The sequence below is a fragment of the Magallana gigas genome, chromosome 1 (genome assembly GCF_963853765.1).
Source record: "Magallana gigas chromosome 1, xbMagGiga1.1, whole genome shotgun sequence".
Taxonomy (NCBI): domain Eukaryota; kingdom Metazoa; phylum Mollusca; class Bivalvia; order Ostreida; family Ostreidae; genus Magallana; species Magallana gigas.
Window position 1 is genome coordinate 34,393,447 of NC_088853.1, and position 144,179 is coordinate 34,537,625.

The window sequence follows — 144,179 nt, forward strand, 5'->3', positions numbered from 1 at the left end:
ACGAAATGGGGGTAGGGGTATATAGGATAGAGAAAAATCTTCTTACAGGTACAACAACAAAAGGGGCTTGGTATTTACCAAAAAAAGAGGTGGAAAAAAATTTGCAGATTTCCAATTTTTTTAGCAAGATCTACTGTACTTAGTTGTCAAGATATTTTGATACAGTAATGCTAATTTGATCAGAATTTTAAAAGACAATTGTTGCTCAGGTGAGCGATGTGGCCCCTGGGCCTCTTGTTTTCTTAGCGGGGGTATCAATTGTGAGCTTGCTTACAGTACCTCTAGTTTTATCTTTGATAATAGACCGTTTCATTGCAAAAATTGTTTTGATTCTAATTTCTTAATTGATAAATACTTATAAAATGGCAATTTAATATAAAATTAAGCTGTTTAATAGCTCACCTGAACCGTAGGTTCAAGTGAGCTTATCTGATTACCCGTTGTCCGTGGCCTTCCATCCGTCTGCAAACTTTTCAGATTTTTTAATTCTTCTCTAAAACCACTGAGCCAAGTTTAACCAAATTTGGTACAAAGCATTCGTACGGGTAGGGAATTCTAAATTGTTGAAATAAAGGGCTAAATCATTTTTAAAAGGAATAGAATTGCGAAACAGTTAAAAGGGTGTGTGTCTTTAAAATCCTCTCAAGAACCACTGCACCTTTACATTTATAGACAAAATTGTAAATAGTGAAACTTGTGATCCCAGGACCAAATCTGAGGCTCCAAAGTTTAACATAGAATTACATATTTAACAAGAAAGGTTTAAAAATCTTTTTTTTCAAGTGCTACAATGTACACTGTAACAATTTGCTGGATAACTATGCAAGGATCCTCATTTTGTGTTGTAAATTGTGAAAGCCTTGATCTTAAGTCTAGTACTGGACCCCCGAGAGTGGTTCGAAGTTAAACATAAAAGTATATAAGGAAATTGTTTAAAAAAAAATTTTTGAGAGCTCAATGCTATAGTTTAATGAGATTACTATACATGCATCCTTGTATAATGTAGATTCTATTCTTTGAAAATATTGCGCTTCGGACAAATACTGGGGCCGTAAGAGGGGTTCAAAGTTTACCGTAGAAATATATAGGGAAAATGTTTTAAAACCTTCCTCTCGAGAACTTAAATGCTACAATTTGTGACATTACTATGCAGTATGAATGTAATCTTGGATAACATAGACTCAATATTTTTAAAACCGTCACCCAGACTAATACTGGACCCCCAAGAGGGATCAGAGGTGTAACTTAGAAGTATATAGGCAAAATGTTTTAAAAAAATTCCTTAAGAACTAGAATAGTTCATCTTGTCAGATTACATCTTCAAATATTGTTTATTCTCAATCATAAAAGCAGTGGCTTTCAATCTAATACTGCGGCCCAAGAAGGGGAAATATTAAAAAAAACTCAATAACTACATTGCTTTTATTTGTAAGATTGATATGCAAGCATCCTAAAATAATTTAGATTGTAAATGAATCAAACTGTCACAACCAGACTTATATTGGGATCCGAAGACGGGTTTAAAGTTTAACTAATGATTATATATTGAAAATGTTTCAAACTCTTATTCTTGAAAAGTACAATGCTACAGTTTGTGAGATTACATAGCAAGGATCCTTAGAAAGTGTACATTCTAATTTTGTTTATGCCAACATAAACCCGGGACCAATACTTGGGCCTTAAAAAGGGTTCAAAGTTTAAAATAGAAATAGTATATGCTACGAAATAGAATGTTACAAGGAACTGTTGTTCAGGTGAGCAATGTGTCTCACGAGCCTCTTAATGTATGTTCAACCTCTTTTAGCTGTGTCATCGTGTCAATTTACGTAACCAGAAATGATGTATAAAATAAATATGTGCCTGTTATCACTCGCTTATGTAATCATAGCATTGCACGTTCTAAAATTAAAATATTAGGCCTTATATAGATATGATTGGTTTAAGTTAAAATCGCATAAGATTCATTTCACCATTATTTAACACCTCTGCAGCCTTAATGAAACCATAGCTGTGAACGTTAAATCGTAACATATCATATAGTCATATTGTCATATTGCATATGATACAATATCATAATTTATTAACCTATATCATACATTTTTATATCATACAATACAATTTTGTGGTGTATCATGTGAAATGATGTTGTATTACATGATACTATTTTGTGTCATTTATTATTTTATGATATTGTATTATGTGATCAAAAACAATAACGTAAAACAGAATACATTACAGTATCATTTTATGTAATACAATATCATATCTTGATATGATGTCATATCTTATTGTAATATGATTATGAAATTTTTTTAAAGATATGATATTGTGCCAAACCATACTAAGTATCCATGAATATCCAATATTATTTACTATGATTTATATATAACATGACTAAGGTGGTCTCATAACATCGTCGCTTGACAAGGGTTTACGATCCACTCTGCAGAGCATCAGAGTGGATTGTAAACCTTTGGCTAGGTAAGGTGATGCCTCATAAAGGTGAAATCACGCCTCAGTGAGTTTTGTAATGTGATTAAATATGTTAAAACTTTACTGCACATATTATCATTATGTTTTTATTTACTTGCCACAAAATTCAAATTTCTTATAAACAACAATCAAATAGAAAATGCACTTGAAGTATGACAGCGCTTATCATATAATTCTTTTATATTTTGAATTTCACATATACTAGCATGATTTTAATTATTTCCTAATTAAACCAAACATAAATAACACATTCAGAATTGAAATAATGTTTTATAGATGATTTTGTTTACCCAGAAACCATGAAAATTGCTCTTGTTTATAACCCTGTCGTTTTAATGAATATAATTAAATAGATTGGTAGGGTACTTAAGCATAGATGATATATTACCTTTATATTTATACACGTCATGTCAACAATCATAAATTAAATCTATATAAATGCAACTTACAAATAATGCACCGATTAATGACCGTTAGTTCCAGGTATAGTCTCATCGAACTTGCTTACTAAAATACATGTAATGTGACACTTGAATAACCTTTCTGGCATGGGAACATGCTTACTGAAATATATATAATTTGAAACTTGTATAATCTTTAATATGACATGAAACACCTCCACATTATGATATTGATTTATATCCTATGGAAAAAAATCAGGATTAATTTTAATTTAAAAAAAAAATGTTCCTTCTCATTAACATTTTGCCACAATTGTATACCAGTAAACATTTTGCTTCATTTGTTTACCAGTTAAGTTGAAACCTTTAAGGAAACATTTTTCGGTAGTGTACTTTAAACTTTGCTTAAATAATTATCCTTGGAGGTAAAGTGGAGCAACAATGCTAAAATTTTAACAAAGGAATAAATTTCAAAAATCTTTTAACCTCTCATTGTTTATTTTAATCTCAATGTTATAAAATCAGCTAAAGACAAATATGCAATATCTCATTTCATACATTTTTTTATGTATTGAAGCTCTTTGGTTATATCAGTTTGGTATTATAAGTCAGTTGAGCGATATGGCCCCAGGGCCTCGTGTTTTATAAAATGATGCAAAAATATGGTAAGAAAGGAATGATTCTTGATGAGATGTATACTAATTAAGAATTGCATTTTGTGTTTAGATGGCAAAGAGAAAGAAAGCTGTTAACCAAAGACTAAAGCGTGAAACTGACAAACTTAAAAAGAGGCAGAAGAGACAGAAACCTGCACCAACAGATGCACCACCAGACTTGTCTAATTTCTCTGTTCCTTGCGGAACAGAGGAGGAAGCTGTTTCAGCTTCTCCCGGTAACTTTCCGGGGCTTGGTTCTATGGGGTTTCCATCTAGAGAGAAAAAACCCCTGGCCAGGGTGCAGGCCTCGCCTCGAGTGAAAATGCATTCACCTGCCCCGAGGTTGCCATCTCCTCGGGGAAGTCGTCTGTTTGTCCGTGACGAGGGCAAGGCACCGTCTCCTGACTCCCCACCGTGGGTTTGTGCTCCACCGAGGGCACCTGGACTGGACACCGTGCACGTGTCCGGACCAGCAGGTCAGGCGCAGCTGGAAACCTCTATGTATGGAGGGACCAGCAGGAAAACAAAAGATGAGGGCTACTTGAGGATAAACAAAAAGGAAACTGAAACGAAAACAAATAGAAATGAAAATACTAAGAAACAAACAATTTCAGGTACTTGTATTGAAGAAAACACAAATGAAAGAAATCCTGATCACAACTGGCAGATACCATCCAAGAGAGGTACCTATGAAATTTCTTCCTCTGTACAAGGCTCATTTCATCAAGCTCATCCATCATTTAGAGATAATGCTGGGACACAGTGTGTTGCTAACTGTTTAGCAGGATTAGCCTATCACAAATTTAAGAGTGCATTAAATTGGACAACAATGGATATGAACAGAATTTTGGTGACAGGTGACGAGTTGTACACGTTTTTACAAAGAAGTTCATCTATCAATAATAGATATCTTTTAGTAGAGGAGTTACCTCAATATTTTGAATGTTTCAATGGATCATATACCTTTCAACCAAATGAGTCGATCACAACTGTTATTTTAGCAGATGTTGGGTTTAATCTCGCAGACTTCAATGCTCTACCACTCAAAGAAGCACTACACCTTGCATTAACAGACACTGATGGCTGTTTTGTGTGCTTTGGTGGGAATACTATGTTAATTGGAAGAAGTACAAGTGGTTTCTTTACATTTGACTCTCATTCTAGATCTTCTGATGGACTTTGCAATGTTAACGGAAAGAGTTCAAGACTTTTATTTCAAAATATAGATCAAGTGTATGCACATCTTGAACGTCTTGCTCATTCAATGGGATTTTCGAAGGGTGTGGAATGTAATTTGACAAGTGTGTCTTGTAAATTGAACTCGCTAAGAAATGTTTGTGGATTGGTAGTGGAACAAGACATCAGTAACATATCTAGAACAACTGACCTACCAGTAAAAACCTCAATTTAGGAGTGCGATGAAAATGATGATCTTGTTTTCATCAGACATGAAGAATCAAATTTTGATTTCATACCACTGAGTCCAGAATCTAAAGAAAACATCTGCCATGATTTGAATATTCCGTATATAACCACAACAGATGCAAATGAAATGTATTCAAGAATGAATTTGACAAAACCAATGTTTGAAAAGAAAATAGCAGGAGATGGAAACTGCTTTTTCAGGGCTATATCATTTAGTCTTACAAACTCTGAGGAATTTCACGGTATAATTCGTAATGCTGTCTGTGTGCATATGATGGAAAACGAAGAACTTTTTAACCCATTCTTAAATGATGGCGTGCAGACTGTCCAAAGTCACCTTTCTTCTACTGAAATGTCAAAACTAGGTACATGGGCTACCGAAGTTGAAATTTTTGCTACAGCTCATTTACTGAACATTGATATCTACACATATTCTAGTGGATGCTGGTTAAAATTTGCGGCTGATGACGTTCAGTTTTCTACTGAAACTAGATCTGGAGCAGTCTATCTGAATCACCACCACCAAAATCATTATAATGTAATACTTTCTGTTGATGGTCAGGAACTGCAAGGAGAATGTAAGCGAAATTGTAAACATTCAAAAAACGAGTACGAAAGGAGATTTCGAAACAGAACTCGTATGCAGAGAAAGAGGCTGTCATCAAGAAAAACGCAAGACAGTTTGAGTCCTGAACGTAAAAAGAAACAGCAGTTAAGATCCAAGTACCAGAAAAATGAGGGTTATAGAGAAAAAAAGCGAAAAACAACACATGCAAGATACTTAAACAACGAAACATACCAAGCTGAGACAAGACTAAGAAGCAAACAGAGATATCATGATGATATTGAATATCAAACAAGAACTAAAGAAAGAAACAAGAAAGTATATACATCAGACCAAGGTCGAAGGGAAAGTTTGAAGATGAATAATATTGAAAAGTACAGAAATGATGATCAGCATAGGAATAATCTAAAAAAAAAAAGTATTGAGAAATATGCAACTGACGACCATCACAGGAAAATTGTTAGAATGAGAAGTGTTCAAAAATATAAGATGAATGCAGAACACAGAGACAACGTTAAAGCAAAGAGCAAACTAAAATATGATTCAAATGCAGAACACAGAGACAATGTTAAAGCAAAGAGCAAACTAAAATATAATTCAAATGAACAGCATAGAGTTGAAGTCAATGCTTCAAGTACAAAGAGATACAGAGAAAATGCAGAATTCAGAGAATCCAAGCTTCTTGCAGCAGCTGCAAAATATAAAAGTGATGAATCCTTCAAGTCAAAGGTAAAAGACAGTAGTAGAAAACATTATGCTTCAAATGAAACAAACCAATCATTGAAGAAAGATAGAGTTAGAGGTCTGAGAGTAGCTCAACAAGCACAACTGGAAAATTCAGATGAGGTTGTTAAACTATTTAAAGCAAAGGCAAAGCAAGGTATTGATTATTCATGCTGCTGTTGTAGTCGTCTACTATTTCAAAATCAAGTTAAAAAATGTGATCCACATACTTATAGCAAAAACCAGCAAGCTGCAAACATTGCAAACCTTTGCATTCAGGAAAAGTATTGCCATCAGTGTACTGATTTATGTCCAGTGAATTGCATCCAATCAAATCTGTGGATTTGCTATACATGTAACAGGAAAATTCTAACTGGAAAGATCCCAGCAGAAGCAGCATATAACAATCTATCACTTGAAGATATTCCAAAGGAATTGAACGATTTAAACAGCCTTGAAAAACACTTAATAGCAATACACATACCTTTTATGAAAGTAATGGCTCTTCCACATGGTGGGCAACAAAATATCCATGGACCAGTTGTATGTGTACCATCAGATCTCAAAAAAGTCACAAAGTTGCCAATGAAACCAGATGATGATTTGCTACTCAGAGTAAAATTAAAGAGAAAGTTAAGTTATAAAGGTTATGTTGAATACCAGTTCGTCGAACCAAAACACATATTTGAGGCATTGAATTTCCTGAAACTGAACAATCAGTGGTATAAAGATATTTCAATAGACACAAATTGGAAGGGAAATTTTGGAGATTGTGAGGACATTCCAAGCAATGCCGACTTATCATCGGAAGATAATGTTCAGAACATTTCGACAGATACATGCTTGCAGCCTGTTGATATTGCTCAGGAAGTGCTCGATCATTACTTCGATGATATTTATAATATTGCTCCAGGAGAAGGCAATAACCCTGTGAAGATGTTACAAGAACCAGGTAATGAGGCAAAGACATTTCCATACCTTTTCCCGAGTGGACGCTTTACATGGAATGATGCAAGAGGCACAAGAATAACGCTATCAAGGTACTTCAACAATCGCCTTATGAATACTGACGATCGATTTGCAAAAGACAGCAATTATGTTTTCTTCAGTCAGTTTTTGTCTGATTTAAATCAGGTTATCGAAAAAACTCAAATATCAATAAGGAAATCGGTCAAAAGAATTGGAAGTGACGAGAAAGTGACAGCAAATATGGTGAAAACCCCTGAAGTACTTTCCAAATTAATGAAAACTGATGAGGCTTTGCGATTCATGCAACCTATACGTGGAACGCCTTCTTATTGGTCAGCTGCACAAAAGGATCTCTTTGCTATGCTTCGACAATTAGGAATACCTACATGGTTTTGTTCGTTTTCTGCTGCTGAACATAGATGGAATGATGCAGTTGCTTCAATATTAAGGCAACAAAATGATAACCGAGATCCTTCTATGTTAGACTGGTCTGAAAAGAATGAAGTGCTAAGAAGCAATCCTGTGACAGTTGCTAGGATGTTTGAACATAGATTTCATATATTTCAAACTGAGGTAATATGTTCACCATCCGAACCAATTGGGAAAGTATCAGATTATTTCCAAAGAGTTGAATTTCAGCAAAGAGGGTCGCCACACATGCATTGCCTGTATTGGATAGAAAATGCTCCAAAACTTGATGAAGACGGAGAGGAAGCTGTATGCGATTTCATTGACAAATATGTTAGTTGTGCAGTTCCATCTGAAAATGAAGATGTAGAGCTAAGAGATGTAGTACTGGCTGTACAACAACACAGCAAGAAACATTCCAAATCATGCAGGAAAAAAGGCACAGAGTGTAGGTTTAACTTTCCTAGGCCACCTTCTGTACGCACGTTTATCAATTCTCCAAACGAGGAAGATGATAATCAAGATACGAATGATTTATCAGACAATCAATCAAATGCTAAAGAGGTCCTATTAAAAGTATGGAACAAAGTGCAAGATGAACCAAATGAATCGGAAAGTACTGAGGATATATTTGAAAGTCTCAATTTGACACAGTCACAGTATGAGGAAGCACATAAATTATTAGCCAAAAAGAGATCAGTTGTTCTCAAAAGAAATCCACATGAGCTATGGATCAACCAGTTTAACCCCTGCCTATTAAAATGTTGGGATGCAAACATGGATATTCAGTTTGTCCTAGATCCATTTAGTTGCATTGTATACATCATCTCCTACATTTCGAAGTCTGAAAGGGAAATGGGAATGGTGTTGAAACAAACCAAAATAGAGGCAGAAGAGGGAAATGAAAGTGCTCGTACAACTCTGAAAAAAATTGGCTCTGCATATTTAAATCATAGAGAAGTAAGCGCACAAGAAGCTGTCTATCGGGTATGCAACTTAAAAATGAAGGAATGCTCAAGAAAAGTTGTTTTTATACCAGTGGGTGACAATCCAACCAGGCTGACTAAACCATTGTCTCAACTTAAAAAAAGGAACAAAAAAGAAGAACATGATGATTTTGAAGATGACAATGATGAAGATGATATTTGGATGACAAATATAATAGAAAGGTACCTAAATCGGCCAAAGAAAACAATGTTTGAGAATATGTGTCTGGCAGAATTTTCTTCAGAATTCAGAGTGCTTGCTAAATCACAGGTTCCTAAATCTGAAAATGAAAATGTATTTGAACTGCAGAACTCAAAAGGGTTTATTCAAAGGAGAACACGCACAAAGCCAGCTATAATTAAGTACCCACGATATAATGTAAAACAAATGCCAGAGAAGTACTATCAAAGTATACTTCAGCTGTTCTTGCCATACTGGACAGATAATCAATTGAAACCTCCAGGATTTGATCTCTATGAAGACTTTTACGAAAATGGACACGTACGAATCAAAGGAAGCCAGATCGTGCAATCAGTGAAATCAATTGTCGATTCAAACAAATCGCAGTATGCTCAAAATGAAGATTTGATTGCAGAGGCACAAGAAACTTTCGAAAATATTGGAGAACCAGAAGATGCATGGGCACATCTTTGCCCGGAGACAGAATTAGTGAGACGAGAATGCGCTTCTGCAAGAAATGAACCTACGGATTTGAATGTTCCAGAGGAACTTCCAGACATGCAAAATGATAACAATGTCGATGTACTATACAGAGTTGAACAGAACACACAATCCAAAGATGAAATGCTACACATCCTTCGAAATTTAAATTTGACGCAAACGAAGGTATTCTATATTATACGAGAGTGGTGTTTGAAAAAGATCTTTGGGGAAAAACCTGATCCGCTGCATGTTTTTATAACGGGTGGAGCAGGAACAGGCAAAAGTCACCTTATCAAAGCCATACACTATGAGGCTTCCCGAATTCTTGGTAAAAATTTGACAACACCGGACAGTGTTTCAGTGCTTCTTACTGCTTTTACTGGGACAGCTGCATTTAACATCGGAGGGAGTACTATTCATCATTTATTTTCACTACCGAAATGTATGCGATTGCCGTATGAACCACTAGGAGAACAAACTCTGAGTGAAATGCGTGTTCAGCTCGGGGATATGCAAATCCTAGTTATTGATGAAGTTTCAATGGTGTATAAAAAGCTGTTATTCTATATTCATGAAAGGCTTGTTCAAATTAAAAAATGCAAGGACCCATTTGGAGGAGTGTCAGTAATTGCCGTGGGTGATTTTTACCAACTTCCTCCAGTTAAGCAACGCAAAGATGAAAGACTTTACAAAGACAACCCTTTATATCCTGTTGACTACTGGGTTGATCTTTTCAAAGTAGTGGAATTAGACGAAATAATGAGACAGCGTGAAGATATTCCGTTTGCAACAGCACTAAATTCCCTACGGACACGAGTATCAAAAGAACCACTGTCAGAAGAAACAAATTCAATCCTAAATGACTGTGTAAGGGAAGGTCCAGATGATGTCCTTCATGTCTATTCAACAAACAATGAAGTCAATGACTTTAACTTGAAAATGATAAAGAAAACCTGCAAGGACCTCATTGAAATTGATGCTCAAGATTTTACCAAAGATAGATCGACTGGCAAGCTATTCTTAAGAGATAAACCAATGACAAAGCCTGGAACAAGCACTCTGTCAAGCAGTTTGTTATTAGGAGTCGGTGCAAGAGTGATGCTAACAAGAAACTGTGATGTAGGTGACGGGCTTGTAAACGGAGTTATGGGCTATGTATCCCATTTTGTATATGGACGCAATAATGTAGCAAACAATGTTGTTGCAATAGGAGTGATATTTGACAATATAAATGTTGGAAACAAATCTGGAAAAAAAACTAGAAATGGGAACAATGTATTGATTAAAAGGATTCAAGAGGAAATATTGGACCAAAAAACAAAGAATGTTGTTAGACATCAGTTTCCATTGCGATTATCTTGGGCATGTACAGCTCACAAAGTGCAAGGAATGACAGTTGACAAAGTTGTTGTTAATTTAGACCGCACATTTTCTCCTGGACAAGGATATGTTGCATTGAGCAGAGTTACTTCAAAAGCAGGATTGTTCATTGAATCAAACGATCAGGAAATGTTTAAGAAAAAAATATACGCTGACCCAGAAGTAAAAGCAGCTTTGCAAGAGATGCCTAGATTAATACAACCAACCTTCGATATCCCTAAAGAGAGCATCACAATTTTCGTTCACAATATTCAGAGCCTCAATAAACATTTCGAGGATTTAAAAAAGGATAGTCGATGTACGAATGCGGATATCATATGTCTAACAGAGACATGGATGAAATCAGGACAAAATGTAAGAATTTTCGAAATAAATGGCTTTAGTTTTCACCACACAGCTAGAGAAGATGCATATGACGATACCAATGCTCAAGTGATTCAACTGCAATCAGCAAAAGGTGGCGGTGTAGCTGTTTACATGAAAGAAACGGGTCCTGAAAAAAATGTTCTTGCGGTGCCGGAAAAGAATGTGGAATGTTTAAGTATAAAATATGTTTTGGAAGACATAATAGTTCTAACTGTTTATCGCCCAAACACTTTAAATGTTACCCAATTTCTGTTAAAACTTGAAAAGCTCATTGAATATTACAAGACTCAGAGTAGTTATGTTGTCTGTCTTGGTGACTTCAATGAGGATGCACGATCTTCAGGCCCTGTTCAAACATTTATGAGAAGGAAAGGTTTTATCCAAATAGTGGATTTCAGTACGACAGAAGGTGCAACTATTCTGGACCATGTGTATATGTCAACATCAATGCAGGCAAATGTCGAAAAAATACCTACGTACTACAGTTACCACGACGCATTAATTGTGAAAATCGAGAAGAAGAAATAGAAAATGTGTACTGATATGTTTTTGATTCCGGAGAGAAATTTGAATAGAAGTCACGTTTAATCTGTTAAAATGGTAATTAAATTATACGATTTACAGTTATAAACTGTTTTCATTCTACCGACCAAAATACTTAACTGAATCCAACTTATCTTTCGGTCAACCTTTCCAAAAAATCCGTACTATTATGAGCAATGGCATAAATTTGATAAAGATTATTTTGTTAATACAATTCAAACACAACTTTTAAAGAGACAGTACAGCTAAAAACGTATGTGAATGACATCAGATTTACCAATTGTATCGATAGAAAATAAGAAATAACGTTGATATTGTAATAGTTGAAAAACATCAAAATCCCTTTCAAATACTTAATTAACGCAATCACGAGCTTCCAGAAATTAATGGATCGTAAAAAACAGAATATTCTTATATTGTTTATTTGTACCAAGTAGACTTTAATTGACAGTTATTGACACGTGCTGAAAACTTAAAGAACTTCGTCCGAATACGGTCATACGGTTATACGAGGTTAAAGGGACTCCCATAATAGACCATATCCTCACTTACTCGATAATTCATAAATGGTTTACCAATTCCGGTTCATTTCTGAAATGAACAGACATAAATATGTTAAAAAACCACTCAAGGGGCCTCATTTACAAAAATGAATTTAGGTTGTAGCAACTCCAGTCCTAAAATAAGGGGACAAAGATCTAAAGTCTTTTATCTATAACCCTTTATTGAGGGATATTTTGTGAAATGTTATAGAAGCAAATATGTTTATCTCACAATTATGCATCCAAGCAATGTAATTATGTTATCATGTGTTATGTTATTAGGGATTTTAGGGGCCAAAAGTCCAAAATTTTGATCAACCATATCTCAGAAAGGAAAAATATTTTGAAATGTAGTATAGAAGAAAAGCTGTTCAAAATGATGTCCTTAACAAGATGCAACCTTCTAAATTTCGTTAAACGTCCCCTATAATGAGATAAGGGATCGTCCCTTAAACGTTCTTTCCCTTATATCTCAAGAACAGTGACGAATTTCTAAACACTTGTTGAAAAAAATGTTCTTTGATATAAATGGCCTTTCATTTGATTTCAAGAAAAAGTGATTCTCCCCTCAAATTAGGGGACCAAATAGCTTTAAGGTCTTTTATCTATAACCCATTATTGACGGATATTTTGTAAAATGCTATAGAAGCAAATATGTTTATCTCACAGTCATGTATCCAAGCAATGTAATAATGTTGTCATGTGATATGTAATTAGAGGTTTCAGAGATTTTTAGTGGCCAACAGTCCAAAATTTTGATCAACCATATCTCAGAAAGAAAAATATTTTGAAATGTAATATTGAAGAAAAGCTGTCCAAAATGATGTCCTTAACAATATGCAATCTTCAAAATTTCGTTAAACGGCCCCTATAAGGAGATAAGTGATCGGTCCCTTAAACGTTCTTAACGTTCTTTCGCATATATATTAAGAACGGTAACGAATTTCTAAGCACTTTTTAAACATAATGTGATCAAAATAAATGAACTTTCATTTGATTATCAAGACAAAGGGACTGGCCGAATAAATTAGGAGACGAAAGGGCTTTAAAGTCTTTTATTTATAGCCCTTTACTGAGAGCTATTTTGTAAAATGTTATTAGAGATAAATAAGGTATAATACATTTATATATCCTAACAATATAATGATTTTCTCTTGCGTTACCTAATTAGGGTTTTTAGGGGCCAGAGGTAAACAAATTTAATTCTATCTTAATTGGAAAAAATACAAGTATTAAAAGACATTGTAACATAATTTATCAAAGTCGATGATCTCTTTTTTCCTTCTAAAAATCTGACGGAAGACCTCCTCGTTGCTCGCAACGAGATCGTGTCTAGTTATTATTATTATTATTAGGGTCTTCCGTCTTCAGCGGAAGACCCTTCTATTATTGTAATGTTTCTTTTTCACTTTTCTTATTAGGGTTTTCCGTTTTTCAACGGAAAACCCTTCTGTTATTCTACTGTTTCTTATTATTATTTTTTTTTTATCCGCAAATTTTGTGTAGGCCATTTCTCGTACATTTGTTGTCTGATTGTTATGAAACTTTTAGGGTATGTAGACAATGTTAATATCTCGAGACGTTTTTTTCAAATTTTTAAAATTCACTTCCGGTTATGAGTTATTGCCCTTTCATTGAAAATTGGGGGGTCTTTTGTCCAGAGTTGATCTTGGGAACTACAAAAGATAGTTGCATGAAATTTAGCAGAATTGTTGGTAACATTTAATAGTTTTGCTGGCATGAAAGGTTTGGCAAAATGTTTTTTAGTTTTTAAGCTATTTGCCGGTAAAGTATAAGGTTTTGGGGGGTCTGAAATTTTGTTGTTTTTTGTATAATAACCTTTAAGCTAAAAATATTTTGTTAATACATATAGAGCAAAAGTTGTTTAGAATAACGAGAGCTTTCATTTAAAATTAAGAAAAAAGGGCTGGCCCCTATAATTAGGGGTCAGCAGCTCATACACGTAATTTTCTGATAGCAAAAATCATTATCATTTAATGAAAAAAAATGAATTCAGTTATTGTTAATATATTAAATAATGTCATTTGGTATCAAATTAAACAAGTTCTGTGCTATATTTTTTTTCAAATTTCATAAAACAAATATGTGAGAATCGTACATGAACGAGTTAATATGTCAACATAGACACACAAGCGAACAAATGCCACTTTAAGGCCCAGGCATTTACTGCATTACGTTGTGTTGCGTCTTAGATAAATTGTTGTGATTCAATTTCATTTTTTTCATCTATATCATTTATGAATTCAATGAACACACATTATTTAAACGTTCTATGTGCAACTATTTGTCGGGGCGCCCCTGTGTAACCCCCGCGCGCGCGCCGAATGTAAACAGTAACGAACGGCATTGTAGAAAAGAGAGAGCCGTAATGCAGAAGAGAAGTTGTGTATTCTTTCGGTGTATACATGCATTTTCAATTTACTGTGAAACATATGAACATGCACAGGGAACAATACGACATATTTGTTTAAGGAGGATATTTTTCTCGTGTGAATCGTTTACGAGGAAATTCTGACAGCCACACTTCTGTCGACGATCAGCCGTTGATAAGCTACGAGTAATAAAGGAGAAAAGATGGACATTAAAGTGGGTGATTTATGTGGATGTTACTGAAGAAGGTGAGGCTTTTACTCCTTTTAAAGTTTCTTGTTAACTGGTTAAAATTTAGTATATAGTATAGATGTACATGTAAGTACGTGCACACTGTTTGTTTTTGTTATGGTGTGGGTGTTTGTTTACTAACGTGTAATTTTTACATGTTTCATGGATGTTTAGACTCGCTCGAGGTTCATAGGGGACTGGAAAGGGTAACTGAATTTATCTATTTAAAAAAATAACAGATTGTGAATTTTCAACTCAAAATTTAAAGCAGGGTCGAATTAGAAACATATCATATATTCTTGTGCAGAAGACTCCAAATGTAGTCATGAATACCCTGTAGACATAACTTCAAGTAAATAAAATTGTATACTTCAGACTTCAGAGTTAAAACATGACTTTAATATCTTTATGATGCCGATCATTGTATCATTAGAGAGGTTTAGCAGACCAACGGGTACCCGGTACATGTACTTCTACATGTACGTTACAAGTTAGAACTATGCGTACCGTTCTACCAGTTCACATAATTTTTCTTGTTTAGCAGTTATGATGTGTACTTAAATTGTCTTTGTTAATGTTTTAAATGTAATTTTTTTTAATCTGACTACTGGCAGTACTGGCGTGCGAGCAGTTCTCGCCGAGGACCATTTCTCGCTGGAGCACTGTTACATCATATTTTCGTATGTAATTTTATGTGTTGATAAAATGACGTAACAATGCACTGGTGAGAAATGGTACTCGGCAAGAACTGATCGCACGCCAATATTGATTAATTACAGACAAAAACTGAAGGTAACGAGTGTTATTTTTTATTGAACAACATTGTTTAAAATAATTCTTTATATATGTGACGATCAGAACGGTTTGAATACCAGTGCCAGATAGCTCAGTTGGTAGAGCACCTGACTAGAGATTCAGGGGGCCCAGGTTCAAATCCCGGTTTGGTCCTTCATTATTTCTCCCATCCTGTTACAATATTGGTGTTGTGACCAACCCCTGGAACTAACAGGTTAACTCGATCCTGCCAGGGGTGATATTCGAGGGTGAAGATCATTTAAGGGGGGAGGAATGTGACGGTCAGACTGGTTTGAATACCGGTGCCAGATACATGTAGCTCAGTTGGTAGAGCACTTGACTAGAGATTCAGAGGGCCAGGTTCGAATACCAGTTTGTTCCATCGTTATTTCTCCCATCTTTTACATATACATGTATATCAGATATATGACAGATGATTAAGGGTCATCACATGTTTTGCAAGATGCAATAAGTGTTAAAAACCTTTACTTTACAACACAATACATTTAAGTGAATATTTATGTTTCTTGTTATTATTTGGTGTGGTTTTCTTGACAGTGTCGCATAAACAATTTACCCGCTCCTAAAACACAAACTTTCTTTTTGTGGATTCAGCTTACCGCTGATTGGCTGCTGTTGCAGCAGACAAATAAGATATGCACGCACAAAACACAATGAACTTATCAGAGAATGAGTTGAGTTTATTTCAACTGTTGGAATCTGGGTATTATTTTTTTTAAATGTATACTTGTGACAAAACATATATGTGGTACATACAGCTGTAGCTTTATGAAGAAAATTTTGGTTAGACCATATATACCTATTATGCAAGTAAATGATATTTACAAAAAACTTGCAATTTATGGCGCACGAAATATACGCTAGTTTTATAAAGATTGACATACATGTAATGTACCACATTCTGTGAAAAATAATCTATTAAAAATTTTTCATTAAGTTTACTCATACATGTTTTATGCTTATTACACATAGTATTGTTTTTAAAACAAGTAATTTATAAGAAAATAAACAAAAAACCTCGCTAAATTTATTTGCCAAAAAAAAAAACACAGTAGAATTGATAAAAATGGTATACCAGAAGCTAATACCAGTACATGTACTTTGACGCTGTTCGGTGGGTAATATTCGTTTGTAATTTACGAATTGAAATATTGACTGTTGCACTACAAGTACGGTACGGTAATAAACTCTCTCTCTCTCAAACTCTCTCTCTCTCTCTCTCAATTTGATAAGTGTTTATACCTATGAAAATTTTTTAATATTATGACTTGATATGCAAATTTTTGATCTTGTACTGCCTAAATGTTATATCATGTATTGGGATATGTCATACTTATTACACTGCATGGTCAGTGTAGTATATTTTTTACAGAAATACTATGCATATGTTAATGTAAACACAGCTATTACTAGTACATGTATGTAAACACAGCTAATTATTTTTTTTTTATTTCAGCTCAAAACAGACTCTTGTTACCACATGGCTTTTACCGGTACCTGTTGATTCTTGTGGGTCAGCTCCTGAGATTAACCTGTCACCTCTATCCACATGCATATTCCCTGTGTTTTACAGACTATTTACCGGTAATTCAAATTAAATCCAATAATGCATGAACAATAATGGAACTTGAAGAAAGCATCATGCCATATGTTGTGGTTTGTGTTTGATAAGAAATTATGAAAACAAAATTAAGGCTGTTTAAAGAAATTCATAATTGCTGTGAAAATTTGTTTTTCAATAAAAGTATGCAATTATGTTTCCTTTATTTTTTATTTCATAAAGATATTTAGATGTATTTAGATAATTGAAAAATCCCCCCCCCCTCTATTTAATTGTCTGCATTAAGATTACATGTAGGATATGTAAATGTACATTTGACTTTGAAATAACATCTGCTATGATAATTACTTTTGAAATGAACAAGAAACAACCTATTTCTACCTTTCTAAGGTATATATGCAGAAAAAAAGTAGAAAAACATGTCAAATTTGAACATTTTTCATTGAAATCAACTCTGTCTTCAGCTACCTGGGTGTGTTTGAATTTAATTCTAATTTATGGCAGATGTCTAACTTGTAGGTTGTAACTTACTGTTTTAGCATGGTTAGAAGGAGACTAGAAATCAGAATAGATTAGATATTCACTAAATATGATTGTTAGCTTACTTTTTTCATGAAAACAAGAAATCACAAGCAGGACAGCTGTCTTATTGTTAATTAAAATGGTACAAAACATACAATAAACAAATAAAGATCAAATTTTAGAATCATTGATGATTGTTTTCAAATATGTGTGAGAAATTACTCAAGGAAATTGCAACATTTTCATAAAATTAGGTAAAACATTTCAAACCATGACTTTTTATGAAAATCAAAAGATTGGGGGGGGGGGTATACATGTAAGGGTATTTCTAAGTGATGTGAAGCTTTCATCATGATTATATCATGTAGGCATATGTTGTATTGAATAAGGTTTCTTTTTAAAGGTGGTTGAACAACAGTTGACCTCTAAAAGGTCAGGTAAAGATGTTTTAATATGGAGAACCCTGTAAATCTGTATTTACTAAAGGAAATTGGAAATGGTGGGTTCACTTAAATGGCCATATTTTTATTAAACCTCAATGGAATTGGCAATATGTGGTATTCGTTTTCTCAGAATTGCATTAGCTTTCTTATTCTAAGACAAACCGTCTTTTCATAAAAATGTTAGTGTACTAAGTTAAAGGTACAAGGAACAGTTTCGGGTAAAGTACCGTCAATATTTTTGTAAAATTGAGAGTGACTGAACTTGAAGGTTTATCATTGTTGCGTAGATTCATGAAATGAATTTTAATGATTATCAATAGTTAGAGGGATGTCTCTTGTTGGAATTGGTAAGCAATATTAAGGCCCCTAATTTTAAGTACATGAGAAGCAGAAATAAATTGTGAAACTTGCGGCTATGACAGATGTGTTGACTTTACAGTGAAATTGAAGGTTACAAACGGGAGGTTATATAACATGAAATGTAGGTGGATGGGATATTATATGCCTATTTAGTATTTACTGGGTATGAGGACAATAGCAAGGTTATTGTCCCCCAAGACAGCAACTATTTAATGAGGCAAAGCCAAGGGAAATAGTTGCTGTGGAGTGGGACAATAAACTTGCTATTGTCCGAATAGTCAGTTAATTGGTATTTCATTATACAGAAGAAAACTTTATTTGTCAGCGATGCAGAATTTCTTGATGATAAACAAATTAGAGTTAAATCAAACTTTGTATTTAATGCGGCGATCTTATTAGGTCAGAGGTGTTCCGAGTTTAAGGTGATATGGGACACTTCCATGTTGTGACGTATTGTTTATCGAAATAAACAATAAAATAAAGTGTAATTATATAAGTACATGTAGTTTCTTTTCAAAAATGGTCACCTAACTCCTTAACCCAGTGGGTTAGAGGGTTTACTAGGAACCTGTAAGTCATGAGTTCGAATCCCGCTGGGGTTTTTACAATTTTTACCTTTTCAAATATTTTTAAAAGCTATTTTTTGGTTAAATATTGTAAAATTTGAAAATTCTAAACCGGTGAAAATTTTCCAATTATATAGTACTTTAATCCACATTAATATCGACAGATGTCCCATACCACCTTAAAAAGGAGGGAAATCAAATTCTGCTGATGAATGGTTTTGATGACTATTCACCATGGGCAGATAGCATGGATACTATTTTAAATTAGATAAAAAGGCATGTTTATGCGGGCGCCTTCTAGTGATCAATTTGTCCGTCTGTCCATCCGAGATTGCTTGACTGGAGCATAGCTTCTCTCCCCTTGGCCCAATCTGGCTCATACCTCATCCACAGGGTTCCTTTGGTTGAAGGATGCGCAGTGACCTTGAACCATGTTTTTAGGTATAAGGTTAAGGTCATAGCAGAATTATATATATAAAATCCTTGTCTGGGGCATATCTTTTTTCCCTTTGGTCCAATCTGGCTAATACTCGCAGAGTGTCTCTATGGTTAAACGATGTGCAGTGACCTTGCATGAAATTTCTAGGTAACGGGTGAAGATCATATCGGATCATGCAAAAATCCTTTTTTGAGAGCATATATAATTTCTACTAACCCCTATTTGGCTCAGACTTCACATAAGCAGAGCTTTTGAGTAAAGGGTGAAAGGGTGTGTAGTGACCTTGAACCTATTTTCAGTGAAAAGGAACTGTGAAGGTCATAGCAGAATTATATTTTTAAAAATCCTTGTCTGGAGTATATCTTCTCTCCCTTTGCTCCATTCAGCCTCATACTTCACCCACATGATGCCTTTGATCAAAATATATGCAATGACCTCGAATGATATTTGTAGATGAAGAGTCAAGGTCATATCAGAACACACAAAAATCCATATAGTAAGAGCATAGATATACTCTCTTTTTAGCCCCTATTTGGCTAATATTTTACCTTTACAGAGTTTATTGGTTAATGGCGTGCAGTGACCTTGAACCAAGTCTGTCAATGTGAAGGTCATAGCAGATCTTTTTAAAATTAGTTTTAGACAGTAGATTATTTTCCAAATATGCTTAATCTTGGTCAGATTGAACAAAAATGCATGTATGTTAGGGGGAATGAAATTGAATTAAAAGTTCTATGCCAGCTGGAAAAATTTCAAGTTAAAGGTCAAGGTCAAAGCAGAATTCTCTGAAATAACATAAGCGGGGCCCTTTGAAATGTATACCATTTCAATGTTGTCTGGTTCATAGTAATTTTACATAGAAAATATTCACAGAGGTACAGTAAAGTTAACTTTACATCGATAAGTTTCTAACAATTAATGACGCAACGAGCACACAGTACGAAAGGTCAACCCTTTGAAAAGCAGTGAAGAGGAAAAGTTCATATCGGATCATGCAAAAATCCTTTTTTGAGAGCATATATAATTTCTACTAACCCCTATTTGGCTCAGACTTCACATAAGCAGAGCTTTTGAGTAAAGGGTTTAAGGGTGTGTAGTGACCTTGAACCTATTTTCAGTGTAAAGAAACTGTGAAGGTCATAGCAGAATTATATTTTTAAAAATCCTTGTCCGGAGTATATCTTCTCTCCCTTTGCCTCATTCAGCCTCATACTTCACCCACATGATGCCTTTGATCAAAATATATGCAATGACCTCGAATGATATTTGTAGATGAAGAGTCAAGGTCATATCAGAACACACAAAAATCCATATAGTAAGAGCATAGATATACTCTCCTTTTAGCCCCTATTTGGCTAATATTTTACCTTTACAGAGTTTATTGGTTAATGGCGTGCAGTGACCTTGAACCAAGTCTGTCAATGTGAAGTTCATAGCAGATCTTTTTAAAATTAGTTTTAGACAGTAGATTATTTTCCAAATATGCTTAATCTTGGTCAGATTGAACAAAAATGCATGTATGTTAGGGGGAATGAAATTGAATTAAAAGTTCTATGCCAGCTGGAAAAATTTCAAGTTAAAGGTCAAGGTCAAAGCAGAATTCTCTGAAATAACATAAGCGGGGCCCTTTGAAATGTTCACCATTTCAATGTTGTCTGGTTCATAGTAATTTTACATAGAAAATATTCACAGAGGTACAGTAAAGTAAACTTTACATCGATAAGTTTCTGACAATTAATGACGCAACGAGCACACAGTACGAAAGGTCAACCCTTTGAAAAGCAGTGAAGAGGAAAAGTTCATATCGAATCATGCAAAAATCCTTTTTTGAGAGCATATATAATTTCTACTAACCCCTATTTGGCTCAGACTTCACATAAGCAGAGCTTTTGAGTAAAGGGTGAAAGGGTGTGTAGTGACCTTGAACCTATTTTCAGTGTAAAGAAACTGTGAAGGTCATAGCAGAATTATATTTTTAAAAATCCTTGTCCGGAGTATATCTTCTCTCCCTTTGCCTCATTCAGCCTCATACTTCACCCACATGATGCCTTTGATCAAAATATATGCAATGACCTCGAATGATATTTGTAGATGAAGAGTCAAGGTCATATCAGAACACACAAAAATCCATATTTTAAGATCATAGATATACTCTCCTTTTAGCCCCTATTTGGCTAATATTTTACCTTTACAGAGTTTATTGGTTAATGGCGTGCAGTGACCTTGAACCAAGTCTGTCAATGTGAAGTTCATAGCAGATCTTTTTAAAATTAGTTTTAGACAGTAGATTATTTTCCAAATATGCTTAATCTTGGTCAGATTGAACAAAAATGCATGTATGTTAGGGGGAATGAAATTGAATTAAAAGTTCTATGCCAGCTGGAAAAATTTCAAGTTAAAGGTCAAGGTCAAAGCAGAATTCTCTGAAATAACATAAGCGGGGCCCTTTGAAATGTTCACCATTTCAATGTTGTCTGGTTCATAGTAATTTTACATAGAAAATATTCACAGAGGTACAGTAAAGTTAACTTTACATCGATAAGTTTCTGACAATTAATGACGCAACGAGCACACAGTACGAAAGGTCAACCCTTTGAAAAGCAGTGAAGAGGAAAAGTTCATATCGGATCATGCAAAAATCCTTTTTTGAGAGCATATATAATTTCTACTAACCCCTTTTTGGCTCAGACTTCACATAAGCAGAGCTTTTGAGTAAAGGGTGAAAGGGTGTGCAGTGACCTTGAACCTATTTTCAGTGTAAAGAAACTGTGAAGGTCATAGCAGAATTATATTTTTAAAAATCCTTGTCCGGAGTATATCTTCTCTCCCTTTGCCTCATTCAGCCTCATACTTCACCCACATGATGCCTTTGATCAAAATATATGCAATGACCTCGAATGATATTTGTAGATGAAGAGTCAAGGTCATATCAGAACACACAAAAATCCATATTTTAAGAGCATAGATATACTCTCCGTTTAGCCCCTATTTGGCTAATATTTTACCTTTACAGAGTTTATTGGTTAATGGCGTGCAGTGACCTTGAACCAAGTCTGTCAATGTGAAGTTCATAGCAGATCTTTTTAAAATTAGTTTTAGACAGTAGATTATTTTCCAAATATGCTTAATCTTGGTCAGATTGAACAAAAATGCATGTATGTTAGGGGGAATGAAATTGAATTAAAAGTTCTATGCCAGCTGGAAAAATTTCAAGTTAAAGGTCAAGGTCAAAGCAGAATTCTCTGAAATAACATAAGCGGGGCCCTTTGAAATGTTCACCATTTCAATGTTGTCTGGTTCATAGTAATTTTACATAGAAAATATTCACAGAGGTACAGTAAAGTAAACTTTACATCGATAAGTTTCTGACAATTAATGACGCAACGAGCACACAGTACGAAAGGTCAACCCTTTGAAAAGCAGTGAAAAGGAAAAGTTGCTCAGAATTATGTTTTAAACAAAATTGTTTACGTAAATTTTAATTTTGCATTCTGGGTTAAGAAAAAAGATGTTAGTTCAAGGTAAAGTTAACTTGTATCTAAAATGAAATCAAATTAAACACATTGTTTTTTTTGTTAAGTCGTTCTTGAAATTGTTAAGGGTTTTTGGTTAAGTCGTACTTAAAACCATTCGGATTATGATAAGTTGTACCAAAAATCATTCGTTTTTTTTTTTTTTTATCTTTTTGTACTTAGGTTTCTTTGTTACTAGATTAAGAACTCTGCTTCTTAGACGTACTTCTAGCGTTGCTTTCGACATTAGCGGAAAACCCACTCGTTGCTTTGCAACGAGCTTTGCTCTAGTTATTCTTATTCTTTTTTTTTTTCTTACCGATTTTGTGCAGGCGATTTCTCGGAGATGGCTTGCTCGATTTCAGTCAAATTTTCAGGGATGGTGCCTTGTCAACTGAAGTTTGTACCGCCGGAACGGTTTTTAAAAATTCACTTCCGGTCGGAAGTTATCGTCATTAAACGATTTTTTTAAAGTCAAATTTGTCTGCGACGTTTCTCAAGAACGACTCAAGATATAGAGCTGAAATTTTTTGAGATGATAGATTTAACGTTTTTCTGGTGCACTATTGTCTAATAAATGTCCGCCGTCACTTCCAGTCTTCTCCAGAAGGAATTTTGAAAAATTGAATTTTTCGACTTTTTTATTTTCTAATATTTTTTTTTGAAATTTTTACACATTATAGAGACCCTCTTACTGATTTAGAATATGTAATTTGTTTTAAAATCGATCAAGGCATTCTCGAGAAATTAAGCGTCAAAGTCCTGAAGCGAGAGTCCGAGTAGCTCAGTCGATATAGTCGTGGACATGGCCCAGGCGACCCGGGTTCAAGCCCCGAGTGCCGCAAATTTTTTTCTGTTTTTTTTTTCGCTTAGATCTACGATTTTATCTTTGAATTGATAAGTTTAATCTAATCTATTCAAAAATCGTACGGAAGACCCACTCGTTGCTCGCAACGAGATCGAATCTAGTTATTATCATTATTCTTTTTTTGTCTTACAAATTTTGTGCAGGCGATTTCTCAGAGATGGGACGATCGATTTCTCTCAAATTTTCAGGACTGAAGCCTCGTTATCTGAAATTTATACCGCTGAAACAGATTTTGAAAATTCACTTCCGGTCGGAAGTTATCGTCCGTTTACGATTTTAAAAAGTCAATTTTGTCGCTCGGGTTTTTCAAAAACGAGCAAAGATAGAGAGCTGAGAATTTCAGAGATGATAGATCTATCGATTTCCTGGTGCACCTCGGTATAGAGAATGTTCGCCGTCACTTCCGGTCGTCACCGGAAGCAAAATTAAAAAATGAAAATTTTCAACTTTTTATTTTTATATATTTTTTCCAATAAGATGATAGTGACCCTTTTATTGATTCAGAATGTGTAATTTGTTTCAAAATCGATCAAGGCGTTCTCGAGAAATTAAGCGTCAAAGTCCTGAAGCGAGAGTCCGAGTAGCTCAGTCGATATAGTCGTGGACATGGCCCAGGCGACCCGGGTTCAAGCCTCGAGTGCCGCAAATTTTTTTTTCATTTTTATTGCTTAGATCAACGATTTTATCTTTGAATTGATAAGTTTAATCTAATCTATTCAAAAATCGGACGGAAGACCCACTCGTTGCTCGCAACGAGATCGAATCTAGTTATTATTATTATTATTATTATTATTCTTTTTTTGTCTTACAAATTTTGTGCAGGCGATTTCTCAGAGATGGGACGATCGATTTCTCTCAAATTTTCAGGACTGAAGCCTCGTTATCTGAAATTTATACCGCTGAAACAGATTTTGAAAATTCACTTCCGGTCGGAAGTTATCGTCCGTTTACGATTTTAAAAAGTCAATTTTGTCGCTCAGGTTTTTCAAAAACGAGCAAAGATAGAGAGCTCAAAATTTCAGAGATGATAGATCTATCAATTTCCTGGTGCACCTCGGTATAGAGAATGTTCGCCGTAACTTCCGGTCGTCACCGGAAGCAAAATTAAAAAATGAAAATTTTCAACTTTTTATTTTTATATATTTTTTCCAATAAGATGATAGTGACCCTTTTACTGATTAAGAATATGTAATTTGTTTCAAAATCGATCAAGGCGTTCTCGAGAAATTAAGCGTCAAAGTCCTGAAGCGAGAGTCCGAGTAGCTCAGTCGATAAAGTCGTGGACATGGCCCAGGCTACCCGGATTCAAGCCTCGAGTGCCGCAAAAAATTTTTTCATTTATTTTGCTTAGATCAACGATTTTATCTTTGAATTGATAAGTTTAATCTTATCTATTCAAAAATCGGACGGAAGACCCACTCGTTGCTCGCAACGAGATCGAATCTAGTTAGGGTCTTCCGTCTTCAGCGGAAGACCCTTCTATTATTCTTCGGTTTCTTTTTCAATTCTATTATTATTATTATTCTTTTTTTCCTTACACATTTTGTGCAGGCGATTTCTCGGAAATGGCTGATTCGATTTCCGTCAAATTTTGACTGATGATGCCTCGCCATCTGAAGTTTGTACCCCAGTGACATTATTTCAAAATTCACTTCCGGTCGGAAGTTATCGTCAATAAACGATTTTTTAAAGTCAATTTTGTCTGTCAAGTTTCTCAAAAACGAGTAAAGATATAGGGCTGAAACTTTCAGAGATGATAGATCTATCGTTTATCTGGTGCACCTCGGTCAAGAGAATGTCAGCCGTCACTTCCGGTCGTCACCGGAAGGAAATTTGAAAAATTAAATTTTTCGACCTTTTTATTTTTGAATATTTTTTTTTGACATTTTTACACCTGATAGGGACCTTCTCACTGATTTAGAATATGTAATTTGTTTTAAAATCGATTAAGGCATTCTCGAGAAATTAAGCGTCAAAGTTCTGAAGCGAGGGTCCGAGTAGCTCAGTCGATAGAGTCGTGGAAATGGCTAAGGCGACCCGGGTTCAAGCCCCGAGTGCCGCAAATTTTTTTTTTACTTTTTTACGCTTAGAACTATGTTTTTATCTTTGAATTGATAAGTATGATCTAATCTATTCAAAAATCGTACGGAAGACCCACTCGTTGCTCGCAACGAGATCGCATCTAGTTATTATTATTATTCTTTTTTTGTCTTACAAATTTTGTGCAGGCGATTTCTCAGAGATGGGACGATCGATTTCTCTCAAATTTTCAGGATTAAAGCCTCGTTATCTGAAATTTATACCGCTGAAACAGATTTTGAAAATTCACTTCCGGTCGGAAGTTATCGTCTGTTTACGATTTTAAAAAGTCAATTTTGTCTCTCAGGTTTCTCAAAAACGAGAAATGATAGAGAGCTGAGAATTTCAGAGATGATAGATCTATCGATTTCCTGGTGCACCTCGGTCAAGAGAATGTCCGCCGTCACTTCCGGTTGTCACCGGAAGAAATTTTGAAAAATTGAATTTTTCGACTTTTTTATTTTTAATATTTTTCATTGAAATTTTTACACCTTATAGTGACCCTTTCACTGATTCAGAATATGTAATTTGTTTTAAAATCGATCAACGCATTCTCGTTATTAGGGTCTTCCGTCTTCAGCGGAAGACCCTTCTATTATTCTTCGGTTTCTTTTTCAATTCTATTATTATTAGGGTCTTCCGTCTTCAGCGGAAGACCCTTCTATTATTGTAATGTTTCTTTTTCAGGTTTTTTTTTTTTCTTTTTCTTTTCTTTACAATTTTTGTGCAGAAGATTTCTCGGAGAAGGGTGGTCCAATTTTGGTCAAATTTTCAGCATCGATCTATTATTATATAAACTTGATACGCTTTTTTTTATTTTGTAAAAATCACTTCCGGTTCGGACTTATCCGCCATTTTGTCATTTTTTAAAAAGTTCTTGTCCAGGTATTTCCTCAAAAACGAGCAATGATGGAAAGCTGAAATTTTCAGGAATGATAGAGGACATGAACGTCTAGCCGCACGAGGAAAATCATTGTCCGGAAATTCCGAGTACGGAAGCTAGCTGGGGTCAAAATATAGGACACGTTTTTGACGAAAACGTCTTGTCCACGCATCTCCTCAAAAACGAGCAAAGATAGAAAGCTGAAATTTTCAGGAATAATAGAGGACATGAACGTCTAGCCGCACGAGGAAAATCATTGTCCGGAAATTCTGAGTACGGAAGCTAGCTGGGGTCAAAATATAGGACAAATTTTTGACGAAAACGTCTTGTCCATGCATCTCCTCAAAAACGTCCAAAGATAAATAGCTGACATTTTCAGGAATAATAGAAGACATGATCGTCTAGCCTCCCGAGGAAACTCATTGTCCGGAAATTCCGAGTACGGAAGCTAGCCGGGGTCAAGATATAGAACACACTTTCGATGAGTTTTCATTGTCCACACATCTATTTTAAAGCGAGAAAAGATAGATAACTGAAAATTTCAGGAATGATAGGGGACATGATAGTCTAGCATCACGAGAAAAATCAATGTCTGGAAATTCCGAGTAGGGAAGCTAAATTTTAAAACTCATATTAAATGTGTTATACTGACCTCCGACTAATTTTAAAGCATAATATCTAAGTTGCACTTACAGTTCTGCGTCTGATGACATCTTTTTCGAATTGATTGGATAAATTATAATTTTTTTTAAAATTTTAAATTTAATTAAATCGTAATAAAATGACCTCAGACTAATCTTAAAACATAATATTTAAGTTGCGCTTACAATTTTGTGTCCAATGAAATTTTTCTCTAATTAATTGGATGAAATTTAATTTTTTTAAAAATTTAAAATTTAATTAAATCGTGTTAAAATGATCTCAGACTAATTTTAAAACATAATATCCAAGTTGCACTTACAGTTCTGCGTCTGATGACATCTTTTTCGAATTGATTGGATAAATTATAAATTTTTTAAAAATTTTAAATTTAATTAAATCTTAATAAATTGACGTGAGACTAATTTTAAAACAAAATATTTAAGTTGCGCTTACAATTTTGTGTCCAATGAAATTTTTCTCCAAGTAATTGGATGAAATTTAATTTTTTTAAAAATTTAAAATTTAATTAAATCGTGTTAAAATGATCTCAGACTAATTTTAAAACATAATATCCAACTTGCACTTACAATTCTGCATCTGATGACATCTTTTTCGAATTGATCGAATGAATTTTAAATTTTTTAAAATTTTTAAACTCATTTAAATCGCGTTAAAATGACCTCAGACTAATTTAAAAACATTTTATCTAAGTTGTGCTAAGAATTCTGCGTCTAATGACATCCTTCTCGAATTGATTGGAAGAATTTAAAAATTTTCAAAAATTTTAATTTTATTTAAATCGCGTTAAAATGACCTCAGACTAGTTTTGAAACATGATTACTAAGTTGCGCTTACAATTCTGCGTCTAATGACATCTTTGTTGAATTGATTGGATGGTTTTTAAATTTTTTGAAAATTTTAAATTTAATTAAATCGTATTTAAATTACCTCAGACTAATTTTTAAACATAATATCTAAGTTGCGCTTAGAATTCTGCGTCTAATGACATCTTTCTCAAATTAATTGAATGAGTTTTCAATTTTATGAAAATTTAAAATTTAATTAAATCATGTTAAAATGATCTCAGACTTATTTTAAAACATAATATCCAAGTTGCGCTTACAATTCTGCATCTGATGACATCTTTTTCGAATTGATCGAATGAATTTTAAATTTCTTAAAAATATTAAGCTCTTTTAAATCGCGTTAAAATGACCTCAGACTAATTTTAAAACATGATATCTAAGTTGTGCTTAGAATTCTGCGTCTAATGACATCCTTCTCGAATTGATTGGATGAATTTAAAAATTTTCAAATATTTTAATTTTATTTAAATCGCGTTAAAATGACCTCAGACTAGTTTTGAAACATGATTACTAAGTTGCGCTTACAATTCTGCGTCTAATGACATCTTTGTTGAATTGATTGGATGGTTTTTAAATTTTTTGAAAATTTTAAATTTAATGAAATCGTGTTTAAATTACCTCAGAATAATCTTTAAACATAATATCTAAGTTGCGCTTAAAATTTTGCGTCAAATGACATCTTTCTCGAATTAATTGAATGAATTTTTAATTTTTTGAAAATTTAAAATTTAATTAAATCATGTTAAAATGAGCTGAGACTAATTTAAAAACATAATATTTAAGTTACGCTTACAATTCTGCGTCTGATGACATCTTTTTCGAATTGATCAAATGAATTTTAAATTTTTCAAAAAATTTACACTCATTTAAATCGCGTTAAAATGACCTAAGACTTATTTCAATACATGATATCTAAGTTGTGCTTACAATTCTGCGTCTGATGACATCTTTGTTGAATTGATTGGATGATTTTTAAATTTTTTTTAAAATTTTAAATTTAAGTAATTCGTGTTAAAATGACCTTAGACTGATTTCAAAATATAATATTCAGGTTACGCTTACAATTCTGCTTCCAATTACATCATTCTCGAATTGATTGGGTGAATTTTTTAATTTTTTTAAAATTTTAAACTCATTTAAATCGGGTTAAAATGACCTCACACTAATTTTAAAACATAATATCTAAGTTTGGCTTTAAATTCTGCGTCTAATAACAACTTTCTCGAAATGACCTGCGTATCTTTGATCTTTGACCTTTAGCCTTGAATTACAACCTAGTACCTTTTTTAAACACCGTACAACACACCAGACCAATTTATTCATTTTTATAGTTGTGAATGTGTTGGCATTTGAGTTACGATTGGCGTGCTTGACTTGCATGTAGAAAGAAAATATACTTCTCCAGCCGTTAACTCAATCCAAATGAAAATGTATGTAAATGTTCCTCGGACACTATTCTTATTGTTTGGTAAATATGGAGCCGATCGGACATTGTGAGAGAAAGTCCTCAAATCATAAGGCACGTATCACCTGTAATGGGATTTAAATTTCCCACAGTATACACGGGATGTAAGCAGCCATGTAATATTTCTGGTACATGTATATTTCTTGTTTTACGTTTAGTCTGTTTCTGAATTACTTCTAAGAAAATTTTTGTCATCGATTTACATGTTATATTCTGATTTTGGCATTTTTACATTAATCTGGATTTATTAATCGTGCAGAAATAAAACGTTATTTAAACAAAGACAAATCATCACTGCAAAAAATTTTCAACGCTGGAATACATGTGTTAAACGAAATCGCTTTTCATCTAATTTTATAACATATAACTGTTTCTATTAAGAAAGAGGATTTTCTATTCGTGTCCTCTTTTTTTCAGTGCAAAATGAAAAATGAACACAATGCAATAACAGAAATGAACATGATTTTTATTCATTTTGGTCGTTGAACACAACATAAATTGGTGAACCCACCATCTTTTTTACACAAAAGCACATTTTACAGTATCTTTAAACCTTCATATTCCACAATTACAGTCAAAATATTGGTGATTCCACCAATTTCATTCATCGATTATTTCACTTACGAATAAACTTGGTGGGTCCACCAATAATAAGATATTGCCGATTCCAATATTTTGAACAGCATAAAGTATCTCATTCACAGAGGACCCTGGTGGTTCCACCAATTTTATTCATCGAATATCTCACTTACGAATAAACTTGGTGGGTCCACCAATAATAAGATATTGGCGATTCTATTATTTTGAACAGCATAAAATATCTCATTCACAGAGGACCATGGTGGCTCCACCAAAAAGCAAGTGTGAAATTGTCTCTATACAGTTTTGTATTTCATTCAAAGAATTGGTGAACCCACCAGCAAAGCAATAATAGAACATATGACAAAAACAAAAACCTTTCGAATGCCTAAAAATCAACAATTCTGCAAACACTGTTTGGTGATTCCACCAATAGTCAAAAAGGTAAAATTTTCTAATGTCAATATATCAATAACTACTACACTGAACAAATTTTAAGAACTTGTCCAATATGAAAAAATGCTGTGGCTATTTCAATACTTGGTGGATCCACCAAATGAATATAAAATTGTGCGAAATGTGAAATGGAACTAGAGTTCCAAATTGGTGGACTCACCAAGAATTTTAAAAGGTTAAGAGCTGTTTATAAATCGCTGTGTTAAATATAGCATTAGTTAGGCAACCAAAACAATTTTAGTTTTTATACAAGACAAGAAAGTTGGTGAATCCACCAGAAAGATCACATTCACATATTTTTAGTTTTCGCTGATGCAGAATAGTGGAATAAATTTACCTTGTTAGACTCACTAAAAACAAGCACTTTCACTTTAAATTTACATATACTTTGTGGATCTACGAAGACTTGTTGACCAAAATAGATTACACACCTGGTGCATGCACACACAAAAATAAAATCCCCCAAAAGCACTTTTTTTCACTGTCAAATAAAAATATGAATTTGTCGGAGTCTGCTCTTCCTGTCTATAGTTTTCCTTTTTAACGGGATTATCAATGACAGAACAGAATTATATTTTAAAGGATAAAAGCAAAAATTATCATTACTAACTCCAAGGAGCAACTTATAAGGATTTCCATTGATGGTAGGTGTTGTTAATAAACTAGTCACCGTCACTATTATCATTTCAATAATTTAGTTGATTATTCTCGTAGAAAATCACCGACACTACACTCTGGTCATATTTTAAAAAGTTCTCGAGTTATCGACATACGCATATTTTGTCTATCCTCCTCAGACTTCTAGATGGAGGTGGTGCCAGAGGGATTTTATGCGTAAACCAACACAGCGATCTGTAAAAGAAGTTCAAAACTAATTACTTTACTGGATAATCATGAAAATGAAAAGAAATCATCAACTTTCTTTTTGATATGATAAACTTCCACAAAGATGATTTTACTTGATTTTATCAGCTCAAGTACAGAGAAAATAAAAGAAAATATTGTCATTGTTATGGTCATGCGTTGAAGTTTAGAATAATCAATAAAATGTTGATATCACGAACAAAATTGCAAAAAGAAAACTAAGTACTCAGTTTCAGTTTAGTATCCAAATAATGACGCAATAATCAATATGTAATCAATAAATGTTGAATAGTACAAGTCTCTCATGATAGTAAATAATATTTCTTAATTTGTTTGCTGCCAAGATAGTTTTACATATGTATTGTTTCATGACGATGGCTATAGAATACATGTTTTAACTAAACAACCCCTCAATTATCCAGGGGCCGGAGAGCAATAATACCGGATTAAATGAAAAATAAAAATAAAAATTTGAAAACAAAACTCGAGCCTTGTTTTTGTTTACATGTGTATTATATTGATATAAGTTTCAATCTAATGTTACATTTTGTTGTTGATACAATTATTTATGCACATTGAATGAGTTTATTTTGTTTCCTCAAGTTAATTTGTCAAAGAAATTGTAATTTCTTTACTTTACAAAAATGACATTATATCTAAGCAAATATAAGACTCGAGCTTTGTTTACATAACAACGATTTCTTTCCTCTGTATCTCGTTTGTAACATGACTTCTAACATTCAAATCTGGGTAAATCGTTCAAAGTAGACAAAAAAACTATTTTATGCATACAAATAAAAAATAAAACGTTCATCTGAAATCGTGTCTAAGTCCCTTTAACGTCTTCTGTACTTATATGGGCGTAGTCTAATTGTTGAAACATTATTGAATAGTATACCTGTACCTTATAGAATAGATAGGGTTATGGTGACAGAGTGATCTATGTTTAATCAAGGCCAGATAAGCGAAAAATCTCATTTTTTTCGAAAGTTGTTAGGAAAAAACATAGTTAGAGCTTAATGCATCACAGTTTAAAATCAGAATTCATGTTGGAAATTGACTAGACTCCTTAAAAATTTTAACAAAAGTAATACTAGGTTAAGAAATAAACGCAAGAGAAGCAACCAAAAAGGGCCCAAAACCCGCCGCTAAGTGCAGTCATCCTTTATTGCAATTTATAGCTATGTATACCTACAGTGAACTAGAAAAAATCACAAACTGCACGAAATAAGCATGTACATATACATCTTGCTGATGTATATGCATTGTGATTTAGATAATCTTTAACAATCATTTTATCAATTTGTTAAAAGAAAGATGTAAACATAAACGAGGGTATGCTTTATTTGATGATTCATATAGGTTATATGAATGTAGCGGGAACTGCAGAAAAAAATAACATAACCCGAAAACGCGGATTCTGGCCACACCCTGTGATAAGAAACCCCATCCTGTGGTTGTTGAATTATTAATTTTCGACTTTATAGTCTTTCTTAAAATTCATGCAGTGTTAGTAGAGATAAATAATACCACTGTATGACCATATTGGCCTACTGAGTGTATCAGGTGACAAAACAAAATCATTTGCGCGAATATTAATTTTAAATCTTTTAAAGAAAGTGGGCGCTTAAGATGTACATTCGGCGGGAATCTAGGCGCACACGGAGAATGAAAATTCCATCGATCAATTTTGCACATTTTCCGAATCATAATGGTTATTTGGTTTTTGTTGAACGTGAAATGGGTAGAAAATGTTTGTAATGCAATGCTTGTATCAAAATATGGGTCTATTGTCTGTCCCAAGTTATTGCATCCATCACTTTTTGATGATTTTAATAAACAAAACAAAACACATACATTGTACCTGTGAAAGAAATGCTGTTGAAATCGATAAAAGGACAAATATCCAAGATATCTTCATTGACAAATTATCATTTTTCACTCATAAAAGTTCACAGGAACGAAAACAAATTTCTTACGGAGATTTATAATGGGAAATGTTTGCATCTTTTCTCCATTCGGAAGTACTCGGGATAACTCGCACAATTTTTCAACGTTATCATCCGGGCTTGTTGATGCAATGCAAAATCCCCGTAGACTTTCTATTTTGGGATGTGTATTGAAATTTGAAGTGGTAAAGGGGGCGTTTCAAAACAAATAATCTGTACATTTTCTATATTAGTGGATTACCGTAGTTTGGAATCAGAGGTATGTATGATTATTGAAATATCAAGCGAAACGTGGTGGAAGCAAAATCTTATTTTTAGAATTAAACTTCATATTCATTAAAACTTTCATCTCCTTTTTGATAAAGTGCAAGTGACATCCAGATGCTGAAATCATTCAATTATGTTTGAAGAAATTAGGTAGCCAGGTAAGAAAGGTATATATCAAGGAGAGCATATCGCTGAATATATTTTTTGATATCATAAATATCTAACCCAACCCATTAATTACGTCAGGCGAAGGAATAGATTAGTGCACCTTCCTTTACACAGTCACTGAAGAATTTGCACCTTCTTGTTCTTTTCTCTTTGAAAAAAGATGGTTTTGAGACATGATTATGTCATCTATAGGTCTAGTATTTATTTCGCGCGTGTTAAAGACTTACATTAAAAACAAATTAAACCAAAAAACACTGAATATTTAAAAAACCATTATGACGGCAGTTAAAGGCACGTAGCATCGTTTTAGAAAGTGTGTGGGGGCAAACTCATCCAAACTCATCCAAAAAAATTGACAAGCGAAAAAAGGAACTTTCAAAATCATAAAAATCCTAATCCGTGGGAAGGAGGGGGGGGGGGGGGTTCCGAATATTGCATATCTATTTGTAACTTCATATAACATCAACTTCGAAATTCCTTTCAATTCAATTTTTTACATTCTCCAAAAAAAAGGGGGGGGGGGCTCCATTTTAATTTTTCTCTTTATATGTAGAATTTTTAAAAAATGTTTACTGCGCAAAAAAGCAAGGGGGATGCTGCCCCCTCACCCTTACCCCACCCCACGCCAGATGCTACGTGCCTTAGTTACATGTACAAGGTACTAGTATGCATATGATGCAAAGTTATGCTTGAAAACAGAAAAAAAGGAAAGGCCAGGTCAATGATGCTGATATATCTGTTGCATTTGTAATGTTTACATCCATAACTTTAGCAATCGTCATAACTTTGCGCGTTTTTTCTGCAGTTAATTGTGAACACTGTTAAGTAACATATTCACAATAATTCCGAGCATTCATGTTGATGTATATTGTATGACTTACCATAACTAGGCCGATATCATTTGTTGTCTTTATTTCTTTTTGTCTTTCTTCATTTATCCAACCATCAGCATCCATGTAATTCTTTTCTTCTCTTTCACACACCATATCCAATATTTCGGTCATTATTCAAACAGATGAATTATTATATTTCGTGATAATTCAAAATTCCGTTGTTGTTAATCCGTATGTCCTATTTTAGAATGTTGATCATTCGTACTGTAAACTGTTCTGTGCATGGCCCATTCACCCAGCCTTCCATTGGTTGATCGTATAATGTTTCAGAGGAAGGCACAGCAGGAAGTCTTTATGCAACCGTTACCGTTATTTGTTGACTGCCGTCCATTTCAAATTCAAAATAAATAAAATACTATATCTAGGTATATTTAACTGTATTTATTTGTTGAATAGTGCTTAAATCAAGCGCAATGTTTTTTCAAATATGCGATCACTTTGTTCCTGTTTTACAAGTTTTTCCGACCCACTTTTTTCAACCACGTTAGTCCATAATACATCTATTCATTAAGTACATGTAACCTTAAAGGTAAATTTGTTAATCCTAATCTAAGATTAAATCGATACAAACAATTAATTGTCATAAATTTTTATATACACTCTACTCCTAGAATAAACAGAAAATTTTATATGATCAACACACTCTCTCTCTCTCTCTCTCTCTCTCTCTCTCTCTCTCTCTCTCTCTCTCTCTCTCTCTCTCTCTCTCTGGGGAGGGTTAACTATTACCATGACCTACATACAGCCTCTGTCTAATGTTCGGCCGCCCGGATTACGACACCGAGTGCTGATTTTGATGCGGAGAATTTCATCGGATAAAGTTCGATTTCTCCGCTTCACAGGCGGGCCCGATTTTTAGAATATTTTTTGTTTTGTTAAAATACATTTTGTTGCCGTCCAAATGAAAACTTGTGAAATAAAAAGAGGTGAATGCATCAAAAAGAAAAAAAACTGAGGATGGGGTGTATTGTTTGATGATGAAGAGTTTGGGGAACAAAGTCATCATTATAAGCGTACATAAGTTGCCTTGAAAGCTTATCATGAATTAAGTGTCTGGTAACTGGAATGGGTTCTTTCATATTAATCGGATTGTTCATCCATTTTGAGTACAAAATTTCATAACAAAGAGACATGTTTAGAAGGGCATTGTTTAAATCAACATTTTTTTGTTTTTATTTGAATTAATCAGTTAGCAATATTTAAGCGTTCCTTTGCTTTTTATTGAGACATTCATATCACATTGCTGAAAAATGCCACTGAAGAAAACATAAGCATGTATATAACCAAAATATACATGTATACTTAGTATTCTTAGCACTTTCTTCAAATATCATTAAAAATAACTTTAAGGTGGATTTAGGTCATAAAATATATTTCAAATTGTAAACACGCAAGATAAAGTCGCTAGGATATAGAGGATATTTTGAATCGTGATAAGGAGACACAAAACGGGGTTCCGCTTGTCCTGCACAAGGTCAGCAACGTTTATCCTCCCGCTGGTGTGAAGACCCGGCGAATTCAACAGAATGTAGCCTCCCGCTGTGCCGACCAAGAAAGTGATCTTACAAGTGTTTGTAATTATTTGACCAAAGACCTCCCTCTTTGCTGAGCTTCTAGCACGGAATGTTTTTGAAATTCTCAGATATTGCTGAATTTTACGTAATTTATACGTTGTAATGATTGATGTTCTAATGAAACATGCTCCTGGAAAGTAACTTATAACTCAATGAATATAAATATATATCTTTTTAGTTGATTAAATGTAATTGTCAAAATTAGAAGCAATTATTAAAAAGTCTTTAGGGAAAAAAGTATGTACCTTACAAAAATACGATTGAGATGAACAGAATGAGCACCCACAGGAATGTTAATGAAGCTCTATATCTTATAGATAAGAAACTTTCGAGAGGCGGGTATGGCACATCTTACATGAAGGTTCATGTGCTGCTGAATATTTGTGTATTCCATAGGCGTCGGAAGCAAATTGAAAGTGGGGGGGGGGGGGGGCTAGACTAATCCTCAGAAATATTGAGAAAAAAGTAATTCCAAAAATCATGGATGGAAATCCTAATCCGTGGGGGGGGGGGGGGGGAAGTATACCTATACTTCCAAAAAAAAAATTACTTACCCAAATTTTTTTCTCCAAAATCATGAAATTCCTAAACCGTCGGGGGGGGGGGGGGAGGGGGGGGGGGGGCTAGTATGCTTCTGAATCTAACTTCTCAATCTTTCAAGGTAAATTTAGGAACAATAATCTTTCCTACGACAAAAAGTGGGGGGGGGGGCTGAACCCTCTATCATGCTATGTTTGTAATGGTTAGGTATAACTTTGCCTAGCCCCCCCCCCCCCCCCGGTTCCGACGCCTATGTATTCTTAGGACAGCTTCTCATACATATGTACATGAATGATGTACTTGTTTCCTTTTTATTTATTCTCTGTCGCATCAAATCCACCTCATGTTTAATAAGAAATATGCAACTGATAAGTTTATAAGACAGAATACATTGCATTTAAAAGTGTAGTCTGCCTCCAAAAGATAGTCTTATAGGTTGATATAGATGGGTGTTATAGTGATATGCCCCCCCCCCCCTTCCCAATTCATCCGAGCTTGCAGAGATATAAGGAGTACATACATGAACAGTATGTAGTATTAAATTAGATCCCCCCCCCCCCTCCTCGAGAATATAGGAATATACCAGGATGATATACAACGCATTTTCCTACCGTTACCACCCCAAATGTTTAGTTCTATATACGTGCACATTTTTCAAATACATGTACATGTGTATTTCCCTTTTTAAAACAAAAAAAAATCCTGCATTCGAGCCTGGATATTGAGAGAGAGAGAGATAGCCCAAAAATACCAACACCAGTGGCCATTTTCATGGAAGTATCTTAAAACCTATCTTGCGACATGGCCTAGATGTAGGATATGTCTTGAAACATATCTTATGACCACTCTAAGACGAATCATAAAGGTAAACAGAAGCTGTCTTACGTATACTTATTCTTAGATTGACCGAATTTCCTATTAAGTGAATATTAAGAAATTTTATTTTCAAAGATTTCTTATGTGTTATTTTATTCACCAATGACGATTAGAACCATTTTAACAACAGCAAACGATAATGTGACGAAGGCCTGTTTATTTCATTGTAGGGCTCTTTGAAATCGACAAGATTTGTCTGGCTTTTCAGCTAAGACTACGCGATCGGTGTGTATTTTGCTTGAAACCAGTGTAATTTTTGGGAGTTGATTTTAATCAACTATCCTATGCAGTTACTCTAGATCTGGCAAACCGAAAGTGAAACAGTGTTAGGACCTAAGCACAAATCATCACCGCTGACAAGACTTAGATCATGAAAATAACAGATAAATTCGGTGTACTGTATGCTGAACCATTAATATTGAAGTTCAAGGAAACAGTCATATTAATAAATTCCTTGAAAATAGTATGATTTTAAATAATAAAAGCAATTTAGATATTTTTGTAGTCGAATGTATTCCTACGCCAGAGGTCAATTTAGTCTCGTTCAACCGGCTGTATCCGTAAATTTCCGACAGAGAGTCTCTTTTGGTAGTCGGAGAGTAACGGAGACAGCCGAGCGTCTGATTGAAGGAGATATTATTATATAATTATCAATATCTAATATTCATAATATTATCTAATAAATATTTAATATTAATTGGGTCCAGACGTGTACAATTTTTAGAAATATTTCGATACATGATTCCTGTGGGAAAAGTTCGAGAATTCATATTTTAAAAATTCAAATACAGATTAGAAACTACTTGCCATGCAAAATAACATATCGTTGATTTAAAAATTAATAATAATCGATAAAATCAACTCCCGTCAGTACCTCAGTACTTTTATTTAACTTGTTTTAACGCAAGAAATAGATAGTTTTGTCCTACTGAAAGTCCAAGACCTTGATAAAATAAAATGGTTTTATTTACTTGTTTAGCTTGGTTTTTGATCATCCATTATATTTACACTGTATATATACGTTTAGTAAAATGCGTGCCGTATATATTTTTATCATCGCCAATTTTAAATATCAGTGAGCCATGGTCAACTTACTTAGAATCAAATTCAAACATCCTAAAAGGTAATGGTACAAAATCGAACTCATGTAACTCTAGCGTGAGGATGGGAGGGGACAGGGGTTTTCAAGCAGAAAAATAGGAATGGTCTCTGCATAGTGGAAACTTTAATTTCTTCACGTGAATCTGATATTTTAAAATCATACTTGTTTCTTGCATTTCTTACCCAGGTAAATGTAGACAATGGTGTGTGCATGCATATGCATGTATATATGAATACATGTTATAATACTTATCAAGTTTTCATCAAATTTAAATTGCGTGTATTGTTTTCTCACACCATAAGATTATTGGGATCTATAAATGTTATTTACAATGAGATATAATTTGCCGCACATTAGTTTTTTTTTTAATAAAAGGGAAATTGCAAAAAGCTCACTTAGATCTACTTGTAAATATTAGACGGGTAATCTTCTTAAAATTAAGAAAACGGATTTTGTACTCAATGTATGTAACACAAGTCATGCGTGGATTTGGGAGAATGAATTTATTCTGATAAAATCACATAGTAAAGTTACTGAAACTAGCGCTCGGAACCCCCACCCACCTTTTGCCGACATGCAAATATAGATAAGATAAAAAAATTGTCCATTTTTACAGACCCTGAAACGTTCTACTTTTTTATTTTTCGAGCGCTCACCGTGCGCTCATAGTGCGCTCACTGTGGGTTCACTTGCGCTCTCCGCTCCGCTCCGTTCGCGCTCATCGTTTACAAAGCTCTCACCGTGCGCTCATTGTGCGTTCACAAAGCGTTCACCGTTCGTTCAGCGTTCACTTATCGTTCAGTCAGTTTTCACTCGGAACTCCAAAATGAAAGATGAAAGAATCGATCTTTGCGAGACACAGCAAAATGAGAAAAGAACCCGTGCGTAAAGGTGGAAGAAAACTTACATGTATATATATTACACACAAAACATCACTTTAAATAAGACTTTAATCCGCAGAATCTAAAATACACTTTCTTAAGCAGGTCCGTCTTTGGTTGTTTTTGTATGACTTCATACAGCGATAAATTACCACAATTAGACAGTTAGTACATTACTGGATTATTCATTGATAAAATCATTATAGTCTTACATTTGGTTTAATATAAATGTTATTCCTAAGTATGAATGTCTGGTATAAGATGGATAGAATAAATTTTATTTGCAGATTATTGGATAGGATAGCCATGTTTTGTCAATATTCACGATAGCAGCACTGTACATTTAGTTAATCAGCTATTTGTCCTGATTACCGACGAAATACAATGTAAAGATAATCTCCGAGGCACTCCACCGTTCACTTTGCGCTCGTTCGCTCATCGTTCCATTAGCGTTCACCAAATTTCGTTCAGCGTGCGCTTACTGTTCGATCAGAGTGCGCTCACCGTACGCTCAGAGTGCGCTCACCGTTCAAGTGGGAAAGTAGAACGTTTCAGGGACTGTATCCCCCCCCTTTTGTAATAAAGTATGTACCGCGACAGATTGGTTGTCCACCTTATGCATAATTTGTAAACAATAAACAAATGGTGTGATACGTCTTTATGCATATGTATAAATTATTTATGCATAAAACGGGGAAAATGAAGGGGAGGGGGTGACCCCATACCCTAATTTTTTTTTTCAAAACAGTATTTAAACAGTATTTTATCTGAAATTCTTATTTGGATGAACGATAAAAACCAAAGGGACCTAAATCACAAAATTTAGAGATACAAAGCACAAAATATACCTACTAATTGGTTTGATATTTTGAAAAAATATGTTTTCAGTCAGCTGCATAAAAAGAATTATGGCCACGTACATTACATAAATCATCAGTTTAGATTTTTCAACCCTATCCTCTCCTATAACTTTTCATTTTGCAGTTGTATTAATTTTATTTTAATTTTAAGGAATATGTTAAGAAAGTTATTTAAAAATAATTGGACTCGATATGAACAAAATTAACTAAATATTCAAGAAATTAAGATATTAAGCATTTCATAATATGTACACACATGTGTAAGTGATACATGTAATCTCCGAGCTTAAACGGGATATCATCTAGTTTTATTGCAGGGACGTAGTATCGGGGGGGGGGGGGGTGTCGAATCAATGATTTTTCCTAAATTTACATATAAAAAATTAAATTTTTGGACAAAGAATAGAATTGAAAATTAGGAAATGAACAGTAAAATCCACAGATTAGGATTTTCATGATTATGGAAAGGTGTCTTATTCTTTTTTCCTTCCGTTTTTTTTCTTTGGGGTGTGGGGGGTGGGGGGGGGGGGGGGTGGGGGGCATGTCAAGATTTTTTGGTTTAGTCTGCCCAACCCCCTCCCCCCACTTTCAAAAACGATGCTACGTTTCTGTTAGTTCTCTTCTCTATTTTAAACTGCTGAGAATCACATCCTCAGTACTCTTTGCTGGTGTGGAAAACATAAACCTTTTTAATAGGGTCTGTTTGTGGATACTGTCCTTTACAAAAAAAAAAGGTCGATGGGAATCAATTAAAGTGAAAGATTTTCATTATCAGGATCACGATTGTTTCTCGAAACTTCTTTACAATTGCTTTTAAATCTGGCATATATGTCAAAAGGATTTCAGGAAATCGCTGGAAATCTCAGTTTCATTTGATTTAGTTTTACATAAAGTACAGGATCCATTATTTTTGCCAAAATTTCCCTTTTGTCCATAAAAAAAAAGTTGCGTGCGCTGTAATGCATCTACATTTAGCGACCTAAAGCACACCGGTGCTGAAAACTGCCACTGTAATTGTTGTTGGAACTGTATGTAAGTCTATGTTTAAGCTGCGGGTCCTGATGCATGTAAGTTGAAGTAAGGGAAACTCGATTGACCGGAATGGGTGTGAATCGTATACCCGGTACACATATCTGCACCAATAATCCGTTCGGAATTTCTTTAACATTTGCTAGTAATGCCCAGAGCATGCAGAAAGAATTTATATGGACGATTATCGACATAAGATTACATGCAGCACCACCAATTAGGACCACTGTACAACTCGATTGATCCGGCTGTACTAAAACCCAATTGACACGATCGGATTGTGGTCCTCTAAATGTTAATTCACCAAGTGATTAGCGCTTCATCATTTATCATAGATCTGAGATACATTTTGATATCAGGACGACTGTCCGATTCCGGCTGATGTACATAAGAGTTTCAACAATTTTTTAAACAAACAACTACATGCATATGTACATGTAACATGTGAAAAATGACAAATGGATAATAAATGTAGAACAGATTATGGAAGCTACGTAAATCCCATTGTAAAATATACATGTACATGTACAGGCACATGTAGCAAATAAACCCCCTTTGAACAACATGCAATATAAAGACGACAAGTGAGGAAATCCAATTTTTGTTCACTAGCTTAATTGGTATATTTCCCGTTCGTTAAATTAGTTTCCTGTGCATACATAAATCGTTGAACTTCTTCATATAGAAACGAAGTTGAGCCCCCCCCCCCTCTCTCTCTCTCTCTCTCTCTCTCTCTCTCTCTCTCTCTCTCTCTCTCTCTCTCTCTCTCTCTCTCTCTCTCTCTCTCTCTCTCTTTCAAATATAATTAAACATGATAAATTAAGTTACTAATAGGTAAGTAATAAAACACAAAAAAAAAAATCTTGGGATATCTCATCTGACTTCATGACCTCATGTAAATGGGTAAATTACAAACCCTTGTTTCATTTATTCACACCTTAGCCAGATATCCCATCCCTTGCACCCGCGCTAAGGTGTTACAGGTGTGGATACACCAGTGTATATACATGTATATGTGTTTTACTATGATGAAAATATTGGTTGTTGTGATCCCGTGTACAATAAATTGTAACTGAATAAAAAGAATTTAGCGAAGGCGAATAACTTCATGTAATTTTTTTTTAAACTGACCTTGAAAAAAAGTTATTCAGATTTAGCAAATCAATTTTACCCTAACCCTAATCCTGACTCTGGGGAAGTTTGCCTCAGTCTGGACGGACCGGGAACACAAAGACAGTGCTGTTTCGGGCCCGGCTCCGGGTGCGTTACCCCCCTCCGAAGCGAACACAGAACGTACCCGTTGACGCCCGACTCCGCATGGGCTCTGTGGTGATTCTCGTCTTGTCCGAGCCGGCGCTACGGATACGACGGAGGAAGAAGGGCCTGTCTGCAGAGGCTTTGCGGTTATGGTCCGGCAAGTCTGCTCCAGTTCTCGAAGCAATGACTTACTCGCAGCACGGATCCACAGACCCATCGGACGAAATGACAATACCCGGCGCTCGGTGGAAAGATACATGAACAGGAATCAAGCAGGGGCCTTCCACGTGAAGTGGATAAATCGCATTTTACCCGTTGAAATTCTTTTTTTACCTCAATATCTGCACTCGATGTCAAAATTCGGAGCCTGCCTGTGAAGTGGAGAAATCGCACTTTCCCTGATGAAATTCTCCACTACAAAATCGGCACTCGTCAAAATCAGGGGGACCAAGCAGATGACAGAAGCGATTTCCCTGTGTCTGCATGGTCGATCAGGATTAGGGTTAACCATCACCCAGAGAGAGAGAGAGAGAGAGAGAGAGAGAGAGAGAGAGAGAGAGAGAGAGAGAGAATATCTAATTAAAATTAGATCCTTTACGCTCTCGTGTTTGAAATGTCGCTGTGAGGCGACATATCAAATACGAGAGCGTGAAGGATCTAATTTTAATTAGATTGAGAGAGAGAGAGAGAGAGAGAGAGAGAGAGAGAGAGAGAGAGAGAGAGAATTCAAATGAGGCATCTACATGTCGTAAGATCCTCACATAGACATATCAAAATCTGTAAGTTTTGGGAGAGATAAAGAATGAAAAAAGAAAGAGGTAGATATCTGTCGAGTAAGTACAGCTTTATAATTCAGAAAGGGTGGCCAATAAGGGGCGTCTTCAAATTCAAGTATCTTGATATCCTCTTGGTACGGAAATTGTTTTTGTTTTGAATCATTCATCATTTAGGTGATTGCAATAATTATTGCTGTTCAATTAAGAAATAAACAACATTGTTACAATGTAGAAAATGGTTTAAGCTCACGCGATAACCACTGAGACTTATTTCCTAGCCTACGTTTTTGCTATTTTGTAGCTTGATTTAAGGGAAATAAAATACATTTGCAAATATTTATACTTACATATAATTAATGATTTTACATCGTTCATACGTTCATATAACCTTAAATCAATTGTGTGTATGTAAAATAAATGAGAGGGAGATGTGTGAATATTTCCGGAATCAATATAAATGTTTTCTTCAATAAAATCACGGACTGTGTTGACTCTATGAACAAATGACAGACTTCCAACAGTAAACCATGTTTAATTCGTAAAACCTCTGCCTATTCCCTGTCATCGTCGGTACCATCTGACACAGGTATGCCGACAGATCTAGACCTTCCATATATAGAAGAAGAATATTTTAATCGTTGTTCCTCTAAATCACCGCAAGGATTGATGATACTGCACATACTTTTTCTTATTTATTGTTTTGAGAGAGAGAGAGAGAGAGAGAGAGAGAGAGAGAGAGAGAGAGAGGGGAGAGATTACACCATTACAATTATAAACGTATTAACTCATATTATTTACGGAAGCTTTTAATTAATATGATACATATTCCCAAATTGCATGGGGAAAATCAGATTAATCGTTTTATTTCTTAACAACATCAGAGAAAACATTTTCCTTGAACATGTTCCCCACATGCATATTTACGATGTCTCGTTTACAAACATGCCTGCATCAATTATTGTATAACGTCTGTCTTTTGATTGAGGTTTTTTTTCCCGTTGATGTCATTTTACTCGTATGACGACTTTCTTTGTTGCTTGACTATTTGATAACAAAATTCATTTCTAAGCTATTATGTTGATTTTTATATCGCCTTAAGATCTGTTTAAAGATCATTACAAAAGTTGTTATCTTTGCGTCGCCTCAAACGCTGACGTCGCCATTTTACTACGAAATGAAACAATTTTTTATTGGTTAAAAAAATGAGCCTGAACAAATTTTTATCCCTTTTTAAGTTTCTTTATTATTTAATTCGAAAAGTACTTTTCGTCACGATATTCATTTCTTTATGCTGATTTCAACTTTTCATTTTTTATTTTCATTATCAAGTGAGTAACGCTACTTATCTACGCAATTTTTGGACAATCCTCGTATAACATTGTGAGTTAGTTTTTGATATGAAAGAATTACTATGTGAACAACCCTGTTAGCCTTGCACAGTTTTACAAACCCGTGAGTCAAATTTCTTGACTTATCTTATGGCTGTATGCTTACAAATTACAAACAGTGTCTATTTGACCGTTTGGTTGCCTACATGTACATGTACCTGTCCGTATGTCCCCCCCCCTCTCTCTCTCTCTCTCTCTGACTTAAAAGTGTGTGACATAAAAGTAACATCTCTTCCGTTTACTAAAACACTTGAATAAAATGAGAGAGAGAGAGAGAGAGAGAGAGAGAGAGAGAGAGAGACTTTGAGAGATCGTAGAGTATGTTACATATCGAAAGAAGACACGTCTGTTGTTTATTGGGAAATAAATCTAGACTGAGTGGTCTGAGGTGCGGCCTAATTAGTGTAGAACGGTTGCCGTGGAGCCATGCTGTGTCGTTTTTGTATTAGCACAAACAGGTCGGTCTGCGCTATAGAATTGTTTCAGATGTTTACAAGCTTTGCATTTCGAGGATACAAACAACGTATTCGATTACTGCATGTAAATCATGGATGAAGAGGGAAAAAAATCCTAAGTCAAAGGTACGTTTTTAAATTGTTGAAGTCAAAATATAAAGAGAAAATAGACTACTTTGAGTACAAATTGTACGTTACGAATATTTTCCTTTCAAAACATAATCTAAAGAATTCCCTTCATTTATTCTAACGATGTGGACGCTGAGAAAATGGGTCAAGGTACAGACTATTGTGAAGATTACTCTCGATGTTTCTCTTTTGAATAGCGGGTCATGTCAAGAACAATTTAATTGCCTATCATGCCAATTGGCAAATAACTCGACAGTTAAATTTCGAATTTCTATTTCATGCAGTGCATTTTTAGGAAAGATATCTCAATAGCATTCAATTTGGTGATAATCTCGGCATTTCACTCGGCGATTTGTCAAATACGTCTGCATTGACCATGTTAAGAAATGGATCAACATCACTTGCCAAATTATTCTAATGTTTCTTCTTTTCCGTTTAGAGGACTGTTACAAAGCCTCCTCCGTTATGTGCCGTGATTTTCTCGAAAACCTCGTAAAAGGCCACACGCAGTCGCTCGGACTCGGAAGTTGCTGTGATCATCATCCTACTTTTGAATCCGATGTCAAAATACTAATATTCAAGCGCCTGTTAATGAATCTACTAGCTGAAAAGATCCATTCACAAGCATTACCCGAAGGTAGGTTGTCATACACTAAACGTTTATAAAATATATGCTTCGATCTAGACCTTCTTATATAGTAAAGATTATGTTTGTAGTCTTCCTTTAAAAAATCACAATATTGAATCAATATTGGGACATGAAGCTACAGAACTTCGAGCTAGATAAATTCGTCGTAGTCTTCAAAGGTCTGTCCAAGAAAACACAAGTACATGTAGAACGGTTTGATTTTCATAAACTAAGAAAAACGTTTAGTACAGGCTACATGAAAATTCAGAACATTTTCGCAAATTCAAAAAGCACACACATTTAGTTTAATGCATACCCGTATTTACAATGATATATTTGCCTCTAAGATTATAACACATGTTTTGATGTTGGTGTCATTTAAGGTCGATTGGCTTGTCTATATGAATTGCAAATGTTATTTGCAAAATTTATTTTTCATATTCTGATTCATAAAACAAGGATCTCCAATGAAACTTTTAAATGACCCCCCCCCCCCCCCCATCACCCTATCCCACAGATTAAGTGTCTTGTTTATATAGTTGGGATACAGACAAAAATATTTTATGGATTAAGTGAACATAGCTCTTTCTATTTTTGAATGACCACTGTTCTCTATCATTTAAATAATATTGCCATACAGAAAAAAAATGCTATGTAAAGTTTATATACAAAAATCTGCTTTTATGTATAAAACTCAACGTCACTGAGGATCCAATAGTCTGCAATAATGTATGCCAGATAATGATCACATGTTAAAATCACGTGAAGTATTAATGAAATTTAGAATTGAACTACATTAATTTACAATCTCCCAGAGCTCTGATGCAAAACAGAATACTGATTTTATATGCATCATACAGAACAAGTTTTGTATGCAGTGATATTCATTTATTTGTCTGTAAAAACACCAAATACGCAAGGTCAATGCCTGTTGAAAATCAAATTAAATGAAGAAAAATATGTTCAGTTGTATAAAAGTTGCAATACAACTATTTTCGGTAAGTAATTAAATTTTCGAAATTTTTGTATCATTTGTTTTGAAAGTTCAAAGTTCTAATTAAGCCATATACTTCCTAATATTATTTTAAGTCACAAACTTAAATTAAAATAACTAAGATTAGCTGGACTAGAAAGGAAATAATATTATGTATGCAGACGACCAACTGTTTGTTAATTGTTGAAATTTGTGTTGAGGGAATAATCATGACAATAACGTATATATATCTGGTCATTTTTGCGATGATCAAATACTCGCCTTTTCGCAACAATTATATTGAAATTTTATTACTTCTGCCTATTTTTTTATCGCTGAAAATGGCTGACGCTTATACATTAAGTTACAAAATTTTCACATTTTTGCAAATTTTGTGATATACGAAAAAGGTTGGGATATAAAGTAAATAAATAGCTTTAAAAAATCTCCAATTTAAGAGCATGGCTAAAGTTACACATATAACCGTTTTGGTCGTGTGGCCTCATGTAAATAAAAACGTTGTTTTCCCAGCTGAGTTATTTTATAACAGAAAATAAATATGAATGACGTGTACACAAAACAATGAAATTTCATTTCAAATTGTTTTTTATGAATCAAACTTTGCGACATTTTGATGCATAAAGTTAAACGCTAAATTATAATTAATGAATCAGCTGTTTATAAAAGTTTTTACATTGTAAAATTATGTCATATTCAAGATTTGATTTTATCGAGAAATTGATAACAACTGATAAAGAATCTCTTTGTTCTATATTAACTAGGTATATGCTGATTTTCGTTAGTTAAGGAAAACATATTCTTAACAGTCTCTATGTATTCTGATTATTAAAGTCATCTGTATCCAAATTGACTGCAGTTGAACTGAAATTCAGATTTTATTGATTTAACCAAAATATCTTAATTATTCAATTAACAACAACTTTTTTTATAGATAGTCGAATTAATTCACGGGCACTTAACATATAAATTATGGGATGGAAGTAGTAAAATAAAATCCATGTTTAACAAATGATGCGTTTTTGATACACTAGAGGATAAACATTACAGGGCTTTGTGTGTTCAACAAGATTGTTTTGTACGTTATACTGTGTCCGAATTTTTCCTTATTTGTTTTTCTTGACTTATGGTTTAAAAAATGAAATCAAGTAGCAACTGGCGTGATATTCAGAGGAGGTGACAATGCGAAACAAATTAACTAAAATTGATCATATATAAATGTATACAGTTGATGTATGTTGCTAAGATTTTTTTTATTGCATCTGACTGGAAAAAATACAAACATTTCCTGCTTTCCACTGTTTAATATGCGGTTTAATGATGCAGCTTGAAATATTTCTATTCTTGCAACATCTATTGTAATAAATATGAACCTGCAATCGCATAAATACAGCTGTACATGCACTAGGACATTAATTACAGAAGGGGAAGGGGATGATTAGTGGGACGTATCTCTTCTAGATTTTGTTCGTAAGGTTAAATGCCACTATTAAGTTTTATCACCGTCCCAAATTGAATGTATCAGATAAAAACTGTTTTGGAGAAGAAGACCCCCCCCCCACTCCTGGTGCCCGTTTCACAAAGATTTCCAAGATGATTCATTAGATAGCACTTACGAAATGCCTAATTTATAACTTAGGAATTTCCCGAGGTTTACCATAGCTGTTTCACAAAACTTTCTTAGCGTAGCACAGTTGACTTATCTTAATTAAGATGCATTGTAAATCACTTTCATATCATATTGTTAACGCTAAATTAATACCGATTATGTATAAATTCTTTTCAATATAACAAGAATGAAAATTTTATAAGTGAATATAAAAATTCATTCTCTTATTCACCTAGAGAAAAATGCGTAGGTAGAGTGTAAAAAGTGTAATGTCTAAATACATATACTGATATTTTGTATGAAATTTTGCATTTACATGCATAAGCGAGCAGATAAAAATTACGTAATGTTCTTTGTAAACGGTATTTCTTTTTAATTTAATGCATTGGTCAAAGTATCTTTCTTGTTTTTTGTTACATGTACATATATTTCTTTGTTTTAGATATTATATGAATATGACTGCATAAATCAACTGAAATTTGTCACTGCTGAAATTTTTACGATCGAGTGTATTTTTTGTCTATAGTTGGTTCATTATAAAGAACCCGTGCTAACATATACAAATATGCTTACTCCAAAATTAAAAATGCTGATGTGACCAGATAATCTAAAAAATGTAAAAATCTCAAGTCTAAACCAAAGGAATTAATTGATAATATATATTATGTATATTTTTACTTCTAATGTTTTAGTTTAGAAGTAAAGTGAAACAGGTTTTAATGATACGTGTAATATATTATTTTTGTTCCACTTTAATGTGCTTTAATCTCCGTATAATTCTTTTCAGTAGAACATAAACAGTCGTCATGTTAAGTTTGTTACGACATCGATTTATCGGTCCTTTTAAAGTAAAGACATAACTAAGGAATTTCCTAATATAAGACTTGAATAGTGAAACGGATAAGTAATGGACTTAAGAAAAAGTTTTTTTTCACAAAATATAACTTAGTCAAAAGCATGGTTTGTGGAACGGGCCCCTGGGGATAGATTTTGAACCTAAGTTGTCCGATCCAATGTATCAGCCCGAAACTTGATGAACTCGCCCTACACTATCTTCAAAGATTTTTTGTTAATTAATCCACATATCAAAAAGTTCTCGCTAAATATTCTTACTCTTAACGTATTTATTCAATATTATTTCATTTAAACTATATATTTTTTATGCTAACTCCCACTGACTTGGATCCGCCAAAGCCTGTCCACTACCTCACTTTCATTTATACTATTTCAAAAATGATAGTAGGGTTTTTTTTAATAATTTTACAATAATTATTTATAAAGCAAAAATGAAATTATAGCTTAAGGACATTTTCTCACAAGACTTAAAATACAGAAGGTGTAATCAGTTACTTTATTAGTTTATTGGGAAAATGTATTTATTTAGATGGATAGAAATGCATTATCACTTTTGATATACATGTAGGAAACATAGATTTGTTTCCTTTATCAAAGATCTAATTAGAAAGATTGAAAAAAAAATATGTTTTTTCAGGAGCACCTTTTCTTATGCACATGAGGATGTCAATCCATGATTCAGCAACGAGGCTGAAAACTGAGGAGGAAATGCTGATCCCATTGAACTACTTCTTAAAGTCAACATGATTATTAACGTAATTTAATTATGACATTCACACCTTGATGCAAAATAGTATGTGTGATTTGAGAAAATTTACTCGTCCACTTCCCTACAAGATTACAAACAACGATTCGATAGTGAAAACGTTCTACATAAGGATGGGTGACTCTCCTACATGTAACAAGAAATCCGAAGGAGGTAAAGAAGCATGGTTTAAGCGTCGCAAAACTCGTAGCTTGAGAGGAATACCAAAACTTTTCCCATTCATCTTTAACGCATTTTTTAAAGAAAGAATTTTTATCCACTTCACTGATTGGAAATGGTCAATAAGTTATCATATTGATAAGTACAAATCATCTGTGAAAAAAAACTAAGCTATATAAAAACAGTAAGAAACAATGCTGTAAATAGATGGAGACATTTTTTTTCGCACATGCGTAGGGAATATGTCAAATGTTTTCTAAATAGTCAACTCTTTATGAAAAAGAGACTATACGTGCAGACACAATACAAAACGTGATCATGGATGATGAGAAAGTTATATGTAAACCCTTTGTATAAAGCAAGTAATAAAATGTTTCACTACTGTAATCCAAAAACACTTCATGATATTTAAATATTCTTTAAAATTTCTTTCTACACGTATTTCTTTTTTTTTATGGCATTGTAAATCCAAAGGCAATTACGAGTTATGATGATATGTTGATCTTTCTGGTGGATTCACCAACTTTCTGATCTTTTATGTAAACTGAACATATTAGTTGGTGGGCCCACCAATTATGTATTCAATTGCAGCGATAAACTAATTGTTACCGGCCTGGAGTTTCTTTGGTGAATCCACCAATTTTGTAATTTTTTTTTTATAATTCGTATAACTTGATATCTGGTGGATCCACCAAGTAGGGGTATTTTGAATTCTGTCAATCTTTTTGGTGGCTTCACCAACTTTCTTGTTTTCTATATAAACTGACATGTTTTGCGGTGTTTCTGTTTATTTAGTGCCATCGATAAATGTTTAGAAACTTTTGGTGATTGCACCAACTTTGTACTCTATATTTGTTTGTAAAATTTCATTTTGGTGGATCCACCAAATATTTGGATAAAGAAATTATGTCTGCATTTTTCATTTTTTGGTAAGTATAAGACAAAACGAGTATTGCATATTTGATGCTTTTTTAAAAAAATACAATCGCCAAAATTTTATTATTGGTGGACCCACCAAGTTTATTCGTAAGTGAGATATTCAATGAAATAACTTGGTTGATTCACCAATATTGTGACTGTTATTGTGGAATATGAAGGTTTTAAGGTACTGTAAAATGTGCTTTTGTGTGAAAACGATGGTGGGTTCACCAATTTATGTTGTGTTCAACAACAAAAATGAATAAAATTCATGTTCATTTCTGTTTTTGCATTATGTTCATTTTTCATTTTGCACTGAAAAAAAGAGGATACGAATAGAAAATCCTCTTTCTTAATAGAAACAGTTATATTTAAATCTTGTTTAAATAACCCAAACTTCATTTTAAAATATGATATCCAAGTTGCACTTTATATTTTGCGTCTGCGATGTAAGAACATAATATTGTTAATTGGGATCGTTACAATGCCTTTGTAATATTACTTCGTCATCTTTTTGTGTAATATGAGTATTAAAAGTTTACTTTTTAACATGCACCTGTTTTTATTTAGGATGCTAACGAACAGTCATTGTGTGTACAACTGTCATAAATTCACCACATAAAGTTTATTGTTGTATACGAGATGTTTTAATGCATTTGGATAAGTTTCATAACAGTATGCATGCTTTTCTGAAAGTCTTTACGCGTTGACGATGTGATATTTCTGTTCAGTTCTGCAAGCAGTAACTGCGTTTCTGAACTCTGTGTATTTGCTATTAGCCTATTACGTAAGCGATCCCTCGTTCGCGGCCGTGGAAATCGATTCCCACGGTCGGTGTTGGACAAGGTTATCTGATAAACAATATTCGTGTAAACTTTGATTATTAATTAAATGTTTATATTCCCAATCTTAAGGATCGTCAGACAAAAGATTAATGGTGTATTAGTAATTCTAAATACTTATAAATGGAATTTAAAATAATGTTTGAGATCAAAACAGAAATTGATTAAATTTTTAAATTATGAACATGTCACGGTTTGAAATTCAATCATTCGGACTATTTTTAAAAACGTTCTAAATTTCACGCAGCCTTTATCCCACCTGAGGCACAGTCAGAGATGGACAGTTAATCTTTTAAATGACTTGTACGTTTATTGAAATTCTGTTATTAATCCTGTTGGTATTTCTGATGAAATGTCATGATTTATACGCATTTGATGTTTCATAAGTGATTTCATTACATTTCTGCATAATATGTTATTTAAACCTTGATTGTGTTATTATTAATTGCTTTATATATAATTCCGAATTGTAAATTATGGCCATTTGGAATTAGACTTTTGGTGCTGATGCATACCAAAGTCATGCAAAGTGTATAAGAAATCTGAAAGTTAAAGTGCATGTTGTCTTGTTGGAAGTTTTTTGAGGCTGGGTCCAACAATAACGGAATAATTTCAGGCTTGGATCAGTATTAGTCATATACGGAAGAGAGTGATCCGTAATATTTGGTTGGAGATTCCTACTCAAATCCTGAACGACTACAACAATTTAAATAGCGAGTTTCCATAGATTCAGAATTTACAGATGATGAAGACGATTTAATGTAGATTCTTTTGAATCGCAGTGAAGGCCAAGGAAGGTCAGCTTCACTTCATGTCAGCGTCCAGTGTGCGGAAGGTGCGGATCGGAAACGTGCATTCCAACGATTTGTTGGAAAATAAATCATTCGCGATTCTACAGCGAGTGCAAGGTGGGGTGTGGGGTCGGCTTCTTCTCCGTGGAAAATGAAAATTTATTAAAATTACATAGTAATATATCCGCACTTATGCCTCGATCCCTTTTTCCTGGTAAAAACATATATATTCTTTGGAACCACCCCCCCCCCCTGGAAAAATGTTCTGGATCCGCGCATGTATATAAGTTATTACGCTATGGTTTTCATTGTACAGCTGTTGTAGGACTTCGAGGACCGTGAGAAAATATAATTATGTAAGGTGGTTGCAAATTATTAATTTTTGACATTTAGAAAAAAACGTCATAATCGTACGATTTCAATTAGTGAGGAGTTTCCCGAAAGTAAAGGAGTTAGGATAGTGACGGAGTTAGGGGGCTATACAAGATATATGCTATTACGTAAGCAATCCTCGAGTTCACACAAACGTTGTGTGAGGAAACGTGCATTCCAAACGTTTTCGAAAATTCATACGTGAATCTACAGCTTGGTCGCCTTCTTTTTTTGATCATTTCATTGTTTTATTAAATTTGTATATGATTCCCCTACCGTTCCCCTCCACCTTTTTCAAAAACGATGCTACATGCTGCAGTAAACATAATTTGTAAACAAAATTTAATATAATGCACCTGATTGATATACAATATAAAAATGTAAAAATACACCTAATTTACTATTAACAGATTCTTACTCTAAGAAATATTTGCAATAAGGTTCATCGGATTGCTTTTCGGATTTTAATCTTACCCTTAACAATTCACGTGGGTTACATGTGCAACTGGTTTCTCTTTTGATTTAATCATAATGGGATTAATTACCAACTGTGTTATTCGTATTTTTTGTTGTGATCGGCTACTGGAATTTATAATGACAACAATCGGATTATGATTTTAATGTGACAGAAATAACCTATAGGTACGTATATTATATTTATAGTAAATTAATTAATCATACAAAAATATACTTTCATTCCCTATCAGGCGTTTGAGTTGTTTCGAATAATTCAGAATTGGGCCTAAATAGCAAAGAAATAACGAAATAAAAATAAGTTAGAAAATCATTATGTTTAATATAAACAAATAGATTCATTTTTTGTTGTCATTTATGTATTTGATGTCGGTCTCAAATGTGTTGACCTACTTTCGCTTTGTAAGAACAACGATATATAGGTACAAGTAATAGCTTTCCAAAATGCTTGGCTTAATAAACAAAATTATACAATGGAAGGACGCATGTATCATATAGGTTATCTTATAAAAAATCATTTTTAATTTCCGCTGCTGATTATGAATTCATCATAACGATTTGTTCAGATTAAAGTACAAATGTTCTAGTGCATGTTGTGTACATAAAAAATAATTATATTTTATAAATCACATTGTGTTCAGAATTACACATGTAATAACTGCAGTTACACTTAAAAGCAATTGATAAAACAATTTTAAGATGCAAAATAAACTGAAAGGTATTTTTTATAAGTTCCATCCATAGAAAGTAAAGATATTCAAGCATGCATATACTGTTTTTTGAAAATGTATGGGGACAGTTTTATCCAAATCATCTTTACAAGCAATTAGAAAGGGCAAATTCTCCAAATCATAGAAAAATCCTATTTATATCCTTAATTCATTTCAATTAAAGTTTCATTTTCAATTTAAATTATTACATGATCCGACAAAAGTTAGATGATTGACTATAATGGCTATATGCAATTCATTATATTTCCATTTATTATATATGTAAAGTTAAAATAAGTGTCTGCTACTAAAGAAGTGGGGGCAGGCAGCCCATGCACTCCCACCCCAATGCTACGTGTCTGTGATGTGTTAACTCACATGCATAGGGTTGGATACCGTTATGGATGAAACGGTACGATACCATACCGGTATTTTTGAAATGATACGGTATTTTTAACGATACGGTACTAGACCTCAATAAATGAGAATGATAGTTATTTTCTTTCAATAAAGGTGTTTTTGATCTTTCAGTGTTATAATTTATAAAGATAGTATATAATATATTTACAATAACATATGAGTTTACAAACTATGTTTATGCTCCAATCTTTTAATAAAAGATTAACAGACAAATAAATTGAATCTGATTCTCAAATGTTTAGTAAAGTTCCTTGTGTTTTCCCCTTTTCCCAGGCAAAATAACTGGCAATTGTTGCAAACACCACCATCTGATTTCCTACTGAAATGAGACTAAACAGCCGAGCGCGTTTACCCGGTTGTCAGCCATTGTTTGGTCGCACTAATTGACGAAACATCAGAAAATAGAACGGAATTTTAAAAAAAACTTTTGCGCTATTTTGTCTTTTAAATTTACATTTATTGTCAGAATAAAATTAAAAACTATCATTGTAAATGTATATTAGTTTTTTTTTAAATTTATGTATTGACTTATTATAGTATTGGCAGTCGAATCAAGGATCGTACTAAGAACGGGAAAGCTCATATTTCGTTAATTAGCCTATCCTTTTAATGCGCGGGGAATTCGATTTTAGCGAGTCTGTAATTGTTTTTTTAACATCATTTTAATTGTATAAAAAGGTTTCAAAGATACAGAAATACCGTTATTAGTACCGGTATTAAATGAAACGGTATTTTACCGGTATTTTTAAAGCAAGTATTCGGTACGGTATTGGTACCGTGTACCGGTATCCAACCCTACACATGCATAGTTTGATCTGGATTGAGTCGGTGCAAAAAACTATGGATGAGATATATTATGGTGCAGAATCGCGATCTTTCCTTATCATTCATGCAACAACTGATATGTTGATTCGATGGTTTGAATGAACTTATCCACTGGTATAAATTAAATGGGAATTTAATGGGTAAATCAATTTTTTTTTACATTAATTTTCTTTTTGAAAGTACTACACATCTTATACTTTGGATTGAATGATTTTGAAATAAATTAACACACATTCTTGACAGGTAATTGTTTATAATCAGTAATGTACATTACTAAGAGAAACACGCAAGTTCTGTATCCTTTCCATGTTGAATGAAATAGTTTAATCAATCAAAAATTTGGGTCACACTTCGCTTCAACACGATTTATAGTTCTTCCAGTAAACATTGCACCTATATGAATATATGTATTCGATCCTCTAATCCAAACTGATACTTTTTTAGCAATAATAATAATCCTACACCAATAAGTATACCTACATTGCACCGTATTAGACAACATTTGAGAACTGGTTGTGATGCCCATCCCATTTCCCTCCAGCTAAAATATAGCTTATCTATTTTAAATCAGGAAAACTAACGTGCATCAGTTGTACATCCCATTTACTTGAAAATATCTGCTCACTGTGTTTTTATATTCCATATAACATTTTCATCAGTTGTGAATGTAATTAAACATGCATCCACATTATTTTAACTTTTCTTAAAAATCTTTATTTTGATTGCTCCTATTGATTGCACTGTTGAAGATGACATCTATAGAATGTTAGATATGCCTGACGTCCATGAATTGTTAGGCACTAAAATCGTGTTGGAAATTTCAACTGCAACAAATTTTTATTTCTGCAACCATATTGTATCAATTTCAAAAATTTTATCAACAACTTTCCAAAAGATTTGTACAGTTTTTTCCTCATATTTATATTGTAGATTATTTTTTCTCCTTTGCCTATAATTTATAATTGAGTTACACCATATTAAGCATTTGACATTTTTTATTTCACAGCATTGTTTAGAAATCAGAACAATTTCTGTATAAATAATACAATATTCCATTTACATCAGATATAGAAAACAATTTCACAAATGTATTTTTAGCATCTAGTACATATGATATGTACATGAAGTTAATTATCTTGAAATTTAATTTTTAATTTATGATGAAGCAATGACTCATATTTATAATGTAGAGACATCGTATAGTATAGCTCTCATAATGACTGTTTGCACATTTTATGGGAGGAGACTTACTGCACAGATAGATATAGAGCAGTATATAATTTTATTTACATTTATTAGAAATATAGATTCACAAGACCTACAGTTCTACAACACCTTCTGTTTTATTGTTTTTTTGTCTTTATACAGAGATAATCAATTTGATTGGGGAGGGAGAGGGGGAGGGGGAAGGGGGAGCAAGAAACAGGCATAACTATATGCAACTGCAGCAATCTTGTTTTGACACTTTAAATAATATGCTTGTGAAGATCAGCCTCTTAAAAAGTTGATTTTCAAAAAAACATGCTATTATTTTTGCTAGAAATAACCCATAAAAATATGAAAAAATATTCATGACTGAATTAGAAAAAAACATGAATTAATAGTTGTTGATGTTCATGTAGATTTAATGAGAATGCATTCCTGAATTATAGGTAGAGTACATATAACATACATTACAATTCATCATATGGCTATATTTTTTATGCGCAATGAATTTGCACTGCTTGTGGTGCTGTTACATTGTACCAAACACCAACACCCCTACCCCCTCCCCCGCCTCAGAAATTTTCTGGGAAAAACACTGAAAACAAGGGAAGAGATCATAATGTCATTATATTTGCGCCAACATATAGTACATAGGAATACAAGTAACTGATATTTGATACTATGTTAGTTTTCACTGTATCATTTAATGAATTTACTGTTAATGTGCTTTAGTCGTTGGATAAAAGAAAGAAAAAAAATGTCTCATATTTGAGTTTCATATTGTTTTATTTATATAATGCACTCTATGTTATTCTTTAAAACAATGGTGATTTCAACCAATTTATAAAAGAGGCAGCCATATTTCAATCCTGTCTGTTTCAGTCTCAAATGGGGCATCTTGTCATGGGTTAATTCAGTTAGTTTCTAATATAGATCGAGCTATGAAAATAGCTACCCTTAAGTTACTTTCTATACAGCCATAAATAAACTTATAAAGTTTCTGAATAAAACAAAGGGAATCATAAACATTCATATCAAACCTGTAAACCATTATAACCCTTCAGACCTTTGATACTGTTTTAAATAAAATAGTAAAAAGAAAATACCAAAATGGAACTAATAAATAATGTTAAGTTGTATTCATTTTCCATATTTTCCAAAGGGAAGGAATTCTGATTAGTTTCACTCTACATACATTTTCACTTTAAAAGAAATAGATACAAATTAACGATTATTAATTCATCTAGTTTTTGAAATCTTGGACCTCTTATTTGACTTATCAGATTACGTGTTAGAATCAGAAAAAATTAGATATATATACTGCTGCCCCTATTAAAAGAAATCAAATTTTATGGAAAAATATATTATTCTGAACTAAAATGTCTTAAGATAACATCAAATATTTGCTACTTTGTCTCAATTTTATTTACCAACGACTCAACATTTAACAATGTTTAATTTATTTATATATTGGAGCAAAGTTTTTTTATTGGATGATGCAAACTTGAACAAAATCCAACCAGCATGCAAAATATCTAACCTTCACAAGTTGTGCTTTTAGATCAAAGGATTTTGTAGAGAAGAGCAAATCAGATACCCTTGTCTTGAGAAATTTTTATCATTTAGTACTGATTATATAAAAGGACATTTTCACTTTTATTAAACAATAATAAAATCTTTAAGTAGTCCGAGTTGCACTACGTCATAATACAGATTATACAATATTGGTTCGACTTTTAAAAAGCGTTTTTGATACCAAGTATTGATTTTGCTCTACATCGCTGTTGTAATCAATGGCATAATTAGCAATTAGAATGGTAATATATGTATTCCATCAGAGATAAGAAATGATTAATGTTGAAAAATTGATTCTGTTAAAGTAAAATGAAAAATGAAGTTTCTGATTAACCAACATCTCAGGTTATTATATCTTCTTTGCTTTAACCCCCCCCCCCCCTATTTTTCTTCTTCTTTTACTGACACCGGATTAAATTTGGAGACAGTACCTATTTCGAATTTAATCAATCGTCAATTAATTAATGTTTAAATGATATCTAACATTGTTGACATATCTAGGCAGAAAACTGTAGCAGGGTCTACATGTTTAAAGCTTATAGCATAAAAGTATTCCATAACATATAATTTATTTTACCAAATCTTTTTTCTAGGATGTCAATCTATAGAATAAAAACCATGAATTTAAGTTTGATTCCATTAAATAGTGAAAAAATTACCAAACGAAATACTAGCATTGCATTTTTTGTATTCTATTTTGAAACATCAGGTCCATAAAGCATACTTACTTACACAAAGTTGTGCAAAATTATTGATGATATATGGCTTAAAAAAATATTAATACTATATTTTGTATGTTCAGTTCTAATTTTCCCAAAATTGATAATTATTTCTAGGAAAAACGGACGTTTGGCAAATTTCATAATTGTCTATTATTTTCGCAAGGGGGTACACCCGTCTGAGAGGTGAAAACAAACAAACTAACATGTAAACATACATATTTCTTCTGTATATATATTGCTATAATGTATATCTATCATTTAAAGCTAAGCTTTTAATGATTGAGTCCATTTATTGCTGAGTATAGGACTACCTTAATCAATTGCATTCCAAATTCTTTTATTTAAAAGCACAGTTGAATTTAAAATCCAACAATCAGCTGTAAAATATTTCTGACATATTACAATTTTTACTAACAAGTAAAATATTAGTTAACAAATCAAGATACAGTATCACTTTTATTATGTACAAAATTATAATTCAGATCAATTTCCTATTCAAACCTATACACATTTTTATCAATAATTCAACTTATATATCAAAATTTTCACATATATATATATATGAATTATATGTTTAATCTATGTTGTTTGAAATATTTCATTTAAATGAACAAAAATAAAATTATTAATTTTAAATATTTCTTAAATTTAGAATCTATTGTAATTTTCTTTGAAACCATGACTGCATCTGTGTTGATCAATGCCATAATATTATCTTAAAAATTTATAGAAAGAAAAAAAATATTATTTTCTAATTGATATTTAAGGTGCCTCTAAACATTTTCAGTTTATTCCAATTTTCTACAAAATACCACAAAACATATACTAATCAAGTATTTAAATGATGAAAAAGATATGAAAAATATTTTTATATTTTTTTTTTTTTCCATGTTTTTAAAATAAATTTTAAAAAGCTATCTACTAACAAATTGAGAGATTTTTTTTTTCACATACATGATTAATATTTTTTCCGGACTTCTAAAAAAATATAGCACATCTTTAGATTCAAAAATATTATAATATTATTGCATTTCTTAAAATTATTTCTCCAATACATAGTTGTTTAATCTTGTTACTTTGATCTGAAAAAGTTGCTTGATGTTATAAGAAAATGTATTTTAATAAATTTGATATAAAAAATTGAATCGAAATCATTGCAATAATAAACACAAAATATATTTTAAATTTTACTTGGAATGAAAGTTCGTCAGTTAAAAGATATAAATCTTAAGTTCAAAGGGCTATACACCTTGCAGACTTTTCATTTTTGAGTTCAAAATATTTCCTATATATCACGTTGGAATTATAAATATATACATATTTCATCATAGGTTTATATATAAGTAAATATTTGCTTTAATGCAAAATTAACTTAAATATATAAAGGGGTAAATTAACTAATAGGATTTATGACTGTACCCCAACCTTAAATATAATTAAAATTTTTAAACCACCCTCCCATCCTTTTAATGTGGAAAGGAGCATTTGTTGCCATTACAGTTGATACCCATCCTTTCCATATTTTGAAATAAAAAAAATTGTACCTCTTCCATTAGCCATACAAAGTATGTTGCCCCCTGCTCACCACGGGGAGGTAGAAGTAGGGTTTTGAGCAGGATATATATTTATAAATTTAAAATTCACAACAAATGCATGCCTTTAATTTAAATAACACTTATTATACATGTAAAAATTCTTTTCAATATAAATTGTTTAGTTGATTATTACAAAAATCAAAGAAAATTTGATTCTCATTATGCAAAAACTATGATGATACAGATTGAAAAAAATTTATATTTGATATTTAAATTATTGTCTTACTTGTTTTTTTAATTACACAAATAAAAAATAAAAACAAAATAAAATTCTGAACATTTTTTTCAGTATATTTAAATTCATCATTGATCAAATATATTACATGACATTTAAAATCATTGCATTTCATATATCAATTTTTTCTCCTCAAGAACATATAGATGTAAACAAAATGAAAATTTAAATAATTCACATATGAGTGCATAATCCACTTCCTATTTAAATGATTTCTAATATATACAATATAACATTTTTTCCCTAATTCCTCATAAATTCTCAACATATATTAATCTTACATACAACGTATTTAGATTTGAATATATATACATAATGATAATATTTTCATTCATATTCATATAAAATACCAAACAAAACATTACTCCTAAATATTGTTTAAAATTTTCACCATTGTTCCAATATTATATGATCTATTCATTTAAAGTGTTCTTCCCTTGACATGTTTGATTCCAAATTTAATTCCTTTCTTTTTCATTATACTATTCATCAGAAATATATAATAAAAATCTTATATGTCCAACATTAGCATTTATTATCTTGATAATTTCCACAAATACTGATTAGACTACACTTTCTATAAACTTAAATGTGCTTGGTCTGATTTTTTATTCTATTACAATACAAATTCTTTTTACATACAAACTATTTATTTTAAAAAGTTATGTTTAAATTCTCCTTTTTTTACAAACAAAATCAGACTCCTTTCAAAGTTAAAAATATTCAATGTAAAAAAAATTAATGTTTCTTTGGGTTAACATAAAATAAAACCAAAATGCATCACAGGAAAGTTTAAGAAAGGAAACTCATTAGATGTCCCTCAAATGATTATAGGGTTGTTTAACTTGCATGTTAAGTATCGATTATTATAAAAACAAACTTCACAAAAATAAACGATCAAGTATCGATTATAAAAAAAAAAAAAACTTCAGAAAAATTAGCAAACAAATCCTACAAATGGATATTTGTAAATTGTCTGATCCAATGACTTTTATTTAAAAGGTGTCAAAGATGTAATACAACCACTCTTGTCTCGAAGTCAGGGGTGAAATTTCAGATTAGACAAAATGCTTTTTTAGCAAACTTCTGACATATTTTTCTTCATTAAAATTTGGATTAATTGACTAAGAAATCCACTGCAATGTCTATGATTTCACATATAGTTACCAAAACAATCGTTTAAATGCATCCTCAAGTTGATTTGAAATCAGACCAATCAACTTTAATAAATAGTTATTCTAACATTTCAAAAATTTACATTATTTAAATCTGTATTTTGCTTTTGCTTTGCCAACAGGAAACAATTTACAACTGAAAAATATTTGTACAGAAAAAAGCTTACATACTCAAACATATACTCACACATAGATTTCAGATGAATTATAGCTGATATGAATAAAATTTAATTTAATTTAAGCTCATTTTTTCATCCATATCATGGGTACGACACAAACACAATTAAAAATCCACTGCAAATTAAATTAATACAGTTAAAAGTAAAGAAAAGTTGAAGGGATAAAAAATAGTAAATATGCCCAAAAACCCAATAAGATTTCATTAACCTCAATAAAAAATTCACTTCATTTTTCCCAATCAAATAACGTTCATACAACATATTTTTCCCTATTCAAAATTTTAACAACAATCAGTTTCTTCTTAAATCATTTTTTAAATGTAAACCACAATTTCTTTCATTTCTATGATTAACATTCAAAAAAAGAAAAAAAACAAAAACCATATTCAACGTAAATGTAATTGTCTTTACTATGAACTACATTTCTGTTATTCTTATTGTTTTTCCAATCAAAAATCAATCAAAAAACTACACCTTCCTCCATTTATATTGAAATCGCTAATAATGAACTTTTGCTTCCTTTGTCATGGAAATAAACCCCCAGTGATTGCATCTCATTTCTATTGCATTCATTATTGAATATAATGAAATCAGTTATTTTGAAATACATGTATCACTTTCATTGAAACCACTGATCAGTCCCCATAAATGATAATTAAATCTGCTTTATAATAACAATTATATTAAAATATCCTTTGCAATGACAATGAACTTTTTTCACATAACTAAATTACAGTTTAGAGAAAATAAATATGTACAGTATGTACAAACTACATATATATAATACATCAAAATCAATCATACAGGCATGATGAAGAGATAACAGATATAATTTAACCAAGAGAACTAACTCCCTCAAATATAGTACATGTATCTAATATTATACAAATATTGGTAAGTTGGATTATGTTTCTGAAATTAAACAGTTTTTCAAATTTTACAACATTTGGATTTGTTATGAAATAGTTTGGAAAACATCTAATTTAACCCTGAATTGGATATATATACATCAATACATTTGAAAAGGTAGTGAAATTCATCCCCAATTTCATTGCAGGTACATAGATTACGAATTCTGTTTTCTCTTGGAATGTTAAACCATCTACCTATCTCAATAGGTAATTTAGCATTAAATAATTACCAGTTATAAAGTTACAATATTTCTTACATAATTGTGTTTACAAAGTCAATAAATTCTTTTCAAAATCCAGTGACTTTTTAAAAATCATATAATTTAAACCTTTTGGATAAATATTTCTCTCACTATACCATGATTGCTTAAATTGGTCTAATATAATATTGTATACTTTAGATTTTAACCAGGGTATGTTTATTGTGTTTTGATACCATATATATGTCAATCCACATTGATTTAAAGTATTCTTAATGGGTTGACACCATGGGTTATTAAAATTCTTCAATACATGCAGCTTTCTTCATGGTTGGTGTCAGTAATTATGTTAGAGTGATCAACTGCTTGATATGCAAAATGTGAATTGTTATGATCTAATCATCTGTGTTTTCTTCCTTTTATTAAAGAGTAAAATTAATTTAATAGTTTTTATGTAAACGAAACTATTGATGATTAACAAAATATGGAAACCCAGCAAAAAGAAAACAACCTTATATTCGAATATTCTAATTAAATACAAATTAGTTTTGGCTATTTATTAAAGGACAAACTTAAGATTTAAATAACTAAAAATATTCAGATTAATGAGTTCATTTTCAATGATATATAATTAACGTTCAGCAGATTAAAGTGTTTGAAAGTGGTGATTTTTCTCTAAAACGTAATAGAATGCAAAGAGATTATGATGAGATTAACATAATATTAAAATGAAATAAAAAAATTCCATTATAATTTTAATCAAATTTACAAAATAATGCTCCATGAAATCTGTTATTGTAATACGGAAATGATCACTTAATAATATGTTCAGGTTTGGGTTTCTATAGTTACATCAAAATTCAATTTTCAAAAATGGCACCTACATGTCACTCAATTTCCCTTCTGTTGAAATACGAAAAAATTGAAATAGTCTGCATAGTTTCCTGAATTTCAATATAACACCTGTAAAGTTTCCCAGAAATCTCCTAAAACAAATTTAAGGTAAAAGCCATCTAATGTTAAAACTTTGACTTCATTTATTTCTATTCCAATTTTTCCCAGTTGTATCAATAAAATTTCTTTCTACATTATACAATCAAAAACCTTTCCAATAAGTAATCAACACAATTCTACCTGATAATTCCTAATGAATGTTTCATTGGAAACTGATCATTATGTGTACGAATTCAACAATGTACATGATACTGCATCATGATAGCTAAAATATGTTGGTAATTGCCTAACATCAACCTGTATCTCACCTGAAACGTATACATGATCCCTGCTTCTGTAGTAGTAAAGTTTACATGTTGTTTGTAGTTCTGATTCTTAAAAAACCTTTGAACTGATCCATTCTGTTTTGCATCCTCATTGAAATCCCCCATGATAATTGTGTTTACAGATTTGTTGTTTAAGGAATTCAATACCTGCTGAAAGTTCTCAAGGAATGCTGTCAGATTTACAGATTTTGGTCTATAAACACTCAAAACTAAAACATTTTCTAACTTCATTTTTAATCCTATTACTTCAATATTCATCCCAAACAAAGAAATGATATCATATTCCTGTTCATTTTTCAAATATACTCCAACCCCACCACCTTTTGACAATCTTAAATTTGAATGCATTTCTGAATCATCTCTATATGCTGCATGTCTTGGAAGATGATGAAATTGGTATCCTTCTAACATGAAATTGTCAGTACTTTCATTAGGTTTTAACCATGTTTCTGTTAAACATATGATATCTGCTTGTTTGAATCTTTCATCATTTTTCAAATCTGCAAAATGCTTGTTCAAACTTTGAATGTTCTGCAGAATTATTTTTTTCCCATTCAAATATAAATTTTCAGGATTACCTCTGATGGTAATTTTTTCCATTTCATTTATACCTCTCTTAACATCTGGATCAGCATAAATAAGTTTTTGAAATCGATCCATATCATCTGTCTCTATAAACAAACCCTCCTTTGTAGTGACTCTTGACAATGCAACATAAGCTTGACCTGGAGCAAATGCTTTATCTAAGTTGACTACAATTTTATCCGTTGTCATTCCTTGTACCTTATGAGCTGTACATGCCCAAGATAAACGAATTGGAAATTGGTTTCGTAACACTGTACATTTTTTGTCCCTGATATCCTCCTGAACTCTTTCAATAAATACAATATTACCATCTTCTTCTGTTTTTAATCCAGTTTTCTTCCCAACATTTTTATCATCAAAAACAATTCCAACTGCTTTCACTACATTTCCACAATTTTCATCAAAAACAAACTTTGAAATATGTCCCATTACTCCATTTACCAGTCCATCTTCAACATTGCAATTCCTTGTCAGCATTACTCTTGCATTAATAGACAAAATCAGAGTGGTTGGCAAGCCATCGCTTTTTGATTGTGTCAATGGTTTGTTCCTCATCATTAGTTTTCCTGATGTTTTGTCCTTATTATAATCCAAAGAATCAATTTCTATCAAATCTTTGCATGATCTCCTTAGCATTGTTAAATTATATGTGTTGACTTCAGCATTTGTAGAAAACACATGTAATGCATCAATTGGTCCTTCTCTAATACATTCAAGTAACAAGTTAGTTTGCTCTTCAGTCAAATTTTCTTTCTTTTCTCTTGTACGGAAAGAATTGAGAACCATTGCAAAAGACAAATCATCCCTTTGCCTCATAATTTCCTTCAATTCAATCATTTTGAACAGATTAAGCCAATAGTCCATTGGATATGACATGTTTTGCTCATAAAGCCTTTCCTCTTTACGCTGTTTCACTGGAGGAAGCTGATAAAAGTCTCCAACTGCAATGACACATATTCCCCCAAAAGGTTGTTTGCATTTTTTAATTTGCACAAGTCTTTCATGTACGTAGTAGAGAAGCCTTTTGTACACCATCGATATTTCGTCAATGATGAGTATTTGCACATCTGCTAACTTTACCCTCAGTTCACAAAGTTTTTGTTCTCCAAGTGGTTCATATGGCAATGGAAGAAATTTTGTTAAAGAAAACAAGTGATGAAGTGTATTCCCACCAATATTGAAAGCTGCTGTTCCTGTGAATGCTGCAAGAAGAACTGATACTTTTTCTGGACCAGACACTATTCTAGAAAGCAAACGTGATGATTCATAATGAATTGCTTTAATAAGATGACTCTTTCCCGTCCCTGCACCTCCAGTTACAAACAAAAACAGTGGCTCACAATTGTCACCTGATATTTTCCTTATACACCAATTTCGTACATTGTAAAACATATCCTTTTGTGTTTCATTTAGATGTTGAAGAATAGGTAAAATTTCCTCTCTTGAAGTCATGTTTTGATCAACATGATACATAATGTCAAAATTATGTGTTGAATCATTCTCAATGTCTGGTATTCTATCAACAATATCTTCAAGTAACTTTGTTTCAAGTTTCATCTTTGCCATGCCATCCAATCTTAGCGCTTCAGTTTCTGGACATAATTTCGACCATGCATCCTCTGGTTCACCATTCATCTCATATGCTTCTTGAGCATTTTCTATCATTTCTTCATTTTTTGCGTACCGTGAATGATTATAATTGACAATTTCTTTCACAGATTGTGTTCCACTCAAACCAACAATTCTTACAAAACCAGTTTCATAAAAATTTTCGTATAAATCAAAACCTGGTGGTTTCAATTGATTGTCTTTCCAGTATGGTAGGAAAAGTTGCAAAAGAGATTGGTAATATTTTTCAGACATTTTCTCCTTGTTAAACCTTGGATACCGTACAACAGCATGTTGTGTTCTTGTTCTTCGTTGCACATAACCTTTCCCATTTTGTAATTCAAATACATTTTCATTTGGTTTCTTAGGAACTTGGGACTTTGAGAGAACTCTGAATTCAGAACAAAAATCTGCAAGACACATTTTATGGAAATTTGGCCTATTGGGTCGATTCATATAACGTTCCACAATGTTTGTCATCCACAGTTCATCATCATCTTCATCATCAGATATCTCTACATTTGTTGATGATCTCTTCTTGAGCATGGATAATGGCTTACTTAAACGAACAGGATTGTCACCAACTGGTATGAATACAACTTTCCTAGAACATTCTTTCATTTTCAGGTTACATACTCGATACACTGCTTCCTGAGCACTAACTTCTCTGTGATGCAAATATGCAGAACCTATTTTTTTCAATGTTTGCTTAGCATCAAAATTCCCTTCTTCAGCTTCCAATTTTGTTTGTCTGAGTAACATACCCATTTCCCTTTCTGACTTTGATATATAGGAGATCATATAAACAATGCAACTGAATGGATCATTTACATGCTGTATGTCCATGTTAGCATCCCAAGCTTTCAGCAAACATCTGTTATACTGATTGGTCCACAATTCATCTGGATTTCGTTTCAGAAAAACAGTCTTTCTTGATGATAGCATATTATGGGCCTCTTCATACAATTCCTGAGTTAATGATAAATTATCAAATATCTCTTGCGTTGTCATAATATTTCCATCATCATTCTGTATTTTTTCCCAAACACTAAGTAAAATTTCCTTTGCATATGCTGTGTTGATCTCCACATTCTGTTCAAACTCATCTGAATTTTCATTTTCAAAAATAGTTGTCATAAACGTTTTTACAGATGGTGGCCTGGGGAAATTAAACCTACATTCTGTTCCCTTCTTTTTACATGATTTGGAATGCTTTTTGCTGTGTTGCTGTACTTCTAAAACTGTTTTTCTCAATTCTGCATCCTCATTTTCACTTGGAATAGCACAAGTCACGTATCTGTCAATGAACTTACATACCGCTTCATCACCCTCAGATTCAAGATTTGGTGCATTTTCAACCCAATATAAACAATGCATATGCGGAGATCCTCTCTGTTGAAACTCAACTCTATGAAAATAGTCAACCACCTTTCCAATAGGTTCTGCTGGAGAAAGAATGACTTCCTTGTGAAATATTTGAAATCTATGATCAAACATCCTAGCAACAGTCACAGGATTTGATCTTAAAACCTCATTCTTTTCTGACCAATCCATTTCTTCTGGATCTTTTGAATCATTCTGTTGACGCAAAATAACCCTGACAGCATCATTCCATCTATACTCTGCTGCAGAAAACGAACAAAACCATGTTGGAATTCCTAATTGTCGTAGCATAGCAAACAGATCCTTCTGTGCATTTGACCAATATGCAGGAGTTCCTCTAATTGGTTGCATAAATCTAAGAGCATCATCATTTCTCAACAAACTAGACAAACTTCTTGGATCTTGCAACATGTTCAATGTTACTGGTTTTCCACTGCTACACTTTAATAAAGATTTGCGGATTGAAATTTGAGTTTTCTCAATTACTTGATTCAATTCAGACATATACTGACTAAAAAAAATATAATTTGTATCCTTTGCAAACCTGTTGTCAATATTCATTAACCTATTGTTAAAATACCTACAAAGGGTTATTCTCTCTGGTCTTTCTTCATTCCAGGAAAAACGTCCACTTGGAAAATGACAAGGAAATGCTTTAGCCTCATTACCAGGTTCCTGTAACATTCTAACTGGGTTGTTCCCTTCACCTGGTGCAATGTTGTACACATCATCAAAATAATGGTCCAAAACTTCCTGTGCAACATCTACTGGTTGTAAACATGTGTCAAATGCAATCATCTCTTCCTCTGTTTCTGCATTTTCCTTTGAACAATCTAAATTTTCTCGTATTTCCTCATGATTTTCAATATCTTCCTTCAATATTGTTTCGATATTAATATTTTTGTACCATTCATTTTTATCTTTCAAGAAGGATAAAGCTGTAGAAACATTGCTTGTATTTACAAATTGATATTCAAAATAACCCTTGTAATTTAACTTCCTCTTCAATTTCACACGTAAAAGCAAATTTTCATTCTCTGGCAGTGGAAGTTTAACAGTTTTCCTCATATCTGATGGTACACAAACAACAGGTCCATGTATATTTTTCTGTCCACCATGTGGAAGTGCCATAACTTTCATAAATGGTATATGCAAAGCAATCAAGTGTTGCTCCATACTGTTCAAATTTGACAATTCTGGTGGAATATCTTCCAGGTTCATACAGTTTGCAGCAGCTTCAGCTGGTACTTTGCCACTCAAAATTTTCCTATGACAAGTGAAACAAATCCATAATGATGATTTGGTGCACATTTTTGGGCAAGATTTAGAACATTTGTGCAAATGTTTCTTTTGCAAACAGATTTCTGATATCCTCTTTGCCTCATCAGATCTTTCATACATCTGTTGTTCACAACCTTGTACTTGTTTTCTAAATAAAATTCTCTGGCAACATGAACAAACATAATCAGGACCTTCCATTGCTTTCTCTTTAAATTGTCTAACAACATTTTCATCCTTTTCCAACTTCAATTTTTTTACCGTCCGATTATGACCTACATTTTCTTTTTTCTTTTTCTTGACTGCCTCTGATGACTGATAACTCCTTTTACTTATACTCTTCATTTTCTGCTGAGTTTCAGAATTACTTTGATATCTCCTAGCTGCTCTCCTTTGTATTTCTGATCTGAAATTTTCATTTGTATTGTATCTATGAACATTTGCAGCTTTCTTTCTGATTCTATATGATTCATCTTCTTCATATTTCTTCATTATTGCCTGCTTCACTGCTTTCCTGTGTTCAATGTCTGTTTTATACTTTTCGATGCCTCTTTTCTTCACTTTCTCTTTAAATTCAATGTTTTTGCTGTACTTTTCCTTTACAGTGTTTTTCACATGCTCTCTATGTTGATCATCTAACATATACTTCCTTACAAGACTGTCCTTTTTTCCCTTTCTATATTCCAAGTCTAAGAGATACTTATTTTTACTTCTATTTAGAACTTGATTTCTGTATTCGCAGTTTAAAGCATATTTCTGAGTGCCATTTTTGATTTTATTGGATCGATATTCAACATTTTCATGATATCGATTTCTGTCCTTCATTTGACTTCTATATTTAAAATCTGCATTCAAATACATGTCTTTCTTTTGCTCCAACATTTTCATCCGAAAATTAGTATTGTTATTGTATTTTTCCTTTAATGCACTTTTGCGATTTCTAATTGAATCCACTGGAACCTTCAAACCAGTATATTCTCTCTTTGTTTTCATACGCAGCCTATTTTGTTTCCGCAAATTATATTTGCTTTTGGGATCATTGTTGCTATTGTGGAAAAAATTTAAATTAGCCCTCTTTGCTGTCACTTTCAAAACAACATCATAGTGATTTTGCTGCTTGTGGTACAAATATATAGCTTCATTTTGATTCACCACATCAGGATGTAATCCTTTGAGACTAAACTGAAGCCACCTCAAGTTCGAATATGTAAAAATATCGACTTCCAACAAATCTGACATAGCAAAGATTTCCAATTCTGTAGCCCATGTACCATCATTCATCATTCTGCTAGAACTCATGTAATTTCTTAAAGATTCTTCAGATCTCATATATGGTTGAAATTTCATTTCATTATTCAATATATGTTGGCAAACAATTTCACGAAAACGTTGGTGATGACTCTCTGAGTTTGTAATACTGAACGATATTGCCCTAAAAAAACAATTTCCATCTTGCTGAATTCTTTTGCACTTTTTTGGACTGTCCATAGCATTCACAGAACATGAACTTTGTTCACAGGCAATATCAAAATATGGTACATTCAAGTTTTTGCATAATTTTCTTTTGTTCTCTGAAGACAAAGGAATGTAATTTTGATATTTGATTTCTTCTCCAACAATAACTATTTCATCTGTTTGCATCATCTCCAATTGATTTGACAGGATACAATCTGATTTTAACAAATTTACTTCTTCTGATTTTCTCCTTAATCCACCAATTTCTGATTCACATGATGAGACTAAGCCCTGTTTTGAAGTACTTTCACTTTCTTCCACACAAACTTCACCAATGCAAAATTCTTTAAATTTACACAATACTCCACTTAATTCACATTCCACAGTTCTTGAGTAACCCATAGACAAAGCTAATGAATTTATGTGAAGAAAAACCTCCTCAACATCCTTAAAAATAATTCTGGTACTTTTCCCTGTGAAACTTACATATCCTCTAGGACATCTGGCATGTGAATCAAATATGAAAAATTCCTGATCTGTTTTCCCAATCAAAAGCGTATTGCCTCCAAAACAAACAAAACAACCATCTGTCTCATGTAATGCCATTTGTAATCCTTCTAAAAGTGGATAAGCATTGAAATCTGAATAACATGGCTCCTCGTCAAATAAGCTGATTAAACTTGGGACAACTGTTTTTACTGAAAAATCAAATGTTTTGTTGTAGCATTCAAAATACTGTGGCAATTCTTCAACTAATAAATACCTATTTGTGATAGAAGAACTGTTCTGCAAGTATGTATAAAGTTCATCACCTGTGACTAAAATTTTGTTCAAATCATTTGTCTTCCAATTCCTTGCAAATTTCAATGCATTATATGCTAAAGCTGCTAAACAATTAGCAACACATTGTGTTCCTGCAGTATTTCCAAACATTGGATGAGCTTGATGAAAAGAGCCCTGAACTGACACAGAAAATGAACATTCTTTATCAAGCATACCAGTACTATTTCTCTCATATTTTTGATCATCTATCATTTCTGAAATTTCAACATTTTCACATTGTTCCCTAGTTGCATATCCATCAAATTCATGATTATTGATTTCTCTCTTCAACTCTTTCTCATTTCCAACAAAAATAGACTGTGAAATATCTTTATCATCCATCATATTCACAATATTTTCATACAAAGTTTCATCAATATGTGATTTTTCACTCAATGTTTCATTTGTTTTCCTATGAGATTCCTTTTGATACTCATTTAAGTATTCCTCATCTTTTTTTATATTCCTGCTGGACCCCTCCTTCCTGGAGGTTTTCAGCTGCGCCTGACCTGCTAGATCAGACATCATATCCATGTCCAATCTAGATGCTCTCGGTGGAGCACAAACCCACGCAGGGGAGTCAGTGGACGGTGCCTTGCCCTTCTGGACAATCAGACGACTTCCCCGAGGAGATGGCAACCTCGGAGCAGGTGGATGCATTTTCACACAAGGTGAAGCCTGCATCCTGGCCACAGGTTTTTCCACTCTAGGTGGAAAACCCATCAAACCAACCCCTGATATATTACCAGGACCATCTGAAGTACGTTCAACGAAAGTGACATCTGACTGGAGCTGTTTCACATCCCCTTTCGCCTCCGATTCTGCATGCCTCTGTGCTCTCTTTCTTAACTTGTCTTTCTGACGTACTTTTTCTGCACTAATTTTCTTTCTCTTTGGCATCTATAATATATATTTAGAAAAATTTTTGACCTGTTGTTCAAAATATTATCTCAAGCAAATACAAAACAACTTTATTTTCCCTCCCCATATAATTTCATACCATAACTTTTTTTCCCAAGCCACACAAATACAAAATCCCACATAAAATGTTATGTGTATATATATATATTTCCATATACATTTCCTTATTTTAATTTTAATATTCGAATAATATGGATTTTGTTTTTTCCCAATGTTACTAAAACATATGATTTAGCTAAATTATAATTTAAAAAACAAAAATCCTAACACATATGACATTTTTTTCCCCATATATATTTTGTAGGTTTTCCTTTTAGATATCCATTCGATTGTCACTACCCTATTGAAAACAAAAAATAAACTAAAACAAATTTGAAATTAATATCTACAGCACCTAAATTTTTTATCTGCCTATTGTCACAAATCTTTTAATTTTGGATATAAATCTCAAATGGAAAGGCCCCACCCCCCCCCCTCCCCCCACAAAAAAAAAAAAAAAAAAAAAAAAAAAAAAAAAAAATTTCCCACAATGACCCGTTATAAATATTTAAATCTCATCAGTTCTAGAACGATTGAGAATTCTTATAGAAAAAAAATTCCCTTTCCAACTGAAATGGATCTTGAAAATAACATTTCTAAATATTACCAAGATTAATGTTTAATAAAGTTTACCCTTCTTTCCCCATGCTGCAGAATCTCACCTGAACAAACTGGAATTTATACCAAATAAAGATGTTATCGTAAAATTCAAATTTCAAATTACAAACCAAATGATCTTTCAGAATGCAATTTCTAAATATATCCACTACATTTTCAATCTACTTTGCAAAATACCGACTTCCCCCCTTCAATACCCACCATTTTCATGATTTCATTACTAAAACTCATAATTTAAACTAATTTAAAATATACAGTTACCACATGAGAATACTTCAAAATAATTATCATTCTCTTTGCTTAATAGCGTCTTTAAAATAAATTTTTCACACAAAAATTCAACATAATATTTTAATAATTCCTACTTTACTCCCGCCGAATTCAAATTTTGTTCTTCCATTTGTAGAAACCAAAAAACCCCTTCACCCAATAAAATATTGCTTAATGATTACTTTTGAAACCACATTTTCAACAGAAATGTCTTTCCTGTTACGAATGTCTGTTAAAATCATGAAACTATGAAAAAGAAATTCCATTTTCTATAAGATTAATTTACAACTGAATCAAAATCATAATAATAAAATGAAAACCTTTAATCTTATTAAATAATCTGCCATATTACAAAACAAAACCACATCTGCATATAAAAAAGGAATAACAATACAGTAGAGCCTCAGTTATCCGGATGCTTTCGTTCTTAAGTCCAATCGTCCATATAGGTGAAGCGTCCAAATATCTGAAATATGTCTATTGTTGTCATGAATGATATTGTATTTGTATGGTTCCCAGTGTTGATACTAGTTTTTTTGCCTTTCATACCATATAGCAACACATACTAGAGTTGCCTATTGTTATTATGAACATGTTTAGATATGAAGAACTCTGCTTTATTTTATTATTTTGCCATGAAATATTAACCGCACAATAATGATAATCGAATCTAGCTATATTCTTAATGTACACGTGTGATATGTGTGTGATACACTGCTGTTCGCAAATTTTTAATTTTTGAAAGTGAATTGGAAAGTTAGTGTGTTTATACAAGCTTCTCATGAGGGTCTAACACATAAAAACGGTGTGAAACTTAATTGATAGGAGTTATCTTTTGTACTGATAGGGTATTTTCAAATTTTACCGTCCAACTAAATGAATCAAGATTAGTAGTAAATCAGCTTTCTGTGGTAAAACCAGACCGTCCAGATCCGGAACACAGAATTCCAGATAAATGAGACAAAATAACGTATAAAAATATCTGTTCCCAAATAAAATCATCCGTAAAATGAAGCATCCCGTTATCAGTTTCCAGATATCTGAGGCCCCACTGTATATGTTATGTACAAAATCATTCAACTTTTAACATCTTAACCTTGTTGTGATTCATAATGTGAATAATTAACCAAACTAGCAATGCTAAATTAAATAATGTCAATTATATTTTTATAGTTATTTCACAATGCTATGTATATTGCATTAAATTATAAAGTTTTCCTATAGCTATTTTTAGCATTTTGAAAACAAATTCCTATATTTGTTATTTGATTAAATTTGAAATTTAACTCAATTCCTTTTTCATATGAACTTGTTGCTTTATTATTCAAGATAGAAAATGAAATATTACCTATATATCTATTTAAGCTTTCATAATTCATTGTAGTTTTTAGAAAAAACTTGAATAATTGTTGAAAGTTTATCTAAGCATGGAGCGTAATTTTAAGCAAAGTTAAGTCAATACTGCCACAAAATGTATAAATATTACTAAAACAACACATCTATTTGCTGTTCTTGAGCAATTGCATGTACCTTAAACTTAAATGTAAAAATTAAACTACTGATTTTATACTCACCCTTAAAAACACATAAATTGAATAAAACTAAATTTCCACTACCAAATAAGTTGTACATAGATAAAATCATTTCCATAAAATAAACGTTCTGACACTCTAAATCATAAAACCCTATATCTTCTTAATTGCAACCCTGAATTTTAACTGTTTACAAACCCTATTTTCCACTGTCATAAATTATAGAAAATTCATGAAAAAGCTTCTATAAAGATACAACTAAACACAAATTCCCAATTGTTGATAAAAAATCATTTCAAATTCCTTCAGTGGATACCTACATTCGCTGCTTTCAATCCCTATATAATTTCAATCAAGACATCATGATTTTAACCCCCAAAAAATCTGCACTGATATAAATATTTTGATATGAAAATACTGTTATAAATAATAATACTTTGAAGGAACAGAAACTGTCCTAATGGTACTAATACTCCAGCAAAGATCATTTCGAACGGGACAAATAATTGAATTGAATAATAAAGGTTTGGAACAATTATATAAAAAAAAATATTTAAAAAATTAAAATAAAAATTATCAGAATTTCATTGCAAATACATATCAATAACAGTAATAAAATTACAAATTTAGTATCTGATAATATTTTCCATTATTTAATTGTTTTAAAGAAAAACAAACAAAATGACAATAACCCCTCCCATTGCAGTAAATAGAAATACTGGTAGCCATACATGCTCTTCTGTTGATAAAACTTTTAATATCTTTCTAACAAGAGTCTTGACAAATGCAGTTTATTGTTTCAAAATTTCATCACTATCACCTATGGCTCAATGAAACTTTATATCAGATTTAATTGATCCCATAGGACTGATTTTCTTTGATGAGCTTTTTAAAGTTAAAAAAAACCCTGAAACATTACCATAATTACCATACTATGTAAAAATATGTAAAAGAAAAAAAAAAAAAAATAGTATTACAAACATTGTTATAATTGCCATAACAGTACAATCATATCAGTAATTTTGAATTTCATTTAAATTAACGCACTATATGGTCACATCAATTTACTTTACTTATAAATTTAGACAACTTCTAATATTACATAACTACTTTATTAATAATGATATTTTATTTCCTTATAATGATATAAACTTTCAATTTACATGAATCAGTATTAAAATAGCCCCTAAACCACTCCCCATTTTACAGATTATCAATTTTCCCTAAACATATGTTCCATCTTAACCATGCCACAAATAATAGCACCATTGAAACAAATTAATTCATCCACACTTGCCTTTGATGTTCTTATTACAAATTTTCTGTCTGTTCCATATAGTAGTATAAAATTCTATAGAGGGATCAAAGATACATCTACAGACAGACGGACAAAAAAGGTGAAAAATATACCCCCCTAAACTTTGTTTGCACACATATAAGAAAATATCATTTATTTACGTTTATAATATGCGAAATAATAGTTTCTCCCAACCGAAAAAAAAAAAAAATTTGTAAAAATTTAATCAACTGTACCTGAAAATGGATTTTACATATATAATATTAATGTATATTTTCAGATATAAAGATCAAACTAATAAATATTACAAGACTATATTTATATTTATCAAGTATTATTTCCACTCATTATTAAAAAACTTAAATTTAATTCATAACTCTTTCAAACAACCAGACTGAAATCTACACACCCCATTTATAGATTATAAATGATTATAAAACTAAGATCTACACCATTTTCAAGTTGATTGAAATTATGACCTTTGATCCTGATTATTTCATTCCCAATATGTGAGTAATTGATGACAGGATCGAAATTCCAAACAACATAAAACTACTCGATAAACATATTTCCCAATAATATAACTATGAATCAGATATCATGGAATTTTTTATTTTTTAATTTCTCCCTTAAATAAAAATAATTTTAACAAATTAGAATTCATACTATCCTCGAATATTTGAATAATAATCTCACTAATTTTTATATTGTAATTCTTAAAAAGAACAAATTAAAAACATTTTTCCAATTTAACAATCTTTGTTTAAATAGTGTTGTAAACGTGTTCGTTCAATGTAATGGTTTTCATATTTTAGAATCTACACTATCTTAGTGTACTTGTATACTAAACTAACTAATTGTAACATTGTAGTCCTTGTGAATATATTTTAAAAAACCTTTCTCCCCATGTATTTTATGTTAATTTTGTTTTCCATAACAAACTTTATACCCCTCTTGGGTCCCCACTATTGACCCACACATCACAAATTTTTACAATTTAGAATCTTCACCATATATAGAAGCTTTAGTGAAAATATTGTCATATCTGGTGCCAATGATTCTTGACAAGAACATTTTATAAGACACCCACCAAATTTTCCAATTCTGCAATTATCGCATTTTTAAAAAGAGTTGTGCCCATTATTTTTCAAATTAAAATCCCCTAACAAAACTGTATTCATATTTTAATATTATTTTAAATGTATAAAAAGGCTTCAAAGATGCAGAAACACCATTTTACCACCAACATCAAATAAATCAGTAATTCACCATATTGTTAAAGCAATTATCAGTACAGTATTTGAACCGTGTACTAGTATCGCATAAAAATCTGACTGTCCCTCTCCTTTGCAAATGAGGTAACCATATGTGCATTTGTACTAAACAAATTTCTCAAAGATTATGATTATTAATCCATACCTAATTTTTGACTTTAACAAAAAAATTTGAAAATGAAAATGAGTTTATTTTTATAATACCTTTCCAATCCTATATGCTAATAAATTTATATATTATGAAATAAACAAACAATACCCCAGTATTGACAATACATTGAATATAAATTTAACAATTTGTCATACCTTAGTTGTTATTATCATTATAGAAATATTTCAAAAACAACTCGTTACCTAATAATTCTACAAACCAAAATTTATTATTAAATTTATATACCAATTGATTTACAAAATATCACATTTAATATAATATTTAATTTATCATTTCAAATTAATTTTATTTAACGTTCATCATTTTAATATGCATACTTAAAAATGTGGTTGATATTCGTTAACAAATATTGCTCAGGGTTGCCTCTAAAATTGGAAGTAGAAGGCAAAAATAAAAAAGTAGAAAACGATCTGAAGGTCTAGCTTATAGTTAGATTGTGTTTGAAATGCAATAATAGCCAAGTAATTACATCATTCAGGGGTAAGGGAATACCCTGCCTCCTAGGTGTTCAATGCCCTGTTGCTTTAAAACCCACTCTGCACACAAAAAATCAATTACTGTGTTTCTTATTGCATAATAAATATTATTTCACCAAATCTCATACTCACTTAAAATTACCAAAAATTGAACGCCAATGATGTAGTATCTAATATGATAAAAATCATTGATCAATATTTTATTTGATTAATTACTTCCATATATGTTTGCATTACAAACCTACGACTTTCAATTGACAATGAATACAATTTGTTAATTCATGCGCGATCACCACAAATATATACATGTTTTAAGTGACTTTTATGTGAAAAAAAGAAAACGTACAATATTCAATAACCAATTTGACTGATTATCCTTATGCAGACAAATTATAAAACAATGCATATCTACCGTATTCAATTTCTGACCAAATCTTCAAATTCTTAATGATACAGGACCAAAAAATTCCAAGAAATATATATTCAATCTTAATAACCATTTTTATTTCAATATTATGCTGAAATATTCCTACACTCCTTTTTGGTGAACATTTCCATAGTGATGAAATAATAGATTTACTCTATTAAATGAGGTTACACATAATATTAAACTTGTTTCTAAATACGACCATAAATAAAAAAAAAGAAAAACCCAGCTAAGAGCAGGGAGGGGGGGAGAGAGAAGGGAAAACCTTGTATATCTTTGACTCCAATTTTCAATACCAATAAATTAAAATATTCAAATGTTTTTAGAAAATTTTAGGAACAATTTTCATCGATGATAAAAAACTGGCTGAATTGGACAGGACTATATCCTACCTGATGCTAAATTCCTAATGGTTATGTTTAACTCTGAAAATAAAAATGAGGTGAGGACTTAACCCCCTTTCTGTACTGACCCCTATCATACAATTTTAAAACATATCAAAAATTATTCATCTATTCATTCCAAAGATATAAACCAAATAAAAATGTATATATAAATATATGTCGTATGATCTATTTCGTTTAAACGCTTCCCCAAATACTGTCAAAAATATCTCAGATATTCTCCGAGAAGAGACATCCTTATAAAAATTTAAACTCAACAAATCATTTTGACATTATGTACAAACAAAAAACAAACGCAAAAAGATAAAACAACGCATTAAAGTACATATTTTAATTCTTCTTTATGTTTATTTGCAAATAAAAACGAAAACTCGAACTCGTTACCATCGTGTCTAAATCTCCTTTCTGCTATCAACCTTCTATGTCGTTTCAACATCAAAATGGCGCGTATTACTAAAAATAAATTACAAAATAAAAACACAATATGAAAAAATACTTACTCTGACAAAAACATGTGTTTGCACGCTATGCTTGGATGTTCAAAACAACTGTTCTGTCTTTCTTTAAACAACTAATACTTCATAAGTCTTATAAAGGGGTAAACAATCTCTTCTGATCCACGTAAAAACAAATTCAAAATGGCGTTTGTTCGTTTTCATTCCCCTTCTATATAAATACGCATGCGCAAACCCTTCAAATGCGATTGCGTAAATATTAGACTGGATAGCCTGCCCTTGATTCCATACGCTGCCGCTAGGAAATTCAAGTGATACGTAAATATTGGAATTATGGAATAGAATTAGATAATCCGTGTTAAAAAAGTTCTTAAAAATTATGAAACTGGTCAGTTTCAAAATCAATCTGCGCATCGTTGTATTGTGAATCTTTACATAAAAATCGTTCAAACCCATCGCATAGCTTCCGTATAAATTCAAACATATATCTTCCTGGTGTTCTTATTCAGATTGAAATCGAAAACATCAAATAGTGGTAATCCATTGCATCTAAACCATGAAAATTAGTTAAGAATTGAATTGATAACTAGTTGTCTTATGAATCATCCGTTGAAATGCACACTGTTACACATTTGTCAACACATAACCAATTAATTACCACAAATGCCTTCAGATATCATCAGTTAAGAATTAAGACAAAATTTACCAAATCCTTATAAAAAAATTCTATTCTTACAATTTTTTTAACTTTACAAACTCCACATATTAAGATTTGACCCTTTCATATTTTACCCATTTTTATTGATTATCCATCATTTTATTGCTCTAGTTAAAATTATACAATTTTTTTCAATTACAATTGGAAAATCATAATATAAGTATTATATATATCTATTGCATCTTACAATATTTTATATCATGTAAACATATATGAATGTTGTATGTTGATCTCTATAGCAAAGTGCTCGCTCTGCAGAAACCCTGAAGCCTACTGTCTTTGCATTTTGCGTGCCTCGCATATGTTTATATATGTACTTGTTATATGCTGATGTACTTACTGCTTAAAGTTGAAATAAATAATAATAATAATAACTCCAGGACAACTGCTGACATTCCGTATCGCTTGAATGTTACACCATAAAATAACCATATTTTGGAAAACATAGTTTGAATTCTGATATATTTCCAACTATCGAGAAATCAGGCAAAATTGTAATCTACATATATATACCGTTTTCTAATTTCAAATACATACATCATCTCTAATCAATGATAATCAATAAAACAAATTACGTAAGATTTAGCAATACTCATAACCATTAAAGTACAACAATTCTCAATATTCTATCTGAAACTCCACCTTGAAACGCTCAGTTCTAAACCTCGTCAATACCTATTTCGAATAATTGTTAATTATATGAAATACCGCAACACCCTAATATAAATGTTGTGAAATAAGTATACATTATCGATCAATAAATTTAATAATTCAATAAAAGAAATTATTTTATACTTTGCCTTTTCGCCGTAAATATTCTACTGAAATCCTTTAAGAAAACAGACTTTCTACAATTTATGATACAGTACTGTACCTTACATGTATTATAAATAATCATTTTTACCATTTCACACACTTTAGAAATCTGCTTTTGCATTGCTTACAAAATTATGAATAATAATATGAAATTCAAAATTGACGTTTTAAAATGAGATATAATCAATGATATTTTTAAAAAAGAAGAAGACTTCTAAAAATCCGCAAATATTCCATGATTTTTCCATTCCACCAGAAGGGTTTTCATTCCAAATTAATCTTTCCGACCACAAATGCAACAAAGACCCGAAGTACGATTAAATATTGATTTTATCGATTATCATGAATTCCAAAATTAAAGATATGATATTTTGCATGAAAAATAATTTAAAATCTGTATTTGAATTACGCACATCTTTATAATGTCAATTCTCTAAATTTTCCAACAAAAATTATGATAAAACCCCATATGAATCATGTTGTGAAATATTTAAAGATTATAATTAATTCAATCATCTCATTAATCAAAATATTTCTATAAATTTTACACATCGAGAACGAAAAAAATTGAACTCTAATCTCGATGAACAAGACGCTCTGCTGTATCCGTTAATCTCCGTCTACCAATAACGGCTCTCTGCTTGCCAAACATGTACATATACGCATATAGACAACATGACTTAACTTGAAAAGAAGTACCCTCAGTTTTATGGTTTATGGGGAGACAGGTCGTTTCCCATTATATATAACAATTTATACGAGAATGATTGGATTTTGGGCAAAGATGATATTATGCCATGAGAATAAGTTATGTAACACTATGTATATGTATCTTTACAATTGTTACATTAGAGGTGAAATCAATAATACGTGGCTAGTTTCTATAAAAAACATTCTTGATAGCTGTGGCTTATCCTTTGTATCGCACCAGCAAAATCCTGATAACTAAAAATGGTTAAAAAATATTGACATACAAAATCTTAAAGATCAATTTGTCCTAAAATCGAATAGTGAATTAGATAGTTCGTCAAAAAATGCTATATATCGTATTTTTAAATGTAATTTTTTTTGTGAAGACTATTTATTAGTACCTTCACGAAAATTAAAAAACTTGTTTGTTAAATATAGAAGTACAAACCATCACCTTCCTATAGAAATTGGTACGTGGAACAATACTCCACGTGAAGACCGCAAATGTGGCTTATGTGAAGACAATCAAATTGGCGATGAATTTCATTATGTTTTAGAATTTAGTGCATTGTCACCTGTAAGAAAAAAATTGTTTAGTAATTATTACCTTAAAAACCCAAACATCTTAAAATTTATAACACTTATGTCATCTTCAAATCATGTAATACCTATGAAAATGTGTACTTTATTTAGAAAAATATTTGATTTGGTCGGTCATACTACGTAACAACTATAACAAATTATTTGTTTACTTTATTCTCTTTCTCTTTGTAAATCCAACTTTTTTAATACTTTTGTATATAATTCTTCTGCACTTCATGTAACATTATATGTTATGAGTGAAAATAAATGAACTGAACTGAACTAAACAAAGCCTAGTTGCACACTAGCGTATATATAGTCTTGCTATATTAACACATTTTCTCTCATATCTTTTACTCAGTTTGATCCGTTAAAATAGCAATTTCAAGTATTTCTGTAAAATTTGAAACAGTACTATATTTTATATGAAATATATTCTAAACATTGCAAAATTTTAAAATTAATACATTGTAAAACCCACAACCCCTAAAAAATAGATGTAGAAATTTATCAAATATATGAACTATTAGGATTATATATGCACATTCATTGTAAATAAACTAAACAATAATATCAATTCCAAGCTATTGGTAATAATTTTCGTCAATAATTAAACTCCTTTATTAAAATACCATCTGAAATTCCATATGATCGGATTGTTCAATCGATATTTGTTGAATTATTGTGTTTTAATACACCAATAATATTAAAAGATTAAATTTTGATTACATTTCTGTATAAATTTTTCGGAGCAAACTTCAAACTAAAATGTTTCTTATAAAAAAATACAAATACCGATCAACTAAACGGTTAACCCATTAGCCAAAGCTAGTAGGAAAAACACATACCTAACACTACCATATAGGTTCAATATATATATAATTAAAACATAACCCCACCCCTACCCAATCCCTAAAAAAAAAAACCGATTTCCATCCAACTTTCCAACAATTTAACGTTTCTAAATTAATTATTTATATATTAAAAATAATAATTCCATTCAAATAATCCATTTCACTTCTGTAAACCAAAAATAAATAGAATTGTTAACAAATATGCATGATTTTGATTATTTCTAAAAACGTTCCGTTTTATATTAAAATTCATCACATCTCCGCATCTAACTTAAATTCATACAACGTTCGCCAACTTTGTGTATATCAGTTACGTAACCGTAACGAGAACGACGGTCAGGCTGTGTATACCAGATGTTCAACCTACCCTTGAAAACACCCGTTTGAAGCAACCGCGAATTTGGGCGATCCCACTATATTGGCAAACGACAGCAGGTTAAACTTTAAACTTATATGAATCAATACCAATTATTGTAAAACGGTAAAATTATTCAAACATCATTTATAATATGTTCGATAAAAACCTAATAATTCTCAGTTATAAAAAATAAAATATGATCATTATTATATGATCAAAATATAAAATTACAACGCCTCTCTCCCTAAAAAATTAAATGAGATCGCCCAAAGTCAATCTATAAAAATAAGACCACGGGACAGTACCTCACCCACCCAAGATAACCAGCAGAGGAAAACAGTCATTGACCATTCTCTTCATGTAAGTAGATTTACTTTAAATCTAATATAAAGTTATGAAACTTAGGGATTTAATTTTCAATCAAAAATCAACGCAACCCTCCTAGAAATGTAAAAAAAAAAATATCCTCTACAATCGGAATCTGTACGTTATTATAACTACTTTCCGCCATAAATTCCCAAACCATCCTTATTTAATATTTTAAATCTATTATATAAACAGATGTATCTTTTACCTACGTAAAATTCTACTTGATTGATAAAATATAACAATTTCAATAAGATTCGATTTGATACAAAAATTGAATAAAGTTTTTGTCATGCATTTCTAAATAACAAATTCAAAATTAGTAAATTAACATTCGCTAAATGATTTATACCCTTATGACGAAATACCAAATTCCAGATAGACAAAAATAAATGCATGTACATATCTATTACTATCGGGCTCGGTGTGTAGTATAAATGGAAGAGAAAAGAGATCGATACAAAATGCAAAAGATTAAAACTTAATAAAACCAAATCTTCAGATCAAAAAAATCCACGAGTCAGTTAAAAATTATCACAAGACAATCCCATCTCTTAACGTCGTATCAATATTTATTTCAGAACAAAAGCGACGATTTCAATACATCAGAACGATGGCAGACGCCGGACCCCCGCACAAAAAGCCAAAGGTATCGTAAAATTATATTAAAGACTTCATTATCACAAACTAAATCGCCAGTATCACAATATATAAGGACACTTCTACCTAGATAAAATATTCTATCGTTAAAATAATAGGAGTTCAACAAACTCCGTTTAAAGATCGAATTTGCCCCATATACTCGCTTTATAAAATGTAAATAAATAAAAATACGTCGTGTTGTATCATGGTGGAAGCAAATTGGGGAAACGTTAAATTTTCAAATAGCACTAAATAAAAAAAAACAACGTTCTGTTATGTCAGTTTGACATAATTTTGATGGATTTAATAATATGATGAATTTAAATCTAGATACTATCTAAGGTTGATTTTTTAATGTTTTGTTTGAGTCGGAAATGGTATTAATACAGTTGTGGAGGCAAGAGAGTCCAATTTTACAAACTAATCAACTTTCAATTATCTAAAAATAAAATTTATAACAAAAATCAATGATTGAAATAATATAACTTTACTAATATGAAAAATTTCTTCATTTAACCCCTGAACTTAATAACCATCAAAAGTTTGATTTATCTTTAAACATCATATCAATTATATATTTCTTTTTGAAATCTGACATGCTCAATAAATAAATAATGACTATAAAATCATATTGTGAAATAAAACTCTAAATGTTTAAACAATATTCAAAAAAAAAAAAAAAAATTTTCACAATATTTATTTCGCTATATTGTCCAAAATAATGTTTATTATTCTTCAGATGAACAAAGTATATCATAGGAAACTTGTTTCATTGAGAAGATTTAAAATTCCTGCCAATTGTTTGAAAAACCATCCCCCCCCCCCCCCGTTCCTGATTTAAATACTAATACTTATGTCATTTAAAATAAAAAAATCTCTAATGCTATCAAATTAGATCATATAAATGAAACTCCCAATCCTTGCATTTGAACCTTTCATAATGTAGCAGACTACGATCAATATCCACAATTAAAGACGAAAAATAGGTTTCACTAATTATATCCTTAAAACAAAATAAACAATTAAAATCATCTTCATTGCTTTCCATGAAGTTTGCTTTTTGAAATCCAACTAGGTATGTGTAAATATTTAAAAACATTTTCAATTTTATCACTTAAAATTATGTTAGTAAAATAATGAATAAAATTCAAATCTAAATTTGTTCCATATCAACTAATTCTCTCCTATTTCTTTTGCATTTTGACAAAAAAATAAAAATTCAATTGAACAAAAAAAAAACCACCCACCCTATTTTGATATGAAATAACAAAGATATAATATGTTTCTTTTATCCTTGTTTATATCACAAAACAACCAAATTGATTCTTCTAACAGAGCCGTTACCAGTAACAAAACTACGCATCAATTTTGTATTTACAACCCATCATTTCAAATGACGCCAAATAAAAGCACCACCTGAGTTTGCTTACTTAATTTTAAATACTAGTAATTAATCATACGCTAACCTAAAGTTATATAAATATAAAAAATAACCAACATACATTCAATATTATGGAATGATAATTGATAGGAAATTTCAAATTTATCATTTACCCATCGAACTATATTGGAATAAATCATATCTTAACTGTAATTAACACCACATTTAATTCAAAAATTGATTTGTTATTCCATAAAATATACCTCAAAACACCAAAAATTAATCTGGTCATGTACATATCATTCCGTAATTAAACCAAATAAAAATTTTCCATCTTTAACTTCTCCATAAGAAGAACTTAACCCACCATAATGGAAAGATTATAACATTCTATAAACCCAACTTTAGAATAATTCATCTTAAACAAAACTTAAACAAACTATAAAAAAAAACTTCAATCCATTACAAAATTCTAAAAAATCAATAAGAAATATTTCAATTGGAACATAAATCTAAAACTTGCTTCATACAAAATATATACAAAAATGTAATGCTAATTATAACAAAATTGATGCAAATATTACAAAATTATTTTGCTTTAAACTCGCTTTTTCATCTGCTTTAAAAAATTCAATCTACAGAATTACAATAACACAATCAAACCTTTTGAATCAACAAAAATGAAATTAGGTCAACAGGAAAGAAGTATCCCTAAAAACCTAAAAAATATAAATTTAAATTTACAACCAAATTATTGATATAGAACTGATCTTTCCATGCATCTAGATATTATATGTATTGTACATTTCAAAATTTGTATCCATATTTATTTTGTTCAGACAAAATTCTTTTTGAAATATTTTTAATCTGTTATTCAAATCACTTTTAATGATGAATTAGATATCATAAAATGCTTGCATGGGCACATTAATGCTAATATTCACAATTTGATTCAAACTATCCATTCACACACAATCCAACACATTGACACAAGTAAACAAACAAAACTAATGCTTCAAACAAAAAAATATTTGGGGTATCGTTTTGTTAGGTAATCAAATCTCATGAAATTCATTTTAACTTATTTTAGACTTTCAATTTCATTCCCTTAAATCACTTGATTGTCTGTTGAATTATGCATGCTAATTTGATTGTTGTCCCAAAACCAATATTAATGAATAAATGGACTAAATCAACTGTAATTTTAAACCTTACACAAGAAATAATCCCTGTTTTAATTTTCACAAAAAATGCATTATCAATATTAATCACAACAAAATGGAAAATCATCCAAACTGAAACTATTCAAATTCAATACCAATAATAACACAACAACAGAAAAATATTCTATAAATTTTTAAACATTCATTACATATCAAAAAAAAAATAAATAATTACACCATTTAAAAATACCACCACCAGACTCATAATTATGAAATAAACAAAAAATACCTATTCAAAAAACTTGCCTTAATTTCTAAACAAAAATACCTAATAAAAAATGCATGAATTAAATACATATATCATATCATATCAAAAATGAATTTTAATTCTTCTTGTTGATCTAAATTTATGTGAGATTTCTAAAGATTAGTGCAAATGTTTCTCAACTTGTTGCAATACTGCTGTTGTCAGAGACAAAATCCCATCTATGCCCATGACCTGTAAATGTCCGAGTAAAAATAAACTAGCGACTTCTAGAGAATAATGACGTATATCTCTGCTATTTTAAGACCCATCAACTTGAAATTCAGCATATGAGTGTATCTCAGACATTACTTTTCAGAAAAAATACATGCATATTGCAAGTGTTTTAAACATTGATTGATTAATTGGACTATTGAAGCAACCTAGTAGTTTTAATCCGGGTCAGAGTTCGACCCCTTTCTTTATTTATGGTTACATTGAAATTAAAATTAAAATGAGCTTGGCCCCTGTGTATATAAAAATAAAAAAAGAAACATATACATAAAATATAACTATAAAATTACTAAGTGGAAATCCATTTTGTAGAGATGGGGAAATAGTGAAATAAAGTGGAAGTTAAGTCATGTCTGATATTAATTAAAAATTTTAACCATAAAATATATATATCAAATGTTGTTATTATCAAGACATACAAATGATTGATCTTTATCTAATAACCACTATATAAAACAAAAGCATGTAATTGCATTACTAGATACAAAGTTAACAATTTCATTAAAAAATAGTAATTCCTATGCATTCTGCAATTGAAATGGTTTTTTTAAGTTTGACACAAGACAGTTGCATCATTCTGACACAAAAATTTGTTAAATAAACAAATATTGACTATGCACCAAATCAACACGAAGCTAGATACGAAATAGCAAACATTGGTCAGAGTGGATATTATCTTAATAAATCAGATTAAATATTTCTATCAAATTAAGGTTAGTTTACTCTCATACAACTTGTAAAACGCAATATTTTATTGAATACAATGCAACAGACTTTATAGATCTTAACAGTATTTGACAAAAACAATATGTTAGAATAAACCATTTTGTTAATCATTAATAATGGAACCATTTCAAAAGGAGCTTGGACTTTGGGTAATAATTTCAAACAACAATGTGACATTGGCCTGACTATTGCTTTTCTGGGCACTAAGCTATGGCTTTTTGAAATCAACAAAGTTTATCTGGCTAGCACTACACAAACAATGAATATTTCACTTGAAATCACCATTTATTTAACCCTATTGACTCAAGAAAAAGATAGTTACATCCTATCGAAAGTCCAAGGTCTTGATGAAAAGGTTCAAATTGGCAGCAATATCAAAGAAATAAAATTATTCATACACTGATATTGATTCTTGCAGTTTGATACCCCATTTTAAAACGATAAAATAAACATGCCATATGAATAGACATAATCCTAATATTTCTCAAAAATTTAGACTAAAATAAACAACTCCACTATTCCTCCGCATATAATTATCACCCAAAAAATATAGAATATTATGATAATTCAACTTCCTTAAAATGTACAAATATCATATTACAAAATGACACCTTGAAATTTCTCAAATTCTAGAAAAAACACCTTCACTGATTTAAACTTCTATTCAATTAGAATTTCATTTTAAAAATTCCTTTATTTAAAGCTCCTACTAAAGTGAAAAAAATAAATAGGGGTAAAAAATCCAAGATATTTCCATTTATCACATAAAAATTAGAAAAGTGCCAACTGCATAAAAATAACGAACACAGAAACAGTCCCCAACCCCACCCTTACTACTACATCCTGTAAAATTAATACACCATCTGCTCTGAGGTTTTCACATCACCCCTGGAACTTGCCCACTAACCAACATGCAAAATTATTAAACAAAAATTTTGGCACAATCCTGCCTTACCATTCATGCAACAGCTAAGATAATGACCCAATTGCATGAATGAATCATCCATATGGAGGAGTTAAATTGAATATTTTGATGCTTACCTACAACTAAAAAAGATCCTTAATATAAACTATGAAAACCAACTTGAAAACATCAATATACAACTTTAAATTGCTCAATAATGGCTTAAAAAAATCCCTAAACCTAATTCTTTAAAAATTGATCATTAAAAACCAATAAACACTACTTTAACGTATCTCACAGTTTTGCTGAAATAACAATAGGAATCTATGCAAAGTATTGACTGTCAAAGTTAATTCCAACATTTTTTTCAATAACAAAATACATATTTAGAACCATAAAAAACAATATTTCAAAACCCATAAATGTTGTTAAATAATTTTTATAAAAACATATATAATTATCAAATGTTGAAAAATTAAAGATGTCGCATACATTGTCATATCTTACTCTATAAACAATGAGTGTGTATGAAATCTTTCATTAAAAATCATGTTTCTTTAAATAAACATGTAAATTAACTGAACTGTATGCATTCATTTTGTTAACCCCTCCCGCAACTTGTTGCAAAAAATATATACCATCTCTACCGTGCGCGTGTGTGTTCATATGTGAATATGAATGTATGTGTGAATGTGAGTGTGTGTGCACTCCATTTCAATTTCCTAGTAAGTTAAAAAAAAATTTCCAATACAATTTCCTCAATTTTTGCACTAATATACCAAATTGTAAAAAGATTCAAAAAAATGTAATCTCATATTAAATGGTCAAATTTTTATGCAAAACTTAGATAACATTGCAAAGGAGGGGGGGGGGGGTATAAGTTACATTATGACAATATACGTTCAAAACTAAAAAATTTATCATAGATTGCACACTTTTGTAAAATATCAAACAAAATTGAATTTGCCTTTCCAAACCATTTATATTATTACAAATTATTTTATCATCAAATAAATTAAATCAATGTCATAATCAACTGATGACGGAAATGGCCGAGTAGTTACGATTGGATTATGTATTAGAGCATTCAGTGCGGAGATGAAATTTCGTGACGTCAGCTGATACAATCGAGCCTCGAAGTTTGCGTGAATTTTGGTTGATAGCATTTTCAATGCGTTGGAATTAAACTTTAAGAGGAAATGTATAGTGAGATATATCATTTTCGAACCCAATGCTAAACGCAAACCGGTAGGCATATCCGATTCATGTAACAAATGTTGAAACCTGAATAGACGAGGGGGTCAAAATGGCGTTGCAGATCTTAGAAAGGGTAGAACTTCTCGATATACGCAAACTAAGCGACTGATTGATGAAATTCAGAAGGCAGCTTTGGAAAAAATCAGATCAAATCAACAACTTCATATTTCTGGATTTAAATCCTAGTACAGGTAAAGAAAAAGAAGCTTTCGTAATAATGGATGGTTAGTAGAATTTGAACTATTCGGTCTTCTCATGATAGAGTTATCGTTACTGAAACAGTTATCTTACCCTCATAACAGGTATGCATAATCCGGGATGATTCGCACCTATTCTGTTTCGCGCTGAGATGATTTGCACCTCGATGTTTTGCACCTCCCTCGGAGCGAAACATCTCGCTGCATTAAGATATTATTTTCGTGTTATTATTGCTCTGAAATTAATTATAGCCAATATAAGAATTGAAATAAGTTATAAAAATTATTGAAACGATGATTGCTGCATTTATGTATGCGCTGCTATTATGTTTTGATTTTTTTCGTTTTCGTCGTCTTTCTTTATGAGGTCATTGAAGTCATGGCGTTTTTATATAGGTTCAGAACAAGAAATATTAATAATGTTGTGATAACAATTATAACATGTCTTTCAGTGAACATTTACCTGTATTTTTATGAAAAATTAGGGGTGTGATAACAGGTAATTACATGTAAATACCACACATCTAAAGGTGGGGAAAATTTAATTACATAACTTTTCTGCTTAAAACTTTACATTGTTGCCACTGCATCCATTCATCTACCATTTTTAAACTACTCTTGAATAAAAGTAATGTGTGATATTGTTTGATAATTTCCATTCCCATATTATTATGAATTAATTCTTACGTCATTGGAGAATGACATACAAATTAATGAAAAATACACACAAAAACAACACATATATAGTTATGTATGCAGAAACACTTATTGTGGATCTTGTACATAGTGGTACATTAATTTTACAAAAATTCATAAATTATTCTTTAAACAACTTGCAAACGATTGTTTGTATACTTACGTAAGCTATATGAAAAATAATACGATTTTTTTTATACCTGCCAATTTAGTATTCTTCACTAGAGACATTAGTCATTTAAGATTAAATTGCCGATATAAATACTAACCTTAATCTCAAAACTATCACTTGTCTTATCATTAACTGTTCACGGTGTTGTCCAAACTATTGGTAAATTATAATTCAAAATGACTTAATTGGTTGGGCAATTAATTATCTGAACTAGATATGGTGTTATTTAAAAAATAATTAGCATGGTCTTCAAATAATCACCGGTATTACTGTGTTTTTAATATAACATTATAGTCTGTTAACAGATTAATAGAATATATTGTGTCATGTGCAAGCACTTCAATAATGCTTTAAATAGAAGAAAAACCCTTAAGTATTTTTATTTCATAAATATTTTGGAATATCAACTAAAAGTACTAATAGTACTTCCGGTTATTCGAAAATGACAAACCAATGCAGCAGTTTACATATACGACATCAATTAATAAGAACTTCTCTTACAGCAAAATAATTTGATATTTAAATTACCAAACAGGAAACATCAAAAAATATCTAAAAAAATTAAAAAGAATGCAAAGAATGCATTTGAATACAATGTATAACAGTGTATAACGTGATGTAAATACTTTTGCTTATTCAACAAACATTGCGACTGAAAGACATTGCAATTCTTTTTTGGGGGTGACAATTACTCCTTTTGAATACTAACAGATATATGATCAAATTGTGGTTTCTCTGATAAAATGCCCCCCCCTCCCCCAAGAAAAAAAGATGATATAAATATTAGAGAGACAAGAGTTCATAATCAACATTCTTCTTCAAAAATCAAATATAGAAATATAAATTCTTAAAATACAGACCCTATTTTTTTTTCTCCTAAAAACAACCCAAAAAATATAGACCATTGAAAAAGTATGCTTTTATATAATTCTGATTAAATTCAAAGATACATATATATAATATATATATACAAGACACACCCTCCCTGCTATCTTCACACACTGGGATTTTGAAAATGTGTGAAATCATTGTTCTAGTTTATTAATTGCTTTTCGTCTTGATTTTTGTTTGGATAATCTGTTCTTCTAACCCCCACACACACTTTCAACATACGATATCATCAACTTTGGCAGCTGTACCTGTCATGCAGAATGTTTAATCAATGACAATCATTTGAATTTCTCAACAAAACAGATTTGATGTATAAAATAGATACTGGTATTATATCGTTAAGAGGAATGACACCATTCAAAATAGATCCCAATGTTTTTAAATATAGATTTCATCTAAATTTGAATTTGACTTTGGTTTCAAAAAAAAGATCCCTTTTCTTTTAAGTCTTTTAGCAGACAGCTTAAACAATTATTTTTGTACTTTGTTTGACATATATGGTACAACCAAAATAAACAAAGGTTAAAATCAATTTTATTGTATAAGAGACAATGATTCCAGCTCCCTCTCAATTTCAAGCTCGAATATCTCCATATCACTTTCTCCACTTTCTGTTTCACTTTCCCCTAAATTTGTCTCTCCATTTGCCTCATATATACAATAGGTTTATCTAAACACTTCAATGATTACGATTCACACTTATTTGACAAGTCTACCAACAATTTAGACTGCACAAAGCAAGTTACACGAATAACTTGGGAACAATGAAAAAAATAACAAGAAAACATATTGTACGTTGACAGAAAATTTACACATGCCCTCCAACCATGTACTTTGGCAATTTTTAAATGCCCACCTGCAAATTTACCAGGACCTGGGCATCGCACTCCCAGGTTATTTCAAATGAAATATGACAATCCAATTATATACATATATTTAAAATCTTTGTTCTTTATAAACCTTTTAATGAAAATGCAACAACAACAAAAAAGTAAAAGAAACACATTTTATTCAAAATCTATAACCTTGCCTCAACAGACTGCAATAATTAAAATTTTTTGTTTATTGAATATATATTTCATTCAAGAGGTTTTCCTTCCAAAGTTTTGGTTCCGTTTACCGGACCCATTTCCAATAAAAAAAAATTGCCAATATTTCCCAAAATTAAGATCCATTTTTCCCAATCAACAGACAATAATTTTATTACAATATCAAAACATGTTCTGCTGGTATTTAAAATGCAACTTCAACAGCTATTTTTCTTCACTTTTAATTATTACTGACCATAAATTATGAAACAAATAGGGGGGACAACTACATTAACAAATTCGCTTACCATACTTTGCCAGAATTCCCACTTACTGTGCATTGATTTAAACCAAATTTAATACCTTTTATAGCTATAATTTAAAAACTCGTAATTTATAATAAGTTAATAAATCTGACCATTAAATACTAAAACTACCATAAAATCTTATCCCTACTGTAACCATCAAAATAAACTCAATGTATAATGGATGTAATTGGGTCAAATAGTATCACTAGTAACCAAAACTGCCAATATCACTGCCATTTTCCAAAAAATTATTTTTTTGAATGTTTGCCTATTAACTTCCATAAAAAAGAAACATTTCATATAAAAGGTAAAAATGCATTAATTTAATAAAACTGTATAACTACGAAAATTTTAAGATATTTGGAAAAAAACCTTTGGAAAAAAAGTATTTCCTTTCAACTTTTGAATGCAAGTATTTGTTTGCTTCAATTTTACTTCAGAAACAACTATTATTTAAGAATTATTTTAAAATCTTAATATATCATTGTAATATCATAAAATAAATTATATCTTACAAACATCTCACTAATTTCTGTGCAAAAGAAGAAATAACCTATAAAATTTTACCGAACCTGTTCACAAAACAAACTAGTCCTTTTCTGTAATTTTCCAAAATTTGAACAGATTACACATCAATTTTCCCAATCCAACAGACCCTGGACGCAGAATAAAACCAATATGAACACCCTTGTCATTGAATTAGTACCAATATCCCTGTACAACTATAACTAATACATTATATTCTAAACATCTCAAGCATCATTTTGTTATTGTAAAAATATAAGATTTAAAGAAAACAATAATGATTTATTCTGTGTTGTCTTTCATTTCTTAAAAATCCAATTTTATATAAATGAGTGTGTGTTTATATATATAACTAAAATTTTCTATCTTTCATTTGAAATCACAGATGATTGCACCACAACAAAAAGTTGTTCTGATGGAGACACCTGATCAAAGAACAAGTGCTAACGGAACAAAATATGGAGCATGTACTGTCCTTTGCACCACCACCCAATACAACCAGCTACATGAAATGTTCTGTACTGAAAAACATATCCAAAAACTCTCCCAATGTGAAAAGAAAGCAATCTTCATAAAAGGCTACACCCAAAGACAAGATGGTACCATATCGATAAATGATGCCACAAAGGTAATTATATAAATAACAATTCACCAAACAAATAAACAGAAACAAATAGATAATTTCCAAATATCATCAATTGCAACTATGATTCCCACTATGAACGTTACAAATTAATAAAAAATTCAATACTGTACAAACTACCAAATACAATACAATGTCATAATTTAACCATACCGCTTGCCTATTAATATATTGCAAATATAAAATCTTGATCATATTAATAATCCTAAATGAATTGCAATTTTTATCATTTCATAAATATTAAACAGCAACGTTATATACACCATAAATGAACTTGGATAGAATACATCAAAATTTTCACAAATCCATCATTGTTCACAAATTTTAATCACATAACCAACCAATAACCTATAAAAATATTCATATTAAAACTGATTTAAAAAACTGATTATTCCTAAAATATAAATTCCCCACCAATTCCCTGCTATAAAATATTTTTAAAAAATAATACAGGTTAATATTTTGAATTATCATACTGAGTAATTGAATATTGCATAAATAAAACTTCCCATACAACTCCATCATATATCTTGAAAACAGATCTAAAAAAAAAAAAACTAATTGATCTAAATCAGATACTATATTGTGAACATAAAATATTCTAATATATATCAACAACTTCAACAAATTATATATAGGAATCTATATTTTAAACATTTCCTAAAAACAAATCACGATATCAAATTAATTAATCTTAATTGAAAACCAGATTTATTCATTAAAATGTTAAAATTTTATTGCTGAAAAAAAAATCTTTATTTCTAGATTTGAAATACTTGCTTATCCTTAAAAAACAGCATCAATTTATGATAAAAAATGAAATTATAAATCAACATTCAACCATATATCTGTCTTAAAATGAAGGCCTGACAATTAAAAGATTAATAACACATGGCATACATCATCAAATTCACAATCAAATTCAAAATTTCAAATTCTTCAATAAAAAAAAAAAAATGGAAACATCCAAAAAATTGAACTACAATAATCTATTTCCATAATTTAAAATTCACAAGAAAAAAAAATATAAAGATAAAATAAAACATTGACAATCCAATTTTATATCCATTCTTCCACGAACAGATCATGGACACTACCCACAATTTAAATATGGACCACATACGAAAATTTCAATGTCCATCCATTGAGGAAGTGGCAGTCATCAAAACTAAACAACGTAATGACAGAGTTTCCGTCCGAGGAAAAATTGAGAAGGTAATTAATCTCCAAAAACTTTCAACTCCCATTAAAAAATAAATAAAAAGAACTAACAATTTTAATTCTGTTTAAAATCCGTCTGCTTACCACTTCGAATCAAACTACAAAGGTACTGAAACTTGGACCACTTTTGGTGAGTCTTCATGCATTTTGTGTACTAAAGTCAAAATCTCTCTCTCTCTCTCTCTCTCTCCCTCTCTCTCTCTCTCTCTCTGTCCCTAATGCTTTTCATGTCAACAAATATGAGAACGACCAAGATTTGCAAGCACCTATAAACAACAATATGTCTGTCTATTAAAAAAAAATCAACACTTGTTGCCTTGAATTTTGCAACAAGCTTTATAAATTCAATCCCCATTTCCTCAATGTACAGAAAACTTGCTCATAGAAATTCATGCAAATATTATATCTATCCAAAATGCATAGTATCGTTTTAAAAACACGTAAATAATAATAAATCTAAAAAAAATAGAAAATTCTATTGAAATAAACAAAAAAAAAAAACCCAATAAAACAAACCAACACTTTTGACAAGACAAAACTCTTTGTGTAACTATTCAATAATCAAATCATTTAATTTCACCTTTTCGATTTTTTGATACTATTAAAGTTGTGCTATTTATAGTAAAATTGGCAATTTGCCTGCCAACAGCCAGGAATCCGTTTTCAAAGGACCCAGCTAAAAATCTTTTACTCACCAACCCAAAACAATATTCCTGTAAACACAACTAACTTTCAATTCCCTACAACCCTATTATAAAAAAAAATATGACTTCTTTCAAATAAATTTAAACTAAAATTCAAAAAATATATCTTTGTTTTGATCAATAATTCCTTTCAAATTTGATCCATGCATATCATCCAATTAAATCATCATAAATTAAATTCCTGCTTCTTAGATAAACAATTTCAAATCCATATGCTTTCAAAATTTTGTTTATAATATAAAAACCTCAACTAAAATCTCACTACATGTAATTATGTATCAAAACAAAAATTCTCACCCTTAGATGTTATTCTGCTAAATACACAAAAATTTCTACTTAAAGTAGATCCAATGCTCTGTGACGTCACACTTTTTTGTAAAACTTTGAATTCTTTAAAAATTGTGCAACATAGTTTTATATATTTTATGTGAATATAATCACATGGATGTAATTAGAAATATTGGTAGCTTAAAGATATTTTCGCACTTAATTCTATACTATATTTCCAATTTTTTATATATTTTATCTATGCAAAGGGGAAATAACTCTTTTTCTGAATTTTCTCTCAGTTGTATCTCTAAATGCTATAGTTTTTCATATTCCAACGATTAATTTTAAAATATTTTTGTAATTTTAGTTTTCTGATAAAGTTGACATTAAAATTAAACAAGAAAAACAAATTTCTGCCAACAAGATTTTAATTTTAACAGAAAAAAATACATTTTTCTAATGCTAAAAAATGCTTTAGTTTATGTTTACCTAGCATCTCAAAAAGTGTGATGACATGTATATTTTTCCTAACAATTGATGACATTTAAGTCTATTAAGTCAAAATCAGTGCGGTTTTTCAACTTTCCTCAGAGAATTTTACGAGTATAGAGCTACCTTAATATCTTTAATTATAATTATCGTTTACAATTATAAATAAAAAATTCTGCTTTCAAATGAAATTCAAATACAATCTAATTGATCTTAAAACCTTATTAAAACTCAAAAACTCATAATCTTTATATATATGATTTTAAGTTTTCCTTCTGAAACTTATATCTCAACATAAATAGATAAAATTTAAATAAAACACACTCTAAAGCTAATAACCAACAACCTTGCAAATATGAAACTAGAGATCAACTATCAAACAATATATCAAAAAAAATGTTTTACAAACCAACCATATATCATTCAAAATATCATGCTTATGATATATATACCATAATATCATTAAGATGATTGCATTTTTCCTACAATGAATTTAAAAATTACTCATATTTCCCTCCCTACTTCTAAAAAAAAACAATGTCAAATACACATTCTGTATATTATGCTATTGCTTGAAATTGTTTAAATCCTAATTAAAAAATCTTGATTATTCAAAACTGTATGAAACACTAAAATATGACTAATATGAAACCAAAACAACTCGTATAAAATATGTAAAATTGACAATAACAAAATCAAAAATTGTTAAATTACTATTAAAATACAGGATTCAATTTACCCATTCAAATTTAACATTTTAATAAGATATTACATATTAAAACCTCCATATTTATGAACAATAAATTTATACTCATGATAAAAAAAAAATGGAAATGTCTTTATTAAAACTAAAAAACGTAAATTTAATTAAAATACTACTTCCCAATAAAAAAAATAACTGCACCATAATGTAAACAAAAATATTATTTTAAATTAATGCACCATTTAATATAATTAAATCCAAAAATAATTAGGGTAGCTAATCTACCCCCCCCCCCCATTCCTCTTTATTTGAATATATGATTTCCATACCTACAACTCAAACAATAATTAAACAATCCTGAAAAATATATAAGATTTAATAGTCCTGCAAAAAAACTATACTTATATAATAATGACTAGACCTGTATAAATATTACACTATTTAAATTATAATATCCAAATAAAAAAACTAAAATTCAAAACAAATTAAAAAAAAATGAATTGATTCTATTCCATATTTACCTCCAATATCACATTATCTTTCAACATAAAAAATTAAACAATATTCCATATATTTCATTATATAAAATAAAACAAAAGTTCCAAATCAATTTTAATGTTTTAATCATATATTATTATTCATCTGCCTTTCATTTCTAAATGCTATAACTTCTCATTTTCGACAGACATCTGCAGTAATTGAAACTGCATCTTCAAAAAGAAAAATTGTTACACTTGAAGACAACTCCGGACAAATCGAAATCAAACTCTGGGGTAACAAAATTGATCTCATAAAAGACCAAGGAACAACTGTATCCCTAAAAGGATTACGTGTGGATATTTATAACGGAAGATATTCCTTGAACAGCACACCATCTACCACAATCGAGGTAAAATTACTCAATTTAATATCATACTCCATTTTAAAAAAAAATTTATATGTTGCTTTGCCAAGCCCATCTGCCTATATATCAAAAGATTACAAATACCATAAGATTCAAATTAAAAAAAAAAAAATTTTTTTAATCAAACTACAAATATGAAATTTAACTAAAAGATAGAAAACCAATACAAACTATTATGAATCAAAAATCTAATACTCAATTTTTACTATTAAAATAAATTAACTCCACAAATTCCACCAAAAAAAACACCTCCCAAGAAATTATATTCTGAAATTATTATTAGTTTCACCAATCAAATATCTAAAATGCCCATTAACTCCATTAACCTGATGCCACCATATCTCACATTTATGATTTCCAATAATATTTCCTAAACCTTGCATACTAATACTGCAATATCTTCTAATGATAATTATCATTTTCAAAATTAATATTACTTCCATCAAAAGTGGATTTTAACATATTAAATTCAGACCAAAAAATATCATCACCACTTTCAATTGTTGACACTCCCTATCCCACTCCCCCTTGCTTACGTATACATAATCAAAATTGCATATTAGTTTCAATTGCAATTTCATTCTTAAATTATATAAGGAACAAAAAACTACAATAATGCAAATCCACAGTAAATGTGTTGATCTCATATGTAACATTATACCCAACATAACCCACAACATATGTGCTAATGTTCATAGGCTGCCAAACATGTTTACATCCACGTGTCATCAGTTAAGCTTAATATACAACTAATAAACCCAATTCCTGTAAAAACTTATATCCAATTTTAATAATCAATTTCATTTTCAAACATTATTAATATTCATCAAAAATATTCATTCAAAAAATTTATATCCAATCATCATTATAAATATCTATTGCTGCCAATTTTAAGAACAAAAATGTGTATTAAAACATGAAATCTGACAACCACTGCATTCTGAAAACCATCTTTTATTAGCATACGCGATATTTTCACAAGATTACCAACCATTCATCATTCCAAATATATCCCGCTGCATACCAATTCTTCATTTAAAGCTTTTAAAACAAAAAACGTTTGGATAAGAATGACTAGCAAAAATTCAACATAAAAAAATATTTTATAGGCACTTCAACGCACAATAAAACAAAAATAGAAACTGGTTTATAGCAACCAGACTCTCTATAATTGCTTCTGAAATATGAAAATTAAAACCTGTTATTTGTCACTCAAATTTAATTAAGAAAATTAAATTAAAAATAAAAATATTGAGGTTCGTTATAAGACATTAAATTGATTTAAAAAAAGCCCTACACATCTTCTTGTGACATATCTGAATAAACGTTAAATGCTTCAGTGGAAAAAACTTAAAACCAAAAAATAAACAACTTTTCCAACCACTCATACTCCACTATAATCTAAAAAGACTATAGATAATTGATTTCAATAAAATCACCTGATTCAATTCAAACATATAGTATATATATAAATAAATATATATATATATATATATGTCTGTTTGTTTTTTATTACTTCATTTTTGAATTGTAGATCAATGATGCTAATCAAGAAATAAGTGGAGAAGTAGAAGCTGCCTGTTTTGATGAGTAAGTAAAAATATTAACAAAATTCCTTATTTTTAAATCACTAGTTGAGTATTGATTTGATTATGAAAAACTTTTAATATAAACCATTTCAACATTCCTTTATTATATACATAAATAAACAATAAAAATCAATTTAAGTATCATTTCAAATTCATACAAAATAAAAATCCATTCATTAAATGGACAAACCCTATTTTTTTTCAAGAATTCAGCAATATAGCTTTAAAACTTTCGTTATATTTAAAAACTAAAACAAATTACGTATCACTACCAGCAATTTCAACAACATCTTCATATTCTGATCGATGAACACCCAGAAAAATACAACTAAACAATCCTGAAATATTGGGAGTTTAAACATGCCCAAATACATCCACTAAAAAAACAAGAATATTTACCTGTATACAATCAAAAATCAGACACCCCTGTCAAATTTTGGCATATATTTGATAAATCTTTGAGACAAAAAATTCAAAATAATTCAATATCTCACAAATATCACCCCATAATTAAATGAGAAATCATGCCATGCAACTCTCTATAGATAAACTACTGCTTTAAAAATACTGGGGATAAAACTACAACATGATAACTTTAAATTCATACAGATACCTATTAATCATTAGGACTAAAAAAAAAATAGGTTTGATCTGCTTTCCCGACCGACCCTAACTTAAACCCACCACCCAAAAAATTTTTTCGAGTGTTTTCTAAATTTCCGTTCTTATCCGTATTTTGTTAAAATTTCGTTTTTATCCGATTTAAAAATTTATTGTGTCCCCCAAATTTAAGTCGTAAAAACGCTTATAGAACTTATTGAGATGTCATCACTGTTGTGTAGATGTTTGTTATTTACAAATGGCAGCACATGTCATGCCAGTTGAGCTCAACAAATGTTCCCACCAGCCAGGGGTTCATCACATCATTTAAATGATTCGATTTCCTTCAAATTTTCACTGATGATGCCTCGCCATCTGAAGTTTGTACCCCAGTGACATTTTTTAGAAATTCACTTCCGGTCGGAAGTTATCGCCGTTTTACGATTTTTTAAAGTCAATTTTGTCTCTCAGGTTTCTCAAAAACGAGTAAAGATATAGGGCTGTAACTTTCAGAGATGATAGATCTATCGTTTTTCTGGTGCACCTCGGTCAAGAGAATGTCAGCTGTCACTTCCGGTCGTCACCGGAAGGAAATTTGAAAAATTGAATTTTTCGACTTTTTTTTTTTTGAATATTTTTTTCGGAAATTTTTACACCTGATAGTGACCCTCTCACTGATTTAGAATATGTAATTTATTTTAAAATCGATCAAGGCATTCTTGAGTAATTAAGCGTCAAAGTTCTGAAGCGAGAGTCCGAGTAGCTCAGTCGATAGAGTCGTGGACATGGCCAAGGCGACCCGGGTTCAAGCCTCGAGTGCCGCAAATTTTTTTATTTACTTTTTTTCGCTTAGATTTACGGTTTTATCTTTGAATTGATAAGTATGATCTAATCTATTCAAAAATCGTACGGAAGACCCACTCGTTGCTCGCAACGAGATCGAATCTAGTTATTATTTTTTTCCTTACACATTTTGTGCAGGCGATTTCTCGGAAATGGCTGATTCGATTTCCGTCAAATTTTGACTGATGATGCCTCGCCATCTGAAGTTTGTACCCCAGTGACATTTTTTCAAAGTTCACTTCCGGTCGGAAGTTATCGTCAAAAAACGATTTTTTAAAGTTAATTTTGTCTGTCAAGTTTCTCAAAAACGAGTAAAGATATAGGGCTGAAACTTTCAGAGATGATAGATCTATCGTTTATCTGGTGCACCTCGGTCAAGAGAATGTCAGCCGTCACTTCCAGTCGTCACCGGAAGGAAATTTGAAAAATTGAATTTTTTGACTTTTTTATTTTTGAATATTTTGTTTTGAAATTTTTACACCTGATAGTGACCCTCTCACTGATTTAGAATATGTAATTTGTTTTAAAATCGATGAAGGCATTCTTGAGAAATTAAACTTCATACATTTTTGAGATTTTTCCTGTCGTCACTTCCGGTACCGATTTATCGGCCATTTTGCACATTTTTACAACCTTTTTTGTGCAGAGTTGATCTCAGAAACTATCAGAGATATGACTATGAAATTTTCAGGATAAGTAGTCTATAGTTTGAAGTTGTGCACTATTGTGTTGTTTTGCGCTAGTGGCGCTATTTCTTGGAGCTCGCCTAGGCACGAAAATTGGGTACGAATTTTCATTCAAAATTTTCACACGTTTTGATTTATGTCTTTTTATCAGTTGATATTTTGTAAAGACATATAGAACAAAAGAGGTAGAAAATCAAAAGTTCTTTCCAACAAAATCAAGAAAAAGGGGCTGACCCCTTTATTTAGGGGCCAAAACACTCGTAAACTCTATTACAAATAACTTAAAAACGATAAAGATTTTGTAATGCATTATAGAAGCAAAGTTGTTGATCGTACCAATATCTATTAGAAAAAATCATTGCCACGCCCATTTATTACGTAATTAGGGATTTTTAGGGGCCAGAGTACTTAAACTTTGACGCAACATAACTAGAAAAGTAGAAACATTTTGTAAGACATCATAGAAGAGCAAATGTTTGAATTTATGATTTGAATCGATTCCATTTATCAAAACACGAATTTCCGTCCCCATTGAGGATCTAGAGGGCTGGCCCCTAAAATATTCAAACATTTGTATCTCAAAAATGATCAACAATTTTAGATGGGTGTAAGAACAAAAAATGTTAGTTTTCTTAAGACCTTTTCAAAGAGATCAAGAAAAAGGGGCTGGCCCCTTAAATTAGGGGCCAAGGCACTCGTTAACTCTATTACAAATAACTTAAAAACGATAAAGATTTTGTAATGCATTATAGAAGCAAAGTTGTTATTCGTACCAATATCTGTTAGAAAAAATCATTGCCACGCCCATTTATTACGTAACTAGGGATTTTTAGGGGCCAAAGTACTTAAAACTTTGACGCAATATAACTAGAGAAGTAGAAATATTTTGTTAGACATCATAGAAGAAAAAATGTTTGAATTATTGATTTAAATCGATTCCACTGATCAAAACACAGATTTCTGTCCCCATTAAGGATCTAGAGGGCTAGCCCCTAAAATATTCAAACATTTGTATCTCAAAAATGATCAACAATTTTAAATAGGTGTAAGAACAAAAGTTGTTAGTATTCTTAAGACCTTTTCAAAGAAATCAAGAAAAAGGGACTGGCCCCTTAAATTAGGGGCCAGGGCACTCTTAAACTCTATTACAAATACCTTAAAAACGATAAAGATTTTGTAATGCATTATAGAAGCAAAGTTGTTGATCGTACCAATATCTATTAGTAAAAAATATTGCCACGCCCATTTATTAAGAAATTAGGGATTGTTAAGGGCCAAAGAACTTAAACTTTGACGCAATATAACTAGAGAAGTAGAAATATTTTGTTAGACATCATAGAAGAAAAAATGTTTGAATTATTGATTTAAATCGATTCCACTGATCAAAACACAGATTTCTGTCCCCATTAAGGATCTAGAGGGCTAGCCCCTAAAATATTCAAACATTTGTATCTCAAAGATGATCAACAATTTTAAATAGGTGTAAGAACAAAAATTGTTAGTATTCTTAAGACCTTTTCAAAGAAATCAAGAAAAAGGGGCTGGCACCTTTAATCAGGGGCCAGGGCACTCTTAAACTCTATCACAAATAACTTAAAAACGATAAAGATTCTGTAATGCATTATGGAAGCAAAGTTGTTGATCGTACCAATATCTGTTAGAAAAAATTATTACCACTCCCATTTATTACGTAATTAGGGATTTTTAGGGGCCAAAATACTTAAACTTTGACGCAATATAACTTGAGAAGTAGAAATATTTTGTTAAACATCATAGAAGAAAAAATGTTTGAATTAATGATTTAAATCGATTCCACCTATCATAACACGAATTTCTGTCCCCAATTAGGATCTAGAGGGCTGGCCCCTAAAATATTCAAACATTTGTATCTCAAAAATGATCAACAATTTTAAATAGGTGTAAATACAAAAATTGTCAGTATTCTTAAGACCTTTTCAAAGAAATCAAGAAAAAGGGGCTGGCCCCTTAAATTAGGGGCCAGGGCACTCTTAAACTCTATTACAAATACCTTAAAAACGATAAAGACTTGTAATGCATTATAGAAGCAAAGTTGTTGATCGTACCAATATCTATTAGTAAAAAATATTGCCACGCCCATTTATTACGTAATTAGGGATTGTTAAGGGCCAAAGAACTTAAACTTTGACGCAATATAACTAGAGAAGTAGAAATATTTTGATAGACATTATAGAAGAGAAAATGTTTGAATTAATTATTTAAATCGATACCACATATCAAAACACGAATTTCTGTTCCCATTAAGGATCTATAGGGCTGGCCCCTACAATATTCAATCATTTGTGTCTCAAAATGATCAACAATTTTAGATGAGTGTAAGAACAATAAATGTTAGTATTCTTAAGACCTTTTCAAAGAAATCAAGAAAAAGGGGCTAACCCTTAAATAAGGGACCAAGACACTCGTAAACTCTATTACAAATAACTTAAAAACAATAAAGATTTTGTAATGCATTATAGAAGCAAAGTTGTTGATCGTAACAATATCAGTTTGTAAAGCTCATAGCCACACCCATTGATGACGTAATTAGGAATTTTTAGGGGATTAAAACATTAAATCTTTAATGTGCTATATGTGAACTGTGAGTGGAAATTCTGAAATATCATTGATATTTTAATGGTATCGTTTGAAAAATTGAACGGAAGACCTCCTCGTTACTCGTAACGAGATCGTATCTAGTTATTATTATTATTTTTTTCCAAATTTTGTGCACGCGATTTCTCGGAATCTATTCGACCGATCTCAACCATTTTTTCACAGATGTTAGGGCGTGATCTAAACTTAATACATTTTTCTTAATTTTTTGGTAGTCACTTCCGGTACCGAATTGTCGGCCATTTTGTAATTTTTGACGACCCATTTTGTGCAGCTATAAACTCGGAAACCATAAGAGATATGAATATGACATTTTCAGGATAGGTAGACGATAGTTTGAAGTTGTGCAGCATGTAGTTGTTTAATGCCTGTTGCGCCATTTCTTGGAGCTCGCCTGGGCACAAAAAAAATTGGGTACGAATTTTCATTCAAAATTTTCACACGTTTTGATTTATATCTTTTTATAAGTTAATATTTTGTTAAAATATATATAACAAAAGTGGAAGATAATCATAAGTTCTTTCCAACAAAATCAAGAAAAAGGGGCTGGCCCCTTTTTTGAGGGGCCAAGGCACTCGTAAACTCTATTACATATAACTTAAAAACGATAAAGATTTTTTAATGCATCATAGAAGCAAAGTTGTTGATCGTACCAATATCTATAAGAAAAAATCATTGCCACGCCCATTTATTACGTAATTAGGGATTTTTAGGGGCCAAAGTACTTAAACTTTGACGCAATATATCTAGAGAAGGAGACATATTTTGTTAAGCATTGTAGAAGAGAAAATGTTTGCATTGATGATTCTAATCGATTCCATTAATCAAAATAACAATGTATGTCCCCATTAGGGATCTACAGGGCTGGCCCCTAGAATATTCAATCATTTGTATCTCAAAAATGATCAACAATTTTAGATGGGTGTAAGAACAAAAAATGTTAGAATTCTTAAGACATTTTCAAAGAAATCAAGAAATAGGGGCTGGCCCATTAAATAAGGGGCCAAGTCACTCTTAAACTCTATTACAGATAACATCAAAACGATAAAGATTTTGTAATGCATTATAGAAGCAAAGTTGTTGATCGTTACAATATCTATCAGGTAAAATCATTGCCACGCTCATTTATTACGTAATTAGGGATTTTTAGGGGCCAAAGTACTTAAACTTTGACGCAATATATCTAGAGGAGTAGACATATTTTGTTAGACACCATAGAAGAGAAAATGTTTGAATCAATGATTTAAATCGATTCCTTTTATCAAAACACGAATTTCTGTCCCTATTAAGGATTTAGAGGGCTGGCCCCTAAAATATTCAAACATTTGTATCTCAAAAATGATCAACAATTTTGAATACGTGTAAGAACAAAAATTGTTAGTATTCTTAAGACCATTTCAAAGAAATCAAGAAATATGGACTGGCCCCTTAAATTAGGGGCCAGGGCACTCTTAAACTCTATTACAAATACCTAAAAAACGATAAAGATTTTGTAATGCATTATAGAAGCAAAGTTGTTGATCGTACCAATATCAGTTTGTAAAACTCATAGCCACACCCATTGATGACGTAATTAGGAATTTTTATGGGATTTGAAAATTTAATCTTTAATGTGCTGTATGTGAAATGTGAGTGGAAATTCTGAAATTTCATTGATATTTTAATGTTATCGTTTGAAAAATTGAACGGAAGACCTCCTCGTTACTCGTAACGAGATCGTATCTAGTTATTATTATTTTTTTCCCAAAATTTTGTGCACGCGATATCTCGAAAACTATTCGGCCGATTTCGACCATTTTTTCACAGATGATTGCCAGTGGTCATAATTCTAGAAGTTTTTTGAAATTTTGAAATCGGCACTTCCGGTTCCGATTTACGGCCGATTTTGTCAGTTTTTACGACCCATTTTGTGCAGACATAAACTCAGAGACTATCAGAGATAGGAATATGAAATTTTCAGGATAGGTAGACCATAGGTTAAAGTTGTGCACAATGTAGTTTTTTAGCGCCAGTGCCGCCATTTCTATGAGCTCGCCTAGGCTCGAAAATTGGGTACGAATTTCGAATCAAATTTTTCATACGTTTTGATCTGTATCTTTTTATAAGTTGATATTTTGTTAAAACATATATAACAAAAGTGGTAGATAATCAAAAGTCCTTTCCAACAAAATCAAGAAATAGGGGCTGGCCCCTTAAATTATGGGCCAAGACACTCATAAACTCTATTACAAATAACTTCAAAACGATAAAGATTTTGTAATGCATTACAGAAGCAAAGTTGTTGACCGTAACAATATATATCAGGCAAGATCGTTGCTACGCCCATTTATTACGTAATTAGGGATTTTTAGGGGCCAAAGTACTAAAACTTTGACACAATTTATCTAGAAAAATAGACATATTTTGTTAAGCATTGTTGAAGAGAAAATGCTTGCATTGATCATTTTAATCGATTCCATTAATCAAAACACCAATGTCTGTCCCCATTAAGGATCTAGAGGGCTGGCCCCTAAAATATTCAATCATTTGTATCTAAAAAATGAACAACAATTCTAGATACGTGTAAGAACAAAAAATGTTAGTATTCGTGAGACCGTTCAAATGAACTCAAGAAAATAGGACTGGCCCCTTAAATTAGGGGCCAAGATACTCGTAAAGTCTATTACAAATAACTTCAAAATGATCAAGATTTTGTAATGCATTATAGAAACAAAGTTGTTGGTCGTAACAATAGCACTTTGTAAAACGAATTTCTAAACCAATTAATAACATAATTAGGTATTTTAGGGGACTAAAATCTTAAACCTTAAATGTGCTGTATGTGAAAAAGCAAAACTCTTTGTTAAGCATTTCAAGGGATATTGACAATCGTATGCATTATCTGAAAGGGAGTGGTTGAGGGGGAAATTTGAAATTTCATTTATATTTTAATCGTATCGTTTAAAAATTGAACGGAAGACCTACTCGTTACTCGTAACGAGATCGTATCTAGTTATTATTATTTTTTTCCACGAATTTTGTGCACGCGATTTCTCGAAAACTATTCGGCCGATTTCGACCATTTTTTCACAGATGATTGCCAGTGGTCATAATTCTAGAAGTTTTTTGAAATTTTGAAATCGTCACTTCCGGTTCCGATTTACGGCCGATTTTGTCAGTTTTTACGACCCATTTTGTGCAGACATAAACTCAGAGACTATCAGAGATATAATTGTGAAATTTTCAGGGTAGGTAGACCATAGTTTTTAGTTGTGCACAAAGTAGTTTTTTGGCGCCAGTGGCGCCATTCCTTTGAGCTCGCCCAGGCTCGTAAATTAAGTAAGAATTTTGCATCAAATTTTTCATACATTTTGATCTGTATCTTCTTATTAGTTAATATTTTGATAAGACATATATAACAAAAGTAGTAGACAATCAAAAGTTCGTTCCAACAAAATCAAAAAAAAGGGGCTGGCCCCTTTATTTAGGGGCCAAGACACCTGTAAACTCTAATACAAATAACTTAAAAAGGATTAAGATTTTGTAATGCTTTATAGAAGCAAAGTTGTTGATCGTCACAATATCTGTCAGGAAAAATTATTGCCACGCCCATTTATTACGTAATTAGGGATTTTTAGGGGCCAAAGTTTTTAAACTTTGACGCAATATATCTAGAGAAGTAGACATATTTTGTTAAGCATTGTAGAAGAGAAAATGTTTGCATTGATGATTCTAATCGATTCCATTAATCAAAATAACAATGTATGTCCCCATTAAGGGTCTAGAAGGCTGGCCCCTAAAATATTCAATCATTTGTATCTCAAAAATGATCAACAATTTTAGATGGGTGTAAGAACAAACAAGAGGCCAATTGGCCTTAACGGTCACCTGAGTAGCATATATCCAATACACAAACTTGTCATGGAGTCTCATATATGCATCTAATTAATTTGGTTTCATACTGGAGTAGAAAAATTATAAATTTGTAATGACAACCACATTTAATTCAAACTGTGAAACCTATAATTTTGGTGAAAAACTAAAAGATCTGGTCTACAAAATAATGAATTCAGTTTTCCTTTCAGGTGTGTGGGAGTAAAGAAGATAATTTTTTAACGTTATATGCATTAACATCTATACATCCATTTTGGCCCTGCCCTAGAGTCAAAACCCATACCCCAGGGGACATGAACATTAAAATTTCAGTAGAGGACTTCCTGGTAAACATAATTATTAGTCGTTTTTTTTAATACAGATGTGTGAGAATAGAGAAGAAGATTTTTAAACATTATATGCATTAACACTTTATTGCCATATTGCCCCCCCCCCCATGTCCTGAACCCCTGACCCAGGGGCCATGAATTTCACAATTTAGGTAAAGGAGATTGTGGATATCATAACCATGTATTCAGTTTTTTGCCCACATGTGTTGGAGTAGAGAAGAAGATTTTTTAAGATTTAAATCATTTTTACTATATGGCCATATTGGCCCCACCCCAGAGCATGAACACCTTACCCAGGGGTCATGAATTTCACAATTTTAGTAGAGAGCCTCATGGACATCATAATCATGCATTTAGTTTTTAACAAATATATATGGGAGTAGCGAAGAAGATTTTTTAAGATTTAATACATTTTTACTATTTGGCCTAACGGCCCCATCCCAGAGCCTGAACCCCTGACCGAGGGGTCATGAATTTCACAATTTAGGATGAGGGCTTCATGGACATCATTATCATGCATTTAGGTTTTAACAAATATATATGATAGTAGAGAAGAAGATTTTCTAAGATTTAATACATTTTTACTATTTGGCCATATTGGCCCCTCCCTAGAGCCTGAATCCCTGACCCAGGGGTCATGAATTTCACAATTTAGGATGAGGGCTTCATTGACATCATAATCATGCATTTAGTTTTTAACAAATATATATGGTAGTAGAGAAGAAGATTTTCTAAGATTTAATACATTTTTACTATTTGGCCATATTGGCCCCTCCCTAGAGCCTGAATCCCTGACCCAGGGGTCATGAATTTCACAATTTAGGAAGAGGGCTTCATGGACATCATAATCATGCATTTAGTTTTTAACAAATATATATGGTAGTAGAGAAGAAGATTTTCTAAGATTTAATACATTTTTACTATTTGGCCATATTGGCCCCTCCCTAGAGCCTGAATCCCTGACCCAGGGGTCATGAATTTTACAATTTTGGTAGAGGGCTTCATGGACATTATAACCATGCATTCAGTTTTTTCCTCACATGTGTGGAAGTAGAGAAGAAGATTTTTGAAAATTTGGCTTTTTTTGCATATTTGGCCCCGCCCGTGGCACCCCAGGGGTGGTAGAGCCATAAATTTCACAATTTAGATTCTTCTTACCATAGAGATGCTTCACACCAAAAATGGTAACGATTGGCCTGGTAGTTTTCAAGAAGAAGTTAAAAATGTAAAATTGTTAACGCACGACGCACAGACGCACGACGCACAACGCACGACGACGGACGAAGACCAATTGCAATAGGTCACCTGAGTGACTCAGGTGACCTAAAAATGTTAGAATTCTTAAGACATTTTCAAAGAAATCAAGAAATAGGGGCTGGCCCCTTAAATAAGGGACCAAGACACTCGTAAACTCTATTACAGATAACTCAAATACGATAAAGATTTTGTAATGCATTATAGAAGCAAAGTTGTTGATCGTAACAATATCAGTTTGTAAAGCTCATAGCCACACCCATTGATGACGTAATTAGGAATTTTTAGGGGATTAAAACATTAAATCTTTAATGTGCTATATGTGAACTGTGAGTGGAAATTCTGAAATTTCATTGATATTTTAATGTTATCGTTTGAAAAATTGAACGGAAGACCTCCTCGTTACTCGTAACGAGATCGTCTCTAGTTATTATTATTATTTTTTTCCAAATTTTGTGCACGCGATTTCTCGGAATCTATTCGACCGATCTCAACCATTTTTTCACAGATGTTAGGGCGTGATCTAAACTTAATACATTTTTCTTAATTTTTTGGTAGTCACTTCCGGTACCGAATTGTCGGCCATTTTGTAATTTTTGACGACCCATTTTGTGCAGCTATAAACTCGGAAAGCATAAGAGATATGAATATGACATTTTCAGGATAGGTAGACGATAGTTTGAAGTTGTGCAGCATGTAGTTGTTTAATGCCTGTTGCGCCATTTCTTGGAGCTAGCCTGGGCACGAAAATTGGGTACGAATTTTCATTCAAAATTTTCACACGTTTTGATTTATATCTTTTTATAAGTTAATATTTTGTTAAAATATATATAACAAAAGTGGAAGATAATCATAAGTTCTTTCCAACAAAATCAAGAAAAAGGGGCTGGCCCCTTTTTTGAGGGGCCAAGGCACTCGTAAACTCTATTACATATAACTTAAAAACGATAAAGATTTTTTAATGCATCATAGAAGCAAAGTTGTTGATCGTACCAATATCTATAAGAAAAAATCATTGCCACGCCCATTTATTACGTAATTAGGGATTTTTAGGGGCCAAAGTACTTAAACTTTGACGCAATATATCTAGAGAAGGAGAGATATTTTGTTAAGCATTGTAGAAGAGAAAATGTTTGCATTGATGATTCTAATCGATTCCATTAATCAAAATAACAATGTATGTCCCCATTAGGGATCTACAGGGCTGGCCCCTAGAATATTCAATCATTTGTATCTCAAAAATGATCAACAATTTTAGATGGGTGTAAGAACAAAAAATGTTAGAATTCTTAAGACATTTTCAAAGAAATCAAGAAATAGGGGCTGGCCCATTAAATAAGGGGCCAAGACACTCTTAAACTCTATTACAGATAACATCAAAACGATAAAGATTTTGTAATGCATTATAGAAGCAAAGTTGTTGATCGTTACAATATCTATCAGGTAAAATCATTGCCACGCTCATTTATTACGTAATTAGGGATTTTTAGGGGCCAAAGTACTTAAACTTTGACGCAATATATCTAGAGGAGTAGACATATTTTGTTAGACACCATAGAAGAGAAAATGTTTGAATCAATGATTTAAATCGATTCCTTTTATCAAAACACGAATTTCTGTCCCTATTAAGGATTTAGAGGGCTGGCCCCTAAAATATTCAAACATTTGTATCTCAAAAATGATCAACAATTTTGAATACGTGTAAGAACAAAAATTGTTAGTATTCTTAAGACCATTTCAAAGAAATCAAGAAATATGGACTGGCCCCTTAGATTAGGGGCCAGGGCACTCTTAAACTCTATTACAAATACCTAAAAAACGATAAAGATTTTGTAATGCATTATAGAAGCAAAGTTGTTGATCGTACCAATATCAGTTTGTAAAACTCATAGCCACACCCATTGATGACGTAATTAGGAATTTTTATGGGATTTGAAAATTTAATCTTTAATGTGCTGTATGTGAAATGTGAGTGGAAATTCTGAAATTTCATTGATATTTTAATGTTATCGTTTGAAAAATTGAACGGAAGACCTCCTCGTTACTCGTAACGAGATCGTATCTAGTTATTATTATTTTTTTCCCAAAATTTTGTGCACGCGATATCTCGAAAACTATTCGGCCGATTTCGACCATTTTTTCACAGATGATTGCCAGTGGTCATAATTCTAGAAGTTTTTTGAAATTTTGAAATCGGCACTTCCGGTTCCGATTTACGGCCGATTTTGTCAGTTTTTACGACCCATTTTGTGCAGACATAAACTCAGAGACTATCAGAGATAGGAATATGAAATTTTCAGGATAGGTAGACCATAGGTTAAAGTTGTGCACAATGTAGTTTTTTAGCGCCAGTGCCGCCATTTCTATGAGCTCGCCTAGGCTCGAAAATTGGGTACGAATTTCGAATCAAATTTTTCATACGTTTTGATCTGTATCTTTTTATAAGTTGATATTTTGTTAAAACATATATAACAAAAGTGGTAGATAATCAAAAGTCCTTTCCAACAAAATCAAGAAATAGGGGCTGGCCCCTTAAATTATGGGCCAAGACACTCATAAACTCTATTACAAATAACTTCAAAACGATAAAGATTTTGTAATGCATTACAGAAGCAAAGTTGTTGACCGTAACAATATATATCAGGCAAGATCGTTGCTACGCCCATTTATTACGTAATTAGGGATTTTTAGGGGCCAAAGTACTAAAACTTTGACACAATTTATCTAGAAAAATAGACATATATTGTTAAGCATTGTTGAAGAGAAAATGCTTGCATTGATCATTTTAATCGATTCCATTAATCAAAACACCAATGTCTGTCCCCATTAAGGATCTAGAGGGCTGGCCCCTAAAATATTCAATCATTTGTATCTAAAAAATGAACAACAATTCTAGATACGTGTAAGAACAAAAAATGTTAGTATTCGTGAGACCGTTCAAATGAACTCAAGAAAATAGGACTGGCCCCTTAAATTAGGGGCCAAGATACTCGTAAAGTCTATTACAAATAACTTCAAAATGATCAAGATTTTGTAATGCATTATAGAAACAAAGTTGTTGGTCGTAACAATAGCACTTTGTAAAACGAATTTCTAAACCAATTAATAACATAATTAGGTATTTTAGGGGACTAAAATCTTAAACCTTAAATGTGCTGTATGTGAAAAAGCAAAACTCTTTGTTAAGCATTTCAAGGGATATTGACAATCGTATGCATTATCTGAAAGGGAGTGGTTGAGGGGGAAATTTGAAATTTCATTTATATTTTAATCGTATCGTTTAAAAATTGAACGGAAGACCTACTCGTTACTCGTAACGAGATCGTATCTAGTTATTATTATTTTTTTCCACGAATTTTGTGCACGCGATTTCTCGAAAACTATTCGGCCGATTTCGACCATTTTTTCACAGATGATTGCCAGTGGTCATAATTCTAGAAGTTTTTTGAAATTTTGAAATCGTCACTTCCGGTTCCGATTTACGGCCGATTTTGTCAGTTTTTACGACCCATTTTGTGCAGACATAAACTCAGAGACTATCAGAGATATAATTGTGAAATTTTCAGGGTAGGTAGACCATAGTTTTTAGTTGTGCACAAAGTAGTTTTTTGGCGCCAGTGGCGCCATTCCTTTGAGCTCGCCCAGGCTCGTAAATTAAGTAAGAATTTTGCATCAAATTTTTCATACATTTTGATCTGTATCTTCTTATTAGTTAATATTTTGATAAGACATATATAACAAAAGTAGTAGACAATCAAAAGTTCGTTCCAACAAAATCAAAAAAAAGGGGCTGGCCCCTTTATTTAGGGGCCAAGACACCTGTAAACTCTAATACAAATAACTTAAAAAGGATTAAGATTTTGTAATGCTTTATAGAAGCAAAGTTGTTGATCGTCACAATATCTGTCAGGAAAAATTATTGCCACGCCCATTTATTACGTAATTAGGGATTTTTAGGGGCCAAAGTTTTTAAACTTTGACGCAATATATCTAGAGAAGTAGACATATTTTGTTAAGCATTGTAGAAGAGAAAATGTTTGCATTGATGATTCTAATCGATTCCATTAATCAAAATAACAATGTATGTCCCCATTAAGGGTCTAGAAGGCTGGCCCCTAAAATATTCAATCATTTGTATCTCAAAAATGATCAACAATTTTAGATGGGTGTAAGAACAAACAAGAGGCCAATTGGCCTTAACGGTCACCTGAGTAGCATATATCCAATACACAAACTTGTCATGGAGTCTCATATATGCATCTAATTAATTTGGTTTCATACTGGAGTAGAAAAATTATAAATTTGTAATGACAACCACATTTAATTCAAACTGTGAAACCTATAATTTTGGTGAAAAACTAAAAGATCTGGTCTACAAAATAATGAATTCAGTTTTCCTTTCAGGTGTGTGGGAGTAAAGAAGATAATTTTTTAACGTTATATGCATTAACATCTATACATCCATTTTGGCCCTGCCCTAGAGTCAAAACCCATACCCCAGGGGACATGAACATTAAAATTTCAGTAGAGGACTTCCTGGTAAACATAATTATTAGTCGTTTTTTTTAATACAGATGTGTGAGAATAGAGAAGAAGATTTTTAAACATTATATGCATTAACACTTTATTGCCATATTGCCCCCCCCCCCCATGTCCTGAACCCCTGACCCAGGGGCCATGAATTTCACAATTTAGGTAAAGGAGATTGTGGATATCATAACCATGTATTCAGTTTTTTGCCCACATGTGTTGGAGTAGAGAAGAAGATTTTTTAAGATTTAAATCATTTTTACTATATGGCCATATTGGCCCCACCCCAGAGCATGAACACCTTACCCAGGGGTCATGAATTTCACAATTTTAGTAGAGAGCCTCATGGACATCATAATCATGCATTTAGTTTTTAACAAATATATATGGGAGTAGCGAAGAAGATTTTTTAAGATTTAATACATTTTTACTATTTGGCCTAACGGCCCCATCCCAGAGCCTGAACCCCTGACCGAGGGGTCATGAATTTCACAATTTAGGATGAGGGCTTCATGGACATCATTATCATGCATTTAGGTTTTAACAAATATATATGATAGTAGAGAAGAAGATTTTCTAAGATTTAATACATTTTTACTATTTGGCCATATTGGCCCCTCCCTAGAGCCTGAATCCCTGACCCAGGGGTCATGAATTTCACAATTTAGGATGAGGGCTTCATTGACATCATAATCATGCATTTAGTTTTTAACAAATATATATGGTAGTAGAGAAGAAGATTTTCTAAGATTTAATACATTTTTACTATTTGGCCATATTGGCCCCTCCCTAGAGCCTGAATCCCTGACCCAGGGGTCATGAATTTCACAATTTAGGAAGAGGGCTTCATGGACATCATAATCATGCATTTAGTTTTTAACAAATATATATGGTAGTAGAGAAGAAGATTTTCTAAGATTTAATACATTTTTACTATTTGGCCATATTGGCCCCTCCCTAGAGCCTGAATCCCTGACCCAGGGGTCATGAATTTTACAATTTTGGTAGAGGGCTTCATGGACATTATAACCATGCATTCAGTTTTTTCCTCACATGTGTGGAAGTAGAGAAGAAGATTTTTGAAAATTTGGCTTTTTTTGCATATTTGGCCCCGCCCGTGGCACCCCAGGGGTGGTAGAGCCATAAATTTCACAATTTAGATTCTTCTTACCATAGAGATGCTTCACACCAAAAATGGTAACGATTGGCCTGGTAGTTTTCAAGAAGAAGTTAAAAATGTAAAATTGTTAACGCACGACGCACAGACGCACGACGCACAACGCACGACGACGGACGAAGACCAATTGCAATAGGTCACCTGAGTGACTCAGGTGACCTAAAAATGTTAGAATTCTTAAGACATTTTCAAAGAAATCAAGAAATAGGGGCTGGCCCCTTAAATAAGGGACCAAGACACTCGTAAACTCTATTACAGATAACTCAAATACGATAAAGATTTTGTAATGCATTATAGAAGCAAAGTTGTTGATCGTAACAATATCAGTTTGTAAAGCTCATAGCCACACCCATTGATGACGTAATTAGGAATTTTTAGGGGATTAAAACATTAAATCTTTAATGTGCTATATGTGAACTGTGAGTGGAAATTCTGAAATTTCATTGATATTTTAATGTTATCGTTTGAAAAATTGAACGGAAGACCTCCTCGTTACTCGTAACGAGATCGTCTCTAGTTATTATTATTATTTTTTTCCAAATTTTGTGCACGCGATTTCTCGGAATCTATTCGACCGATCTCAACCATTTTTTCACAGATGTTAGGGCGTGATCTAAACTTAATACATTTTTCTTAATTTTTTGGTAGTCACTTCCGGTACCGAATTGTCGGCCATTTTGTAATTTTTGACGACCCATTTTGTGCAGCTATAAACTCGGAAACCATAAGAGATATGAATATGACATTTTCAGGATAGGTAGACGATAGTTTGAAGTTGTGCAGCATGTAGTTGTTTAATGCCTGTTGCGCCATTTCTTGGAGCTAGCCTGGGCACGAAAATTGGGTACGAATTTTCATTCAAAATTTTCACACGTTTTGATTTATATCTTTTTATAAGTTAATATTTTGTTAAAATATATATAACAAAAGTGGAAGATAATCATAAGTTCTTTCCAACAAAATCAAGAAAAAGGGGCTGGCCCCTTTTTTGAGGGGCCAAGGCACTCGTAAACTCTATTACATATAACTTAAAAACGATAAAGATTTTTTAATGCATCATAGAAGCAAAGTTGTTGATCGTACCAATATCTATAAGAAAAAATCATTGCCACGCCCATTTATTACGTAATTAGGGATTTTTAGGGGCCAAAGTACTTAAACTTTGACGCAATATATCTAGAGAAGGAGAGATATTTTGTTAAGCATTGTAGAAGAGAAAATGTTTGCATTGATGATTCTAATCGATTCCATTAATCAAAATAACAATGTATGTCCCCATTAGGGATCTACAGGGCTGGCCCCTAGAATATTCAATCATTTGTATCTCAAAAATGATCAACAATTTTAGATGGGTGTAAGAACAAAAAATGTTAGAATTCTTAAGACATTTTCAAAGAAATCAAGAAATAGGGGCTGGCCCATTAAATAAGGGGCCAAGACACTCTTAAACTCTATTACAGATAACATCAAAACGATAAAGATTTTGTAATGCATTATAGAAGCAAAGTTGTTGATCGTTACAATATCTATCAGGTAAAATCATTGCCACGCTCATTTATTACGTAATTAGGGATTTTTAGGGGCCAAAGTACTTAAACTTTGACGCAATATATCTAGAGGAGTAGACATATTTTGTTAGACACCATAGAAGAGAAAATGTTTGAATCAATGATTTAAATCGATTCCTTTTATCAAAACACGAATTTCTGTCCCTATTAAGGATTTAGAGGGCTGGCCCCTAAAATATTCAAACATTTGTATCTCAAAAATGATCAACAATTTTGAATACGTGTAAGAACAAAAATTGTTAGTATTCTTAAGACCATTTCAAAGAAATCAAGAAATATGGACTGGCCCCTTAGATTAGGGGCCAGGGCACTCTTAAACTCTATTACAAATACCTAAAAAACGATAAAGATTTTGTAATGCATTATAGAAGCAAAGTTGTTGATCGTACCAATATCAGTTTGTAAAACTCATAGCCACACCCATTGATGACGTAATTAGGAATTTTTATGGGATTTGAAAATTTAATCTTTAATGTGCTGTATGTGAAATGTGAGTGGAAATTCTGAAATTTCATTGATATTTTAATGTTATCGTTTGAAAAATTGAACGGAAGACCTCCTCGTTACTCGTAACGAGATCGTATCTAGTTATTATTATTTTTTTCCCAAAATTTTGTGCACGCGATATCTCGAAAACTATTCGGCCGATTTCGACCATTTTTTCACAGATGATTGCCAGTGGTCATAATTCTAGAAGTTTTTTGAAATTTTGAAATCGGCACTTCCGGTTCCGATTTACGGCCGATTTTGTCAGTTTTTACGACCCATTTTGTGCAGACATAAACTCAGAGACTATCAGAGATAGGAATATGAAATTTTCAGGATAGGTAGACCATAGGTTAAAGTTGTGCACAATGTAGTTTTTTAGCGCCAGTGCCGCCATTTCTATGAGCTCGCCTAGGCTCGAAAATTGGGTACGAATTTCGAATCAAATTTTTCATACGTTTTGATCTGTATCTTTTTATAAGTTGATATTTTGTTAAAACATATATAACAAAAGTGGTAGATAATCAAAAGTCCTTTCCAACAAAATCAAGAAATAGGGGCTGGCCCCTTAAATTATGGGCCAAGACACTCATAAACTCTATTACAAATAACTTCAAAACGATAAAGATTTTGTAATGCATTACAGAAGCAAAGTTGTTGACCGTAACAATATATATCAGGCAAGATCGTTGCTACGCCCATTTATTACGTAATTAGGGATTTTTAGGGGCCAAAGTACTAAAACTTTGACACAATTTATCTAGAAAAATAGACATATATTGTTAAGCATTGTTGAAGAGAAAATGCTTGCATTGATCATTTTAATCGATTCCATTAATCAAAACACCAATGTCTGTCCCCATTAAGGATCTAGAGGGCTGGCCCCTAAAATATTCAATCATTTGTATCTAAAAAATGAACAACAATTCTAGATACGTGTAAGAACAAAAAATGTTAGTATTCGTGAGACCGTTCAAATGAACTCAAGAAAATAGGACTGGCCCCTTAAATTAGGGGCCAAGATACTCGTAAAGTCTATTACAAATAACTTCAAAATGATCAAGATTTTGTAATGCATTATAGAAACAAAGTTGTTGGTCGTAACAATAGCACTTTGTAAAACGAATTTCTAAACCAATTAATAACATAATTAGGTATTTTAGGGGACTAAAATCTTAAACCTTAAATGTGCTGTATGTGAAAAAGCAAAACTCTTTGTTAAGCATTTCAAGGGATATTGACAATCGTATGCATTATCTGAAAGGGAGTGGTTGAGGGGGAAATTTGAAATTTCATTTATATTTTAATCGTATCGTTTAAAAATTGAACGGAAGACCTACTCGTTACTCGTAACGAGATCGTATCTAGTTATTATTATTTTTTTCCACGAATTTTGTGCACGCGATTTCTCGAAAACTATTCGGCCGATTTCGACCATTTTTTCACAGATGATTGCCAGTGGTCATAATTCTAGAAGTTTTTTGAAATTTTGAAATCGTCACTTCCGGTTCCGATTTACGGCCGATTTTGTCAGTTTTTACGACCCATTTTGTGCAGACATAAACTCAGAGACTATCAGAGATATAATTGTGAAATTTTCAGGGTAGGTAGACCATAGTTTTTAGTTGTGCACAAAGTAGTTTTTTGGCGCCAGTGGCGGCATTCCTTTGAGCTCGCCCAGGCTCGTAAATTAAGTAAGAATTTTGCATCAAATTTTTCATACATTTTGATCTGTATCTTCTTATTAGTTAATATTTTGATAAGACATATATAACAAAAGTAGTAGACAATCAAAAGTTCGTTCCAACAAAATCAAAAAAAAGGGGCTGGCCCCTTTATTTAGGGGCCAAGACACCTGTAAACTCTAATACAAATAACTTAAAAAGGATTAAGATTTTGTAATGCTTTATAGAAGCAAAGTTGTTGATCGTCACAATATCTGTCAGGAAAAATTATTGCCACGCCCATTTATTACGTAATTAGGGATTTTTAGGGGCCAAAGTTTTTAAACTTTGACGCAATATATCTAGAGAAGTAGACATATTTTGTTAAGCATTGTAGAAGAGAAAATGTTTGCATTGATGATTCTAATCGATTCCATTAATCAAAATAACAATGTATTTCCCCATTAAGGGTCTAGAAGGCTGGCCCCTAAAATATTCAATCATTTGTATCTCAAAAATGATCAACAATTTTAGATGGGTGTAAGAACAAAAAATGTTAGAATTCTTAAGACATTTTCAAAGAAATCAAGAAATAGGGGCTGGCCCCTTAAATAAGGGGCCAAGACACTCGTAAACTCTATTACAGATAACTCAAATACGATAAAGATTTTGTAATGCATTATAGAAGCAAAGTTGTTGATCGTTACAATATGTATCAGGTAAAATCATTGCCACGCCCATTTATTACGTAATTAAGGATTTTTAGGGACCAAAGTACTTAAACTTTGACGCAATATATTTAGAAAAGGAGACATATTTTGTTAAGCATTGTAGAAGAGAAAATGTTTGCATTGATGATTCTAATCGATTCCATTAATAAAAACACCAATGTATGTCCCCATTAGGGATCTAGAAGGCTGGCCCCTAAAATATCCAATCATTTGTATCTAAAACATGAATAACAATTCTAGATAAGTGTTCGAACAAAAAATGTTAGTATTCGTGAGACCTTTCGAATGAACTCAAGAAAAAAGGGCTGGCCCCTTAAATTAGGGGCCAAGACACTCGTAAACTCTATTACACATACCTTAAAAACGATCAAAATTGTGTAATGCATTATAGAAACAAAGTTGTTGATCGTTACATTATCAGTTTGTAAAACTCATTTCAAAACCCATTGATGACGTAATTAGGGATTTCAGGGGAATAAAATCTTAAATCTTTAATGTGCTGTATGTGAAAAGGCAAAACTCTTTGATAAGCATTTTAAAGGATATTGACGATGGTATATAATATCTGAAATGGAGTGGTTATCTCAAATTTCATTGATATTTTAATCGTATCGTTTAAAAATTGAACGGAAGACCTACTCGTTACTCGTAACGAGATCGTATCTAGTTTTTTTATCTTATTTTTTCTTCTTTTTTTTTGGGGGGGGGGGGTACATAATATATTTATATATATACATAGAGAGAGAGAGAGAGAGAGAGAGAAAGAATCATTGATATTTAATTGTTATGTCTGTGGTCTTTTGACAATTATTTTCCCTCCCCGACCCCAAAGAACTCAAACTTTAATGTAATTTTAAATGTTCAGGATCATTTTGAGAATTACATGTGCAATGTTCAACATGTTAACAGCAACATCCTGTTGAAAATGGCTTTATAATTAACACAAGAATATACCGAGACGTCTACTCGTTTTTAAATAGGATCTATTGACTACATGGTCTGGGTAATTTGTTAATCACAACATAAAGCTAACTTTATTTTGGCTATTGTTGTTCAGATGAGCGATATGGCCCATAAGCCTCTTGTTTTGACTAATTCTACATACACAATACCCAGCATCTTATTGTATTGATAGTATTTGTAATCAATGATTATTTGGATGAGAAAACCTCATTTTTATGCAGAGATAAGCACGGAAACATAAGGGATTTCAACGGACTTTTTTTTAAAGTGGGTGCGTAACATTCCGTTTTCTAGTTACTTACATTGTAACAAAACAAGCTTAAATGATAGTAATATAATCTTGAAAAATATATTATATTGTTTTATTTTTTTTACACAAATTTTCTTGTAAATATTTTGCCTTTTTCCTTCATAAAGCAAAGCAATTTTAATTCACTCCGTTTGACGTCGAATCATGTACCTTTAAAAGTATGGTGTAAAGAAATAAGGAAAATATATCAATTAAAGGTAAAGAGATCCACGGGATGAAACGGTGACATTCAGTTAAATAAATGGTACAACATTCTTTGATAACATTTTGATTCTGTGATATTAAAAACAGAATATATTTAAATCATTTCATTCAAGTCTCCATAGCATATCGTATATTGGTATTATGTTTAATTGGTCATGTCATATACCGTTACATCTTTAATTTCTGCTTGATAGATCAAGAACTAGTCGGACCCAACGTATCTTATGTAATACGTAGCAGGCTCCGGGGCATGTGATGACAAATCAACATGTGTAGACTTAGTATAAATGGTGCTAGTGTTAATGTTGTTGGTCAAGTACATGGACACATAATCAGTTTCAGACAAACCGACATATCTAGTGACAATTCGTCTATAGCCAGACATCATTCATGGTTTATCGGTCAAAAAAGATATGAAGACCGATATGAATTCTTGAAGAGTTTTTTGGCGGCCTGCAATGTGGTCAACTGAGGGCGAATAAAGGTGGTTCGAATGGTACGTTGATGAGTTTACTCAACGAACCTGCTCGCGTGCAAACATTCCAATCGAGTGGCTTGTAGATGGCTGTTGGACACACGCTTACAGCAATGATCATTTAAGGCATGAGATAAAAGGTTACATGTAGTTGGACCTTCTCATACACGTTGTTTCAAGAGGCAACCAAGTGCGAGTTCAAAATGATTCTTACATCATTGATGCAGATAAGTTTTACATAAGTTACGCTAACGCCCGTATCCCGCCTACATTTTACATCCAAATATTTCGGAATTTCTGTCAGATATACAAAAAACTAAGTTTTCTGCTAAAAGGATTAATCAAATCCTAATCAATTTATATCAAAATAAAATTTGCAATCAAATTATTTATTTTTAAACAAAAGTTTTGCTAACGCGGGGTTTAAAAAAAAATTCATTGAAATCGGTCTCTATCGGTGAGGGAAATATTATTTAGCGGTCAACATGTGCATAAAAGTTATTTACGATAAATATTAAATTAAAATTTCATTTTAATTCATATCAGTTAATTATTTTTCGAAAAATTACAAAGCAAAACTCTTTTTTTTTAATGTATTTTGGTCTGTAGACATATACCCCCCCCCCGTGAAACAACACACCATTTGAAAAACATATGCTAAATAATAATAATTAAAACTCCTCAAAGGGAATTTTTGTCTCACGGGGGGAAAGATGTTTTAAAAAACATTTCCGTCCCATTATTTTCTGTTATGAAATTAGTTATTTTAACCCAAAAGTTATCTCTCTCTGTTTGTCCAAATCATTTATATTTAATGAATGCATAAATGTTTACATTATTATAAAAAAAACTTTAATTAGACAACTTTACAAAAATGACTTTTATTTAGGCGCCTAGACATTGCTATCGTTCGCAGTCCTTTAATCTATATGATTTCTCTACTGATGTTAATTGGGTCTTGCAAATTGCATCCACAGATGATGTTAAAACTGTTAGATTTAGTATTTAAAGCACCGAATATAAAGATAATTCGGCTGATAAAAAGTCAACTACGTGGTTCGTTGAGTGAAGGTCATTGTGTACAGTGCTTTCTACTAACAGCACTGATTCTGTTACACGTTGATTTAAAGCTAGTCTGATTACAGCTTTGCAAACCGGATCTCCACTTCCTTAAGAAGTTTATGAGACATAAGACTCTTACAGCGTCATTGAGGTAGACAATATAGCAATCGAAAATTCAGAAGTTGCAGCCAAGGTTATCAGGTATATAAGTGATGAAAACGGAAGTGAAGTTTTGGGGATTCCAAGGCGATCTAAATCCGCTGCCTATTGGAGATTTACTCTGACATCAACAGACGGAAACCAGCGAACTGTTTGGTGGAAGGCTGGGGAACCCTCATCACTCCCAGCTACTTGTGTGTTGCTAAAAACAGAATTGATTGAAATTGAGCTTACAGTTATATATTTCTTAAATATTTGTAATTTAGTTACTATTAAATTGTTTCAGTTGTATTTTAATCAAGTATGTATTAAAATGCGTATACACTTAGTTCATTTTTAATCACTTAATGTGTCTATTTAGTCTATCAAAATATCATAGTCATGTCCATCAACTATAGTGTGCATGTTTTGATATACTTTATCAAGCATTAATTAAATTAACAACACAAAACCTTGAAACCAACAGCAGTGTGTTCCAATTAAAGTACCGAAACCACTCAAGTAAATCTACACTGTTTTGCCGTATCAATTTAATGTTTTATATTTACAGACCGGCGATTTACATATTGATTTCAGACAGCATGCTTGTATTTTAGTCAAATACATGATTTCTGTTCAGATTATTTACCATAAATTTAAGGTAATTCATTCTAAAACCTCTAGACATGCACTCATTGCATTATTTTCAAACTTGAATGAAATCGATATGATCGTGTTTTAAGATATACGAGGGTTGTCCAAAAGGTTCATGAATTCATGCATTATCATTCTAAAAAACGACGCCTCATTTTTTTTTTTTTAGAAAGTATTATGACACTATAATATAAACTCTAATATGTATATGTTAACATCAGGGCAATGTTTCTTTTTACAAGAGTTATCATTATATATACGTTGTCTATGACCCAGTCAAACATTTAGTTATATCAACATTTTATAAATAACGTCTAGACCCTTGTTTTCTGTGATAGCAATATGCCTTATTTACCCTCTGTCCGAAAAATTGCATAGTATGTTATTTTCTGAAAAGTGATATCTAAATATCCACAGGTTTCCTAATTTTTTAACCGGGTTTTCCAAAGAAAAAAACTGGTTATTGATATGGTGAAAATGGCGCGCGGACGGTTGCCAAAAACGTATTCCTATTGTGCGAAAAAATCCCCCTACAGTTTTCAAGATAGGATGTTGTTCTTTTGAAGGTCAGTTGTTCATATATTAGAAATGTTCATATTGCTATGATTTTAATTTTTGATAATTTAATTAAAAACAAAAAATAGATGTCGAACTGATTTATTTTTTGGCAAAATGATGCCTATATGGTACCCCTACTGTATGGAAAACCCTTTTCTACAGTTTTCAAGATAGGAATTAAATGTTTTGCAGATCGATTGTATATTAGAGGTGTTCATAGTGCTAGGATTTTGATTTCTAATAAATACTAGCTGTAGAATTTATTCATTTTTTGACTATGATTCAAATGTACATTTTTATGTCTGCTATTTTGCATAATGTGAGTTGGTGGAACATTTGAATTACGGATTTTCTGAACAATGTGTTTTCTTGCGCTGTAGTTTGTAAGCGTTTGACCTGTAAAGTTAGCTTTTGTAGCCATCTCTTTCATAAACGAAGCAAGATTTTTTCTTCAACTTTTCATTTAAAAAACCATATATCGCTACGAGGGTCATCTCAAGAGATGGGTTTTTTTATAGCTAGAAGGGGTCGTCATATGACGAATAGCGTAGAGGGTTTTTTTTGCTGCATATAGTTTGTAAAGATCAATAGGATCTCTTGCACCCCAGTCAAAACATTTTGGGTTTGATTTGGCGAATGTCCACAATATTTTCTCCTGTTCTTGTTTTTGTTTGTCTTTCCTTATATTCGAGAATATCAGTGCCGTCAACTGTTTTTTTTTTAATTTGAAATCTACCAATCCTAAATTGTAATGTTCTGTCACTCCGATTAAACCAAAACGAATGATCATTATTCAACCAGAGAGTGTACAAAAGTGCTTCAGGAGTTTCGCAGCCAAGGATTTTATTTTCGTACAATATGTTAATATCTTCGTCTGTTATAGCGTCCGTTTACACGCGTCAGGGTCTGATAGGTATCGGTAAGGGGTCATCTTAACATGACTTCTACATCTACATACCATCTAAATACACCACCAACTTATCACATAGATATCTTTATCTGTTTTATGAGAGATGTAACTCTTCAATACTCCGCATTTGGAGGTTACATAGAAAACAGGCATGGATTTTTTGTCTGTCAAATTTCGACGAGTTCCAAATGATTGTCGAAATCCCCGATTGGTCAGAAGTTAAGGTCGTGTGAAGATGACCTCCTGTAAATACCTCTCTAATCTGTCAGAAGGGGGTGGTTTTATTAAGACTGATTGACAATCCTATCCTGACTTAAAGCTGTAACGGAAGACCTACTCGTTGCTTGCAACAAGCTCAGCTCTAGTTTGTTTATATTTTAGTGACCCTGTTTCTTACTACATGATTTGCCTTTATTTATCTTCCGTTCATGCATATTCCCCAAACATACAACAAACAATCGACCCCCCCCCCCCCCCCCCCCCCCACATATTGTTTAATGTAAAAGGATAAAGTGCAATAGTAAGGTATTAGCATAAAAGCCATGGTCGCCTTCTAACATCTTAAATAAGCTGGTTGCGACAATACTTTGACCTCGCAGCTTTAATTCTTAGTCACCGGTATCCGGCCATATTGTTAACATGCAGCATTTATTTCTCGTGTTAAAGAAATATGCGATGTCAACCAGTCATTAGACGTATACCGATATACTGTGCACCCAATCAATTATATCTTTTTATTGGTAAACACGTTGGATCTAAACCATGTGGGTGTGCATTGTATTGTATCACATCATATTCATTCAATTGACAGTCTATAGAATTTCAAGCGCTAACTAGTTAAAAGAAGCGAACGGATAGCGTAATGGATAAGCGAATCTAAAGAATCCGGATTCAAAACCCGTTATAAAGGTTGAATTTCATTTTCTTTTATCTGAAATCAAAATTCGATTTTACAAGTTACTTATATCCTCGTTTTAAAAATGTTCCTCTTTCTGTGATCTCTATTAACCAAATGGCAATGGGGTTTTTCAAACACTGATATATAATGTTACACATGTAACAACAATAAGATGACCATTATCGAAAGAAGAAAAAAAAAGATTTTCGTTTATAAACTGTATCTTTATTAGAGTACTCAAGTTAAAAGCATTTTAGTTAAATATACAAAAGAAGACTTTTATATACTTTTAAAATGACAATTGAAACGTAACTGACATAACAAAAAGAAAACATTATACATGTACACATGTAATTTTATTTACAATGACACATAATAATACATTGCGGTTTTAAAAAAAGCAATTAAACTCCATCATTATTCTTCTTTCACAAGCTAAAATTTAAATGACTGTTATATATTTTTAATGATAAAAAAAATATATTGTGCAATATTGTTAGGTCTATAAAATGTTTAGCTGCGGGTCTGTAGCTCGCAGTCTAGATAATGGATGTACGGTATTGGAGTTAAAACTCAATACGAGTTAAAACGTTGCAATTTACATGTTGAAATAAGCTTAAACAGTCAAAAATTAGCGCAAATTTAAGTGCGTTGTTAATTGCAACTTTTTAACAAGAAACAAAAGTAGCGTGTATGTCCTTCATTAGAATTTTTTGCAGACATGGAGCTCCCTTCTCTCGGCGTTAGAATCAGCAGAACCATTATTAAACTTTAAACTATCACCGACTTTTTTAGAACGAAAACGATTTTTTTTTCATGACGTAAGTCAGAAAAACCAGAGAGAAGTGACATCAGATGGTTAAGGTAAAAAATAGTTCACCAACCCATTTCACTTGCGGACACGATCTAGGATTGCTTATGCGACGATCTGTGCCATAATTACAACATTTTTTAATCGGGATAGAACTCTTAAAACAGGGGGTGAAAACATGAAATATATCAAAGGATTCAAACAAGTATTGACAAGCAACGAAAAAGAAAACATATCATGAACTAAGTCTAAGTTTATATCAAGAAGTGAACTATTTAACAATCCAAATTCAATTACGTAAATTAAAGGATATATTGTGCTAAGGAGATAAATTACAATGATAATCCAAAACATCACATACATCGAATTTGCTATTCTGGTTCGTCGAACATTAGCTGTTTGGTTATACAGATAATACAGCTTTCGAACATTAAAAACAACTACAATAATAAATGGTAATCCACTAACATACAAAGCAAATCCAAAATCAGCAAAAACTGCTGTTTTCAAAGATATTATGTTCATGAGCATTAGCACTATAACTGTTCCATATCCGATGGAAACGACAATAGAGCTTATCCAAACGGCAAAAGACATCAACATAATTTTTTTACAAGTCAGTATCAAACTGTGCAGAGGATTTGTAATGAAAACAAAACGTATATATGATACTAACACCATGTGGAAAAATGCCGAGTGAAGAAATAAAAAGGTGAATATCCCATATATATATCCGTGTGAATATTCTTTGAAAAGAGATTTGACAAATATTTGAGCAAATCGCGTCACAGAGGCGAGTACGTCAGACACTGCTAGGCATCCAATCAGGACGTATGTTGGGGTGTGCAGCCGTTTGGATACAGCAACAAAACACACGGTGATAGAATTTCCAATTAATCCAATGCAGAACAAAACCGATGCAGCAATAACAACATACGTATTGGCCATTGTACTGCGTGTTTTCCAGATACACAGTTTTACTAAAATGGATATCAAACTTTTCCTGCAATACTGCTAGTATTGGTATATAAGTTGCCTATGTCGTCTGTAAATAAGAATTGAAGAATAACTAGACAACATTGAGATGATGACTATCTCAAAGGGCCCGCTTAAATGATGAACAAAAGGGTGAAAAGCATTTAAGAGAATTTTGCTTTGACCTTGACCTGTAACTTACAATTTTCCAGCTGGCATAACACTTTTAATTCAATCAATCTGTAACCCCTGACATGCAGGTATTTTTGTTCAACTTGAGCAAGATTAGGCAAGTTGGAAATAATCTACGATCTAAAACTGATTATTAAGAGATCTGCTAAGACATTCACGTTGACTTAGTTTAAATCATAAAGTCAATGCACACCATTAACCCAAAAGCTCTGTTTGTGTGAAGTAGGAGCCAAACAGGGCCAAGTGGAGAGTATATTTATGTACATGTATATGCTCTGAAAAAAGTCTGCGTGATCAAATAAGACCTTGACACTTGACATACAAACATTATTCCAGGCTATTGCACACCCTTGATCGTAGGCACACTGTGAGTGAGGTATGAGCCAATTTGGACCAAAGGGAGAAAAGAAAGACACCGTACAAGGGTTTTCATGTAATTCTGCTATGACCTTCACATTTGGCCTTGAAACTTGGTTCAAGGTCACTGCACACCCTTCAATCAAAAGCTCTGTTCATGTGAAGTATGAGCCAAATAGGGCTAAGTGAAGAGTATATTTATGCTCTGAAAAAAAGAGTTTTCGCCTGACCAAATATGACATTGACCCTTAACCTACGAACTTTATTTATGATCATTGCAACTCTTTTCACCATAGGCACTCAGTGAGTGAAGTTTGAGCCAGATTGGACCAAGGGGAGAGAATATATGCTCCGAATAAGGATTTTTCATATACTTCTGCTAAGACCTTCAGCTTTGACCTAGAGACATGGTTTAAGGTCACAGCACACCCTTTAGCCAAAGGCAGTCTGTTGGTGACTCAGGATGAATGACCATCTTTAAGTTCCCCTTAATAATAGCTTAAAGGTAGCTTTATGACGATATTAAAGCCACTTTTAAGCTATATATGCTGCTTAAAGATGGCTTAAAGAAAGCGTAAAGATGGCTTAAAGATGGTTAAAGACAGCTTAAAGACTATCTTAAAGCGACCTTGAAGGACAACTTATTGGTCCTTAATGTCCAAACCTCTTTTAGCTACCATTAAGCCACCTTTAAGCCATTTAAAAATAATGTCAGTCTTTATTTAATGTTCTGCTTAATTTACAAACAAAATATATTAACTTTATGAAAATTTAATCAATTGTGATTAATTGGCAAATATATTTAAACTTTATTTTAAAAAAAAAAACCATAGCCGTGCGTCTGGAATAAGACACACCTATTTTGTATATCGTGTATATTTTGTGTTATTTCCAGGGTTTTTCTGAGGTCTGACAAGCAATAGATTTTAATCAGATATAGACAAAGAAATAAAAACATGTCAAGACACACAACGCAGGAAAAATTGATTCTACATGAACATGTAATGTAGTTATGAAGTGAATACTGTGTATTCTATCAGTTCCAATGATTTTAATAAAAAAAAGTGTTAAAACGGACTTTGCTCTGGAAAAAAAATGAAAAATATGCCCAAATTGGGCATCGATCCTGGGACCCTTCGGGCACTAGAATCAGCTGAATTCCACTGCTTCACGATAGCTCATATGTGGTAAGGTTTTTATTTGTAATAAATCATTGGCTATTGAATTTACTTTAAAGACTTTGACTTACATTCAGTTTATAACAATCAATTATACCAAATAACATGTATGCATGTATTAAGAATGGATTACGGTACTTGGTCTACAGTGAAAACATATATTATACCTGACTGTAAACTGTTAGGCTTACTAGAACTCAGTAACTAAATTTAAAGCGGTTAGATGTACGTTCACCTAGTGTTAGATTTAAAGTGTCGGTCAATGAAAAATAACCTTGTCTTTACTGGCCTTGTAGGTGAGACGAACAACAAGGACACAGAAAGGAAACTCCATTACTTCATATATCACGAGCTCGAAATCGAGAACAACATTGAATTTAATAATGTGCACGGTTTTTGTCGTTTCTACCGCGGGAAAGATCGTCGTATTGTCGCCCGTTTCTTGTACCACGGAGATTTAGTACATGTTTTGAAAAATGCCCACAGACTTCAAGGGAAGCCTTATGGAATCTACGAGCAGTTTCCAAACGAAATCGAGGACAGACGTCGGCTTCTGTATCCAATACAAAAACGATGTAGAAAAGCCGGTTAGCTCTCCGGTCACGTTCCCGCACGTAATAAGTTTTATAATATTGATTATTATACATTTACAACGTATCTAGAACAACAAATTAAGTGATTTATGTTTAAAAAATACACATGTGATTCTATACATGATTTTTAAACTTTCAATTCTATAACAATCAATATAACCAATTACCGCTGACGTATTTAATGCATGTGACAATTCCAAATAAAGTATTCATGGGATTCACATGATGTATACCAGGCCTGGTATGTGACATATTATATTACCCCTTATAAATATTAAATAATTACCCCCCCCCCCTCCCCCCTTGCATTTATTCTCCCCCTCCCCCATTACTGTAATTAATCAGTCTCTAGATTTTACTCTTACATACATGTATCTTTGATTTTTGGACGTAATATTTTTAAAACCCATTGTGAGGAAATAAGATTTTGACAATGAATTAAAAATGTAAATAAGACTGTCTTTTATATTCTGCGTTAGTTCCAGGGGTTTTCTCAAGTTGGACAAACAATAGATTTATATTAGATACACACAAACTAATAAAACCATGTCTATACAAACAAAGCAGCAACATCCCGCCCAAAATAACAAAAGCAGTTCAGAGTTTTTTCATCTTTAACATGTATCTAGCAGATCTAGAATAAGATCTAGAAATAATTAAAATTGAAAAAAAAAATATTATATCATAAACTGATTATAAAACTAGAAAATGTATTATTCATTCAATTTATATTTTATTTAATAACTAGATAAACTTTTAAAAAGAAAAAAAAACCATTGTCGTAATTAGTTTGTGTGAATATGTTTTCCTTTACAAAAACAATTTCTAAATAAAAACGAATTGATGTAGATTTGTATTAATAAAATTTGAATCCAGTTCAATGAGAATTATGAATTTAACATCATGTGCAAACAGTCAAACAATGATGGATTTCGACTAAGTATTATTTAGTCAAATTTTGAATGTCAATTAATAATGAGAGAGAGAGAGAAAAAAAATATAGAGATCACCAGGTTATTTTTTAATGGGAAACACACATACTTAATTTAAATTCATGGTCAGTTTAAAGACAGGGACAGCGCTCGCCGCTTCAATAATTTTGAAACAAAAACAAATAACATTTTATAACGACGATCTGTATTCATTGGAGCGGTGTTGATAATGATGATCTGTGCTAGTGATACGACAAAGTGTTTACGCCAAGCTTGAGTGTATATACCTGTTTCTTCATGGCGTGTGTTGACAATCAAAACTGTCTGGAACACTCTCCTCCCCACCTGAGAACAATATCATTCTTTGGATCAACCCCTCCAACCCCTACCAAAGAGTTCTTGCATTTTATTCAATGCATTTAAAATGAAACTGTTCAGCTTGATCAAAGTTGACTTAAGGAGGCCGATTTGGGTTTTTTTGCGGAAAAACTACAATAGCATAACTCTTTAATTTTTAACCATATGTAATCTAAACCAACTCTAGTTTATTTGCGAAGGTTCATGAAAATCGACCGTCTGGTTCTTTTTAGGGACCATCTCAAAATAGAGGTACATTTACTACAGGAATATATAGGAAACTGTCATTTTCCGCACATCAAAGCAGTTTTAAAAAAATACTACAATAGCTTTTTTTCTCAAATTGTTATATATGATTAGTAATATCATTTCCTACCTTATATGTAAAAAACACAAAATTCTACCGTCTGGTTTTTAGTGGGGGCCATCTCAAAATATTAAAATGCACCAAATTTTGCTTTATATTTGGATCATCACGAATGATGATTGATATAATGGATTCATTCCAAAAATGAGGAAAATGTCCTCGAGGATAGCATCATTCTGTATATTAAATTTCAACAGCGTACAATTATTACTTTTTCTTTTATGTTATTTCTTATAACGTACTCCTACAAAGCTTCATTTTATCATAACATCATAAAAGCGCAATGGCAATGCTCCCCTACCGCACAACGTAAGAATCGTGTTAAAAATAAAAATTTTCCTTTAAAAATCTAAATATTTTTATCTGTATTTTGTTTATTGTGTTCAATTTTATAAATGATATCGACAAAAATTCATAAGAAGTATAAATCAACTGTATTATATTAGAATGCGCAAAAACATGCGCAATGCAAACTAAAGTCGGCCTCCTTAAAAAGAATTAAAAGACAATGTAAAGGCAAATTAAAGAAAGCGTAAATGCCACTTAAAGAAGCTTAAATGATGCTTGAAGATGGCTTAACGGAGACTTAAAGAAAGAGCTGTGAACGCTAACGCCAAGTATTTTGGAATTTCTGTCAGATATTCAAAAACTTAGCTTTCTACTAAAAAAGTATAATCAAACACTAATCAATTTATATATAAAAAAAATGTAATCAAATTATTAATTATTAAACAAAAGTTTTGCTAACGCGAGGTCTTAAATTATTTTCATTGAAATCGGTCTGTATGAGTGAGGAAAATATTATTTAGCGGCCGATATATGCATAAAAATTTAATAATCGCATGTTTACGTTGCAAATTATTGTAAATTTTCATTTAATTCATATTTGTTGATTATATTTTGGATCGTTACAAAGCAAAATGCTTTTTTGGAATGTATTTTGGTCTGAAGACGTATGTTACCCCCGTGAGACAATAAACCCTTTGGTATTAATATGCTAAAAAACAATAAATAAAACCCCTTTAAAAGGAATTTTTTTTCACGGGGGGAATGTTTTATAAAATAAAATTCCGTTTTCCGTTAGTTTCTATCATGAAATGAGATATTTTAACCCAAAATGCATAGTTATCTCTCTTTGTTGAACAAATCATTTATGTTTAATGAAAATATACATTAATGTTAACATTATTATAAAAAATAAATTTATTTAGACAATTATCAAAAATGACTTTTGGTTAGACGGCTAGACAATGCTATCGTTCGCAGTCCTTTGGACATTCAGGACTTATAAGCTTTCATTTAATGGTGACTTAAAAATCGTACATGTATATCCTTTAAGCCACCTTTAAGGACTTGCTTAAAGATGGTTTCTCGCCCTGTGTATGAGCAAGATAGGACAAAGGGGAGAGAAGATATGATCCGGACAAGAGATTTCGGACGGACAGACTGATCACTAAAGGGTGCCCGCAGAGCGGAACCCTAATTATGTTCATCAACAAATAATATATTTTAATATAAATACGAGCGATAACGTAAGGAAAATAACATTTCATCAATTAAACGTTCGACCAACTATAATGTACACTTTGAACATCTGTTCTAAATTTAAACAGAGCATTAGGAAAGAAATGAATACTCCTACTCACTGTTATATTATGCTGTAACTTTTTTTTTCAATTCACATAACCATGATTCAACGTCATTAAAGTTGTCTAACCACTAAATCCAGTTCTCAAGAAGAATCTTTAAAGAGAAGTGCGATAATATGAGGTTCATACCCATACTTCAGGTTGAGTACTTTTGAAAAGGTTGGGAGGGGCGGGGGGCGTTGTGGATGATAACAGTGGTGCAAGTATTCTTTAGTATGAACATTTTTATCTTCATCCGCTTTGAAGTTAACATGTATGTCACGTGACAGGTTTGAATAGACCCACTAGAAAGCGACTCAAACTCTTGACTGATTCCATGTTCAACTAAATCCAACATGATATTTGAATGTAGTATTATTTTAAACGAGTACTTTTGAGTGAGTGAGTGAGTGAGTGAGTGAGTGAGTGTGTGTGTGTGTGTGTGTGTGTGGGGGGGGGGGGGGGGGTTATGACAGTTTCTTCTTGTGTAATCTTCTCAGGGAGAAACATATCAAGTTAAAAATCATATCGATTGTATGTCAAGTGATGTTGTTTATGGAATGATTTGTAAAAAGTCTGAAGTGTTGGGGAAACGGGGTGACTTTATTAAAAACAAGTCTCAGTCTTATCACTGATTAAGAGAAAGATAACGACTCTGTAGCAATGCATCTTTATACATAATAGGTATTGAAAAATTGTTCAAGGATGAAACTTAAAGAAGATTCAGAACAAATGTATGAAAGGAAAAATTAAAATACTTCTATGCCTTTTGGTATCAACAAAAGGGAACATTATTGTCTTTAAACTACATTAATACAAGTTTGTAATAAATAGTAAAGCTGCTTGGTCCGATTTTTTGTTATTACAGTGTCAAATAATTTTCCATACAAACCATTTGACTGCCCTCATGAGAAAAGGGCCCTTATCTTTTGACGTCACAATGCTCAGAAAACGACGTCAAAGTTGCGGCATTGTAAACGCAGGTTTTTTTATTTTCTCTTTCTATTTTTTTCTGCGTCATGTTGTGATTTCTGTATAACTTGAGTCTGGCCTTGTTTTTATACCGCGATTAATATTTATTAGTCAAATATTACATGTTGATTTAAAAAAATAATATTTGATAAATGAAATATACACATGCAACGTCAATATCTACACATTTCGAACGCGTTATATTGCATACAAATTGATGCTGAGACGTCGTAAAATTGCTGCTTTTGTATCCGCTATGAAACTAAAACACCACATTTTACATTCTAGAGTGTGATGAAAATATGCTCTAATTAGAAATCACTTTTTTTTTTTTTATTAAATCATTGTTAGAAAGCAAAGACCCGTCTCGCATACGCGTATAATTGAATGCGAGACTGGTCGTTGATTTCCGATGATGATTAATAAAGTAATCTGAGTAAAATTATACAACTTTAGTTTGCATGAGCAATATATGTATGATTTAATAAAGAAAAAAAACTACACTGCACACTCGTTGTTTATAAGGGGTTGAAGGCTGAGACATACCGAATCGAAGCGGAGAAGTTTTGTTCAAATCTAACAGTTATAAATCTGTGCAGTAATTACTGTGAAACAATACAAGTCATATTTCAAATCATAAGTTTGGAGTTAACCTCATGGGAGACGATTCTACACTTTTTTAAAATTAGTCGGAAGGAACACGATAGAAGGGCTATGTCTCAATTATAGTGCTACTGCCAACATACAAAATAAATTCTCGCATATTTTATTCCAATTTAAGAATTTGCGATCAAATTTTGAAATTATTTAACGAATTAAAAAGCTGTAACTAACAGATTAGAATAGTTTGAGAAATATTTTGACAGCATAAAAATCTACTCTGATATATCGCATTTGATTTCATGGAAAAATCTGATTTTTAGTGACATTTTCATGTAAAATACCTTTAATGAAACAACATATAGGCATAGGGGTCGGAGCCGGGGGGGGGGGGGGGGGCTTTTTTTTGCCAATGTAGACTTAACAATTAGGCACATAGCATTATAGAGGGTTTAGCCCCCCCCCCCCCCCCCCACACACACACACACACACACTTTTTATCGACGGAAGTGTAGTTGTTCCTAAATTAACCTTGAAAGATTGAGAAAGTTGCAGTAATAGGCCTACCCCCCCCCCCCCTTTTTGAGCTAACTTACATTAAAAAAAAACCAGTCATATCATGCCTGAAAACTCACCACATTTTCATGGATTTATAGCATTTTATATGATTATATTCATCTCAAATCAGTTACGAACATGATTCAAAATTCCTTAAATTAAACAGGTTTGTAAACGAAATCATCCCATATACGATTATACGTTTGATATCAAGTCGATAAAATTGCCGTTTTATAAATCAATTCATGTTTATCGATAAATATAAACACTACAAGTGCGACAATTAAATAACATGCATATCCATACAATTAACCTTCATAGCTGATGGTTTCTCATCTTTTCTTTTTTATACAAGAAACAAATTTCGATGATACTGAAGTTAATGTTTATGTGTGTTTGTTACAATGTACAGCAATAAAAATAAAAAATCCGAGAATCGCGATATTTCTTAGAACTTCGGAATACCGTATGCAACTTTATGCACTCTATAAACGTCTATCATTTAATTTGTCATTTTGTTTAAAATTAATAATCAATTGGCCGATATTTGTATTCAGAGAGAGGGAGAGAGACAGAGATTTATTCATTCATTCATCGTGTTACATCGATAATAAGAAAATTACATTTAGTCAACATGTAAAAATGTTACTTCTCACTAAGTATAAGCTACGTCTATCGGCACTGTACTACCAATTAGTGCAAAAGAATGGACATAATCAATGCAGAAGTCTTATTGAAATTTATTTTCAATATTGCATTAAAAAAAAAGTAAATAATGCTTATATATAATTAATTATTTCAACGATACGATTATTGTTTATAAAAATCACATCAAAAAAATACAACGGTACGCGTGAACTTACAAACTGATTGAATAGAAGTGTAGATTCAGCACGTGGCTTTTGTATTTTGTTGGTCTGTCGTATTTGATACACCTAATTAGGGGTGAACGAGCATATATAAACATAAACAAAAAGTAGCGATCATTACCGGAAAAATTAACATAACTTGCGTTCTGTAATGTGGCTATCTTTGTAGCCCGCATGTATCACCGAAGAAAGCATTTTATTGTTTTTATTCACATCTTTCATTTAATAAATAAATGAATTGAATTGATCGTAAAAAGTAATTAAAGTCACTAGATTATTGTTAATGTACACCAGAACGTTAGATAAAAGCTGTAGCCTAAGCGTCTTATATGGAAATTTGAGTTTGGCATCATCATGCAATCCGTGATTTTTCATAGGTTACTGAAGATTTTGACGATCGGTAAACTGCGTGGTTAAGAATTCTGTCCTGCCTTTTTCTATACAGCTGTGAATTACAATCAATTTTCGTAAGAAATAGAGGGAATCATACTTAGTGGATGTAAATTTTAATCTATAGATATAAGATGCCATTTTTGTTAAAATCTTTTTTCTCAAATCAACTGTCCACATTCTTGTAGTTGTAATTACTTTTCAGTGAGACAGTCAAAGCCGATTTTTTTCCATCGGTAATTTTATAAGAAGTAAGTGCTGATAACGTTTTAAAGAGAAAAGAAATCATGACATTAATTCAACACCATAACATCCGAGTTTCAAAAACAGCTATAATTGATTTTAAACTTGCATCAGAATTATGAAGATACTTAAAAAGTAATATCAGTAAATATGCGATAAAATTTCCGTGCAAAAGGTTAAATAAAAAGAAGAAATATTTCTCTTTTTGAAAATATATTCGTTTATGCAATTTGATAGTGCCCCGAAATTGTGGAAACATAGGGCATCGAATTTGACCATCTTTATGTTTGTTACATGTTTGCTTATTTAGTTTGCTTCTCAGCAGCTTAAATAACTTTGATTTATTTAAAGGTTGGGGAGAAGTTTGATATTTGTTTTTCTTAGATATCCTTTAACGATCTATCTTATGTTCGGAAAGGGGGGGGGGGGGTATTGCATGTGGATTCATCAGAAGTGTGCAGAACATTAACTACATGTATATCTGGATATTCAAAATGTTTTGATCTCTTTTGTAAAAATTGTAAAAAATCGGGAATTGTAGAAAATTTTATTCTACTTCAAACAATTAAAGACGACGAAAGGAAGTATTGAAGAAAAAAATGCCCAAAAAAATTGACGTTCGTGACGTCATGACGTTTTCGACGAGTTACCTCAAAGTCGTGTTAACATCATATACTAAAATTGCCATAAAATGCTTAAAACACATAAGATCTTTGATATCTTAGTATATTTGTATTCAGAAAGAGTTGACTAATCAGAATTGACAAAAAAATGAGTTTGTGAAATTTTGACCTCAAGGGCCCTTTTCTCATGACGACAGTCATTTATTTTAGAAAGTTATAGACTGCTATTTACACCAGCAGAATCGATCTCCTTTCAAAGTTATACATTTTTAAAGTAAATAAAAATAATTTCATTTTGGGCAAACGCAAAAACAAACCAAAATGCATAATGGGACGTTTAGAGCAGGGAACCGTTTGGTTTCTTCCCCCGCATGATTGGGGCTATTCAACCAGCATGCTATGCATCGATTGTAAACAAAGCAGACTTCAGAAATATTAACGAAAAAACGTGCAAAGGTTTATTTTTAATTACACTGAACATTGCGACCTTTATTTATGGTGGTGTCAAAGTTGTAATACAACCATACCCGTCTTGATGTCAGGGGCGAATTTTAAGATGAGGCGAAATATTGCGATACCCTTTCATGTCGTTTGATTTGTTAACAAATTCTGAACATAATTTTTTTACATTGAAATTTGGCTTAATTTACTGGGAAAACTACTGCAATGTCTATTATTATAAAGAAACTTAGCATAACAATCGTTTAAATAAGTGCACAAAAGTTGATATAAAATCGGACCAAGCAGCTTTAAAATCGGAAAATAATTTTTGATCAAAATCCTGACCATGCCCGGGCCTTTGATTGTAAAATATAACAATTGTTTATGAAAGCTGAAAACAAAATGGTAATGAAATTACCTCATATGATTAGCATTTTGCTAGTACAGTATTGCCAAGTAAATGCAGTATACAAATATATTATGGTTCAACGCCAAGCATTTATTTGTACATATACACTCTACCCAAGCTGTCAATCTACATAGGAAGATACTTACATTCATCAAAAATATCTTCATTCCTAAATCCTTGCTCTTCGTATAATGGCGTGGGTTTTCAAAAATGCCAACCTATTTAGATAACAAATCGAGCAGAAACTGCATAACTAAGATTAGATGCTTATATTCTGGCTGTGGTATTTCGCTGTGGCATTGAATTTACTTGCAATAAACACATTGAAAAGGATATAAAAAAATACAAACTCCCCTGCACTTTAAGTATTTTTCATGTATTTTCCACAGCTAGATGTTCGGTTAAACTGCATGTTTAAAATATTATGCCATGTCTTTTAAATATTTTTTCAAACAATTCTAACCAACAATATACATATAAACATTAATTAATCATTTGTTTTTTTTTAATAATGATATCGAAATATACTATAACATGATTTTTTTTGTCCGCAACTGAAATATGTCAATCCTAAGCATTTTAAAGATAGAAACATTTGATTACTTCAATGTTTTAAATAATTGTGCAAGCATTGACGGGCTTTATTTCTTTCACGCTGACATAACATTTTTGTCTGTATGATAATCTGTTTTCCGACGATCAAAATATACTCATTTGTAACACTAACAGAACAAACATTTTGAGAGTATTGTATTAGCAATACACGCCCCCTACCGATTTGTTATATTCTGTGAAAGCATACATTTATTTCAAAACTATTATAAACGGCTTGTTAATATGCTTTAATCAGAGATACAAGAACAGAGAAAATTCAAACTTCATCGTTGATATGGAACTGAAATAAAAAATGACAAAATACTCTTTATTTTATCTCCTGTAATTTTGCCAAGTCCATTAAGTATTTTCTGGAAGAAATTTGTGAAAACAATGCATTATTGTGCAGAATATCACTTCTTACCGTCTTCTGTACCCCGAATAAACAGACCAATCCGATAACGAACCCGATTGTAATAATACAACAAACCCTGTCGATTAAATTTACAACACAATGCTTGACACTATTTTACAGAACTTATTTGTTTATTAGACAACAATAAAAGGAATGGTACAAGTAATGCACGATATTATTACGGACTACATACTTTCCTCGTTTATCCAATACACATTGAACCCAATAACGAACCCAAACATTAAAAAAATGGAAAATTAAAAAACAATTCTGGGAAATTTCATATAAATCCTTAAACGCATAAAGAAAAAAAAACTGTCAACCAGGCGCTACAAAAGTGTAAACTTGATCTGTAGTTTGACATTTTGAAGCTGTTCAGCAAATTTCATATAAATCCTTAAAAGCATAAAGAAAAAAAACTGTGGAAAACTGAAGTGGGACAGACAGACGGACTGACGGACGCAGAGGAAAGCCTTCGATGAAACCGGTAAGAGACAGTTTAAAACAGTTCTGGTCAGACATTTCTTATGGATTTTGTTATAAAAATCACAAAAGTTACATTTTAGAAATGTTTTGTGCTAAATAATTAAACATTTTTCGATAGGATTTTACATCACTCTCAAAACTAAAAGAAAATGCTACGAAATTTTCAACGCTTAACCCGTGCTTGTTTACCTTCTTCGGATGTCTTGGTAGAAAAGTCACCCATACCTTTGTAGAACGTCCTTCGTTGAATCATTGTTTTTTTAAATTGTAGTGAAGTGGACGAATGAATTTTCACAAATTGCACGTACGATTTAGCATCAAATTCTAAATGTCATAATTCTATAACGTTAACGATCATGGTGACATTTAGAAGAGGCTTAATGGAATTACTGAAGGTTTCGGAATCATTTCCTCTTTATTTTGCAGCCATGTTGCTGAATTATGCATTGACATCACCCTGTGCATATCGTACAATGAATACAGAAATATGCACACGAAGATACATAATGTTTTCAATCTTCTTAATTAAATCTTCGATAAATGCAACAAAATTATGATTATTATCAAACAAATATTTCCTATATCGAAAATGATAATGCATTTCTATCTTTAGAAATGAAGACATATTGTCAATAAACTAGGGAGGTAACTGCTTACCCCTTTAGTACCTTAAGACGTGTGAGAAAATGTCCGTTAACTCTGTATAATTTCACGTTTGCTTGATAAATAACTATTATACAATTAATAGAAGACCTACATATTCGATAAACCATTCCGAAAGATCACAAATGAAAGTCAGGTGGTTGACACGCTTTGGCGGATCTAAGTCAGTGGGAGTAAACATAAAAAAAAATATTAACTCAATTTAATAATGGAGAGGTAAAGCAAACTTACATGTACGTGCAGGTGTACGTGTAGAACGTAAAATGTTCATTACGTCATCAGTTTTGTAAAGACGAGCTTCTACACGTATATAAATACAAATGATGTAAAAAATACCGTGTAGACTGCAAAGTTCACGTCAGGTCAAACTTGTGTTTCTTACGAATGAAAACGTTCATTATACAATACATGTAATAATTAATTAATAGATAATTTTTGATTCTAACCACAGTACTCAAATCCAACTTCCCTAGACAGAAAATATATATCCCTTTTATAGTCAAATGTACATTAATTGACGAGCATCTTTGCGCTTTTTTTGTTCTGATGCAAGATAACTCTTTAAATGACGCTTATTTCCAAAACCTTCATATGTTAGAAATACGAAAAAGTAACATTAACCAGCCAACGATATATAGGTTTTAAATAACTGGTTATAAAATGAGTTTCCTGGAGACAATGGCAGAGAGCATCTTCGCTAGCCAAGGGTTTTCGCTCCACTCCCTTGGCGGATTTTCATTACGAAAACACGGTGAAAAGCTCCGTTTTATGATTGGCTGCAGCTGCGAGTAGCTGATCCAATCGCAGTGGTTGTAAATATAAACTTTTAAAGAAAAAATAAATGTGATCTTTGGTAAAACATTCGGTGCTTTTAACAAGTAAAGACAAAAGTTCTCGAGTACAGTGCCTCCCAAACGGTGGTCTTACCAGATCGCTTTAAAAACCTTTATATTTAACTGGGATTGAATTACAAACTTGTCAAGGCTCGCGTGATAGCATGGGAAGTAAACATAACGAGTGTAGAAGTTGCCTATCCCGTTAATATATACGTTCCAACTTATGGTTATTGCTTTTAAAGGTTCAATGAGCTTTGTTTTATTTAATTTCTTTGGTCTGCAATATTCACGACAACGATACTTGGTTTTATGGCATGAAAGCTTTCATATAAATCGACATTTTCACTCCCGGTAAATATCCTTACAAAAACACTATAAATAAAACATTCCGTGCCTTCCCTAGGCTATAACTTAGTTCGTATTTAATAGCATCGTTAAATATGTTCTGATATTTGGTAGTTGTATTAATGCCATAGTGCAGTGGTTATATAACCCGTTGTTTAATTCAATTAAAATGTAAATATGCAAAGGGCGTAACTCAAGTTG

General features: G+C 32.0%; 1 protein-coding gene and 2 long non-coding RNA genes across 3 annotated transcripts; 2 read left to right on the top strand and 1 right to left on the bottom strand.

Moving 5' to 3' along the window:
• Nucleotides 1-30,212: 30,212 nt before the first annotated feature.
• On the bottom strand, nucleotides 30,213-35,289 carry LOC117684065 (uncharacterized). Its single transcript, XR_010707744.1, has 2 exons — nucleotides 34,930-35,289; nucleotides 30,213-31,652 (listed from the first exon to the last, which is right to left on the bottom strand). It is a non-coding gene; the product is annotated as an uncharacterized lncRNA (long non-coding RNA).
• Nucleotides 35,290-45,503: 10,214 nt separating this feature from the next.
• LOC109617184 (uncharacterized) lies at nucleotides 45,504-52,018 on the top strand. The gene is made up of 3 exons (XR_010707745.1): nucleotides 45,504-45,805; nucleotides 46,248-46,445; nucleotides 50,529-52,018. It is a non-coding gene; the product is annotated as an uncharacterized lncRNA (long non-coding RNA).
• Nucleotides 52,019-53,700: 1,682 nt separating this feature from the next.
• LOC136275870 (uncharacterized) lies at nucleotides 53,701-101,602 on the top strand. Its single transcript, XM_066085997.1, has 6 exons — nucleotides 53,701-54,381; nucleotides 85,228-85,295; nucleotides 95,460-95,702; nucleotides 96,801-96,932; nucleotides 99,790-99,993; nucleotides 101,543-101,602. The coding sequence occupies exons 2-6, from the start codon at nucleotides 85,260-85,262 to the stop codon at nucleotides 101,600-101,602; spliced, it is 675 nt and encodes a 224-aa protein (XP_065942069.1). The 5' UTR covers nucleotides 53,701-54,381; nucleotides 85,228-85,259.
• The last annotated feature ends 42,577 nt before the right edge of the window (nucleotides 101,603-144,179 follow it).

What these genes read in the sequence shown, in the direction of transcription:
- LOC136275870 (XM_066085997.1), top strand. Translation starts at nt 85,260, where the DNA reads ATGGCAGACGCCGGACCCCCGCACAAAAAGCCAAAG. An exon ending in CCCCGCACAAAAAGCCAAAG is followed by an intron (nt 85,296 to 95,459) that starts GTATCGTAAAAT and finishes TTGAAATCACAG; the next exon opens with ATGATTGCACCACAACAAAA. An exon ending in CACCATCTACCACAATCGAG is followed by an intron (nt 99,994 to 101,542) that starts GTAAAATTACTC and finishes TTTGAATTGTAG; the next exon opens with ATCAATGATGCTAATCAAGA.